General features: G+C 43.1%; 1 protein-coding gene across 2 annotated transcripts; it reads left to right on the top strand.

The window, feature by feature from the left end:
- Window positions 1-5,396: 5,396 nt before the first annotated feature.
- Window positions 5,397-66,370, top strand: TRIM33 (tripartite motif containing 33). 2 transcript variants are annotated; one of them, XM_079760788.1, is made up of 20 exons: window positions 5,397-5,973; window positions 21,171-21,289; window positions 21,710-21,854; window positions 22,019-22,151; window positions 32,904-33,020; window positions 35,602-35,716; window positions 38,792-38,938; window positions 39,388-39,505; window positions 41,050-41,324; window positions 42,170-42,334; window positions 45,501-45,701; window positions 49,866-49,998; window positions 51,588-51,651; window positions 53,644-53,803; window positions 54,918-55,267; window positions 57,534-57,657; window positions 59,786-59,860; window positions 61,457-61,609; window positions 63,114-63,164; window positions 63,243-66,370. In XM_079760788.1, the coding sequence occupies exons 1-20, from the start codon at window positions 5,451-5,453 to the stop codon at window positions 63,453-63,455; spliced, it is 3,381 nt and encodes a 1,126-aa protein (XP_079616914.1). In that variant the 5' UTR covers window positions 5,397-5,450; the 3' UTR covers window positions 63,456-66,370. The 2 variants fall into 2 exon arrangements, with proteins under 2 accessions (XP_079616914.1, XP_079616915.1); XM_079760789.1 differs by lacking the exon at window positions 63,114-63,164 and having other exon boundaries at window positions 5,398-5,973.
- The last annotated feature ends 44,927 nt before the right edge of the window (window positions 66,371-111,297 follow it).

The following is a 111,297-nucleotide window of genomic DNA, read 5'->3' as shown; positions in this document are numbered from 1 at the left end:
TTATTTTGTCTCTTTTCATATGTTTATTTCCTCTCCTTAGAATACCTTCCCCATTTCACTGCTGATGAATTTATGCTCATCCTTCAAAGAACAGGTGAGGGTTGGTGCCTCCTTGCAGCCTTCCCTGCCGCCCTCCTGCACTAGGCACTTTCGCTCTTCTGTATCTATGTTCTTTAAGTAGTAGATGCACCTTCATGTTTACTTATCACACATGATATTAGAGCTACTGTTTAGTTGTCAGACAGGGTTTGAGTTCCTAAAGGCCATATCTTAATTTTTGTGCCTCTGATGCCTAGTACAGCATTTAATACACATTGGGCATTCAAGAACATGTTTATTAAAATGAAATGTATTTTTCTCTTAAATCAATAAAAATATATTTAAAAATGAAATGTATTTTTTTTAAATAATTGAATACAATTTAAAAATTTTTGGCTAGGAAGACTAAAATCTGTCATAAACATACCAATTTTTAACAAAATCAACCTGTAATTTCAATATAGCTCCATACCCAAATACCAATTGCTTTGTGTTTGCTTATTTGGTTAGAATTACTGAATTGATTTTGTAGTTTACAGAAGAATAAGGGTGTGAGGAGAGCCAGATAACATTTGATAAAGATGAGAACAGGTGGTTAGCTATACCAAATAACCAGATAATCATATAAAGCTATAATATTTCACACATATTGGCAGTAGCGCAGGATCTAAATCAGATCAAAGGAAAAAATTGAAAGCAGAAAAATAGACTTAGATGTACATAAAATTTGGAATGTATTAAAACAATCTTTTTAAAGTCAGTGGGGAAAGATAGATTACTCAAAAAGTGATGTTGTATGTCAACTGTAATTGAAAAGTAAAAAATGATTTAAAAAATAATGAACACACAAGATGTTTAGTAACTACAAAGTAGACTTAGACACTTTTGAAGAATACTGGTCAGTTATTTTATAGACTGCCCGGCAGCTGGTACAGTCATTCACAACTCTCTGATGTTGTCTCATGATTAGATGGAGGCTCTGCATTATTGGAAAGAATATTACAAGATGATACATCCTTCTAATTGCATCCTAGCATGGGGTACAACACGATGCTTTTATATCTTACTGGTGATATTATCCTTGAACATGTGGTGTCTTCCAGGAGTCTCCATTATAAAGTATTTGTTTTATAAGAGGATAAAATCCTCTAGTAATTTGCCAAAAATATCCAAGACTTACATATAAATATATTCGAAAATACCTATATATAATGTGAACATAAAACTGTAACTAAAATGTAATCCATAAATGCTGTGGATTTTACAAGCTGCTTCTCTCAACACCTAGACATTATAAAAATATGGATCTAGGTAAACTTTTACTTATTTTTTTAATACGTTTTCATTGATTTTTAAAAAAAGAGAGATGGAGAGGGTGAGAGAGTAAGAAACATCAATGATGAGAATCATTGATTGGCTGCCTCCTGCACACCTCACACTGGGAACTGAGCCCACAACCTGGACATGTGCCCTAACCAGGAATCAAACTGTGACCTCCTGGTTTATAGATTGATTCCCAACCATGGAGCCACACCAGCAGGGCCATTTAAACTATTTTTTAAACCATTTTTAAGTGTACAGTTCAGTAGCATTAATATACATTCCCATTGTTGTGCAACCATTACCACCATGCATTTCCAAAACTTAAATCTTTCCTAAATGAAACTCCATACCCATGTTTAAATAACTCTCCTTTTTTAAAAGATATATTTTATTGATGTTTTACAGAGAGGAAGGGAGAGGAATAGAGAGAGTTAGAAACATCGATGAGAGAGAAACATGGATCAGCTGCCTCCTGCACACTCCCTACTGGGGATGTGCCTACAACCAAGGTACATGCCCTTGACCGGAATCGAACCTGGGACCCTTCAGTCCGCAGGCCGACACTCTATCCACTGAGCCAAACCGGTTAGGGCAATAACTCTCCTTTTTCTCCTTCCCCCAGCTCCTGGCAAACACCATTCTATTTTTTGTCTCTATGAACTTGACTCCTTTAAGTATTTCATGTGAGTAGAAACATACTAGTACTTGTCCTTTTGTGCCTGGCTTATTTCCTTTAGCATAATGTCTATAAGTTTCATCCATTTTGTTGCATGCGTCAGAATATCCTTTCATAAGGCTGAATAACATACCACATTTTATCTATTCATCAATCAATGGACACTTGTGTTGTTTCCACCTTCTAGATACTGTGAATAAAGGGGTTCAGAACAGGTCTCCCTAAGATGTGCCACTTTGGCATGAGGATTATTTTGAGCTAAAAGCAATCAAGTCCCTGCAGGTTCAAGAGAAACTTGACCTCCCTGTTAAAGAATCTAAATGGAAGGCCTTGCCCATAATTAGAGTTATTATCAGAAATTTATTTCCAATCTTCCTTTATTAGTGTTGAACGAACTCAAAAAGAGTTTGGAGGCTTTGATTAGAAATAAATGATTTGCCCTAACCGGTTTGGCTCAGTGGATAGAGCGTCGGCCTGCGGACTGAAGGATCCCAGGTTCGATTCCGGTCAAGGGCATGTACCCTGGTTGCGGGCACATCCCCAGTAGGGAGTGTGCAAGAGGCAGCTGATCGATGTTTCTCTCTCATCGATGTTTCTAACTCTCTATCCCTCTCCCTTCCTCTCTGTAAAAAAATTAATAAAATATATTAAAAATAAATAAATGATTTATTCAAGGGTCTTAAGGTTTGCAAGTTGGAAACACAACTAGGTAATGAAGCATGGTAGCAATCATCTTGGGTAGAAACTGCAGTTTAACTTTAACCCTGCTGTTTTGGCTTCTGTACTTATTTGCTTGCTAAAATAATAGAAAAGTTACTTTGATTTTCTGAACTTATGTATGCTATACCAATCGATTGAATACTCCATTGTTGGTGGTTTGACTATCCCCTTGATTGTGATCTTACTGGTCATCGAAACACATTTTTCTGTACCTGGAGACCAGGACAGCACAATTACTCTAAATTGCCTCAGTGGCTCCAGATAATGTGTTTCCGTTGATTCAGTGATCCAAAGACCCAAAACTATAATTAATCCTTGTAGATAACTAGCTTGCTCAATTTTGCTTCTGTAACTGCTTTGTGCAAACCAGGTTCCTCATTCCAAACCCAAAGATGTAATCGATACCTTTGTGATATTCTGCCTATATAAGCCTGATGATGCCAGCATTTTGGGGCTGCGAGATTTGGAGTGTTATTGTCCCCTCGTAGCCGCTGGCTTTTGAATAAATGATTCCATAACTCGACTTCTTGATTGAGGCGTCCTTTGTGCGATTCGTGGTTACACTACAACAGTAAAAACCCATAAGAAGAAAGAAAAGAGTTCTTATAGTAAGAACCATTCTTGAGCATAATTAGTCCTGCATTCTTAGCCCTAAGATTGGTCCAAGATAGTTAGCAGTCGGATGTCAGGTGGTCCAAATTGGTGAGTCCTTCAGGGGTAATAAGAGGGTTATCTGGAGGTCTGATGTATGTCTAGGCATTGCTGCAAGACTGGAAAGTTTATTTATTTTTTAAAATATATTTTATTGATTTTTTACAGAGAGGAAGGGATAGAGAGTTAGAAACATCGATGAGAGAGAAACATCGATCAGCTGCCTCCTGCACACCCCCTACTGGGGATGTGCCCGCATCCAAGGTACATGCCCTTGACCGGAATCGAACCTGGGACCCTTCAGTCCACAGGCCAACGCTCTAAACACTGAGCCAAACCGGTTTCGGCTGGAAATTTTATTTATTTTTTTATTTACTTACTTATTTATGGGGGTTGGGGGGGGGGGGCTGGGAAGTTTAAGAGTTTAAGTTCCTAGCTAGTTAAAACAAGAATAGAATTGTTTCCTCTTACCTCAACCTACTTGATTTTAGTAATTTAGCAGCTTAGCTATAGTGACCCCATTTTATTTCTTTTTTTTTTTTAAATATATATTTTATTGATTTTTTACAAAGAGGAGGGGAGAGGGATAGAGAGTTAGAAACATCGATGAGAGAGAAACATCGATCAGCTGCCTCCTGCACACCCCCCACTGGGGATGTGCCCGCAACCAAGGTACATGCCCTTGACCGGAATCAAACCCAGGACCCCTCAGTCCGCAGGCCGATGCTCTATCCACTGAGCCAAACCGGCCAGGGCCCATTTTATTTCTTCATTCGATTGCAAACTCCTTGAAGGCAAGGACCTCCTTTGCGCTTTGCTGTAATGCTCAGAGTCTCTAACACACTACCCCAATACATAGAGGAGGTCAATCTTTTCCGAACAAATCAATTACAGATGTTTTCAGGTGGCTTCCTTTAAGGATTTATATCAGCTAAAAGAATAAAAGCCCTTCAGGATCCTAACATGAAAACGACCACCGTTGTAGTACATACCCCCTCCCCAGTACACGTGTTCTCAAACAGAGACAACCCTTTCGCAGAGCTCCTATTGCCAGCACCGGCAGGGCATCCCAATCCCGCTCACGCAGGACGCGAAGGGGGCTCCAGGGAGATAGTATTGGTTCGACAGGCGACTTCCCCCAACGGACACACGTCGCAAAGGGCCCCAGCGACTTTCCCACCGCCTCCAGCCTCTCCCCCGCCTCCGGAGGCAGGCCTGGGGTGTGGTCCTGCTATCTCGGCTTTGAAAGAGCCCTCGGTAGATTGGTTTTCTGATACGAAGCCACGTCTGAGAACGCAACACCTTACGAAGCTCAACACAGCTGTTAAAGAGTTTCTTCCTCACCGGGTCTTTTCAGTCCGTTTCTGGTAGGTCCCCCAGTTAAAAAAAAAAAAAAGAAAGAAAGGAAGCCCTTTTACTGCGCCCCTGAGGCACAACCACCCAAAGGAACGCGGCCCTACGGAGACCCAGGGGATCCGCGCCCCGCACCCCGCAGCCCGGAGGCCCGGGCGTCCGACCGCGCCAAGGAGGTCTCAGCGGAGCCGCGCCCACCGGTGGGGACCGCGCCGCCCGGGAGACGCTCGCTCGGCAGGAACCGGCCCTGCCTCCTGCCCTCCAGCCTTTCCCACTCGTCCCCCGCTCCGCCTCCGCCTCCGCCTCCGCGCCCGAGCGCACAACCACCCCGCAGAGGCAGTGCGGCGGCGCCCCGGCCTCTGGCTCTAGCGCCGAGCAGCACCGCGGCGGCGGCATCGCCAGGCGCGGGCCGCCAGGTCGGGAGGGGCGGCGAGGCCGGAGCCCAGCCCGCGCCCGCACCCCGAGCTCCCGCCCCCTCGGGGACGTCCTGCGTGCGTGCGCGCGCCCCGCCCCTCCTCAGCCGCGCGACGCGAGGGCGGGGGCGCCGCGTGCGCGCGCGCTCCCGTCCGTTCGTTCGCCTGCTCGCTCTCGGCGGCCGCTCTCGCTGCGGCTGCGGCTGGGGCTGGGGGCGGCGGCGGCGCGGGCGGCGGGCGGCGCGGGGCGGTCCGGCGGGTTCAAAGAGGAAAACATGGCGGAAAACAAAGGCGGCGGCGACGCTGAGAGCGGCGGCGGGGGCAGCGGCAGCGCGCCGGTAACTGCCGGGGCCGTCGGGCCCGCGGCGCAGGAGGCGGAGCCGCCTCTGGCCGCGGTGCTGGTGGAGGAGGAGGAGGAGGAAGGCGGCAGGGCCGACGCGGAGAGCGCCGCGGCGGGGCCCGACGACGGGGGGGTGGCCGCGGCCTCCGGCTCGACCCCGGCTGCCTCCGCCCCGGCAGCCTCCGTGGGCCCGGGAGTTCCCGGGGGCGCGGCGTCGACGCCGGCCCCAGCTCCGGCCGCGGCTCCCGCTCCGGGTCCTCCTTCGGGGCCGCCCCTGGGACCGCCAGCCTCGCTCCTGGACACCTGCGCCGTGTGTCAGCAGAGCCTGCAGAGCCGGCGCGAGGCGGAGCCCAAGCTGCTGCCCTGTCTCCACTCCTTCTGCCTGCGCTGCCTGCCGGAGCCCGAGCGCCAGCTCAACGTGCCCATCCCGGGAGGCAGCAACGGCGACATTCAGCAGGGTGAGCGGGGGCCCTCCCTGCCCGGGGTCCGGGCTGGAGCGGCGCGGTCCCGGGGGTGAAAGGCACGGCCTGTGGAACAGTTTCCAGGGGAGCTGGACCCCAGAGATAGGGGGAGGGTGAAGGGAGGGGGGTGCCAGCCGCGGGGGACGGGGGGAGGGGACCCCGCTCCTGGGGAGGTTTGCGATGTGCGGATGCGGGCTGGGCGCAGGTCCGGGAGCTGGTGGACCCGGACGGGGAGAGAAGGGGCGGGGGGGGGGGGGGGGTCTGCGAAGCGTTCGGGGGAGGGAAGGCCGGGAGCCGGGAGAGGTGTGGAGGGAGGAGTAGGTAAGAGACGAGGGCTGAGGATGAATTGTCTCCCTGGGAGAGGACTTGATCGGTTCGAGACTAGGGGACAGGACTAGGGATGGAAGAGAAGATAAAGGGCCTTGGAGAGTTGGGGGTTAAGAGAAGGCGCCTGGTAGAAAGTAATTTTAAGATGACATTGGGAAGGAGAAACTCTGACCACGAGAATAGCTCTGAGGGGCCTGCATGGTTAAGGGAAGAATACTAAGGTTTAGGGGTGAAGGAGAAACGAGCTTTGAAGGGAATTGGGAATTAGGGAGAGCTGGGCATGCATTTCAGCTCATTGTACATTAATGAGCCCCTAGTGTTGCAGACGCTGTAGGATTGAATAAAATACTCAGTGTGGGGCTCGTTCACACGGGAAACAGAAAACCTGTAGCAGTAGAGGTGGGTACTTGCTGCAGGGTTGTGGCACAATCTAGACCAGGCTGTCAGGGAAACTTCACTGAAAAGAGAACCCTGAGCAGCTTTCTTGAAAGGTGAGTAGCTCACAGGGCACCTTACACATCCCTTTGCTGCACTGATGTGTAACGTGATTGGTGGAAATTTGGATTCATGGACTGATTAGGTGAGGGGTCTATAAGCCCTTATCTCAGGGGTGGGGAACCTTTTTTCTGCTGAGGGTCATTTGGATATTTATAACATCATTGGGGGGGGGGGCATACAAAATTATTAACTTAAACATTAGCTTGCTATATTTGACCAAAGTTTTAACTAACGCACCCCTAATGCCTTGGCAGGCCCAGACCAAGTGATTTCAGGGGCAAACAGCAGGAGGGCTGGGTGTTCCCCACCCCTGTCTTCTCTGAAACCCTTGGGACCAGGTGTGTTTTAGACTTCAGAATAGTTTGGAAATTTTCTTCTTCCTGGTAAGGTCTTTAATACTCCAGGGGGGCGTCGGTTAACACATTATCAAACACATTAATATTTATGTAGTGAAACACATAAATATCACACCATTGGGATAGACAATAAGTAGCCTTCCACAATTCAGGGTGGGTTTTGTTGCAAATTTATGAAAAATATTTAAAATTTTACGAAGTTTTTGAGTTTTGGAACTGCAGGTAAGGGATTGTGGACCTGCTCTGGGTTTGGGATTCATCCTGTAGGGTGTACCTGTGCAGTGTAGACTGAAGGGGGTTCCTGAAGGACTTTGATGTCAAGAGGATAAGAGGGTCACATTTGTGATCCAGAAAGATCATTTGGTACATTGAAGGGTAAGGGAAGGCAAGGCTAGCGGGCAGGACCAGTTAGGAGAATCTTGAAGTAATCTAGGTGACACATTTGGAATGGGTAGTAGAGGACTGATACCAGGTATCAAAGACATAAGCATTTTGCTCTGGGGCAAAGGTATGGACTTTGGGAGATATATTTGAGTTTGGATGTTTACTTTGTCACTTCCTACTTGTGACGTGGACAGATTAATTGTTCTTAGCCTAAGTTTTCTCATTTGTGAAATAAGGACAGAATTACCTACCTCATAGGACTATTGATAGAATGAAGTGTGTACAGTAACTAGTACTACTTGGTAGTTATTAATGAAATGGCAGCTAGTTTATTATTAGTAGTAACTAATTGTGAGTAGCCATGGGAATGGAGATGGGAACAGGGCTAATAGCAAATAAAAGAATTCAGGCCCTGGCCTGTGTTGCTCAGTTGGTTTAGTGTTGTCACATGCACCAAGAGGTCGCTGGTTCGATTCCTGGGGGCACCTGCCCAGGTTTTGGGCTCAATCCCTGGCAGCCAATGTATGTTTCTCACAATGTTTCCTCTCTCAAATCTATCGAAACATACTAAAAAGAAAAGAATTCAGGCACAGAGCAGGGTGTGTTTGTGTGGTGTAGGGAGAATATAATTTTAGTTTTGGATGTTTTGGGTTTGAAGTATTGAGGCATTCAGGTAAGAGTGTTAAGAATAGGGTTAGAGCGTTGGCCCAGGGGCCTAAGGGTTTGGGTTTGATTCCGGGTCAAGGGCATCCACCTGGGTTGCAGGCCTGATCCTAGCCCTGGTAGAGGCGGGTGCAGGAGGCAACCTATCGATGTCTCTTTCATATCAATGCTCCTCCCTCCCTCCCACTTTTTTTTAAAACATTTTTATTGATTTCAGAGAGGAAGGGAGGGATAAAACCATCAGTGATGAGAGAGAATCATTGATTGGCTGCCTCCTGCACGCCCCACACTGGGAGCCGGAAACCTGGGCAAATGCCCACAGGGCCCTTTCACTCTTTTCTAAAAATCAGTGTGTGTGTGTGTGTGAGATCTTCAGGTGAGGATTAACAAAAGATAAGGGTTTGATTGATGGAGAAGATATAAAATGGTAATGGATGTATAGAGGTGGGTAATGATTGTGTAAGCTCATGGCCTCCTGAGTTTAGTAAGAAGTGGGATTCAGTGTTCTTGTGGGAACCTGGCTTGTGTGGGAGAGTTAGGAGGAGCACAGGATGAAAATTGTGTTTGACTGCTGTGGCTAAGGGACTGAAGTAATGCAGTTGGCTCTCTAATATATATGCAGGCAAGAGAATAATAGTCTCTAAATTCCCTCTTTATTCTACATTTCTACATGCTTTGTTTTTGAACTGGTAGAAATAAGTAGATGGGACTAAATACTGTTAATCTTAAAGAAATGTTGCTTTTTAACCAGTATCTAAAACAAATGAAGTCTGGAAGCCACCATGTTTTTAGGTATGGAATTTAGAAAATAATTTGTTAGTATTCACTCCTGTATCTTTGGTTTTTAAAAAAGCCAGCATGCTGTTCTGGAAGGAACACTGGATTTGGAGTCAGGCAACATAGTTCTGCTACTTGTTTTCTGGTTCCCTCAGGTTCATAATGTTTGTGTCCTTCAGTTTATCTCTACAGTGTAGCTAATAGTCCTTCACTTATGTCTCACTGAGTCAAATAATAAATATGAAAATGTTTTTATAAACTGTGAAATGCTTTGCAGATGCAAGGTATTGTTGAACAACCTATGATTCCATCTCTAGCCTGGGAAGCCATAGCTGGTAGTTTAATTCACCATTTTAAGTGTTTCTGAAACGATGACAAGTACATTACCCTCCCTCCTAACTGACCTTTTTTTCTGTTCCTCTAACTGTTGGAGTCTAACACACGGAAGTTATTCACACCCTTTAGCTGTTCCCTATAGATCTCTGCCTCTCCATGTATAGCTTTTGGACCAGCATCATCAGCATCATCTGTGAACTTGTTAGGAATGCAAATGTTGTGCCCGCTACAGACCTGATCAGCAGTCTGGTTTAACAACCCTTCCAGGTGATTTTGATGCACACCAAGTTTGAGAACCAGTGTTCTTGAGTGAAGGGCTCCTCACTTCAAATGTTGCTTCCTAAGAAAGGCTTTTTCTGACTACTCCTTTTTTTTTTTTCCTTAAAATTTTTTATTTTATTGATTTGAGAGTGAGAAGGAGAGAAACATCAGTTTGTTGTTCTACTTATTTATGCATTCATTGGTTGCTTCTTACATGTGCCCTGACTGGGGATCGAACCGGAAACCTTGGCACGTTGTGACAATGCTCTAACCAACTGAGCTACCCGGACAAGGCCTTTTTTTTAATACTTAATTAAGAGGAAGGTATAGAGCTTTTAAATAAAAATTAGAATTTTGGGAAACTTAATCTGCTGCCATGAGCTTGACAGATTCTCAATATTTAAAAGGATTTTTGCCCTAGCTGGTTTGGCTCAGTGGGTAGAGGTTAGTCCTCGTACTGAAGGGTCCTGGGTTTGATTCCAGTCGAGGGCATGTACCTCGATTGCAGGCTAGATCCCCAGCCCTGGTCGAGATGGGTGCAGGAGGCAACCAGTTAATGTGTCTGTCTCACATTGATGTTTCTCTCACTCTGTCTCTCCCCCTCCCTTCCACTCTCTCTAAAAATATCAGTGGAAAAATAGCTTCAGGTGAGGATTAACAACAAAATAAATAAAGAGTGTGAATATTAAAAAAAGGCATTTTTGATGAAATTGGTAGTGATATTAGCATTTTTTTTTCTGGGATATTGTGCAATGAAATGTCAACATTTGTAAAATCTACATAGTGAACTAATATTTTCCACAAATGACCAATGCATGATGTTAAAAATCACACATAGAAAAAGATTCAGAGTTTAAAATAGACGAATAGGTTTTAATATAAGAGTGTGGTAAAAGTGCATCAGTATGGTTTGGAGTTCCACCTTGAGGCAGACATTTAAGAAATAAATGCTGTACACTTTTTATACTTTTTGTATTACATAAAAGAAGAGTAAGTAGCCACATGTTTGAAAAGGCCAGGGTGCTCTTCCTTTTTTAAAATTTATTTCTTTAAAATACATTTTTATTGATTTCGGAGAGGGAGAGAGAGAGAAATATCAGTGATGAGAGAATCATTGATTGGCTGCCTCCTGCACAGTGCCACCAGAGATTGAGCCTGCAACTGGCCATGTGCCCTGAGTGGGAATCGAACCGTGACCTCCTGGTTCATAGGTCGACCCTCTCATCCACAGAGACCAGGCCTCTCTCCCTTTTTAAAAAATACATAGCTGTAAGAGGCCAGGTGTTCTTTATTTCATTTTATTTAAAAAAATACTTTTGACTTCAGAGAGGAAGGAATTTATTTCATTTTATTTAAAAAAAATACTTTTGACTTCATGAGAAACATCAGTGATGAGAGGAAATCATTGATTGGCTGCCTCCTGCACACCCCCTATTGGGGATTGAGCCTGCCACCTGGGCATGTGTCCTTGACTGGAATTGAACCCTGGACCCTTCAGTCAGCAGGCTGACACTATATCCACTAGGGTGGCCAGGTGTTCTTCATATTCTTCAAATAAAGTAAGTCATCACAACAGATTCAATGCAAAAGCATATGTTGTCATCGTCTATTAGAGTGGTCGGCAAACCGTGGCTCGCGAGCCATATGCGGCTCTTTGGCCCCTTGAGTGTGGCTCTTCCACAAAATACCACGGCCTGGGCGAGTCTATTTTAAAAAAGTGGTGTTAGAAGAAGTTTAAGTTTAAAAAATTTGGCTCTCAAAAGAAATTTCAATCGTTGTACTGTTGATATTTGGCTCTGTTGACTAATGAGTTAGTTTGCCAACCACTGTTCTATTAGACCAGACATTAAAGAGATATTCAAAAATATAAAAAGCATTACTGAATATGAAATTCTAGGTTGAAAATATTTTTTCCTCAGAACTTTGAGGGTATATCTTCCAGTTTCTTAGAAATCAGTGTTGCCGGTGCTAGTCTGATTTTGCTCCTTTGTACAATCCCAGTTGAGGTTTGTTTTTATTTACCTCTTCCTGGAACCTTTTAATTATCTCTTTATCCTTATTCTGAAATTTGGTGATGTGTCTCTATTTATTGTTTTACCTTTCAATAGTTTTTAATAGTTTACTGTTTTCTATTAGTCTGGTGATCTTTGCGTTTAGTAACAAAACTGTAAACTTAAAAATTTTTCATAAGGATACCTTCCCTTCCCCAATCACCTCTTACACACACACACACACACACACACACACACACACACACTCGCGCGCGCGCACACACACTCACACACACACACTCACACACACACTCTCTCTCTCTCTCTCTCTCTCTCTCTCACACACACACTTTTTGGAACCGGTGCACTTTGGATGTTGGCACTCTTGGGTTTATACTCTCTCCTACCTTTTCTCTTATGTTTTCTTTCTGTTCGCTTTCTTATTCAACTGACATTCTGAAAGATCTTGAGTTTATTTTCTTTTTAAATTTATTTTATTATTTTTTAATATTTATTTTATTTTCTAAAGTTTTACATATGTCTCCTTTTTCCCCCGATTGACCCCCCACCCCCTCCAGGGCAAGCCCTCACTGCCCCAGTGTCTGTGTCCATTGGTTATGCTAATACGCATGCATACAAGTCCTTTGGTTGATCTCTACCCCCTGCCCCCTGCCATTTGTCTGGATATATTTCTGTTCATCAGTTTATGTTCATTATATCCCACATATGAGTGAGATCATGTGATATTTAACTTTCTCCGACTGGCTTATTTTGCTTAGCATAATGCTCTCCATTGACTTGCTAATCTTTTTTCTTTTTATGTTGATCTCTCTGTCCCTTTTGGTTTGAGGCTTCCTCAAGGGGTGGATAACCCTTGTACTCGTCCTACTTGAGTGAGACAAGAAAACTCTGATTGGAGGTTTTATGTTTGTTAATTGTTGGACTTCCCTTTATTTTTTCAATGGTTTTATTGATCTTTTAGAGAGACGGGGAGGGAGAGGGGGAACTAGAGAGAAACATTATAATTGGTTGCCTCCCACACGCACCAGACCGGGCCTGGGTATGTGCCTGACCCCGAATCAAACCAATGACCTTTTGGTGCATGAGATGATGTTTAACCAACAAGAGTCCCACTTGCCAGAGCTGTTGGACTTCACTTTAGATCAGGGGTTGGCAAACTAGAGCCCATGGGCCAAATCTAGCTTGCTGTCTCGATTTATATGGCTCATGTGCTAAGAATGATTTTTATATTTTTAAATGGTTGAAAAACATCAAAAGAATATTTTGTGATGTGAAAATTATATGAAATTAAAATTTCTGTTCATAAATAACATTTTGGAACAGTTATGCCCGTTTCTTTATGTATTATCTATGACTGCTTACATGCTGCAATGGCAAAATGAACAGCTGTGACAAAGACTGTGTGGCACTCATTGCTTTGCACTGCTTTTTGGTGCACTACAAATTGCAGTGTTGTAGTAATAACTAAATAAGCATATATGTATGGCTATAGCATGACATTTACAAAAATACTTTAATTATCAATGCATACCTATCATTTGAAACAAGACGAGAAGAGAAAAATGGATTTCACATGTCACACTTAAGGAAGGAGGAATAGGAGTTATTTTCTTTTTGAATTAGTTGGCAAAGTGTTTATTATACACTTTACAATAGCTCTGCTAAAAGAGTACAACATGTAGATAACACTAGAGTAAGTACTGGTCATAGTACTCCCAACTCAAGGAAAGTAGTGGACAGAGAAGTTAGAAATTTTAAAATGGAATATCTCATCATAGCAGAATTTCTTAAAGGTGAAAAAATGAAATCAAGGCAAGTTTCTGAGTGGATTATTTGTTAGCCAGGCAAGAAAAAGCTCTTCACTGATGGTGAGTTAATTAAATCCTCCCAGTTAAGTAAAATGTCTCCCACAAAGAATTTTGCAATTCTTATTATAAATTTCTATTACAAAAATCTTTAGATGATTATTATACTAGAGGCCCGGTGCACAAAATTTGTGCACAGGTAGGGTCCCTAGGCCTGGCCGGCAATCAGGGTTGGCTGGGGCCTCCCTTCCCTAGCTGCTGACTGCTGGCCGGGCCTTCTTTCGTTCCGTGCCACCCCCTGGTGGTCAGTGTACATCATAGCGAGTGATTGGTCTCCCCGTCGAACTCCTGAGGGGTGCACGAAATTCCTTCACGGGTGGGGGGGGGGCGTGTCCCTCAGCCCGGCCTGCACCCTCTCCAATCTGGGACCCCTTGAGAGATGTCCGACTGCCAGTTTAGGGATCGGGCCTAAACTGGCAGTCGGACATCCCTCTCGCAATCCAGGAGCCACTGGCTCCTAACCACTTTGCTTGCCAGCCTGCTCACCCCCAACTGCCCCCCCCCCCACCGGCCTTCTCACCCCCAACTGCCCCCCTTACTGGCCTGCTTGCCCCCAACTGCCCCCCCTTGCTGGCCTGCTCACCCCCAACTGCCCCCCCCCCCCCGCCAGCCTGCTTGCCCCCAACTGGTCCCCCCCCTGCCAGCCTGCTCGCTCCCAACTTCCCCCACCACTGGCCTGATCACCCCCAACTGCCCTCCCCTCCTGGCCTGATCGCCTCTAACTGCCTCTGCCTCAGCCCTGCCCCTATGGCTTTGTCTGATTAGTGTTTCGCTCTCATATTGATAGTTCCCTCTCCCTCTCTCTTCCTCTCTCTCTCAAAATCAATGAAAAATCTTTAAAAAAAATTAATCAAATGTTCATGGAAATATGGTTCAGAAGAGAAATTAGTCATGGTTGAAATCTGCTTTTGCTCTTAATGTTGGTTTGAAGGTGATGATCCCCCTTTCTCACATGCATATTATGATTGATTTTGCTATTAAGGTTTTGGCTGTAATTTAGGCTGTTTTAACATTCATATAGTTTTATTCTTTCTCTGTTTTCCATACCCAGTTTATGTTTTACGGCTTCAAGGTCAGTTATCTGAATTAATGACAGATGAAGAAAAACAGACATGGACAAATTTATTTGAATCTTATGATCTTATGACTTTATGTTCCTTATCTGTAAAATAATATCAGCTCCAAGTTAAAACTTTTTCTTATTATTGCTTATAAAAAATATCTCAGGTAATATTATCCTCTTCTTTTTTTGTTAATCCTCACCAGAGGATATTTTTTCATTGATTTTTTTTTTTTAGAGGATGGAAGTGGTAGAGGGAGGGACAGAGGGAAGGAGAGAAAAAGTGCGCGCGCACGAGAGAGAGAGAGAGAGAGAGAGAGAGAGAGAGAGAGAGAGAGAGAGGGAGAGGGAGGGAGGGAGAGACAGAGAGAGACAGAGACAGAGACACAGAGAGAGACACACACACATTGATGTGAGAGAGATACATCGACTGGTTGCCTCATGCACATGCCCCACCTGGGACCAGGGAACGAACCTGCAACCCAGGCACATGCCCTTGATGGAGACTTGAACTCGCTACCCTTCTGTCAGGCTAATGCTCTAACCACTGAGCAATGCAGGCTAGGGCTTTCTATATTATTATTATTATTTTTAAACAATCGAGGCTATTAAGGCAGAGAGGTAAAATTTTACCTAAATGTGGCTTTTTTTTATATGGAGAGAGTATCAGAGCCTCAGATGGATGCTGTTTTTGGCAACATAATACAACATTACATTTTCTTAGTATTCTACAGACATGCCAAAAATGTTTGTTTTTTTATTCTTGAAATATAAAAATAGCTCTTAAATTGTATTACCCATTTTTTTAATCCCATTTAAAAAGTGTACTAAAATGTTTCATTATACTTTTATTGTTGTCATGCCTCCTTTCATTTTAATACTTAAAATTTTAATTATTTAGCTATTGTTTTTAGATATCTGTTCCCTTTGAAATCTATTTTTTAAAATTATTTGAAAAATATTTTTGTTGACAGTGCCCTCATTGTCTTCACCACCTTATTGTGTGTGTTGATGGGCAATGCATATAAGTTACTTGGTTTCTCTCTTCATCCTCCACCCCCACATCGAGGTATGTCAGTCTGCTTGTCAGTCTATTCCATGCCTCCATGCTTCAGGACTTATTTTGTTGGTCGATTCATTTTGTTCATTAGATTCCACAAATGAATGAGATCATGTGATATTTGTCTTTGTCAGATTGGCTTTTTTCAGTAATCATAATAGTCTCTAGGTCCATCCATGTGCCAAAGGGTAAGAGATCCCTCTTTTTTTTACAGCTGCATAGTATTCCATGGTGTAGATATCCTACAGCTTTTTTTTTTATCCATTCATTCATTGATGGGCTCTTAGGCTGTTTCCAAATCTTAGCTGTTGTAAATAATGCTATGTATGAACATAGGGGTGCATATATTATTTCTGATTGGTGTTTAGGGGTTTTTAGGATATATGTTCTCAGAAGTGGGATTGCTGGGTCAAATGGAAATTCCATTTTTAATTTTTTGAGGAAACTCCATACTGTTTTCCATAGTGGCTGCACTAATATGCATTCCCACCAGCAGTGAACTAGTATTCCCTATTCTCCACATCCTCATCAGCACTTGTTTGCTGATTTTTTGATGATAGCCATTCTGACAGGTGTGAGGTAATATCTTATTGTGATTTTAATTTGCATTTCTCTGATGATTAGTGACTTTGAGAATTTTTTAATAGGTCTCTTGGCTATTTGTATGTCCTCTTTGGAGAAATGTCTATTTAGGTCTGCCCATATTGGATATTAACCCCTTATTAGATGTATCATTGGCAAATATGTTCTTCCATACAATGGGTTCCCTTTTTATTTTGATGCTGGTTTCTTTCGCTGTGAAGAAGCTTTTTAGTTTGATGTAGTCCCACTTGTTTATTTTTTTGCTGTGTTTCCCTTGCCCGAGCAGATGTATTAGCAAAAATATTGCTATGAAATATGTCTGAGATTTTACTGCCTATGTTTTTGTGTATTGGCTTTTGATGTAAAGTGTACTTGTGATTTGCATTTGAAAAATGTTTGAAATCTGTTTCTTAAATCTGAGAACTCCTTTTCTGCTCAAGTCATAAATATTGGTATAGTGAAGGGTACTGTCCTTGATCCTATTCCCCCTCATCTATATATATAAAAGCCTAAGTGACCGAACAATGGAATGACCAAACGACTGGTCAGCCAGTCGCTACAACGTGCACTGACCACCAGGGGGCAGACACTCAACGCAGGAGCTGCCCCATGGTGGTCAGTGTGCTCCCACAGGCTGGCCGGCTCAGATCGGCCCTGATTGGCCCCGATCACTGGCCAGGCCGAGGGACCCCACTGGGCCTCTAGTTAACTATAACTGTGCTTCAGATTGAACTACTTATAATGTTGTGGTTCCCTCTGGAACTATGCTAAACACAATCTATCTAAAACTTATTACATTCTGGCTAAGATTACTTTCCCCTCATTTTGAGTAATTGTGTAATTGTCCATGAATTACCAACACCATCATCATACAGTCATGAAGTCTTTTGGTTTTGCCTCTGATTTATCCTCTTTATATCTATCATGACTGCCTTAGTTTAGTCTCTTATTTTGTGACTAATGAACCAGCCTTTTAATTAGAGAGATAGTTTAGCATAGGATTTAAGAGGAAGGGTATATTCAGACATCATGGTTTCAGATCTTGGCCCTTCTCTCAACTCCTGTTTACATTGCCATATGATCTTGAGACTGTTACTTGAGCTCTGAACCTTAATTTCCTCACCTTTGAAATGGTGATAGTAATTGAACTTTAAGAGCTGTTTGAAGACTCAATGAACTAATACATATAAATTTCTCAATAAGTACTGATGGGTCTTACAGTAAAACTTTGTATTAATGCAGATTTAAATATAATTTGATCATGATTATCTCCTCATTCTCCAATAGGCAGGTTAAAATTCTTACTGGAGTGAGGGCAGAAGTGCTGGGTAGAGCGAGGTTGGGTTGGGAAACATCAGAGAAGAGATGTGGGTGGCAGAGGTCCCAATGGTCTTCTGTGCCAATTTTTATGAATCGAGTGGGGAAAATGGCACCAACCAGTAAGAGATTCCTGGAATTCCATAGAACAACAGCTTCAGCCTGGTATCAAACTACAGTCTTAGTTTGTGTTAGTCTTAGTTTGGCTGGCTAAGAAAGCTTATACAATTATTTTACTTTCCAACAACTGGACTCTATTTTATGCAGTTGAATTTTGGAGCCTCACTTACTTTGTTAACCCTTTGCACTCGCTTGCTTTTTTCTCGATTTCTTTATTCTAATGCTAACCGTGTCGAGTCACATTCGACATCCGAGTGCAAAAGGTTAAGGCAGAGTTTTATCTTATTTATTATATTGATTGATTATTTTTAATCCTCACCCAAGGACATGCTTAGAGAGAGGAAGTGAGAGAGAAAAACATCAGTGTGATTGGTTGCCTTCCATGTGTCCCAACTGGGGATTGAACCCACAACCCAGGTTTGTACCCTGACCAGGAATCAAACAGGCAAACTTCCAGTGTATAGTTGTTGCTCAACCAGCTGGGTCAGGCTACCTTATTTTTAATTAACCTTTTATCTCAATTTCCTCTTCATATTGTAGTTAGGATTTTTCAAGCTGATGTTGAATTAGAATAGATTATTGTAGTTGGATATTTTAATTTCATGTATTTTCCACTTCCCAAATTAATATATATATATTTACTTTTAGCTCATGCATATTTATTATTGATGCCTTTGTTAATTATTTTTGAAATTTCGCTTCTAAATATTTCCCCACATTCTTAAATACTAGTGGCCCGGTGCACAAATTTGTGCACATTGAAAGGAAATTAATTAGAAGTATTTTAATATCGCTATTTGCCCTTTCTCTATAACAGAAGTGTCAGGTCGGTCATTTAGCCTTTTACACACTCCAGCAAGAGCTTTATATATATCGTGCATGTGCGAGTCAATGTTTATTGTTAAATTGCCAGTGCGAGTCATATGTACCGGTTGGACGGATGTACCATTGGTCACTTAACCTTTTATATATATACTAGAAGCCCAGTGCATGATTTAATCATGCACGTGTAAGCTGTCTGTCCGCTGGTCGGCAGCTCCGAAGTCCCTGGGCCCCTAGGGCGAGGCGGGGTGGGGGCGTGGTCCTCCTGCAGCCGGAGCCCAGGCCAGGGTCTTGCCTTTGCCTCCCGCCCAGGAAGGCTGGGGCCGCCGCCACGTGCTCCTGCGGCCCAACTGCCGCCAGACTCCTCCCCGGGGAGCCGCGCCGCCCGCCTACCGCCCGCCGCCTCCAAACCTCCAAAATGCCGGCTCGGCTCGCTGCCCCAGAGGCCTGTCTGTGCTGCAGCACAGCCATGGTGCAGACGCTGAGCTCACGTCGCCGCTGGCAACGCGAGCTCAGCGTCCTGCCGGCCAATCACCACCCCAGCCACCCCGAGTCCCGCCCCCTGTGTCACCCGCTGGCCCAATCATGGGCGTAGCGGAGTGATGGTAATTTAAATATTACCTTTTTATTATGTAAGATACTAGAGGCCCGGTGCACGAAATTCATGCATGGGGCGGCGGTGGGGGGGGAGCGTCCCCTCAGCCCAGCCTGCACCCTCTCCAATCCGGGATCCCTCTCACAATCTGGGACCGCTGGCTCCTAACTGCTCACCTGCCTGCCGGCATGGTTGCCCCTAACTGCCCCCCCCCCCGCCCCCGTTCCCTGGTCGCCCCCAACTGGCCCCCTCTGCCAGCCTAGTCGCCCCTAACTGCCCCCCCACCGGCCTGGTCGCCCCTCATTGCTCCCCCTGCTGGCCTGGTTGCCCCCAACTGTCCCCCTGCTGGCCTGGTCACCCCTCACTGCCCCCCCTGCTGGCCTGGTTGCCCCCAACTTCCCTCCTGCTGGCTTAGTCTCCCCAAACTGCTCCCCACTCCCCCCCTGCTGGCCTGGTCTCCTTGAACTGCCCCCCACTCTCCCCCACTGGCCTGGTTGCCCCGAACTGCCACTCCTGCCGGCCTTGTCGCCCCATGCAGCCTGCTGTTCAGTCATTACTATGATGGAGTCCTGGACAATTTGCATATTCCTCTGTTATTAGTAGATTAGGTTGAACTGTATATACAACTGCTGTATTTGCAGGTCAGAACTGGTCTATTGGCAGATTTATGTGGTTCAACTTAATGCTTCATTAGTTATTACAACAATAAATAGTTCTGTTATATGTCTGAAAAGTTAATTTCCTTTTACACTTGAGTAATAGTTCTATCAGGATATAGATTGCTAGGTTGGCTGTTATTTTCACTAAAAGCTTTGAAGAGATTGCTATCTTTTGGCATTGTTTTTTTACTGATGAGGTAGTTCTGTTGTTAGTCTTGATTGTCTTCTAGTATTAGCAGTTATGAAGAGTTTTTGCTCCATATTTGGTTTGTTTAGGTGTGGATTTATTTTTAATTATCCTGCTCAGAAATTGGGTTGCAATTTGAGAACTCATTCATTCAGTTTTGAAATTCTTGGTCATTATCTCTTTATAAAGCATCTCTGCCTCCTTTCCTTCATGAACTTCTAGAACTTCTGATTGACACATGCTGGACTTTCTCATTCAATTATTCAGCTTTCTTCTTGTTTGTAGTTTTCATCTCTCCTTATCTCTGCATGGTGTAAAGAGTAAAATTTATAGACTAGTCTTGGAACCCTCTCTTGAAAGTAAGGATTGTGTCATTTATGCTGTATCCTCAAATTTATGGCTGATATGTAGTAATCAGTTTGTTGTGTTGACTGTGGTGCTATATTTTAGTTGTTAACTTTAACATCTGTATGTTACCTTAGCAGGTTTATCTGTTTTTATAGATGCTAGAGTGATAGCAGGTTAAGGGACAGGTGATCTTTCTTCCCACACTAACATGAATTCAAGTAGTTCTGAACTAAGTCAGAATTTATAAGATGATTGATTGTTACAGCAGCAACTGAAATATACAAAATTGCCATAAACTTGGGGCCTTAATACAACATATTTTATTTTCTTCCTGGTCTGGAGGCTAAAAGTTTGAATTCAGTTTTACTGAGTGTCTTGCAGAGTCTGTGTCCGCAGCTCTGGCTCTTTCTGGTGGCTCTGAGGAGAGTCTGTTTCTTTGTGTTTTTCGGCCACTATTGAAGTTACCTGTATTTCATGGCTTGTGGCTCCATCTCGAAAGCTTCCATTATCAGTTGCGTTTTCCTTTTTTGTAATCTAATCTTCCTCTGCCTCCCTCTTATAAGATTACTTGTGATGGCATTTAGGGCCAATCAAATAATCCAGGACAGCATTTCCATCTCAAGAGCCTTAATTTAATCACAGCTGTAAAGTCCCTTTGCTGGATAAGTGACACTGACAGGTTTTTCAAGGAGTAGGACCTGGATATCTTTTGAAAAACACATATTGTAATAAAGATGCACCTTTAAACTTTTTTGCATATTAATGATTGTCTTTCTCTTCCTAAATAGGATATAATTTTTTTCCAATGGAATAATTCAATGGATTATTTTACTCAGCTCTTAATGCTCATTTCTTTGGTGTTGTCAGTGACATATTGAATGAGTAGTTTTCATATGGGCAACATGCACAGTTTTCCTTATTTTTTTCTGAAAAATATTTCTTAATGTTGTCATTTTGTATTGTAGTTGGTGTGATACGGTGCCCAGTATGCCGCCAAGAATGCAGACAGATAGACCTTGTGGATAATTATTTTGTGAAAGATACATCTGAAGCTCCTAGCAGTTCTGATGAGAAATCAGAACAGGTATGCTTCTCAATTTTTCTTTATATTTCTATCTTGATATCAAAATGTAAATTACTAGAAAAGCATGTTTGGGTTGTTACATAAATTAGGCTAGTTCTGCTATAGTTACATCTTTCAAATTGAAAATAAAGGGTATCTTTATTCTACACCCTCTCAAATCTGGCTCAATGAGACAAAAGATCATTACTGAAAAATTGAAATCTTTTATAGATTTTGTGTTCTGAGACTTAGGTTTTTATCCACTGACTGTTTGATCTGGAAGGAGAGGATCTCATTAAAGATAAATGGATAATAAAATAATTTTATTCTGGGTACATAAATTAGTATATTTGGAAGCAAGTTAGACAGTTTTCACCTTTTTATTTTGTGGATCTATATTTTATAAATCTAATGTAGCTTAGTATTTATTTCCTCTTTTAGGTATGTACTAGTTGTGAAGACAATGCAAGTGCAGTTGGCTTTTGTGTAGAATGTGGAGAGTGGCTATGTAAGACGTGTATTGAAGCACATCAAAGAGTAAAATTCACTAAAGATCACTTGATCAGGAAGAAAGAAGATGTTTCAGGTAAGAGAGAAGCAATTTTAATGATTACTATTAATCTCCCTCTTTTGCCCCTATAGCATTTCTGCATATTCTTTATAAGCTTTGGATACCAGTATCGATAAGAATTTAGAAAGTTAGACAAAAATTTTGTTTAGTTTAAAAATATATGTTTTATTTTGCTACAGAGTCTGTTGGAGCATCTGGTCAGCGCCCTGTTTTCTGCCCTGTACACAAACAAGAGCAGTTGAAACTTTTCTGTGAAACATGTGATAGACTGACATGTAGAGACTGTCAGCTATTGGAACACAAAGAACATAGGTACAGAAGTCATAATTGCTTATCAAGAAATATTATAAAAAGTTCTTTAAAAATTCTTATTTACTTTTCCTAAAGCAAATATGTATTCCATAATTTTGTTTGTTAGCATTTTAATTCTCAATTTTATATATTTCTTAAATCATTATTTTTGATAAGTTAATGGTTTTCACATTCATACCTAATAGTTTTATGATTTGTTAAAAATGCATTATATGGATTTGGGTTTGTAAGAATGGAATTGTATTTGTTTGCTCTGCCTTGGTTCAGATACCCTTTTTTTCAAGTGCTGTGTTATTTAGGCTATAAGCTGTCATCTAAAAAGGTAATATTCCCCTGGGTATGGATAAATGGTACCCATTTTAACATTAAAGCATAAATAAACTGATTTCATTTTAGATATTACAATTTGCAGAAAAATCAGGGATTTATAAGCATCTAAGTAATCATAGTTACTAATTCTTTAATACATATCTTAGTATTTTAACCCGTTATAACCTCAGAATTCAATAGTATTTACTTATCACCAGTTTGTTACATCCTAACTGTTTTAGAACGTACTGAAATTTGTCAGTTATATGACAAAATTTTCTTTTTTTTTAATTTTATTATATATATTTTATTGATTTTTTACAGAGAGGAAGGGAGAGGGATAGAGAGTTAGAAACATCCATGAGAGAGAAACATCTATCAGTTGCCTCTTGCACACCCCCTACGGGGGATATGCCCGCAACCAAGGTACATGCCCTTGACCGGAATCAAACCTGGGACCCTTTAGTCCGCAGGCCGATGCTCTATCCACTGAGCCAAACCGGTTAGGGCTATATGACAAAATTTTCTAGTAAATTTCCCAGTTGATATGACATCTATTTATTACAATTAAAAAGATGGTCTTGCTTAGCTATACAGAATTTTCTTACAACAGTTCTGCTGAATTGGAAATAGGTTTTATGAATCTCATGCCATAAAAGAGTAGGTTAAGTTGGATCAACCACACTTTAATCTGTTTTTTAACTGTAAGATGTCTTAGAGGTTTTAATTTGTTAGATTCATTGGAATTCTTTTAGAATTCTCCTAAAAAGGAGGTGATACATTAATCCATAGTTTGTGTTACACTTTTCTGAATTCACACCAATTACCCATGAAGTGTTGGTACTAGTATCATGACTGTTTTAAAGGAGAGAGGGAGTCTATTCCCAAAAAGTTTTAGTAATCTGTACAAGGTCTCACTGTAGTGGTAGAACCAGAATTTGAATAAAGTGGTCAGACCCCAGATCTATTTTAGCTCATATGCTTATTTTCTCCCATATGGTATATAGAACCTAGAATACAGTTTACTTGAGGTTACTAATCTTGTGCCTGTCTTTCCCTCAGGGCTAAATCTTACCTTTGATTATTTTGTAATAATCGAAGTAAGATACTAGATTACTTTCTCTCAGCTGCAGTTAGATCTTTGAGAAATCTTAGATTTCTTAAGCGTTTTAAATTAATGGTGAGATTCAAAAAGAACAAGAAGATGGCATCCTTTTTCTCATGAAAGAAAGCTTCCACTGCCCCTCTGTCAAAGTTTAGCCATGATCTTTCCCCTTTCTTTATCATTTTCCTTGATAAAGGAAAATAGACCAGGTCCTAATTATTGTTGAATGTTTTTCCCCTTTTCTTTAGTTCATACTTTTTACATTTCCTGGATAGACTATTGCAGAACCCATGTCATTGGAATTAAAAACCTAGGTTCAACACATTTCTAACTGGTCTCCTGGTTTTGAAGTTATCTTGTTAAATTCATCTGTCCATATTGCTGCAAGGGTGATTTGGTAAGATACGGAGTTGCCCCCCTCCCCACCCTTTTTTAAAAGAACCCTTCAGTGGTCCCCTATAGTCAAAGTTGAAAGTGTTCAGTATGGCATACTTGATTGAGTCTTACCCAGAGTCTTTCTCGTCATCTTCTGTATGAAGTTAAGAAACAGTCCACAAGACCACCCTCACTTCTGATGCCAACTGCAGAGTTCAAAAAAACCCAAATATAGGAGACAACAGCATGCAGTTCAGCTCATTGATAGGATTTGCTGTTACCTTCTTCAGTTAGCGTGGTAGCCTTCCAAACAGAATGTGCCTTCACCTTGGAACTGTCATCCCTAAATGAAGCAGCTCTGTTGGTTAATAGCTGTTTATAGAGCACCACCTGTGGGATCACAGGATTCAGCAGCTCCTCAGATGGTTCCAAAATCATACTTAAGGGAAAAGAGGCTAGGCACCTGCTCATAAAAGCCATAAGTACATCTTTGCATCCTCCTTGTTGCATGTTTCTGCACAGTTTCTGTGTGTGCAGAACTCTTTTAGGCACTGCCTTCCTTATTAGAGTGCTCCTTCATCATCCAAGACATTATGGGAATTTCAGGTTTCAGGGTTATTTTATGTTCTTAAGTCATAGAGTCAGTCTCAAGTAATGCCTAATGGCAAGCCAGTAATTTTCTCTTACATGGCGTATATTTTACCACAGTATCCAGGAATTTTCTGGTCCAAAATCCCAGTGGTTGCTGCTGCGTAGTACTCATAGGCTTTATCTATTTATTTATTTGTTTGTTTGTTTGTTTGTTTTTAATGGCATCAACTATTGCCTGCTGACCCCCCATGCCCATGGCCATCAATGTCTCCTCTCTTCAACCTCTCAGGCCTCATCTGGACGAGGGGCCTTTCAGCAGATCAGTACCCATCTCACTGTGTCAAGCTGGGAGTGCTGGGTCCCCTGCATCAAACCATATTTTGAGGCTCTTCTCCTTCCCCTCCTCCATCTGCCTCTTTCATGCTCTTGCCCAAATTCCTGTTGGGTACAGCTACCTAAGGGGCTTCTGATTTGAAGCATCCCCTAGTCTATGTCCATCAACTCCTGCAGACCCATTTAGATGGATCCACCATGCCAGGACTCTCCAATTCCAAATCAAGAAGGGGAAGCAAGAACATGTGGCATGACTTCTTCCACACACCTTTCTTTTCCTCTTTCCATATCCTCCAGAGCCTGAAGAGTTGGACTTTGCTTCCTTAACAGGAGAATTTAAGCCGCCCTCCTCCTCCTCCCCCTCCCCCTTCTCCCCTGCCCTCCCCTCCCCTCCCCCTCCCCTCCCCTCCCCCTCCCCTCTCCTCCCCCTCCCTCTCCCTCCTCCTTTTTTTGTTTTTTGCAGGTATTACTTTTATTTTTTAAAATTAAATCTTTATTGTTGAAAGTATTACATATGTCCCCCCTTTTCCGCCATTGACCTCTCTAGCCCACCCCTATCCCCATAAACTCCAGTCTGCACAATCTCTGTTGCTGATACTTCCAAAATCGTTCCGAGTGTGGATCATAGGGCCGCAAACACATCTGGAGATAGACTACTTTTTGCAATTCAGACATGGCCTGCCCCCATTCAAATATGAATGACCTTCTTTGAGGTGGTTGTATCGATTAGTACTAGTAATATTACCAGGTGTGGTAATATTCAAAATTCAAATATACCAACCAAATGTTGGGCTTCTTGTTTAGTTCTAAGGGTGCTTGGCAAAAACTGTATTTCTTTACCTGTGGAATGTCAAGGTTATTCTGCCTAGGTTATTCCTAAGAATTTCACCAGTTTGGGCGGGTACTTGGACCTTTGCAGGATTTATTAGCAGCCTTTGTTGGTTGTGTGTGTCTCCATTGCATTTAAGTCAGTCCTACCTTCATCCTTAGTTTCTGATATTATCATGATATCAATACAGTATTATTATGCTCAGAACCTGCAAAAAGTCTAAATCCCTTCTAACCAAATTATACCAGTAAACTGGTGAATTGAAATAACCCTGTGGCAGTATAGTAAATGTAAATTGGGATCCTTGGGCAGGAAGGAAAATTGCTGTTGGCATATTTTTGAGATTGAGGCAGAGAAGAAAACATTTTCGGGACCTATCACTGAGTACCATGTTCCTTTAGCCTGCTGTATGTATTTTTGTACTGTTGAAACCATATCAGGGACTGCTGATGCTATGGTGGCACTACTTTATTAAAGCTTTAATAGTCTGTTAGTCTTGATGAGCCATCCACTTCTTCACAGGCTGCCCAAGGTTATTGTAACAGAGAATTCATTGGTGCCGGCACTTTAGCTTTTAATTTGTTATTAAAGTGGTAATCTCTTTTTGTCCACCAGGTGTATCCTATATTGTCTCAAGTTAACAACTTCTGTTGGCTCAGACATTTCTTTATGGTCTTGTAAGTTCTTAAAAAGGAAAGCAGCTTTAGAACTTTATGACATTTTGTACCTTAAAATGTTACATGGTTTCTAGTTAAACCATGGGGTTATGCCTCCTTACTCTAATAATTCTCCTCACAGTAAATGAATAAAGAAAAGTATAGACTTATAAATATCAAGAAGTCACCAATGGAGATTTCAGTTAATTTTAAAAAAACAAGAATATTGAATATCTAGTGATTCTGATATTTGACTTAGTTGAGTTGAGTGAACTACAACCCAAGGGTAAAGGAGATAGAAAGGAAGCCACTCTAGAGGTAATAGGTATCACAAAAGTTGGGCTTATTCTTTGAATAAATAAAATCAAAGGCTTTGAACTTGGGGATATTAGGTCTAAATGGAGGGTGGGGATGAGGAATTTGGCCAAATTGTAAAGATTAACATTAAATCTGCACACTAAACTGGGACTTTCACTTCCCCCAACTTGCTTCCAATTTCACTATTTCTCTCTATTTCCCTTTCTGGAAATAGAGGCCTTTTAACTCTCTGGAGAAAGTGAATGATCAAAAGAAGCCTCTAAATGTTGACATTTGGGGTTCATTTCTAATTAAAAAGATTGCCTTACAGTGAAGTTCACCAGTTCATAAGTTCTATCTCTCTCACATGATTTTAAACAGTTTTTTATTTTAATTATTTTGAAAATTAAATCCTCTCCCAAGGAGTGAGGATATTTTTCCTATTGATTTTTAGAGAGAGTGGAAGGGATGGGGAGGAAGGGGAGAGAGAGGCGGGGAGAAGAAGGGTGAGGGAGAGGAGAGAGAGAAACAGATGTGAGGGAGACATACCTCCTGGTTGCCTCCCACACACTCCCCAACCGGGGGTGGAGGTTGAACCTGCAACCCATGTCCATGCCCTTGACCAGGAATTGAACCTGAGACCCCCTGGTGAGCAGGCCAGTGTCTAATCACTGAACACAAGGCCAGGGCTCTAAGCAGTTTTTAAGTATATTTAAATAATGGATGGAAGGATCATCTCTCATTTGAAGAGAGCTAATGTCATATGCCATACATTTTGAGATATGTTGAGAATTCTCAACTCCTGTCTCGTCTAGCATCAAATATAGAGACTGGAAAAGCTAAGTATTGTCTCTCTCAGCATTCCTGGCATTAGGGTAGCTCTGATCCACAGTTTATGGCCATAAAACATAAGTGGAATTCTGCTTTGTGGGTGATTTTCAGAAAGCTTTTGCCTTCCTGATGAAAGGGACAAATGTTGCAGGTGTCAGCCTTTTTTAGCCTTTCCCTTCTTGAATTTGGTTGTGATGCCTGGAACTGGGACACCATTATATGCTTGTCTCTCTATAAAGCCAATTTCTCCACTAACACACTTAGATTCCATCTCATGTTGTCTAGCCAAGGACATTGCTTCAGCAGTTTGTCCTTTTCTGCTGATGTCAGTTTTTCAGTCTTTAGTAGTTATTCCTATCAGTATTCAATATTCTATTTTTTTTTAATCTTTAAAAACAAAGAAAATACAAAACCTTTTCTTTAACCTACTTTTCCTGCCAACAGCTGTTCCCATCCCTCTTTGCAGCAAAATTTTTTTTGGAAATTTATTTATTTCGGAGAGGGAAAGAGAGAGATAGAAGCATCAATAATGTGAGAATCATTGATTGGCTGCCTCCAGCACGGCCCTACAGGGGATCGAGCCTGCAACCTGGGCATGTGCCCTTGACCACAATCGAACCTGGGACCCTTCAGCCTTCAAGCCGATGCTCTACCCACTGAGCCAAACCAGTTAGGGCTGCAGCAAAACTTTTTGAAAGTATGCTTATATTTGAAGAGAGCCATTTCTACTGTCTCATTTTCCTCTTAAATATATACACACTTGACTGTCAGCATTCTACCAACTTTTTTCCCCCCAAGGTCACCAATACCATTGCTTTACTAAATCTAGAGGTCATTTCTTGGTAATCATCTTAATATCATATATGTCAGCAACATTTGACATGGTTGATAATTCCCTTAATACATTTTACTTACTTGGCTACCAGGAGACCACATTTTTGTAGGTTTCCTTGTACTACACTGATTACTACTTCTCAGTCTCATTTGCTTACCTTCCTGGATCTCCTAATGTTAGATATGCCAGGTCTTACTCCATTATTTACAGCTACATCATGTGGTCTTAAATAACATTCATATGCTGATGATGTCCATATTTATATATTTGTCAGTATTCTGTACTTTCAGATTTATCTCTTCTACAGACTGTAACAACTCGACTTGAGTGTCTGCTTTATCAAATATATTTAAAATTGAACTGGTCATCTTCTCCAAAGCTTTTTCACTGGCAGGCTTGCCCCATCTCCATTTGTGGCCAGTGCATTTTTTTTTTCTCTCTCTTGTTGTATAGGTCAGATATCCTGGCACCATCCTTGACTCCACTGTGTTTTCATACCCAAATCCAAACTTTGAAAATACTTGATCTGGGAATCAAGCCTGCAACCTGGGCATGTGTCCTAACTGGGAATCGAACTGTGACCTCCTGGTTCATAGACCTATGCTCAACCACTGAGCCATGTGGGCCAGGCTGGTTCCACCTTTTATTCACAGAGTCCCAAGAGCCTACCTAGAATAGGACAGGTGGTCTCTGGCTTACGATGGTTCGACTTACAATATTTTGACTTAAAGTATTTTGATCTAGTGATATGTGGTGTGATAGTCTCTTGTAATGCTGAGCAGTGGCAGTGATGTGATTTTGGCCAATTGTAGGCTAATGTAAGTGTTCTGAGCTCTTTTAAGGTAGGTTAGGTTAAGCTATGATGTTCAGTAGGTTAGGTGTGTTAAATGCATTTTTGACAAGATATTTTCAGCTTACAATGGGTTTATCAGAACATAACCCCATCGTAAGTTGAGGAACATCTGTATTTGACACAGATTTAGACATTTCATTCACTAACAAATATTTATTTATATAGATATAAGGAAAAAAGAGATAATAAAGTTGCCTAAATACAGGAATTACCAATTCTCTGTGTGTCTTTTCATAGAAATCAGGTTTAAGGTGTATAAATAGTTGAGGGCCCTTTGCTCTGTCTCTTAGTTGGAAGCCCTTTCTCTTTTAATTGGAATGTTTTAATCCTGTTGCATATAATGTAATAATCAATATGGTTAGGTTTAAGTTTGCCATTTACTTTTTGTATTTTTTCTCTTTTGCACTTTGTTGTGTTTTTTTTTTAAATATTTTTATTGATTTAAGAGAGGAAGGAAGAGAGAGATACAAACATCAGTGATGAGAAAGAATCATTAATCAGCTGCCTCCTGCATGCCCCCCACTTGGGACTGAGCCTGCAACCCGGGCATGTGCCCTTGACCTCCTGGTTCATAGGTCGATGCTCAACCACTGAGCCACGCTGTCAGGGCTATGTTGTTTCTTTCCTGCTATCTTTTAAGTTAAAACTTTATTTGGTATTTCATTTTATATCCACTTTTGGCTTTTTAAGTTATACCTCTTAATTATTTTTCGTGATTGCGTTAGGGCTAATGATATGCAGCTTTAACTTATAGTCTACTTAAAATATTGTACTGTTTACCACTTCACAAATATAGTAACCTTATGAAAGAATATAGGTTATCAAACCCTTATCCTTTGTACTAATGCCATATCAGTTAGTCATACATGCGTTATAAACCTTACCATACAGTACTTAAAGAAAAAAGCTATCTTTGAAGGAAATTATGAGAAGGGAAAACAAAATCCCAGGCTTTTATATTTACCCATTTATTCCTTCCTGTATATGAGTTACCATCTCTTACTATGCTTCTTTGTACTGAAGTATATCCTTCAGCATTTCTTGTTTTGCAGGTCTGCTGGAAATGAATACTTTCCGTTTCTGTTCACTGGAATAGTCTCAGTTTAGGAGGATGTTTGCACTAGTTATAGAATTCTGGGTTGACATTTTTTCTTTCAACATTTAAAAGCTGTCATTATTTTTTATTCTGGCCTCTTTTTGTTTTTAATGCTATATCTGGCTGCTTTTAAGGTTTTCTCTTTTTCTTTGGTCTTTACCATTTGACTATGATGTTTTTAGGTATGTATTCCATTTTATAGATTGTGTGTGTGGTTCTCAGAGCTTCTTGTATCTGTAAGTTTATGGCTTTTATTAAACTTGGGAAGTTGACCCATTATTCAAAAAATTTCCCCCCACATTCTTACTGTTTTGTGGGACTCCAGGCACACACATATGTTAAACTGTTTGATTTTGTCACACAGGTCTCTGAGGCTTTGTTCATTTTCCTTCAATCTATTCTCTCTTCTTCAGACTTTAAAACTTTTTATTTGTGTTCATTTTCACTAACCCTTTCTTCAGCCATCACCCATTTGCTGCCACGCCCATCCAGTGAATTATTTCAATTATTGTACTTTTTTGGAATGTCCATTTCTTTTTTTTTTTTTAATAGTTTCCTTTTTTTTCTGCTGAGCTTTCCCATCAGTTTACTTGTTAAGAACCTCTTTTCATTTAAATTTTGAAAAAAATGTATGATAGCCCATTTAAAATTTTAGATTAATAGAACATCTGGACTATCTTGTGTCAGTTTTTTTTGTTTGTTTTTTTTTTTTAGTATGTTTTCCTTTGAGTCATACTTTCCTATTTCTTTGAATGCCTAGTGAGTTTTTATTGAGATTTGGATATTGTGGGTAATATATTATTGAAACTTTGGGATTCTCTTTCTCTGCAGACTCTTTAATTATTGTTCTAGGGGGCAGTTAAATTACTGGTTGATTGATTACCTTTTTTTTTTTTTTTTTTGGTAAGCTTGTTTTTACACTTACTTAGGGATGGTCTGTGGAAAGCCCAAGGTATTTCCCAAGCCTGTAACTTGGTTGGACTTAACTTCTAAAATGTGTTTCTTGAAAGATCAAATGAAGGTTTGGTTTTAGGCTTTGTTAGGACAAGATAGGCCTAGGGTAGAAGTTTTTCCAACTATAGTTATTTTCCTTTAAGGTGTGGCCTTTCTGGTTTCTTAGGTAGATGCCTGGGAGGTGAACAAAGTCCCTTCCCCCACTGGCTCAGCTGGAATTCTGTCTGCCAGAACTGCTTGACCTCTAGTTTTTTTCTTCCATAGTCAACTTTGTAGCAGCTGCAAGACCTTATTCTGTGCACGTGTAGCACAGATATTGCACCTGGGTTTGTGAGGGATTCACTTATTCCTCAACCTCTCTCTGCACAGCTCCTTCTATTCCAGGACCCTGTTCCATGGATTCCAGGTGCTTAGTAGTTCCAGCCCTGATTTCTGCCTCCTCAGCTCAAAGAAACTTTTGTACTCTGCTTGGTCTCTAGCTCTCTGTGCCAGTTACCATGAAATTGTCTACAGACAGAGAGGCAGGGTGATGGTGATTCTCTCCAAAGGACTGCAGAATTTCTCTGGAAAATGAGCTTGGCAAAGGCTTTCTAGTGACTGAGTACAGTTGCCTCATATATTTTTGTCTTGTTTTATAGTTTTTGGGAGCAGGCTAGTGTGGTACCCATTACTCCGTCCGTCATGGCTGCGAGGGAAAGTTTCCTTTGCTCCACCTTAATATTTTTTACCCCCTATTGCAGTTTTGTGTATATAGTTAGAGAAGGGTATTTGTGGATTATTTTTGAGCATTAATATGGTTTAAGAGAGAGTGGTTGCTTAAAACCTGATGTCAGGCATTTTTATTAAAGAGTAAGATGGTTTATAATGGTGTTGAAAATATTTTCCTAAAGAAATAGCTTCTTGGAATTTGGCCTTTAAATGAAAAATTGGATGGATTGATGAATGTCTGTAAATAAGCTTTAAAGTAGATATTTGCAATCTTAGATATATAAGTACCTAGAGAGCTTTAAAATAATACTGATGCCTTATTGCTACTCCAGACTGGTTAATAAGAATCTTATATTACATTTTGGACATCAGAATCTTTAAAAGTATTTTAAGAATACTGGTAAACCATCCTAGATGGTTTTAGTTTCTCAGTGAAAGTTGAGAACAACTACCTTAAGAAGAACCTTTGTCAAACTCATTTTTGTTTTTTCTGTAAATTCTTCTAAAGTTAAAAAAGCTTTTCAGATGAGATCCAAATAGCTGGTAGAAATGACACAAATTCATATCTGCTCTTAGTCCTCTCAGGGAGCTAGGTTTAGAGCTATGATGACAAATCAAGGTTTCCTATCTACGCATACTGTTTTCATAAGGTACATTATCACCAGAGAGAAAGCAGCTTGTTTATTAAACTTTTGCTAATATTTGGATTAAAAAAAAAAGTCATCCTGAATCAGAACTCTAATGTAAGAGCACTTGAACAGTTTTTAAGTTATTTTTTTAACCTTACAATGGCTTTTCAGGGTTGGGTCAGATGGGGAGCTATTGGTAATTAAAAGTTGCTATTGACGTAATGTATGTGTGGCCAGCATATAATGCTGATCATTTAAGTAAGCTTTCAAGATTTACCTGTGCAGCAGTTCCTCGTTTCCAAAATCTTAATAATTTCCTGTTTTAAATGTAGTTTTTGTTTTGGCTTTAAGGTACCAGTTTTTGGAAGAAGCTTTTCAAAACCAGAAAGGTGCCATTGAGAATCTACTAGCTAAGCTTCTTGAGAAGAAGAATTACGTTCATTTTGCAGCTACTCAGGTGCAGAATAGGTAAGTGTGTTGCCTTAAAACTATAATTTCACTTAAAGGATTATTAAATACAGTGGGTTCAGTTTAAATTTCTTAAAAAATATATTAATACTAAGCATATTAAAAAAATAGTAGTTTTTGGGAGGGGTAAATAGTATAAGTTTGAGTTTGGAGTATAATATTTGTTAATTCAGTAAAATTTAATTGACCAAATTTTTGAATAGTCTTTTAGGATACATCTTTGACTGTTTTGTAATTAATAAGACTCTAGTCTTTGTAACCTTAGTTAAATGTGAAAAATACAATTAATATGTAGGGATTTGAATTATAAATTAAAAAAAAATAATCCTCACTTGAGGATATGTTTTTATTGATCTTGAGAGAGCGAGAGAGACATCTATGTGAGAGAGAACCATTAATTGGTTGCCTTCTGTATGCTCCCTGACTGGGGATAGAACCCATACCTAGGTATGTGCTCTGACTGGGAATCAAACCTGCAACCTTGTGGTGTATGGGACAGCGCTCCAAACAACTGAAATACCTGGCCAGGACTGAATTATAAAATTTAATAGAGACTCTGGAAGACACAGGAGAGAGAATATGAAGAGGGTGGACAAACTTATTTTCTCATCTGTAAAACAAGCGTTAAAAAACAGTGCTTCTCTTAAAGTATTATTATAAGATGAATATATAGCACATAGTAAACTCAAATTTTTATTTTTGCCATTATTTTTATGAATTACATCATAAGAATTTAAAAAATTTGATTTTGGTTCATTTATAAATAAACCAACTTTATAGATAAGGCAAATATGAGTAAGTTTCATAAGTGAATAGATAGTCTTCCTTAATGTAGGAAGACTAACACTTGGAGCTGGCATAATTAAAACTTGTATATTCCTGGATTTATGAATAGAGTTGATAGATGCTGATTATTCAGATTCACAAATACTAGGACTTTTAGGTACTCTTGGAATATTAAAATTCATTTATGATTATTTAAGATGGCACCTAGTAGATACTAAAAAATATTAAATACATGAATGAATGAATGGTTCATTGTGTGTTAGAAAATACTAAATTATATGTATTGGACAGTAAGGTGGTAGAATTTTCATCTTAAGAAGTTGCACATATATGTAAATACACAGACACACTAATCATGGATGGTTAGTTCTTATGGATATGTCAGGGTTTTTTGGGTATGTTGATATATTATGGGTGATATTGGAGATGATAACTGTCTTCTCATAAATTACAGATGGACGTTCTTTTCAGAGAAAGGATGAGTTGATTCACATGGCATTCTCATATTTTTGTCTATATGTTTTATACATATTTTGTATACATGTTTCTGAATTTATGTAGAGAAGTAGAGCAATAAGTTTATGTTTTATAAGATTGCAAAGGGTTGGGGAGATTGATGATTTCATCTTCAGAAAACTTTAAAAAAAGGTATTAATGATGCTTCTCCTCTTAGACATATTTTTTGGTGACCTTTCTCCATTTTTCAATGTACATTCATATTTGTCTTCCTTCACAATTGAACATATAGTAGACATGCTTAAATCCAATGAGATTCTGACTCTGGCTAAATCCTCTCTGCTTTCAGCATGCTTAATGATTTCAATCTTTGGCCAAAATCATTTTAAGTTTGAGTCCCATATGTCTTATCATTAGTAATCAGTACTCTCATTTAAAAAAATGACTTTAAGGACAGAATTGCATAAAATTTTTAAATAAGTGCCCAAACAAGCACTGATATACAGACAAAGGAGAGAAAACTATGTTATTATGATTAAGTGTATTAAAGTCCTCAGATTTGAATTTGGCAAATAAAGGTCAATTTATGGGTTGAAAGTGTGGGTTATAGTTTGTACAGAAGTAGAGTGAATAAAAGTTGAAGGCTTCCTTCTTATGGTTGTTTAACATTTTATTTATTCATATTGGTGGGATTTTCCCCTATTTATTTTGTAAATAAAATATGCAACCAAAACTTGTCTAACCACAGTGGGAGCTTATACCTATTTCTAGAACATCTAACAGCTATTTTAAAAGAATGGATTGAAAAATGTTTTATGCCTTTAACTGTATACAATAAACCATTTTGAGAAGATTTATGAAAGAGCATATTAGAACCCATATTTGAAATGGTTAAGTTATAAATGAAAATTAATGCTTCTAAACTTAATTCCTATTATTTGAAAAGATAATTATTGGTTGCAACATGGTTTTTTTGCACATTGTTCTTCAAAAGCATTAAGATTAAATAGAACCAGTGTGCCAGATTTGATACCAGCAATCATTGATGTCAGATATTTGTATATAACATTCATGTCATGGGAGCTAAAGGAGATTACCAACTAGATCAATAAACTGGCCTTTATGAATTTAATTTAAAATGACTGAATATTTAATCCATTCTTTGTTCATATACATAACTTGCTTGAACCAAAATGAGTGATCAGGTCTGCTGAAACATAAGTAGTACATTTTGACAAAGGTTTAATTTTAATTGCTCGGTTAAGTGCCCAGTTGAATTTCTGTAAGTTGATGATTTAGAGATAAATTGATAACCTAATGATGCATTTCTCTTATTCAGGATAAAAGAAGTAAATGAGACTAACAAACGAGTAGAACAGGAAATAAAAGTGGCCATTTTCACCCTTATCAATGAAATTAATAAGAAAGGAAAATCTCTCTTACAGCAGCTAGAGGTACGGTTCAAAGCCAAAATCAAACAAAAACTGCTTGTTGATCTTTAGCTGTTTTTTAATGTTTATCAAAAAGTCTTTTAGATTGGTTTCGGGGGGATATGGAAGTAAACTAAAAAAAAATTTTTTTTTAAATGTTCTATTGGAAAATAGAGCCTTTTTTGAGGTAGTTATTTTGCACCACAATTTAATACCACTGATTTTAGCTGTATAAATTAGTATTGTCCTCTTAGGAATGAAAGAATTATTACTAAAATGTGATGTAACTGAAGACAAAGCTAACCCATCACATTGTGTCACCTTCCCTCCCTCCCCTCCTCCCAGATTCTCAATTTAACTTTTACATACATATGAATGTATATTGGGAGTTTGCTTGAGTCATTTGCATGTTTCACTTAATTTAAAAAAATTTTCCATAGTTTTGCAAAAAGTGCGCTCATTTTGAAATTTGTAAACTTTATTTATAAAATAGATTTTTACTGATTTTTTTTTTTTAAAGAGATAAAGTGAGGGAGTGGGATAGAGAGATAGAAACATCAATGGCCGCCTCCGGCACCCCCCCACTGGGGACTGAGCGCACAACCGGGCATGTTCCCTGGCTGGGAATCCAGCCAGTGACCTCTTGGCTTATGGGTGGATGATCAACCACTGAGCCACACTGGCTGGGCGAAATTTGTAAACTTTAAACTTACTGATAGTTTTGTTATATTAGGTCTTTGTTTTACTATTTGAGATTAATATGTAGATGTAAATTTCTATACGCGAATTCAATCAATTAGTGAAATCCAAACTAAGTTTTAATCAGATTCATCATCTCTACTGACTATAGTTGATTGGTTCCCAAAATTTTGTGCTCTTAAGTAGGATTACATGATATGGGGTTATATTTTCTGCACTGTTGAGCAGATATTTTTTTCCAATGATTTTTAGAGAGAGTGGAAGGGAGGGAGTAGGGAGAGTGAGAGAGAGAGAGAGAGAGAGAGCGCGAGCGAGCGAACATTGATGTGAGACACACATTGATTGGTTGTCTCCTGCACATGCCCCTCTTGGGGGGCAGAGATTGAACCTGCAACCTAGGAATGTGCCTTGATTGGGAATTGAACCTGCAATCCTTTGGTCTGTGCGCCGACGCTCTAACCGCTGACCCACACCAGCCAGGGCCTACATGAGTAGGCCTATTTTTTGATTACTTTATTACTAGTAACCTCATTACTATTAACCTCAAATTTTCCATAGTAGATTTTTTTCTGTTCCGTTTCCTCATAGAGCACTTAGAAATATTAGACATATAAATGAAAGAAATTGTCAGTGTAGTGTTATTTCTGAATTTCATCTTTCCATTGAGGCACATTGTGAGATTCAAAGTTCTCTAACACATATTGTTAGAGTTGATGGTCTCTTTCCTATTACACATCCAGCCAGTTGCACTTAACCCTGATAGATTTTTGTTTTCAAAAGGACCATGGGAACAGAGAGAGCAGTGGGCATGTAATGATTTTTTTATATTCTTTAATTTACTGTAAATACATTTTAACGATAGGTCTAAAATAATGTCTTTAAACCATTTCAAGAACTTTAGAATTAAAAGATGCCTCTTAATGCTAAAATATACATAAATATCTAATATTAAATCTGATACATACTCCTAATGTGCTGATAATTTAAACAATAGATGTTTTCTAGTGTAATATGTTTTTAAGCTTATAAAATAGAGTTTTTCCTAAGTTTTATAAGAGGGAAGATTTCCAGGGAAGTTGTCAAACTTCTGTCAGTCAAATACTGTTATTCATTGATTTTACATTATAAATTGGGCAACTTGTTTCCTTAGAGAAAAAATTGTCTAATAAATCAAGTTGAGTCATTTTTGTAAAAAAAAGAAAAAGTGGTTAAGAGCGAAGTAAATAGGTTGTTTGGTGTGCTGAATGTCAAAGGACATAGGACATTACCTATCCTTTCTGGGACTTCTACTTCCCAAAAAGCAGTTTATTTTTTTCCTTTGCAGCATTTTTTCCAAATTAGTCTTTCCTTCAACCCTCACCCACTCACTTGTTCTTTATGAACTACTGTCAGATCAAAACTTTCCCTAACCTCTACTCTTAGAACTGTGGAATTCATCTTTCTCATTTTGTCTGAGTATTTAAGAGGAGAGATTTGAACATCAGCTTCATGCCACACCAGTAGGTGGCACTGGTAACAGAAAGTTTTCTTCGGCCTGAAAAGTGTAGTGAGTTAAGATTATATAACATTATTTCTAAAAGTCATCTCATGGTGCTGTAGTCTCCGTATAATGTATTAGCACAGTGATTTTCAACCTTTTTCATCTTATGGCACACATAAACTAATAACTAAATTCTTCGGCACATAAAAAAAATATTTTTTGCTGATCTCACCCCCCAAAAAAGGTATAATTTTGATTCATTCACATTGGATGGCTATTGTTGTGTTGGCTGTTGTCATTTTTTTACTTGACATTCTAAGGGAAAAGAGGTCAGGTATTGCATGTTTTAAAAATTGTTGTGGCACACCGTGTGCTTGCTGTGGCACACTGGTTGAAAAATGTCTGGATTAGCCTGATAGAAAGACAGTATAACAAAGACATTTCATCTTTTGAAGGAGAAAAGAGATATAAGTAACAGTTTCTCTAGAGAACTAAGTTTTAGTCCCACTTTTGTGAATAACTTTTCTTTTGATCGTAGGCTCATTAAATAACGAGGAGTTTGTTAACTTTTCCATGTTAAAAAATATATATACGCTAGTAGGTATTTTGCTCATTTTCTTTTCTTTTTTTAATTTTTAATTTTTATTGATTTCAGAGAGGAAGGAAGAGGGAGAGAGAGAGAAACGGTAGTGATGTGAGAGAATCATTGATCAGCTACCTCCTGCACGTCCCCTACTGGGGATCGATCCCGCAACTGGGCATGTGCCCTGACCAGGAATCTAACCATGACCTCCTGGTTCATAGGTCGACACTCAACCACTGAGCCACACCGGCCAGGCAGTACTGTGTTCATTTTCCATAGAAATAATGACGATTGTTTTCATACAGAATTCTTGGGTGAACCTCTTGTTCTGTTTCAGACTGTTACAAAAGAAAGACAGATGAAGTTAATACAGCAGCAGAATGACATCACAGGACTCTCGCGGCAGGTGAAGCACGTTATGAACTTTACAAACTGGGCAATTGCGAGTGGCAGCAGCACAGCCCTGCTGTACAGCAAGCGACTGGTGAGACACATGTTGTCTTTATTTTCTTTGGGTTGACTTTATTATGCATTCAGGAACGGCACCTGTTTAAAGTGTAGATTTGAATTTTGGCAGATGTATTCACCACCACAGTAAGATCTAGAAAATCTCCATCACCCACTCAAGTTTCCTTGTTCCCCTCTACCCCAGGCCCTAGGCAACTATTAGTCTGATTTTTTGTCTTTTCTAGAATTTCTTGTAAGTGGAATCATACAGTATTTTGTTTTGAAGATACCTAGTATTGTATGCAGTTTATCATCAGAAATGCAAGCATGTGCATTTGATTGTTAATATAGGTAGTCTTTGACACACTGATATTGTTTCATTTGAGACTGACACTGTGGGGCTACATGAGCTTTTTTATGTCTTTATCTTATGTTTTTCTAAGTGATATTTAATTTTAAGACTAATGTGAATTTTTCCCCTTTAAGATTACTTTTCAATTGCGCCATATTTTGAAAGCTCGTTGTGATCCCGTCCCTGCTGCTAATGGAGCAATACGTTTTCATTGTGATCCCACCTTCTGGGCAAAGAATGTAGTCAATTTAGGTAAGAAATAATTAGTTTTATGAATAACTTGGAACACTGAATTAGGAGAAAGTATCTAAAGCAAATTTTATATACTGAAAGTTTTTTAACTTCACTCTTGGAAAATATGTTTTTCATTGGAAACTCAAACACTATGTTCATTATGTCTTTAAGAATGTTGAGAGTCTCCTGTATAGTTTTTAAAAATGTGTACCATTTTTAACATTTCCTCACATCTGTTAAATTGACATTGACTCTTTCATTGAAGCTTAGCAAACGGGTCTTCATTCTCTGGAAGAATTTCTTAGATGCTTAGTAGTTTTTATATTAATTGAACCAAATTGTCCTCTAGAGGAGGATGTCCAGGATGCTGATGTGTCCGAAAGTTGTGTCCTGAGGAATGTTTGAAAGATAAAAGTAGCTCTTTCACATGGAAGAGAAATGGACTTTGCTTTTGTTACTTCACAGTGTGGACCTAAGGACCATAGGTGGAAGTTACAGAGCGACAGACCAATAGCTCAGTTTAAAACAAGGCAAAATCCCCAAACTTTCCCAACAATCAGAACTGTGGATAGAAGCTATCAAAGCAGAAGTGGACAGCCTTCTATGAAAAAGTAGTGTTTGGGTATATTCAGATTTGGCTAAAGCCTTAGACTAGGCATCAGCAAACTGTTTTTGTGTGGCATGGTAGCTAAATTTGTTTTTTACATTTTAAAGGGTTGTAAAAGCAAATAAGTAAAAAAACAAAGGACATATGACAGTTCTTATGAAGCCTAAAATATCTGGCTCGTTATAGGAAAGGTTTGCCAACTCTACCTTAGATCAAACCTTCCTAAAATTTGCCTGCTGTTTTTAGAAAGCAATGGGCTCTGATTTGGATGGGGGAAGGGAGAGAGCAAGAGAGGTACAGGGATATTGATATGAGAAATCAGGAAAATTGTCATTTCTAAGGACATAAGTGGTTTAAAACATTCAGGATTTCCACAGAAGACAGTTTTATAGCAATGCAATACTCTGCCCTGAATATTTTGGCAATTCAAAAGCAGGTGGAATCAGCAATAGTAATCTTGAGTATCCTTGAATCTTGTCAAAGGAGAATTGATTTAGACCAGCGGTCACTAACCTTTCGGACCTCACCAACCACCAGTGGTCTGCAGACCACCAGTTGGTGACCGCTGCTCCAAAGGTTTCCTTAAACCAGTGGTTGCCAACCTTTTGGACCTCACGGACTACTAGTGGTCCCTGGACCACCGGTTGGCGACCGCTGATTTAGGTTGACTAGATGGGCTTTCTCTAATAACATCTCTTTGAACTCTTAAATTTTCTGTAAATAAAGCATAAGGGCAGGTAATATATCTGAGTAATCAAAAGCCTATTATTTGGCTTTGGGACTATATTAGGTTTCTGATCTTTATCATCTTTAAACCTAGCTCCCATCCCTGCTATACATTGGAAGCTTTGAGTGCTGAGGGTTGTCAGAGGAAAGGAAAAGATACTGATTAATCCACAAAGTAGATAATTTATTTGATTATATGCAAATTATTCTCATTTTTTAAATTCTTCAGGTAATCTAGTAATAGAGAGTAAACCAGCTCCTGGGTATACTCCTAATGTTGTAGTTGGGCAAGTTCCTCCAGGGACAAACCACATTAGTAAAACTCCTGGACAGATTAACTTAGCACAACTTCGACTCCAACACATGCAACAACAAGTGTATGCACAGAAGCATCAGCAGCTGCAACAAATGAGGATACAGCAACCACCTGCTCCTGTATCAACAACAACAACAACAACACAACAGCACCCACGACAAGCAGCCCCTCAGATGTTACAACAACAGGTGAGCATGATATCACTACGTTATTGGTACAAATTGTGAAGACCTCAGGGCAACACTCTGTCCTCTATAAATGAGTTACACATTTCAACATGACTAGCACGGAGAAAACTGGAAGGTCAGAGCTTAAATATTTGTTCTGGGGATTGCAGGGATGTTGGGAAGTGTGAGGAAGGGCAGTAAGTAAATACTTACCATGGGAAGCAAAATTGACTCACTAGTACACAAGTTTTTATTCCTCCAAACCAGATCTTTTTGTTTTACACACGAGATTTTGGGCCAAAGAGCCAGATTATTTTTGCCCAATACTGATATATTCTTTTTTTAAAAAATATATTTTTATTGATTTCAGAGAAGAAGGGAGAGGGAGAGAGAGTTAGAAACATCAATGATGAGAGAGAATCATTGATTGGCTGCCTCCTGCACGCCCCACACTGGCGATCGAGCCCACAACCTGGGCATGTGCCCTGACCTGGACGTGTGTCCTGCCCGGTAATCGAAGTGTGACCTCCTGTTTCATAGTTCCATGCTCAACCACTGAGCCACGCTGACTGGGCCTGATATATTCTTTAGGCATTTGTTCAAATCATTCCCATCCCTGTACCTCTCTTGCTCTCCCCTCCCCTATCCAAATCAGAGCTGTTAATCCAGGATTGGTTAAGTTAATGCTTTAAACACACACATATACTGAGAGAAGGGGCTTGGAGCTAGAGATGAGGAGAATGATTTACACTTTTTACTTTATGTCCTTCTGTATCCTGACTGAAGTCTTTTTATATAACATTTAATGATTGAAAATAAATCTGTAAAAAATATAATTATATAAATGCAATTTCTACCCTTTGTAGCCTCCAAGATTGATCAGTGTGCAAACAATGCAAAGAAACAACATGAACTGTGGAGCTTTCCAAGCCCATCAGATGAGATTGGCTCAGAATGCTGCCCGAATACCAGGGATACCCAGGCACAGCGGCCCTCAATATTCCATGATGCAGCCACACCTCCAAAGACAAGTATGCCTAGAGTTACATTTGTAAGAATCATACAATTTTAAAACTAAAAGACATCATTTTTCTTGATCAGTTGGTGGGGGGAGAGTCACTAATACTTTTGAGAATGAAGACATAAAATTTTGTATTAAATTTTAACAACTTTGATGCCATTAAGGCCTCTATATACTATGGGATGAGGCCCCTGATCTAGTCCAGCCAATTCATTTTATAGATCTAAATAACAAAGGAGCTTGTTATTTATCCCCAGTCACAAGAGATAACGGTAAAACCAAGATTAGAACCATAGTTTCCAGAAATTGTTCCTCTGCTCTTTTAATGTGACATTTTGAACCCAATACATAAAAAAGGACTTTGAGAACAAAACAACGTATTTTTTAAATTTTATTTTTACTTTTTTGCTTCTCTCTACTTAGTATTGTTATTTTTGGGATGTAGATATACCCACCCTTAAAAATAAATGTATTTAGGGACATGTTTTCTGCTCTGTCTGAATAGTAGGTTATCTTTGTATAGGAGGCATGATTTTAAAATGAAGCTACTTTGACATAGGATTTCTAGTTATGAAAGAATGCAGTTCATTTTATAACAGTTGGAGTGATGTTTCTTATAAAGGTTTTTTTAAAAAACATTTTAAAAAAACATATTTTTATTGACTTCAGAGAGAAACATCAATGACGAGAGAGAATCATTGATCAACACCCCCTACTGGGGTTCGAGCCTGCAACCCAGGCATGTACCCTTGACCAGAATCGAACACGGGACCCTTCAGTCCAAAGGCCGACGCTCTATCCACTGAGCTAAACGAGATAGTGTTCTTTTAAAGGTTTTTAAAAGACCATCAGAATGACTGGGAGGCCTCATCAGAAATAGATTCTGAGCCATACACACTGAATCAGAATTTCTAGGAGGGGGTTATTCATAAATGTGTGAACTCTTACTGACTCTCTCACATCAATCTGCAAACTAAAGTTGACAAATACTGTCCTTCAACTATTTCTGGAAAGGTTTTTGAAGGTTAAGTGCTCCCTCACTTTTAAAGATTGACATTTAAAAGTTCCATTGTAAGTTTAAGTTTAAATAGTTGCAAAAGACATAATTTCTGGCATATTTTTGTAAATATTGACATTTTAGAGTAAAACCCTAACATTTTATTCTAGTAAACAAATCCACTGGTGTCCCAAATAGCACAGCAAGCTCTTTTTTGAAAGTCAAAATTTTACGCTGGGACTTGAAAATCTCTTCTACTTTCTCTAGCATTTTATTATAAAAATATATTTATGTTAGATAAAGTTATAAATCAATCAGTCTTTGCAATTTTTCTGCAGCAAAAAATGTTTATTGCAAAATAAAAATTGTTAAATTTCCAGCCACAGTAAGGCTATTATTAAATTAAAACTTTTTCTTTGGACCAAATTTGTATTACAATTATTCCTATAAAGTTGTTTAAGCAGCATATTTATTTACATGCTTTAAGAATATTAGGAAACATAAAGAGTAAAATTCTTTTAGATCTACATTTATTTTTGAGATGTAGATCTAAAAGAGTCTTTTCAGTTATATGTGTTTGTTATTGGTAGAATAAGTCAGAATTCAACACCAGTTTTTATTACTAGCTTGTTTTTTTTTCATGTGATGCTCAGGAAACATGTTGACAAAAATTTGTGTCTGGTAATTATAAGAATTTCCCTAAATTCTTTGAACATTTTCTAGGTTATCAAAGCTGAATCTCACAATGAGCTGTCAAAACTTTAAAATACCATCAATTGATGGCTTTTCAGGTCTTCCTTAATTTTTGTTGCTCATCAAATATCAGAACCCACTTAAAAATTTGTTACACAGGTTTTGGCTCAACAATGTGACAACTTTATTGTACCTTTACTTGTCTCTTGTTTGTTTTTTACCTTGGGGCAATGTGCTAGATAAGATTAGGAATGGGTCAGAGGTTTGCTGTTTTTTGTGTGGAGAAGGGTAGTTGCCAAAGTAGTGAAAAAAGAACCTGCAGACCACAGCACATTCTTGGGTAAATTGGGTTTTCTTTAGAAAAAAGTACATATGATTGAGGATCTGGTCATTAATTGCCTTAGAAGTGTTCACATAATCTATGCCCCTTAGTACATGGAAAGCCTTCAAGTGTTACTGGGGGGGGCCAGGTACATCCTTTGGAAGAGTGCAGAAGCTACAGAATCACACGAACCAGCCATCTAAGAACAGTGCCCTTATACTTTAGGGTCCCTACAGAATCCCTGAATTTTAGAATTTTAAATTTTTTAATATTTTAAATGATTTACACTGAGTGGCCAGATTATTATGATCTCTGAATGCATAATAATCTGGCCACTTATTGTATATCCTATATAATAAAAGGCTAATATGCAAATTGTCCCCTCGACCAGGAGTTCGACCAGCAGGCAGGCTGGCCAACCGCCCATGTCCCCTCCCCCTGGTCAGGCTGGCCGGACCCCACCCATGCACGAATTCATGCACCAGGCCTCTAATATATATACTGAGTGGCCAGATTATTATGCGTTCAGAGATCATAATAATCTGGCCACTCAGTGTATATGTGTATAGAAATTTATTTTCCATAGCTTTTCAACTATATGATCTTAAACGATCCTTATAACAGCCCTCACAATGAGACAGATATGTTCATTTTTGTTCATCATTATCCACATTTCTAAATTACTGAGATTGTCACATATGTTAGAGTCGGGAATTGATGTAATATTTCTGTTTGTAGAGTCATTATTTACATATAAATTATACAATACACAATTAATTACTTTTATTTTAAAAAAAAAGAGTCAAAGAGGAATGTAGACAAAACAGTGGCTTTCAGGAAATGCTGTTTGAAAACTCGGGGGCTTCCAGATGATCTATTTACATGCATCTTTGTTCTGAATAAGATGTCACCGGACTGACGGGTTGAAAATTATTGTCAAGTTTGGCTTTTCCTAAATATTACACAAAAATGAATAGAAAAATGAAAAGGCTAAGTTGGATTATTATTTCCTGTATATGTTTGAGAGGGCTTACTTTTTTGTTTCTCCACTATAGTTATCAAACACTTGTACAACCTTCCTTAAATTAAAAATTGTCGTCAAGATACATTCATATTAGGATATCTTCGCTGACTAAATAATGATAGCATCTTCTTTCCTAACAGCACTCAAACCCAGGGCATGCTGGACCCTTTCCTGTTGTGTCAGTGCACAACACCACAATCAATCCAACCAGCCCTACTACAGCTACTATGGCAAGTGCAAATCGAGGTCCCACCAGCCCATCTGTTACAGCAATAGAATTAATCCCCTCAGTTACCAATCCAGAAAACCTTCCATCGCTACCAGATATTCCACCCATACAGGTTTGTATTTAAGTTGAATGAAAGATTTAAAACCTTGTCTTAATTAGGCATTTTGAGTATATTTTTCTGGTTGTTGTTTTTAAATTGAGGCATTTTAAATTTAGAATATATTTTAATTTTTAAAAGTTACATGCATTAAAACTAGCAATCCTCAATATAACTCTAATATTGTTTCAAAATCATGAATTCATTGTAAATTATTTTAACCTGATTGCTTTCCTGATGTTAGGAGAGATCTTTTTTGGCTAAGCAAATTGTAGTTGTGTTGGTACTAAGAGTACTGGACTATATGGAAATTTTTGGAATATGTCTGTAAAAAATAAAATTGCTAAGTTATAAGCTTATTATAATTTACAAAGCTCTTTAACAGACATTGTATCAGTTTAATGCTTGAAATCATTTTATATGATACTAGAGGCCCGTGTGCACGGATTCGTGCACCGGTGGGGCCCCTCAGCCTGGCCTGCATCCTCTCGCAATTTGGGACCCCTCGGGGGATGTCTGGCTTCCGTTGGTCAGCTGAGTGGCGCTCCTGCTGTGGAAGTGTACTGACCACCAGGGGGCAGCGCCTGCATTGAGCGTCTGTACCCTTGTGGCCATTGCGTGTCATAGCGACTGGTCAAATGGTCGACTGGTCTACCGTTCGGTTAGGGTTTTATATTTATATATATATATATATATATACACACACACACACACACACACACACTTTATGGATGAGAGTAAGAGGTTAGTGACTTTCTCAAAGTCACCCAGTAAATGTATTGAAAAAGTTGTAATTCAAAACCTAGACTCCTGATTACAAATCCAGTTCTCTCCCTAATATTTGTAGAAATTGCAGGGAGATAGTTTGGGATTGGAGGCCTGGAAAGCTATTAGTTTTCAGAGGCTTTGGGCAATCAGAGAGGGGTATGTACATGTTCAAGGAGTCATTGACATTTTACTAAGTACTACATATGCTGAAGTCCTGGGCATTAATGATCTTCTATATATATAAAAGGCTAATATGCAAAGTGTCTCCTCAGGGGTTCAACCAGGAGACCGGGAGTTTGATTGCTTGCTATGATGTGCGCTGACCGCCAGGGGGCGGTGCAGAGCATGGTGGGGAACCAGTGGCGGGGTGCTGAGGGAGCGAGGGAAGGAGGAGGTGGGGATGCGGGGAACCTGATCAGCCCTAATCGCTGGCCAGGCTTAGGGACACTACCCATGCACAAATTTTGTGCACCGGGCCTCTAGTAAAAAGATAAACAGGACTTGATTCCAATTCTTAAAGAAACTTTCAAAGGGAGAAGGAAGGTTGCTAATGTCCCACTTACAATAATTTGCTAGGGTTACTCTGACCTTGGTCTAGTTCTTTCTCACACAGACCAAGTGGTGGAAGTGTAGATGTTCCACATCTTTGAAAAGTTGGGCATCATAAGGGAAGAAGGTGCATATACTTTACTTGTCATCTTGCCCAGAAGAGCTATGAGATCAAGACAAGAAGCTCTGGAATGTGTGCCCTCCAGTGTTTAATTTTTTAAAGTGGGCAGAGAATAGAATCCATGTTTTCTCTGATATACCTTCTCTTATTAAAGTATCATTTACTTTTTAAAAAAATATATTTTATTGATTTTTTACAGAGAGGAAGGGAGAGGGATAGAGAGTTAGAAACATCAATGCGAGAGAAACATCAATCAGCTGCCTCCTGCACACCTCCTGTTGGGGATGTGCCCACAACCAGTGTACATGCCCTTGACTGGAATCGAACCTGGGACCTTTCAGTCTGCAGGCCGACGCTCTATCCACTGAGCCAAACCAGCTAGGGCGAAAGTATCATTTACTTTTTAAAATTGAGATATAATTCACATACCATAAAACACAACTTTTAAAATGTACAGTTCATTGGTTGTTAGTGTATTTACAAGAGTGTGCTACCATCACCACTTAATTTCAGAACATTTCATTACCCCAAAGAAACTGTACCCATTGGCAGCCACTCTCCATTTCCCTCTCAACTCCTGGAAACTACTAATTCACTTTGTGTGTCTAGGGATTTGCCTATTCTGGACTTTTTGTATGACTGGCTTTATACAATATGTGGCCTTTTGTGATTGGTGTCTTCCACTTAGCATAAGTCCATCCAGCATATATCAGCACTTAATTCCTTTTTATGGCAAATTGTATGGATATACCACATTTGTTCATCCATTTATCAGTTGATGGACATTTGGGTTTCCACTTTTTGGCTGTTAGGAATAATGCTGCTGTGAACATTTTTGTACAAGTTTTTATGTGAACACAGGCTGTCGGTTCTCTGTGCTATATTTCTAGCCGTGGAAATTCAGGGTCCTTTTGTGAGTAATGTGTATGTTTTAGAGGAACTGCCAGATTGTTTTTCACGGAGCTGCACCATTTTACGTTCTCAGCAGCAGTGTATAAGGATTTCAGTTTCTCCACGTTCTCGCCAATACTTGTTATTGTCACTTGTGTTTAAAAGGAATTAGAGGTGTTACACAAAAGCCCAGCCACAGTAAGAAATAGTTAACTGTATGAACCAAATAATAGAAAGGGAAACAATGTATTATCTCTAGAAGAACCACTTTTTCTTCTATCCTGGAGTTTCCATGGTATAGTAAAAGGAAACCTGGGAAGCTATACAGGAAGCAGATGAGGTAGCATTAACTATGTAACAGCAGAAAATAAATGCAAGGGCAATTTTGGATATTTGGGTAGAATCTTTAGGTTTTCTATATAGTATCATCTGCAAATAGTGACAATTTTACTTCTTCCTCTCCAAATTAGATGCCTTTTATTTCTTTTTCTTTCTTAACTAGAGGCCCGGTGCATGAAAATTCATGCACTGGAAAGGTGGGTCCCTCAGCCCGGCCTGCCCCCTCTCACAGTTCAGGAGCCCTCAGGGGCGGGAGGCGACCTAGTGATCAGCGCAAGCCTCAGCCGGCCCTGGTTACCTGAGCCTGGGGCAGCCCTGGGCGGCTGGGCAGCCGCCATCTGAGGCTTGCCTGCGCCTTGGGCCGGCCCTGGGCGGCTGGGGGGCTGAGGGGATTGGGGGACTCCCGAGGCAGGCGTGTGGAGCATGTGCGCATGCCGCCCCGGCGGGGCTGAGGGGACTGGGTGCCACCATCTTGTGGCTGTGGGTGCCGCCATCTTTGAGGGTGGGGTAGTCAATTAGCATATATTCCCTCCTTATTGGCTGTGGGTGCCACTATCTTTGAGGGCGGGACAGTCAATTAGCATATTCCCTCCTTATTGGCTGTTGGTGCCGCCATCTTTGTGACCGCATGAGGGTCAATTAGCGTATTTCCTCTTTATTAGACAGGATTGCTCATGCTAGGACTTCCAATACTATGTTGAGTAAAAGTGGCAAGAGTGGTCATCCTTGTCTTTTTCCTGATCTTAAAGGAAAAGCTTTCAGCTTTTCACTGTTAAGTATGATGTAGCTCTGGACTTATAATTAATGCCTTTACTATGTTGAGGTATGTTCCCTCTATACCCACTTTGTTGATAGGTTTTTTTAGAATTGGATGTTGAATCTATTTACTTTTTAGAAGAGTCCTCCCTTGCCTCTGATATGTTTTGAGCTGCTTTATTCTTATCAGTTTTCTGTCAATCCAATTCTACCTTGGTTTTTGTATGTATAGATTCTTTCACATTTTCTGCTTCGATGCCATGTTTTCCTGTTTTATAGTCATGAAAATCAGTGTGGTTTTTGAGAGGAAAGAAGAGCACGTAATAAATGTGTTCAGTTTTCAAAAAGTGATCTTGCCCCTAGCAGGAGAGAAGATTAAAAGGGACTAGCGTGGATACAAACAGACCAGTAAGCAAGAAGGGTAGCAGTTATTTAAGAATAATTTGATCATCTCTTATATGGAATAGTATAAACTTTTACTTATGGTAATTTTCATAATTAAATAGTATATGCTTACTATTTCTTACATATATATTTTCTCATTTCATCATCACAGTTCTCAGTGTAGATAAATATTTTAAAGATAGGAAATTTGATGTTCAATTGGAAATCAGGCCAAAGGAAGCAATAGTTAAGCCTACTTAGATGTAGGCTAATCTGTTTATAAGGAAACTGAGCATAAGTGGTTATATTAATGAGATGAATAACCTCTCTGTTTAATCAAAGCAAATTTATCTTTTTGTTTTTCTCTTTAGTTGGAAGATGCTGGTTCAAGTAGTTTAGATAATCTACTAAGTAGATACATCTCAGGCAGTCACCTACCCCCACAGCCTACAAGTACCATGAATCCCTCTCCAGGTCCCTCTGCCCTATCTCCAGGATCATCAGGTAAAACCAACTGAGGTATTGCCTCATTTCTTCAACACCTTACAAAAATTCTCTCTCAGTGTATGCATCAGGGTTCTTCAGAAAAATAGAATCAATAGGAGATGTGTGCGCGGCGGGGAAGGGGAGGAGAGAGAGATGTTAAGGAATAGCTCATGTGATTGTTAGGGCTGGCAAGTCCGAAGTCTGCAGGCGGATTGCCAGGCTGGAGCCCAGAGAAGAGTTGGTGTTGCAGCCTTCAGTGCAGAGGCAAATTCTCTCTTCCTCTGGTGATCTCAGTCTTCTCTCAAGGTTTCCAGCTCATTGGATGAGGCCCGAACACATTATGGAAGTTGATCTTTTTTATTCTAAGTCAGCTGATTTAGGTGTTAATCACATCTTAAAATACCTTCATAATAACATTTAGACTGGTGTGGGACAAACAACTGGTACTATATTCTAGCCAAGTTGATGCACAAAAGTAACAATCTCATAACGTATATTTTTTCTGATTGCTCTAATTTCTTCAAATACTTTAGGCATTCTTCAGCTAACTGAAGTAATATTAGTTTATATTGTAGTGCACACTGTTCAGAACTCCAGTGTACCCCTCTCCCCAGCTTTATTCATGTTCATTGCTGGATTTGTAGTTACATTTACTTTCCATGTCTTATATTTCATGATATAGATCATCAGTTGAAGAATTCTTTGGTTTCAACCCAAGTTCAAAACACTTTGTAAAATAAAGTGGAAAATTGTTTTAAAAAAAGAGTTGAGGAAAGGCAAGTGAATTTTCAAATGGCAATTTTAAAACAAAAACTTAAATTTATTGGAAACTGTTAAAATGTGACCAATCAAGTCCATGAGTTGTATTGTAGCTCTCTTCCAAAACCCAGGTGTTTTATTGACCTTACCATGAGTGAATGATTGAAGCAGCTCCCCACAGATTCATGGTGCAGAGTGGTTATGGGATATAGTTTTCTGGTATAAATTAGATGTTATTTTTTTCTTACTAAAACAGACTACCTCATTATTTCTAGAGAAAGAATAGTTCAAATTTAAATGTGGGTTTTGCATGAGATGCATCATTAATACATTTTTGAGTCATATAATTTTTGAGGTTTAATATAATTATTCTAGAACTCTGAAAAAAAAGGAAGAATAAATAATAGGAATCTCAGTTGTATATATACCAGACAACATAGGGAAAGATGGCAAATAGCTTTCTCTTGGTGAGTTTTCATTGATCGGGTAGTGTTGCTGTGAGGCTCTGGGAATGGTGCTCAGCGGAGAGAAACTGGTTGAGGTCTGCCAATGATTACAAATGCCGTACCTGACTTCAGGGCTAAGCTTGGGTCTGATTTTCAAGAAATTAAAAAAAAAATTATGTATTGATTTTATATAGAGGAAGGGAGGAAGGAACAGAGGGAGAGATTGATTTGTTGTCCTACTTATTGAACCCACAACCTTGGTTTATCAGTCAACGCTCTAACCAACTGAGCTATCTGGCCAGGGCAGCTAAATTGAATTATGATCACCTTGAAATCTGTAACTAGTAGGTAGAATTCTGACTATTCTTACCTGCATTAATATTCATGTTGACTTATTTGCAGGTTTATCCAATTCTCACACCCCTGTGAGACCCCCTAGTACGTCTAGTACTGGCAGCAGAGGCAGGTGAGTATTACATTATTAATAGATTCAATTTTTTATTAAGAATTATTTCAAATATGTACTTTAAAAAGTAGAATATTACAGTGAACTCTTATATACTTACCACCTAGCTTCAGTAATCACCAAGTTATGGCCAATCTTAATTCTTCTGTTCATTCCCTCTTAGTCTGGATTATTTTGAAACAAATCTCAGATATCTTATTTACTTGTGACTTTTTCAGAATATATCACTTAAAATAAAAGGATTTAAAAATTTTATAACGACAGAACTATTATCACACCTAGAAAAAATTTAATGGATAACTCTTTTACTAGAGATAGTTAATGTTCAGATTTCCCAATTTTCCCCATAAATACCTTTTAAAATTTCCCATAAATACTTTACATTGCCATCCATATATATGTTGAAGTCAGAATCAATGTATGTGAGGTGTATTGTTTCTCCTATAGCATTCCATCCATTTTGTCATTTAAATACACTGCCTGCTGTTTTTTCTCTATATTGTATTTAGATCAGGAGGTTTGATTGGATTCAGGTTTGATTTGGGGGAAAGGGTAGTGGTGCTGTGTAGTCCCATGAAGGCACATAATGTCTGATCGGGTTTGTTTGTTTTGTGTTAGTGACCATTAATGATCATTGCCTAACTCTTTTTATTTTTACTGGTTGAAAAATGATGTATTTAAATTATTGTATTATTCCTTCTTGGTTTATTATTTTAAATAATTCTGTAAAGAGACACTTTCTGTCATCAACTATTTAGTGATGGGAAAAGCTGAGTGAATAGATTCTTTCTCTCTATCTATTGAGTTGATTTCCCAGCACCCTTCAACATTGACCAGTGGTTTTTTTTATTTTTAACTTTATGAACGCATATAAATATATTTTATATGATTGAAACCATTGTAGATGTCATTTTTTTGATGCTTAAAGTTTTCTATCTTTGGCTTGTCAGAGCTTTTTAAAGTCCCCCCCCCTTTTTTTGGGGGGGTATAACCCCAGCATCCTCTGAAAGCTTCCTTGTTTGTTGTTATGAAATGATTGTCCAGGTTCATCTTGTACATTTCCTGCTTTAGAACTGGAATCAGCCATTTCTCTAAGAAATCTGGTCATGTTAGTGAGAAATGGTGCTTGGAGACAGTTTTCTAGGTACTAGGGGTACTCATTACTACTGAATTATTCATTGTTTTTTGTGCCTTTTTGGTGGACAGAACTAAGAAAATGGGGTTGGTGGGAGAGTGTGTTTAAGATAAAATACAATAATGTTGACTGATATTTACACTTTAGTTTAAATAATTTAGTATAATGCAAGGAAGATTTACGTTATCGGATTCTTTTGTATGCATGTGTGCACGTGCATTTTGAAGATTGGTCCTTTCAAACACTTGCTTGACTTTAATTATACTTTAATAATCAGTACTTTTAGAAGAAAAGTATAAAAGTATGTGAAAAAGAAAAAGGTGTTCGTTCTTAGAAGTAATACAGTCTTACCAGTTATTCACTTCTCTTGCCAGTGGTTTTTCTTTGTGTTCTAGATAGAACTGATTAGTCTTGTATCATTACGTTGATTTCAAATAAGGACATGCTAGGTTGTTTACTATTTGTTATCCTCTTTTCCCAATCCCCCGCTTGTAAAAACTAAACTAGCACTTCCTTTGAGAAGGCTTCATGAACCACTGTTGATGTTATTTTCTTCAGATGTTTGGGGGAAGAGAAGAATTGAAACTACTTTTATAGAGAGAAGGGAAAATGATTGTTTACTAGACTTCTTACCTGGTTTAGTGTAAGTGCCTCAGAACATAACGTGTTTTTAAGGTCTTCTGAAAGTTTGATTTACATTTTTAAGCATTAGAAGCTAAGTTTATACCACACTCCTCTTAACAACATTATGAAGTGTCTTATCATCCTAAAATTAATAAATTGTTGTTTTCACATTAATGAACATTACTTTTATACACACCACTCAAACATATGTGGCCTTTCTTGTTTTTTATTAGCTGTGGGTCATCAGGAAGAACTGCTGAGAAGACAAGTCTTAGTTTCAAGTCTGATCAAGTGAAGGTCAAGCAAGAACCTGGGACTGAAGATGAAATATGTAGCTTTTCAGGAGCCGTGAAGCAAGAGAAGACAGAGGATGGCAGGAGGAGTGCCTGCATGGTAAAGCCCACTGGGGTCTGCCAGGGATTCTTCCCTCCGAGGGTGGTGGACTGGATAGTGCTTCCGTGAACATGTACTTATGCCTGCATTTCTGTGCCCGGTACTAGCCAGTTATCTCTTTTTCTAACTCACTGTCTCCAAATGTTAGCTGTAATTAATCAAAAGAATCATACTAAGGATTCATTTAAAATTATCTTTTTGTTTTTAATTGGTAATATTTTTTGCCAGGTTCTAAGTCAGGTTCTATCTTATTCTGAATTTTTTAATCATCTCAGGCCACAGATGACCCTTGGCTATTTGCCTGGACTTGTACATTCAGAATTAAGGCTGCTGACATGAAAGAAGTTTAACAGTCAAATATTTTGTGATGGGGGAAGATTGCCTTTAGCTTATGAATTATTAGTCATTTTAGAGTTCCCAGATGGAACACTATAGAATTTATAATATAGGGTGAAAGAAGGCACAATTCTCTCTGTTGAGAAATTTCTATCTTGGTTTTTTTCTTCCTGCCCGGGCTTCTGATTGGCACATAGAAATTTTAGCTCGAGCTACTATATATTGAATGCAGTGTATGAAGGTTTAGAGAGCAGCACAGTTAGCCTTGGGTTTGGAGCAGTGTCACCTCTTCATCCAGAACTTAATCTGGAAAGTACCTCCAAAACAGCTTAAAAGATTCTTTTTTATATTGTCATAATTTTCCTACATTTGTAGAATGGTAAGTGGGCAGAAGAATGCTCCTCAAAAGCTATGCAGCAGATTCTTGAGTGAAAAATAACACACCAATGTCGTCTCTCTTTAGGAAAAGTATAACCCTATGCTCACTTCCCAGTCAGTGTGCTTAGCTGTTAAATTAATTTCCTTACTATCTGAGTGAACCAATATTTCAGAGACTGCTCCCTAAAATCACAAATTAACATGCCTAAATAAATTTGGGGTTAATTTCATTCCTTTATGTCACTAATATGATTTCCAAAGTAATTTTAAGTTAGGTCAGTATATCTGTATACATGTTGACATAAGGTTTACACACACACACACACACACACACACACACACACAGCTAACAATAATGGATTAAATGATTCTTCAAGAGGTTGTCCTTGTTTTGTTTTAGTTGAGCAGTCCTGAGAGTAGTTTGACACCACCTCTCTCAACCAACCTGCATCTAGAGAGTGAGTTGGATGCATTACCAGGAGTGGAAAACCATGTGAAAACTGAGCCTACAGATACGAATGAAAGCTGCAAACAGTCAGGGCTCAGCAGCCTTGTTAATGGAAAGTCTTCAATTCGAAGCCTCATGCACAGGTCGGCAAGGATGGGAGGAGATGGCAACAGCAAAGATGATGACCCAAATGAAGATTGGTGTGCTGTCTGCCAAAATGGAGGGGATCTCTTGTGCTGTGAAAAATGTCCAAAGGTCTTTCATCTAACTTGTCATGTTCCAACACTTCTTAGCTTTCCAAGGTACCAGTGAAAGAATTGATTTTTTGTTGTTTACTTTTATAAGAACCCCCCCCCCCCCCCCAAAAAAAAAAAATCCACCAGAAAGTTAGGGCAGGTGGCCTTATTAACCAGTGCATACATAGTAAAACGGGCCTGTTGTTCCTTTGGTATTACCTTCTAGAGAAACTACTAGCTGAACAATAAAATGTCCAAGATGTAAGTGCTACAGCATTAAAAGTGTAGATTATTTCCTGACCTTCAGTTTATATTTAATGTAAACAAATTAGATAAAACTCTTACTTATGAGGGGCAAGGGCATATTTCCTCTTGAAGTTAATTTTTTAAATGTATTGCCATCATTTAAAAAAAAATAAGTTTTTCTTTTAGAGGGAGAGAAAGAGAAACATCAATCAGCTGCCTCCTGCACAACCCCTACTGGGTATCGAGCCTGCATCCCAGGCATGTGCCCTGACTGGGGATCGAACCAATGACCTCTTGGTGCATGGGACGATGCTCAATTCACTGAGCCAAACCAGCCGGGCTATTGCCATAAATTTGAATAGGGTCTACAATTATTATTTTATTTATGAATACTGTTTAGTTTTATGACTATATTAAGTTTTACCCAAACTTTTTTAATGTCAGAAAGCTCTCAGAAGACATTGTAAAGAAAAAACTCCTTGTAAAAACACCTTCATTGTTTTGAATTTTTTTAGAAATAGCTTTCTCTTGACCACTAGTAGTAGTTAATTGGTTCTGCCTGCCTGAAGCACTGTGTGCAGGTTTCTCAGGCTTTTCTTTGGATCTAGTTGAAATGTCTTTTAGTCATTAACTTTGAATAGACAATTACTGAATTGCTTATTTAAAAGTAAATAATTTGGGGATAAAATAAAGAGCATTGTCCTTGGACCCATGTCAGCTAAATCTAGTTTCAAGCAATAAAACATCTGTCATTGAGCATCCAAGGCAAGCTGAGATACCAGTTAATGCAATGGAATAGATGTGCTGGGCTGGGTTACAAAGTGGTCTAGCTATAACGTAGTGAACTAATTAACTTGATTACTTTGGGCTGCTCACAGATTTTTAGGGATTGTCTACATCTACAAGTGGTAGAGTTTGTTTTAGAAGAGCTCTTTTTCTTCTTTAACATTTTATATTCACACAATTTCAACTTCAGTTGATTTCAGAGATCATAAAATAGTTGAGTCATACTTCTTTCTGCCTTTCCCCTTCCCCAGTCCTTTCCCCTGGGTTTCTTTTTAAATGAAAGTAAACCGGTATTCTTGGGAAAATTCACCTTTTCTTTCTATAGATAAAAAGTTTACATTTCCTCTTAGATTTCTTAGAAACAGTGATTTTAGTTGAATATGAAAAATTCAACCTTTTGGCTTAGAAAACTGGTGGATATAAAAAATAGTGCCAGAATATTTTTCTGAAGAATTGTATTCTTACCTAAATCTTAGGAGGCATAGTCATTTGCCAGAGATGCAATAAGGGCCTTCTTTTTCTTTACTCTTAGAAGAGGAAAGTATTGGCGTTTTGGTCTTGAAATTGAGGCTTTTCATATTTTTCTTGTCTTTGAATAGTAACATCTGCTGGAACATTAGAATTTTGCCACTGAATGTCTTCTCCAAAGGCAGAGGCTTTGGAAGGAATCGAAGCTGTTGGCACAGAGTAGTATAGTCTCTAGATGTAGAATTTACGTATGTATGTAAGGGATGAGGAGAGTGAATATGCATGACTCATTGGAGTTTATGGTTTGATAGAATGAGCAGATTTGAAAGCTAAGGTGTATATGTGCATGTGCTTGTATTGGTAAGGGTGTGTGTGTGTATGTGTGTGTGTGTGTATGCATGTGTGTCTAGGTTTTTGACTTGGCTATGAACAAATAGTTGTTTTATTTTTGGCATGTTTAATATATGCCAAAACAGTACAGGACACCTGAGGAATTCCATATCCTGTACTCTTTTCTTGTTTGTTAATATGGGATCATTGTGATTACTGGTGTCTGAGAATTGGTCTTATGCTGCAAAGTACTGCTCATCAACTTTGTACTGTGAGAAGACCTATTGAATGCCAAGATACTGGTTTTATATTGCTTTCCAGAAGGTAATCAATTGAAGAGTGACTGGGAAAATTATGGGAAGGTTTTATCATACAGTTCCACTTTATGAAAAAAAAAAAAAAGAGAGAAAAACAAATTAGAGTCTTAACCTCTAGGGAATTAGCTTCCCGAGAGTGGGTTTTGTTGTCATTATATGGACTAATTGCCTGTTTTCCTCTTCAGTGGGGACTGGATCTGCACATTTTGCAGAGATATTGGGAAACCAGAAGTTGAATATGATCGCGACAATTTGCAGCATAGTAAGAAGGGGAAAACGGCACAGGGGTTAAGCCCCGTGGACCAAAGGGTAAGTGTGAAATACGTTGATGTATTATTAGGGATTCTGTAGTTGTCTGGCTATATATTTTTTAAGTGTGATACACATGTAACCTGATACATTTTTTTAAAATATATTTTTATTGATTTCAGAGAGGAAGGGAGAGGGAGAGATAGAAATATCAATGATGAGAGAGAATCATTGATCGGCTGCCTCCTGCATGCCCCCCTACTGGGGATCAAGCCCGCAACCCAGGCATGTGTTCTTGACCGGAATCGAACCTGGGACCCCTCAGTCCGCAGGCCAACGCTCTATCCACTGAACCAAACCAGCTAGGACCATTTTCATTTTTTAATCTTTCCATCTGATGATATATTGATGACTTGTGAAATCTTTATCTCTAGCCCTCAGCTTTAGACCCTTATACCCAGTTTTCTCATACTTAACATGCCTCAACCAAAATCTTCATTTTTAATTCTTCTTCAAAAAGCAAAAGCAAGAAATAAGCAAATAACAACATAAAAAACTGTACTTCTCCCCCAGTTTGCTATTACCATTATCTATGGCTGCTCAAGCCAGAAATCTGTGAGAAATAAAAGAATCAGGAGTGACTTTTATAATATTACGTTCTTACTTCCCCTAATCATTTTATGAGATAGCCATCATGGTCTGTCATCTGCACTACTATAATAATCTCTTCACTGGACTCCCTGATTCTACTCCTGCCCCCTTACAGTCCATTTTCTGTATGTTCATAGCGTTCTTTTAAAAATGTAAACAAGGCTATCATTCCCTTGCTTAACATCCTTTAATAGCTTCTCATTATATTAAAAATGGAATTAAAATCCTCTTCCTCGCTTCAGTGGGATTTCTGCTCATGTAGTCCATAGTCTGATCTTCATAGAAAAATATTTTTTGCCCTAACCGGTTTGGCTCAGTGGTTAGAGCGTCGGTCTGTAGACTGAAGGGTCCCAGGTTCGATTCCGGTCAAGGGCATGTACCTTGGTTGGGGGCACATCCCCCTAGGCAGCTGATCGATGTTTCTCATTGATGTTAATTTTTTACGGAGAGGAAGGGAGAGGGATAGAGTTAGAACTTCTCTATCCCTCTCCCTTCCTCTCTGTAAAAAATTAATAAAATATATTTAAAAGAAAAATATCTTTCACATAGTTCTGTGGTTAATTATGTTTGGCTCTAATCTAATGTATATACCTCACAAAATCCCTCCTCCACTATCTGTGAAGAGAAGGTATGTGCTTAGAATGTACAAACTTAAGAGAAATTTAAGCAAATGAAAACTAAATGCATTTCAGTTTATTTCTGATTTTGTAAAAATATTCTAGAGTTGGGTTAAGAAGAAACAGATAGTTTTTATTTAATTTTGAACCTGAGTGGAATAATTTCAAGAAAGGAAATAAAAACATGTCTGGTCTGCCACAGGGGATTACAACATGAGTAGCAACAGCAATAATTTATAGATTACTAAGTAATCTATAAATTGTACAAAATGCTATATGTTGCTTTTCTGACTCCTTCCGTGTGTATAAATAGTTGCATTAATAGTAGATAAATTACCTTTGTTATCAGGTAAGAACAAAAGCACTCTGTCTTGATAAGTGCATTTAAAGTAGAACAGAAGATAGTTTCAAAACTAAATGGGAAACGAAGCGGTTTTCTTTGGGTGTATGTTTAGTTGGAGAGCTAGTAGTAATAATCCTATATAATAGAAGGGTAATATGCAAATTGATCAAACAGCTGAATGACCAGTCGCCATGACTCACACTGACCACCACTGGGCATACTGCTTAACACAGGAGCTGCCCCCTGGTGGTGAGTGAGCTTCCACAGGGGGAGTGCTGCTCAGCCAGAAGCTCAGAAGCCCGGCTCACCGCTGGCGAGCTCAGTGGTGGTGGGAGCCTCTCCCGCCTCCGCTGCACACTAAGGATGTCCGACTGACGGACGGCTTAGGGCCCGCTCCCCATGAGGGCTCCCGGACTGCAAGCGGGTGCAGGCCGGGCTGAGGGACCTCCTCGAGTGCACTAATCTTGTGCACCAGGCCTCTAGTACTTTATAATGATAAAGTCCTTATTCTCAAGAAGATCTTATTAGCCCCCAAAAAAACTTATTAAGGATTTTCTTTTCTTTTTCTTTTGGCCAGAAATGTGAACGTCTTCTACTTTACCTCTATTGTCATGAGTTAAGTATTGAATTCCAGGAGCCAGTTCCTGCTTCGGTGAGTTGTTTTCCTTAATACCACTCTGGTGAAGACTCCTCTGTTAAAACTCCAGCTTCTTGAAGAATCTCCTCAACCTCTCCAAGGCTCACATTTTCTTTCCTAATATTATTTCTTCCCTCATTGGGTTCTTTTAAGGGATATACAGTCTATGGTAACCTGTGTAAAATGTTTTAGCATCAGACCTAATAGCATTTTAAATATTTCTTATTAATCAGAAATTTTAATAGGGCCAAGTGGATATGAGGTCCACTTGTTAAAATTGGAGTTTGTTTTTAAAGATTTTGTGGCTCTGATGGAGATGTAGTAAATTTAATTTCCATGTCCTCTGTTACCTTTAAGGTAAGGGGCAATAGGTATAATGGAAATAATCTTGAACCTAGGAGTCAGAAGGCAACTTCTCTTAGTTCTGCCATTAGCCATCCTTATAACTGGGAAAATTACATATATTCTTGCCTTTACTTTTTAAACTGTGCAGTGGGAATATTGGACTAAATTATTTCTAAGATTCTAGTTCTATGATTCTAGGTTCTGTATGTTGGGGAGAAAACTATGTAAGTATTTGAATAAACGTGTAAAGTTGAATCTTTTATACTGGCTCTGCCTTTATAAGCCCTCTTTTATGAAAAGTCAAGATTAAGAAAAGATTGGGAAAATTTTGCGAGTCAGTATTCTTTAACTTAAAGGGGACTTTAGTAAGGAATGAAGCCTCCGAAGTCCCATAGCAGAAGGAACACAAGAGGTGCTTAGTGCGTCATAAATGGTCTGAGACTGTGCCAAACACCTTTCATTTGTTAGCCAACATTTGCTGAATTAAGATGTTACTGAATACCAGATGTGCTATACAGTATTGACTTGTGTACTGAATAGGTTCAGAAATGAATTTTACAGCACAGAAGGTCTAGACACAAGGAATATGTTTTGTGCAAATAGTAATCATCTGATATTAGGAAGTCTGTCTTTAAGTTCAGGGACTTTATAGTGGAAAGTGACTTTCAAATTATTTTTCATGAACTATTGAAAAAGCTTCTCTATGTTCAGTTATTTCACAAGGTTACAAATTTTTGGCCAAGAGTCGGGGCTAGAACTTCCCAGCATGATCACTAAGTGGTTAACAAAATTTTTTTTGGCCGGGGGCTGGGTGTTATTCCAGTCTTTCTTCCTCTGTTGCTATGTCCAGAGTACTTTGTGATAGAAAGTTATGTCCTCTAAAAGATACCATATTCTAATAATAACAATACCTTTTGTAACCATTTTTTCCCCTTTCCTATTTAAAAATAACCTCTTCAGGAATCCTTAACATTAGTGACTGGCTATCATTGCTATTTGCTTTCTTTCCAAATTTACTTCTTAAAGATAGAACTTTGGGGCCTTCATACATGGTTACTGCCACATATTCTGAACATGATTTGATTTTCATAATAAAATTGGGGCCAAAGATAAAAAGTACATTCACTATACCCAAAATTTTCAAGTAGCTGGCTCATTAGTCAATACATTTTCCCCCTAAAATTAATTGTGCTATGGATTTTCAAATTAAAAACAGTTTGGCATTTGGGAGAATCCTTATCTAGCTGTATTTATTTGCTCTTTTAGATACCAAATTACTATAAAATTATAAAGAAACCAATGGATTTATCTACCGTGAAAAAGAAGCTTCAGAAAAAACATTCCCAACACTACCAAGTGCCAGATGACTTTGTGGCTGACGTCCGTTTGATCTTCAAGAACTGTGAAAGGTTTAATGAAGTATGTTAGCTTCCAAACTGTAGTCTTGGATTATTAGTTTTTATTTGTTTATTTGTTTTATTGTTTGGATTTTGCTTTTCCTGCCAAGTGATTTTTCTAATTGGATTTAAAATTTCTTTTTCTGCTTCAATTCTTGTCAAGAGTAAAATTGTCATCTATAGCTCCAAAGAAGAAAGTTTACTGTGTATGATTTAAAGTATATACTTAAATAAATCAGGAATGTTATTAAATATCCCTTCCTGAACAAGTTGAGGATTAAGATAAGTATAGAAAGTAGTCTCTAATTAAGTATGTTTTGTGGTAAACTATTTTAAAAGCCTAAATTTTGGGTACATTGAGGAAAGACATTTGTAACAGTGTCCTTTGATTTTATTATTGACCATATAAATGTAGAACCTTAAAATCACCAACAACTCTCTGGTGGCTCATTTTGAATAGTAGCCCAGAGTATATATGTTGAGTTTTTGGATCTCAGCAATGTGTCTTTCATTAACTTTGGCTTTGTATTTTTATGAGGATAAGGATTTGTTATCCATATCTTGAAAAGAAATGTGATGTGTGTGTGTGTGTGTGTGTGTGTGTGTGTGTGTGACTTTTCCCAAAGATAACCAAAATTATTTCCTTAAGATAATTTTGGTTATCTTTGGGAAATGTCAAGTCTCCTATTGTTAAGGAAATTTTTCATTATTACAGGAGGAGAAAATGGAATTGGATGAGAATTCATAAAATCTTTAAAAAAGGATTACTTTATTACTAAAGTCTCATCTTTGTTACTGGTAAAAATTGGGTGCCATGTGACTGTCATTAAAATAAATGACGTTGAATCATTTAAAATGTACTCATAGCTGCTTCTGGAAGCATCTAGGTGACCGTGTAAGATTTTAAAAGTCCTTACTAGGTGAGAAGTCTGGGCACCTCAGTAGCAGTGTGCCACGGAGAACAGTAAAACGTCACTCAGAGTGAAGTTAGTACAGTCCCAAGTTTTTGTCTTGTTTTCTAATGCACTTAGGTTATTTTAAATAAATATGCTTTCATGAGCTATATTTACCAGGAAGGCCCATTTTTTTCTGCTTTAGTAATAGTTAAATAATTTATGTTTAACAAATTGCCAGATAGATGACATTCTGATTAAGTGGTTTGTTGAACGTTTGGCAGATTTTTAAAAGGAACATTTCTCACATTATTCATTTCACAGATATATTTCTCTTAAATAGATTGATATATTCTGACCAATTTCTATTTAGATTGGCACCTCCTTGAAGAAATTCAGAATTTGAGACAATTAATTATTGAGGTTTCACAGTAGCTTTAGTCATAGAACTTTGTAAAGAAAGTGGTTCCATGTTCTGTAAAACTTTAGAAAGCACTTATAATCTGGTCATCGCACTTATAACCTGACACCCCTAGTATGGCTGACTCTTGTCGCCAATCCTATGCAGTTTTATAATTTTAGAAAGGATTTATAATTTCCCTTTTTTTTTTTTGACTCTGGTATCCTTTTTAGATGATGAGAGTTGTTCAAGTTTATGCAGAAACACAAGAGATTAATTTGCAGGTAAGCTTTTCAGACCATGCACACTTGGTGAAGGAGTATGCATTACCAATGGGTGAATATGCTGTCTTTTGCTTGCAGGCTGACTCAGAAGTAGCTCAGGCAGGGAAAGCAGTTGCGCTGTACTTTGAAGATAAACTCACAGAGATCTACTCAGACAGGACCTTCGCTCCTTTGCCAGAGTTTGAGCAAGAAGAGGATGATGGTGAGGTAACGGAGGACTCTGATGAAGACTTTATACAACCCCGCAGAAAACGCCTAAAGTCAGATGACAGACCAATACATATAAAATAAAAAGACATGAACTTAAACCAGTTGTTTAAAAAGAGCAAAATACACTTTCAAGTGTAGCCGGAAAATTCTGCCTACAGTGGGGCACCTCCTTGAAGAAACTGATAGCTTTCACACAGTATTAGATTGAAACAACGGACAGAAACCACATTCTTGTCAAGAAGGGGAGAGAACTCTGCACCATTAAAAGTAAAAATAAAAAGCAAAAGTGAAATACTCTGAAGATTTCTGTTACTCAAGAGAAGAGTTCTGACTGTTAGAATTGGCAGATGTTGATTATGTGGTATTGATTGGTGCAGGATGCTGGATGTATAAGTAAATAAATACTGGAGGGTCATGTCACTTGATAAATTGTCTCTGTGGACCACAGCGTACAGCTGTTAAACAACTCTGATGCCTCCCCCTCCACACACACACACACACACACACTGGCTTGTTTTCTAGTTAAAGTTGACATTTTTTATGTCAATACAGCTGTGCATTGAATCATACACTTACATTTTTTCTCATTTTGATGCTGTTGGGCCTTGGTTTTTATATTGGTTTAAAGAACTCAACAGTAATTTTATTTTTTTGTTCATACTTGGAGTCTAGGAAACATGACCATTGATCATTATTTAATCAACTTTAATGGTCTACTGAAATAAATATGGTAACTTTTCAGTAGGAGATCATATAATTATAGTAATCATTCCCAGAAAACACGTCCACAAATTGCACCTCTCAACCAAATCATCGGATCCTAGTTATTCCCATGAAAGGCAGAATGTTGAATATTGACCTAGTTTTTGTGTATTAGATTGGATTGAGAAGGGGTAACTGGCTCTTATCCAGTCTTCCTTCATGTCAGTTTTCTGATAGACCACTATTGGCAAACGGTAATCTGTCAACTACCAAATGTGTAAAATTTTCTGTATTTCACTTTGTCTTATTTGTAAATAGTGAACTAAAACTTCTGGCAGATCGGCAACATTTGTCGAGCCTGTTTTTTAAGCTAATGTGTATTCTTTACTAATGTTCCTATCAAGAATGGATTTGTAATATATGCTGTCTATTTCTAATGTTCACATTCATATTTTGAGGTTCTATCTTATTTTAATAGAGAACAGACTTCTCAGAAAATCTTCAGAAGCAGCTTATTATTAAAATATCAAAATATTGAAATAAACCCGGTGGGGTTAGATTACTCATCTGTCCACCAAGTGGGACATTGCATGGACTGGGCCTAAAGGACAGAGAAGAGACTTGTAAGTAAATCCTGAAAATGAGCCAACCCCCACTTGAATGGTTCCTGGAGTAACCCACCTTTACATCCTGATTTCAGCACCCGAGGCAGATAAACCACCTGGCTCTGTTTCATTTTTCTTCTCTTCATTTGTGATGCTCATATCCAAGATGTGTGTCTAGACTGTACACAGGCTTCTCTTTTGTTGGATTAAAAATTTTAGTCCTCCTTTTGTATGGACACTATTAGACTACAAAGTGACCAAAATAGAAGACTCTCCATTAGATATTTTCAGACATCAGCAGATTTGTGGCAAATCGTTTGCCTTTTAAAAAATCCAGCTTAAGCAGTTCAGACAGGTTACTCAGAAAAAATTATTTGACATAATTGTCTAAGAGGTAAATATTTTTTAGTGCATATTGAATAAAATAAAGTGTTTTAAAGAAATTATTACGCAAACTCCTTTGGGTTGTTGTTCTTTTCTTAACAAGTGGTGGGGGTAAACATGAATATGATTCAAGCCTTCTGATGGTGTTGATTTTGTCATTGCTATTGACTAATTTCATTCTCTAGCTGCCTTTCGGCTTCTCTTTCAGTTTTGTTGTAAACTTAAAAAACATATTCCAAACTCATCTTGCTCAAATTTTAAAGAAGAGTTTTCTGATAAGAGGGAGACTATTGTTTAAAAATGCTTTTATCTGTGCTTATTTCCCTCTTTCCTATAATATTTGTGATTTCATTATCAGGAGACATACCTAAGGGCACATTTTTGACAAGTGAAGAGTTAGCCGTATAGCTTCATTTTGTCCAATGTTTTTTGTTTGCTCTCTTTCACTATTACTAGATAGTAAGTCATAAATACTTTCTATCCATGGCAGAAGAAACAAAATTTTAAGTAAATATTTATTTCTCAATACTTGGGGCCTTAAAAGATAATGTGTTCTCTTAAAGATATTACCGTGTTAGATGGGGTTTATCCCCTTTGTTTTAAGATTGGTTCTTAAAAAGCCACTATTGTCAACATTTAATAGGCTCCATTTCTGTTAACGAGGTAATTCATACTGCTGAGGAAGTACCATTAACTAATAGCTGTCAATAAACCACCATTAAATGAAGTTGTTCACTTTAGATTTCATTTAAAGCTTTTTTTTGCACACTGATCACTGTTTCTAAGCTGATCTGTGCACTAATATAACTTCAAAAGTATTAACTTGATATTCTTACATGATTTCCTATTATGTTTTAAAAAGACAAACATTGTATATCAGTTCCTGTTTGTTTTTATACTCCTGCATTTGTATTCTTCCTTGAAAGGCAGTATTTTAGATTTGGAGATGTTAATGTTTCCTCAAAAACTTGCAAAGTTTTCGCCACATTTCAGTTCCTATCTGCTATGAGAACACCAAGAATAAAGTGTTCCTTAGTCTATTCCGCTGGTCTACATTTGTATATTTTAACACTGAGCTGAGCTGATTCACTGAAGGAATTGCTTTATAAGGTGAAGCATGTGTGTGTTCCAAATCCTTAGATTGTAGGTCATGCTCTATATAGAAATATCAAACCACGGCCGCAGAGAAGTGACTAGATTGGAGCCATTGTTGAAATTGTCCATTTTGGAATCAACAAGGTACTTTCTGACTCTGTTTCTTATATAAGGGAATTTTAAATAAAATTTAAAGTCAGTTAATTCTCACTTTTTGTTGTAACAGTTTTTAAAATTTTTCATTAATCCAAAGAAACAATGTTTTTAAATAGAAGCAAAAGGTTTATAGTGTGCAATTTGTAGATTATCAATTACCTCAGCAGGTATCCTGCCATGTAATTATTAGTGATTAGTGTTAAGTTAAAAGATTTAGGTCTTCTCACTATGCCCTTGGATTATGGCCTACCCTATGTTATTAAACGGTCTCTTCGTATCCAAAATGGGAGTAGATGCTGTGGCTCCCTCTCCCTTTACCTTTAAAAAAATGTTTTTATTGATTTTGTAGAAAGAAAGGAAAGAAGGGAGAGGGAAGGAGAGAGAAATACCAATAATGAGAGAGAATAATCTATTGGCTGCCTCTTGCACGCCCTCTACTGGGGATCGAGCCTGCAACCTGGGCAGGAAGCGGTGACCTCTTGGTGCACGAGACGATGCTCAATCCACTGAGCCACACTGGCCAGGCACCCTTTACTTTTTAAGTCCCTTACCTACTTCCACTCACATATAACAAATGAAGTATGAAAATCTCACTTCTTGTTAGCACTGCTTATTTGCATAATCAGCATAGATCAGTGAGTAGCTTTATAAAATTACCTACCCCATCTCTCCTAAGTGAAACAATCAGGTTCTTCACTCCTGCCATCTGTAGTAGTAATCTGCTGACGGCGATCCACGGTTTTCAAGGTGCATCCCAGTTTGATCATGTTCTGGACCTAGATGTTCTCCTCCTCAGTCATCTGCTCCCTGATAAAGCAATAACACTGCTTTACGTCTGTTGCCTCAGCACGCCATAACCCTCTCCTGGATGGTGACTTTATAGGAAAGTTTGTATGCATATCACCCAGTCTATCTTTTAAAAATTAAGAAAAGTAAATGTATGCTGGAGCTAATGACAATATATTGTGGCATTTTATTTTAAAAATTGGGGAAAGTTGCATATTTTTTTAAAAGTAGGTGTTTGAGTAAAAAAATTGAAGGTACTTTTTTAAGAAAAAAATTTATATGCCTCAGTTTACATAGACATTTCAGATTTCAACATGTTACTCTGGGATATAACGGTTTCTTTTACTTGGTCAAAATGCATGTGTAGCATTTCTTCAGTCTGAGTTCCTTGTGTTTGCCTTTGTGGTCTTTTATATATATTTTTTATTGTATCGGAGAAACAAAATTATCCTCAAAAATAAATCCATTTGGATATATTTGTCATAAACTACAAAATGTACAAATTAAGTTTAGTCCTTTTCTAGCAAGTGATCTTTAAAATGAAAAGTGCTGTTCTTTTAAATTCACCAAATTTGTATGGGGGAAGGCACAGAAACAATTTTCTAAGTGCCACTGCAATATTCCCTTTCAAGTGTGGCCTAAATTTCAATCTTTAACGAAATGCATGTCTGTTCCTGGTCTGAAAAATGTAGGCATTTACTATGTTTTAAATCACAGTGAAAGATGTATATAAACCTATGAAAAAAGATTTGTGCAATCTGAAAGCCTGTTAATTTTCTGTGTAGAAATGCGGACACACGAAAGGGTTAAATTCACAGCCTTCCTGGTTCCTTGCTTCCAGTATTTGAACTGGTGTCCTCCCCTCATTTTACTACTACTACTACTCCCACAACTACTATTCTTTTTGCACATAGTTAACTACCCTTCAATATGATTCTTAAAGAAAAAGTGCTGTTTCTGTGGTATTGTATTCTCTAAATAATCATATTTAATTTTTTAAAACAAGGTTGCAGTTTCTAGTTGTTCCGTTCTTGTGTTTTTTGCTGGTGTGTAATAAAAGCAAGATTTTCTTTTCATGGTTATTTAATACATTAGCTGCCTGTAAATATTTCTTGTTATAATGCTCTGGAATGTGTTGTAGAAGTTGTACTAGATTAGTTTAAAGCCTTGTTTGAAAGCCACATTGTTTTGGTTATTTCTATTAAATTAGAAAATTGAAAACATTTTCAAATGAATTGCTTTTTTTCTTCCTCATTGAGTTGAGACTCAATCATTTAAATTCATTAAAAATATTGACACTGCGTGTAGGCACTGGAGATAGAGCAGTGAACAAGGTAAGAGACAGTCCCTGCCCTCACGAGTGTTTTAGACGCCTTGTGAGAACGGTGAGTGCTATGACAGAAACTCACTCAGAATATAGTAGGAACACATAGGAAAGGATCGAACCCCACACTTTGTCAGTCAGGGAGGTGATCTCTTTCACTAATAAAAGATAAAACTGGTGCAGGCAAAGAGAGTGAAAAGAGACTAAAACACAGAAGCCTGACAATGAAAGAGAACGTGTTTGTATTTCAGGACCTGAGAAGTCCAGTTGGCTGGAATGGAGGTGAAGTTGAAGTAGGAAAACCATAAGCAGTAGACCTGAGGACTGATGGGCAACCTTGTGAGCTTGGTGTGTCAGACTTCGCCAAAAAACTGAGCATAACTCGGGTAGTGTGTCACTTTGAGGAAAAAACATTATTTCGCAAATGTTTCATCCTCAGGAGCAGCAAATGTTTCATCCTCGGCATGCGGCCGCCTCAGCGGCCGCGTGTCATCAGAAATGGCTACGCGTGTCAGTGCTGACACGCGTGTCATAGGTTCGCCATCACTGCCTGAGGAGGTACTTTACAAGCCGAGTTTCTTAAAAACCATGTGGAAGGGGTTGGGGCTTACACTGGGGGCAGCAAGGAGCCCCTGGGGAATGTTAAGCACAACGGGGCTTGGAGAGTTGACACAATCAGAATTTCCTTTTCAAAAGGTCATTTTAACTGTGAAGGTGGGCTGTAAAGATTGGAAGTGGAGAGGAGGGGTAGGCTCTTGAGTCCAGGTGAGCCCTAAACTAGCTACCTGGCAGTGGAGAAAATAGGTTTTCAAGAGATGTAGAAAGTAAAGTAGATCAATAATTGGGCCATGGGGTTGCCCAAGAAACCGGACTCACTGTGACTTGATACGTGTTGCTTGGTGTCGCTGAGCCTCACCTGCATAGTGAGAAGAATCATCTTTTCCCCATAGAATTGTTGGAGGAAGTACCTTAAGTCGTTACGTGTGAAGCACTTGGGAAAGTGCCTGATACACTAGTATAGTCGGGCGTTAACGGATGTTGGTTGTTGCTCTATTTTCTGTAACGTTGCTCAGCTGGCTGAGGGCAGGCAGCGGGATGGCAGAATGATCAGGGCTGGGATTTCGCCAGGCTGGTGCATAAAATGAAGTCAGAGGAGTTCAGAATGTTGGCTGGAAGCAATGGTGTGATGAACCGTAGGCCACGGTGAACCGCGGCTCCAGAGGGACGTGAGAGGAAGAGGTGGTGGGTGAGGAGAACATAACGGATGGACGGGAGGTTTTGATGATGTTGAAGGCCTGGATAGTTGAACAGACTGGAGGATAGAAGGTTGTGGTCGGATAATGGGATAAACTGAGTCAGTGATGTTTCAAAGTGGAGGAAATGAGGGAACAACAATACCCCACTGCGAACATGGGAGGGAAGAGGGGAGACCAGGTGGCTCATCTGGTGGCATGGGCAGTGGGAGCGGGAGAAGACAGTGCCAAGGTCCCGTCACTTACGTAACGCCATGGGTGGGAGTCGGCCATTAGTATTTCCGCAGGGTCCTTGTCATTGCCCTTCATTAAATCCAGAGGCCTCTGCAAGGGTGACAACAGCCAGCGTTAGTTGAGTGCTTTGTAGTGGGCTCTGTTTTAAGCACTTTTTATGTAACAGTTCTGTAAAGACTGTGAAGTAGGTTACCCATGATTAGTCCTATTTTAAAACGAAGGAACTGAGGCTCAGAGCGGTTACATAATTTGCTCACACCCTGGCGCTAGTAAGGGGCAGACCTTAGATTTAAACGTTAGCTTGGCGTCAGGTCTGTGCGTGTAACCATGACAACACCCTGCCACTCAGCGTCTGAAGTCACTGTTACCTTTGAGTGAAGTGGCTTCTCTGGGGCACTCCTCCACCCTCACTTAAGCGAGTGTTGGGGAAGAAGGGGTCCGTTTATAATAATGAATTGTGTGTGGGGGGGTGGGGGTGGTCCATGGTGCCCACTAGCTCCCACTTCCTCTGGGCCAACATGAGTCAGAGCAGGGTCCACCTCAGGGATGAGGCACCTGCCCGGGCGTGGGAACAGTGCCTGAGGGTCCTCCGGGGCTGCTGGGGTGGGTGCTGGCTGGGGGGACCGGGTGGGAAGGAGAGCTTGTGCTCGCAGCTGCTGGGGCTGTGTCTTCTGGCGCCTTCTCTGGACACAGGAAGGCTGCCCCAGGGTGGCCAGTCACTGAGCCAAGACAGCTACAGAGGGGTGCGCTGTGAGTGGCTGGGCCCAAAGCCAGCGTGACCTCGGGGCCCTCTGCCCCCACCTGGCCCACGCCCGGGGCCGTGGGCGGAAGATGCCAACAGCTGTTTGGAGGAGGCAGCCAGGGCCTCCGGACAGGTCCGTGCTCCGGGCCCTGGGGCAGGGCCTCCTTGGGAAACCACGTGCTAAGGAGGGCAGGTCCCCCACCTGGGCCACCTGTCTGTGTATTTGCACTGTTACCTGAGAGACCAGAAACTTCTGTCTTGTCCAAGCCCCGGTTCCGGCAGTTTATCCTGGACCCTGAGACGGCCTTGCACGTGAAGAGGCGGAGAAAAGCAGGGGCAGGTGGGAGAGCCTGTCCGATGCCTCGGACCCGAGCCGGCTGGAGTCTGCCATCTCCTAGGGTCCCTCCGCTTCCTCGGCTCTAGCCGGAGCCCCCTTCTCATGTGCTGCGTGGTACTCACGCGCCTGGAGAGGCACCCAGGCAGGATGCTGGCAGCGGTGCCCACAGCCCTCAGGAGGGCCGGGCCTCAGAGGAAGACCCCTCCCCAGGGCCGGGGTGAGGCTGGCGCTTTACAGCAAGTCAGCACCTGGGGCTGCAGGGGAGCTGGGCAGCAGGGCTGAGAGCCACGGCAGCCACGCGGAGCACCGTTTGACCAGCAGCCTGTCCTGGTTCAGCTGCCAGGGACACTCTGTGCCCACGAGGTGGGCCACCCCCTCAGGGAGGGGAGCCATGGCCCCCGGGCACCTGGCCCAGCCCCAGGCCCCTGAGGCTCCAGGCCGTCGCCTCCTGCAAGTCCCTTCCTCCCGAGGGAGCGGAGGTTTCGAGAGACACGTGTCGGGGACAGGCCCGGGACCGCTCTTGAGGAGGGAGAGAACCAAACAGCTGTGACAGCGCCGGCGGGGCGGGGGGGGGGGGGGGTTCGAGGGGAGCCCAGAGCCGGTGAGCTGCACCAGACTTGTCAGAAAGAGTGAAGGAGCACAAGCTTCCGAAAGGCGCCCGATGTCCGTCTTGGAGATGCAGTGGCCGTTCGTGGGATAAGCGTGTCCCTCACTTGCGAGGCGATTGCTCGGGAAGGTTGCCCGGAAACTGTGTCTTCTCCTTTAGTAAAATCACGCCGCCCTCACAATAGACTCATTATTGGGTTTCAGAGGAGTGGCAGCCGCGGAGAAATAAAACAGGAGGCTGACAGCTGCTCCCCGTAATTGAGGATGGAGTCCCCCCAGCCTGTGAGACGAAGGTCCAGGTGATACCATGCAAGTGGCAGGTGATACAATAAGGCGGGGCCGGACCACACCCCGGAGTTTGGAGTTTGCTGGCCCTGATGGGGGTCAGGGCGGGGCAGGCTGAGAGCTGGCTTTGGTGGGCAGCTTTGTGCTCCTGCTTCACGTCGCACTTGCTTTTCAGACAGTCACCATCCAGAAACCTCAGGGCTGCGTGCCAGCGCCTCAGCGGTCCCAGGCGGGCACCCCTCCACTCCCAGTTCGGGGCGGCAGCCGTGTAGCGTGGCCCCACAGCCAGGGCAGTGGTGACAGGTCAGGCCCTCCGGATGCCAGCACGGCCTGCTTTTCCCCCTGCCTCCCCCCGCTGCGTCACTGGTTCACCTGTGCAGGCACGGAGGCCGAGGAAGGAAGCCCTCTCCCGTCTGTTGGTGCATCTTTAAAGGGAAAGGAACAATTTTTGTGAGGTCTAAATGAGTTTAAAAGCCAGATGAGTATGCAAATACATGATATTATTAAAATTTTGCAAATACTTGAGGGAGAGATAATAGTTAGACTCCCCAGAGGTAATGCCTATCAGGAGCAACCAAGACAAGATTGTCCTGGGGCAGAAAACCCTCCATCGAGGGCAGTTACAAATGCATTATTATTATTATTATTACAACTACTATTATTACTATTATTGTTTTCGGAGAGGGGCTGCCACAAGGGGATGTAAATGCTTTCAGTGTAAAATAGCATGCTGGGCCGCATGTTCGGGAACGTACGCATGATCCTGAAGCCGGGTGGCTAGGGTCGCGGTCTTCTGTACCCTCATTGCAACTCCGCATCCGTGAAGGCAGCGGCGGCCTCCATCTGAGTAGCACTGGCGCCCTCTGGTGGACACTGCCGAGCAGGACATCGGCGCTGCAGAGGCGCGATGACTGGGAGGCCGCTAGGGGCGCTGCAGACCGGCCGGGCTGGTGGGGAGAGAGACATGAGACAGGTTTCCCTCTGCCTGCTGTGTGCTTAGAATGGGGCCCAGAGGTTTCATAAATACAGGCGAGTCATCCTGGTTCTGTCCTGATAATTTAAGACATTAATCCCTAATGATCAAGGCACAAGCTTCTCTTTGTTCTGGGAGTAGCAAAAGCATTTTCTGAAATTAAGCTGATTATTCCTTCACACTCAGGTGTCTATGGTTCTTCAAGTCCCTGAATGCCTTGAGAGGGAATTGGGAAGGGCACGGAAGGCCAGGATGTCCCATGCCCCTCCCCTTCCTACGTTGCTCACTGGATGTCCAGGGTGGGCTCTGGGCACCCAGAGGAGGTGGGTGCGTGGGAGGATTGGCTGCGCGTCCCTCCTGCACGGCAGGTGATTGCTGAGGGGCAGGCAGAGTGGAAGTACTAACTGCAGGCTGAACCCACTGGGTGCAGCCAGGGGGAGGGCCATTTATTGGGGGAGGGGGAGGCCCCTCGTTTGGTGGGCCTGGCCCATCTCTGAACCAAGGAGGATGCTGGCGCTCGGCTCACAGAGCTCTTTCTCTGCTCACTTGGCTCCCACGGCAAGAAAGGGAGTGATTTTCTTAGAGAACTCTCTGGGGGTCAGATGCAGGAATGCAATCCCATACAAGGGCCTCAACCAGTCACTCATCCCCTGCTGACCCTTCCTCACCTCCCTCGTCCTTCACCCGAACCTCACAAAGAGCTCTGTTCCCCTTTTCTTGCACAATAGACTTTGAGGACCCAGAAAACCAGAGCTCAAATCCATGGCATCCAAAAATGGGTTCTCTTTTTCTCGGACAAAGGAAGGGCTGGGTCATTCCTTCGAGCCGCTAGCGTGGGCTGAATCCTGAGGCGTTCAGGAAAAGAAATGAAAACAAGGCAGCTGAAGGCCACATTCAACCAGATCGAGATTCGTCCTAAGCTACACTATTCATAATAAAAAAGCTCTCATTGATTGTCTACTAGACACCAATTTCCTGAAATAAATATCCCCCCAAATCTTTATTAACGTGAATGTTTAGGGGGACCCCTGCGAACCCATTGTGTTGCAGTGTAAAGATCTATATTGCCAGCTGTTTCCCACGACAGGAATAGAGATGCTCGGAAAGCTCAGACGAAGGGAAATCACAGTTGACCCTGAACTTGATTCCCTCGGAGTGCCATGAAACTCTCCCCCGAATCGATAGGACGCAGGAGAGCTTGTTAAAGTTTTAACAATGGTGTTCACAGATTCTCTAGCAAAAAAAATAAAAAAGTTTGCCTGCCAACCCTGCTTTATTAGACATGAAATGATTTTCTTTTCATACATAATTGAACGCTCCAAGTCTAATAAAATCAAAGGCATAAAAATGTGAGAAATGGGGAACTTCGTGAGTTAAGAGAACCTTTCAGGGCAAAGTGTGGGGAGCAAGGAGAGGCCCTCAGCTCAGCTCTGTGGCGAGTGACTGCATCAGGGATGCAGGGGAAGGATGGTCAGCCTCTTAACTCCTCCTGCCTTTCTGCATTAGCAGAAATAATCTTTGTGGTTTATACCACTTACCTAATTTGTCTCAGCTTAGCACTGAGGCTGGAGAACGAGAGAGAGAGAGAGAGAGAGAGAGAGAGAGAGAGAGAGAGAGAGAGAAACGTGAAGACACGGGATGGCGAAGGATTTGCGTTGCTGGAGGCAGCTGTCTATTTGGGGTAGTAACTTGGAGTTTTCGAAGTGGTCTGGGCGCCGCTGGCAGTGCATGCTCCTCCCAAGTCCCCGCCTGTGCCGCGCCAGCACGGCCAAGGGTGAGCCTGAGAGGGGGCGGTGAAGGATTGAGAAAAGACAGACAAGAGAAGAAAGCTGGGTCTGGGTGGGACACTGCCCGCTCTGATGGAGAGAGACAGCGCCACAGCCTGAAAGCCGTGTCTTTATTTTATAGCCAGATTCCACCAGGCAAAGTAAGGGCGTGGTTACAAAGTTCTCGTGGGTTTCGGATCTACTCAATTACATGCACCTGAACTCTATCAAGCCCACGTCACTCAGACACGTGGGGCCACGTGTTCGGACCATAGGTTCAAGCTTACAACTACAGCCTCTGGCTATAATTGTGCTGGGAGGGCTCTGTCCTCCAAGCTGGGACTTGCCCGTGGCCATGAGAGGACCCAGTCCGGGGCTCGAACCCGTTCAAACACGGTAGCCCTCCCCACACACGCCTTCGGGGCTGTGGCACAGGTGGTGGCGGAGCAAGCGCCCCTTCTCTGCCACCACCCTGGCCTGTGCTGCAGCCCTGCCTGGCAGGAGTGGTGGCCGGAGTGGGTGCAGGCGCCCGACAGGAAGGGCCTACCTCCGCTGGCGGAGGGCTCTGCGATGAGAGGCAGCCAGCCAGCCCTGGCCACGTGACAGGGTGCCATCTGCACCCCGGGAGCCCCGATTTTGCAGCTGCCACCACCAACTCGGGCAAATTTGACACGAGCTCAGGAAAACAGCTTTTCCAGAAGGTTCGTGCATTTCCAATCTGCTGTGCTCCGTTCTCCCCTACAACTGCCACCAACCTAATGTTCATTTGGATCCAAGACCCGATGCTGATCAGCAAATGTATGGACTCATCCCAGCATTGGAAAGGAAACCGGGGCTCAGGTGGCCCCTGAGCGGGCCGTTCCTAGAAACACACACACACACACACGTATGTATTATACATACACCATTGTCAAGTGTTACACATGGATGCATTCCTCGGACATGGCACGTAAGTTGAATTTTTGTTATTTTCGATTTAACTTTTAGTACAAAATCAATAGCACTCTTTAATGCTATTTGAAGGAATTCTGCAATGAGTATTCCCTTTGCCAAAGTAAAATAGGGACCCTTCATCTTTCTGCTATATAAGCTATATTTATATCTGTGCGTCTGCATCTCCTGTGAGCCTGGGTTGAGGCTCATATCTCTTTTGGAAAATGCGGAAAATGTTGGTTCCAGACTAGCTTTGAAGTCTTCATGCTTAATTTAAAAGACAGGGGAAAGGTTGAGTTACACGCACAGAGCAGTTGGCTCTACGATTCCATCCTCGTCATCTACCTGACAAACAACACTGCACAGCATGCTGGGAGATGGAAACTAAGACCTCGATCTTCTATAATGTAGGATAGCATTTTATTCCGTGGTGATATTCTCTCTAAATGCTTAATAAGCATGGTGATAACTGCCATTAACTACACTCTATTAACTCTAGTATATGCTCTGCGGAATCGCATTTCATGGTACATTAGTGACAAAAGTTTCTAATTTTCTTAATACAATAAATACAAGCTGGTTAGCTTATATGGCTGGAGGTTAGCCTGTTTTTATACCAATTTCCCAAGCTGCAAGCTCTATCAGAGTTAAATATTTACTTTTTGGAACACTTTTTTTTGGTAATTTCTCTACTGATGTTGATCCCCAAATCATATTTTAAAGGTGAACTCACTATTTTTCTTCATTTCTAGCTGCTGGGAACAATCCTTAAGGAGAAAAAGACTTACATGGAAATATGAGTCCTGCTCATTGTGGTCTTAACTTTGGGAGACAAGAAGAAATTATCAGGAAAATCTTATTGAGTGCCACGAAGATGAATGGAGTTAATATAGTATGTAAAATACACAGAACGATGCTTAGCACAAAGTAGACATTATATGTCAGTGTTTGTTTAATACGTGAAATAAGTAATGTCAAAGCAAGTTAGACACTGGTGAAGTGGTGACTCTTTCTTACCTGGTCTCCAGCGAATCTGGGTTCCTTTTTATAGTAAAGAAACAAGTAAGCGTCTCTCAATGCTGACTTTCTTTCTTTCAACCAAGGGAAAAATTCCCACTGTCTCCAAGCTTTAAATAAAACCAGTTTGTCTGAACAAGACTTATTACTTGGACAGAAAAACCAAATGGTTTTCATTATTCACCAGCAGAGGAACCGCAGGATTCGAGGGGATAACTATTGTCGATTAGTCGCGAGGTGCCCACCAGCTCTCTTATTTTGAAGACATTGGCTCAACCAGCTTTATAGACCACATCTTCTTCCAAAGAGCCAGCCCATGCCCTGACCGGTTTGGCTCAGTGGATAGAGCGTTGGCCTGCGAACTGAAAGTTTCCAGGTTTGATTCTGGTCAAGGGCATGTACCTTGGTTGCAGGCACATCCCCAGGAGGGGGTGTGCAGGAGGCAGCTGATTGATGTTTCTCTCTCATCGATGTTTCTAACTCTCTCTCCCTCTCCCTCCCTCTCTGTAAACAAACAAACAAACAAACAAACAAAAAACCCAAAGAGCCGGCCCTTCCTCCAGTTGTCAGAAATGTCATCACCAAAAGACTCCATCAAAAAACTAATAGACTTAATACATGAATTTGGCAATGTAGCAGGATACAAAATTAATGCCAAGAAATCTATGGCATTTCTATACACCAATAGTGAACTTACAGAAAGAGAGACTAAAAAAGCAATCCCATTTACCATCACACCAAAAAAACTAAGATACCTAGGAATAAACTTAACTAAGGAGGTAAAAGACCTATACACGGAAAACTACAGGACACTGAAAAAAGAGATAGAGGAAGACGTAAACAGATGGAAGAACATACCATGTTCATGGATTGGTAGAATCAACATCATTAAAATGTCCACACTACCCAAAGCAATCTACAGAGTCAATGCACTCCCCATCAAAATACCAACAGCATATTTCACAGACCTAGAAAGAACTCTCCAAAAATTCATCTGGAATAAAAAAAGACCCCGAATAGCCACAGCAATCCTGAGAAAGAAGAATAAAGAGGAGGGATCTCAATACCAGACCTCAAGATGTATTACAAAGCCACAGTTCTCAAAACAGTCTGGTACTGGCACAAGAACAGACATATAGATCAATGGAACAGAATAGAGAATCCAGATATCGACCCAAACCACTATGCTCAATTAATATTTGACAAAGGAGGCATGAACATACAATGGAGTCAAGACAGTCTTTTCAATAAATGGTGTTGGGAAAATTGGACAGATACATGCAAAAAAATGAAACTAGATCACCAACTTACACCATACACAAAAGTCAACTCAAAATGGATACAGGACTTAAACATAAGACGGGAAACCATAAAAATACTAGAGGAATCCACAGGCAACAAAATCTCAGACATATGCCAAAAGAACTTCTTCACTGACACTGCCCCTAGGGCAATAGGAGCTAAAGAGAAAATTAACAAATGGGACTACATCAAAATAAAAAGCTTTTTTACAGCAAAAGAAACCATCAACAAAACAACAAGAAAGCCCACTCTATGGGAGAACATATTTGCAAATGCTATCACTGATAAAGGTTTAATCTCCAACATCTACAGGCAGCTTATGCAACTTAATAAAAGGAAGATAAATGATCCAATAAAAAAATGGGCAACGGACCTAAATAGAATCTTTTCAAAAGAAGACAGAAGGAAGGCCAAGGGACACATGAAAACATGCTCAACGTCACTAATTATCTGAGAGATGCAAATCAAAACAACAATAAGGTACCATCTCACACCTGTCAGAATGGCTATCATCAACAAATCAACAAACGACAAGTGTTGGCGAGGATGCGGAGAAAAAGGAACCCTCGTGCACTGCTGGTGGGAATGCAGACTGGTGCAGCCACTGTGGAGAACAGTATGGAGTTTCCTCAAAAAACTGAAAATGGAACTCCCATTTGATCCAGTGATCCCACTTCTAGGAATATATCCGAAGAAACTAGAAACACCAATCAGAAAGGATATATGCACCCCTATGTTCATAGCAGCACAATTCACCATAGCTAAGATTTGGAAACAACCTAGGTGCCCGTCAGCAGATGACTGGATCAGAAAACTGTGGTACATCTACACAATGGAATACTACGCTGCTGTAAAAAAGAAGGAATTCTCATCATTTGCAGCAACCTGGATGGAATTGGAGAACATTATGCTAAGTGAAATAAGCCAGTCAATGAAAGAAAAATACCACATGATCTCACTCATTTATGGATAATAAAGAACATTATAAACTGATGAACAAAAATATAGATACAGAGACAGTAAAGCATCAAACAGACTGTCAAATTACAAGGGGAAGGTTAGGGAGAGGTGGGGGAGATAAGAGATCAACCAAAGGACTTATATGCATGCATATAAGCATAACCAATGAATACAAAACTCTGGGGGGTGAGGGCATGTATGGGTGTGGGGTAGGGGGGACAATGGTAAGATATGTACACATATAATACCTTAATAAAAAAAAGTGGAAAAAAAACAAAAAGAAATGTCATCAGATGGAGAGCTTTTGGGACTCGACCAAATACCTTCTAAGCTACATCCCAAACTAGTTTCTACAGTGGATTCTAGTCCAAGACTCAACAGTTCTCGAACATTGTATGTTCCCGGCATAACTAGTCAGTGAGAAGGAAGAAAACTCCAGATATTATTTTCTAGACAAACATGAAGATTTGTGGAATGCTGAAACACTGGACCGGGAATATAAAAATCACCATGTAAGTCCGTCATTTCTGCCACCTCCTGGGAACTTTTTTTTGTCACCATAAGACTTTTGATGGCAAGTGTTCATAACTAGATGTTGTGAGATTTGATGAATATTTTACCCAAAAAAGGCATCTTTAATCCACCCATTCTTTCTGTGAGAAAAAGTTCTGCTCTACCAAAGAGAACATATTTCAGAGAGAATAAGTTGGGCATTCCAGGGACCTCAGTCACCAAAAGAAACAAAACGGGGGGCAGCAGGAGCAGCTTTGGTTAGACCACGAGCCCCTCATTGTCGTGGAGAGAAAACAGCAAATGCATTTTAGAGGGAAAAATACATTGAAGATGTCAGGTTTCACCTCAGAGCATGGCGCCTCCTTTTCCCTGTTTAATGTTTTGTGGAGCCAGCCCCACACGGAGGCCTTCTCATGTGCGGGGCACCCCAGAGCCGGCAGGGAGAGAGACAGCTGTCTTCTGCCTCAGCTGTTTCTCACGTGACCCCAAATGTGTTGAGTGATTTAAAGAAGTTTGTTGAACTTGGGAAGTTTGACAGGAGAGAAGAAGGTGCAGAATTTGGTAGCTTTTAAGAAATATGAAGGAATATGGCCTGAAAAATAGGGTTCCTCAATCTTTTTGGAGATGAGCCACCCAACTGGCTGATGGTCTGTTGCATGCCTTGCCACCTAAACGCACTCTGACCTTTTTGGGTAGATAATTCCCGACAAAGTCTCCTCCAGGCCTTGCTGGGAGTCTCCAGGCACAGCCCTTCGGCGCTCAGGGAGAGTCCTCGGGTCCTTTCTCTCCCTGGCCGCTGCTGCCTCCGCTGGTGGCCCTGGAGGGGCCGGTCCCCCGCAGAGGGCCATGTAGCTGCTCTCTGCGGCTGTGCGGCCCCTGCTGCTGTGCCGAGGGCAGTGACCTGTCCCCAGCTGGCCGTGTGGGTGCCTCGGTCCCAGGCCTGTCCAGCATCTCGCCTGGACTTGCATTAAGCTGCTCCTTGGCCTTCGGTGCCAACCCCATCCCCACGGGGGACCAGCCCTGCCTGTTAGCCTCACAGTCTGCAGGAGCTGCCACGGGAGGGATTGTGGCCGGGACAGGCACTGCCCCCCCCTTCCTCTCCTCGGCCACACTAGACCCTCCGGCCCCTCCGACCCCGCACCGTCAGCTCCTGCAGCGACACCAGGAGGCTACGTATAAATCGGATTTACAAAAGCTTTAGATTTATGGACGTGTTGGACGTAGCAGCATCCTGGGTTCCCCAGCACACATTCCTCGGATGCCGCTGCCTGGAAAGCATCCCAGAGAAATGGGGCCATCCGTCGCAGGGTGAGAGGGGACTTGGGGCTGGTTTAGGGGGAACTTAGGGCTCTGGAGCACAGTGGTGCTTTGTTTGGTTCCTGTCTATTCGGCGCACGTGACAAACCAGCCGCGCCCCACACTTAAAGAAGCACCTCTACAAGGAATTGCCATCAGCGGGGTCTCAGGACACGCAGCCCCCACCCATCTGCCGCGCACTCACCTGTCCTCCCAGTTAGAGCGGGCTCTTCGCGCGGCTGCCTAATGCGGTTCACAAGTGTTTCTAATGAGCTCACCTTCCGCCTGGGAGAGAGATCCGCGCTGAGACCACGGGGATGCGGTTTTGTGATGGTTCCCATATTTCAGTGGGCGGTCAATAGAGCGATGGGGTAGGGAAATGTCATCAGTTACGTTCCTCTGGCCCCGCTGGTTTCCTCTGACCCCGGTGTCGGCCTTCCCCGCCTTTTAATCGAGTTGGCTACGCCCCAGGCCTCTGTGATAGCAGGTGGATAACATTTCAGAGCTTTTCCCCCTTTTAATAGAAGAGTTTCAGGGAAATGTATGTCTGAGTGAGTGGGGGTGTGCGTGTGTGCGTGCAGTGTGTGTGAGTATGTGTGTATTTGCACATGTGGAAGTGCGTGTGAATGTCTATCTGTATGTGTGCGAGTGCTTGTGTGCTTGAAAGTATGTGCAGAACGTGTGTATATATGTAAAGTACATGCATGTTTGTGTCTGTGAGTGTGAGAGAATGAGAGTAAGTGCAAGAGCTGATGGGCCTCCGCGGGCCAAAGACTCTCTCTCCTCTCTCACCTTTGGCTCCGGGTCCCCATTTTCTCGGGAGGGGGATGCAGTCTGCTGGCTCGCAGAGGGCTCCTGGGCGTGTATGACTCGCTGGGCTCTTTAAGAGACGGGAACCCAGGGGCTGGCTCTGTGCGCCTCCATCAGCCTGGATTCAGATCAACCTTCCGCTCACCCCGCATCCTTCGTCCCCGAATAAACGCCAACAAAGCGGGTTTCCCTAGCCCTGACTCTGGCCGGCCCCAACACAGAGGAAGCCAAGAGGAAAGGAGGAGGAGAGGGGTGTGGACATCCTGAGCGTCAGTCACTTCCCAGGTGAGGACACTGAGGCGGGATGAGGTTAAGTACCGCGCCCTCCGTCACAGCCGGGAGGTGCTGGGTGGGATTCAAATCCAGCCACACCCTTCCCACTCCCCTCAGCGCCGCACCTGCCCTGGGGGAGACGCAGGGAGCTTTTCTGTGGATGATGTCCTAAAATCTTGGCCGACACTTTGGTTGGATCAAATGTAGCGCAAATAATCATAAAGATCTTCAAAAAGGAAAGAGAGAAGTTTAAAAAAGCAAGATGAAAGACTCCCCTCTGCAAACATGAAATGGGAAAACCAGCAGGAACTATAACAACCGCTCACGGAGGCGAGGCGACGAAGCACACCGGTGACACAGGCAGGCACCGAGGCCGGAGCCGGCGCTCAGATGAGAAAGGACGAGCTGGCCCAGCTCCGAGGCTCCGTCCCACCAGCCCTGTCGCCGGAGCGTGTGGGAGCCCACCCCTCCCGGAGCCGCTAACCGATTGGCACCTGTTCAAGGCCGGACCACAGGGCAGCTGTCTTTGGAGGAAGGGAGATCCGATGCGTTTGGAGAGAAGGCGAAGCTATAGGAGCACTGAAGGGAGGCTTTCTCCCGGAGGTAAACGGAATGGAAAGGGAGGGAAAAGGAATAACTTCCCCATCATGTGACTCGATATAAGTCAATTCCATCTCCAGTACCAACCGGGACAAGCTGGCAGCACGGACGGCGTGAAGTAAGTCAGTACACACCAGAGGCCGCGGAGAGCAGAGCCATTAGAGCAGCGACATCGGACGGCGCCCATGAACCCCTCTCTAGGGGATGGGGGACACTTGCGGTTAAAACTTACCAACCTAGCGACGAAGCCAAGTAACAGAAATGAGAAAGCCTGAGGGTGCGGTGAGGATCTCGTGGCAAACATTTTACCATTTATAACACGGAGCTGCGACTGAGGAACACTGGCATTTAAGAGTACCTAGAGTTGATGGAGACTTTCTAAACATGAGATACATAATTGAGGAACCACAATTCTTTTAAAAAATATTTTTACTGATTTTTAGAGAGAGAGGAAGAGAGAGAGGGAGAGAGAGAGAGAAACATGGATGTGAGAGTGAAACATCTCCTTCATGCCCCCTACCGGGGCTCCAGCCCCAAACCCCGCCGCGTGCCCTGACCAGGAGTCTAACCCGCAACCTTGTGCGGTTTCGGCTGGCGCTGCGCCTCACCGTCCCGGCACGGAGGCCACTTCTACTGAATCTCCCCTGACCTTTGCTGAAGCTCAGCAGCTCCCTGGTGACCTTCGTGGGGAAGGAGCGGCCTCCAGCAAATCTCTTTTCCGTGAGAGAGAACAGGAGCCTGAGGCAGGCAATCAGCAAGGCCCGGGGGGCGGGAGGGGGGCGGGAGCTGCACCAGGAAATAAAAACGCCCCGGAAGCCATCTGTCCCAGTTGGTGGCCATTTCTCTTCCTGGACGTCTCCCCGCAGAGGCTCACCCTCCTGTTCTCATTCCTGCTTCTTGCAGCTGCCATCGCGGATGGAGAGGGCGGCTGTGACCCACTCCCCTCCCCTGCCTCCCCCGCCGGGTGGCGGGGTGACTGCTTCAGGGCTAATTCCCTGTCTCCTGAAAGGTCCGCCTCTGGCCCGGCCGGGAAGCTCAGTGGGTTAGAGTGTCGTCCTGGTTGCGGGTTCGATCCCTGGTCAGGGCACATATATGAGCCTCAACCAATGAATGCATAAGTGAGTGGAACAACAACGTAATGTTTCTTTTTCTCTCCTTCCTCTCTGCCTAAAATCAATACAAATAAAAATAAAGAAAAGCCACGCCTCATTCCGAACATCTCTGAGAAGCATGGCACTGGAAGGTGACGAGGAAGCGCTTTGTATATTTGGGGAAACGACCCGTCCTTGGACACCCAACACTGCACACTTCCACGGAGCACATTTTTTGGCACCAGGATTTGTATTGGGGGCCGCACCCCAGAGAGGAGCAGGGCGGGTGGAGCGCTTAGTGCGTCTGGGGAACGAGACGCCCGTGCTGAGAAGCTAGAACACAGGCTGCGTGCGATTTTCCCACCGTTTCAGAGGATGAAAAAGACAAACACATTTTCCTCACGGAGTTCCCATTTTAATGAAAAGGACAGAACAAAGCCACCGGTATGCTGCGTTCTGTAAGAAAAACGTGTGCGCTGTGTGAGGGAGCTGGGCAGGAAAAGGGCGGCCGTAAATGGGGGTCGGGCTCTCACCACGGGAGCCTGGGCCTGGGTGTTGAGGGCCCAGTCGGTCCAAGGTCAGCAGTGGCGGGGAGGGAACGCCCACAGTGGGAGGGCCAAGGCAGCACTGCCGTGGGGGAGCCCGCAGGAGACCCGTGTGTCCTGGGGCAGGAAAAGCCGGGGCTCGGGCCCAGGATGAGTTCACACTGGATCCCGCAGCTGAGTCGCTGTGAGACGCTGGGCAAGTGAATTCCTCTGAGCCTTGGTTTCATCCTTCAGCAGACAGGACACTAATGTCCCCATCACGATGTTGCAGGAAGTAAATGGATGCTGTACGGTGACTGGCACTGTGCCCACCCCCTCTGGTGAGTGGGGGGCGGTCCTGCTTGGAGGGGGTCCAGGCTGCCCCTGGTGAAGGCTGGGCTGGTGGCAGGCTTTCCCCGGGTCAAGAAGGGTCCAGGATGGGCCCGCGCGCCCAGGTGTGGGGCGTCCAGGGACGCAGACAGGAGGCTGCGGTGCCACCTGCCACCTGGGCTCCTAGGAGGCGGACCGTGCCCACTCCAAGCACCGAGGCTGCAGGGCTGGCCACCTGTCACTGCTGACTCAGGGTAACCCAGGAGCTGCCCGCCTCCCAGGCAGGGCCCGTGACAGAGGCCGCTCTCTCCTGTCAGCCTAAGGAGGCCACACCCACGCCCAGGCAACTAAGCTCACCGCACACTGAAGCTCGCAGACAATGGTGGGGGGGTGGTTGTGGGCCCCTCCAAAGCCCATGTGGCCCCCAGAATAAGACCACCGCTGGAAGCATCCTGAGAGCTCCCCAAGCAGGCGAAGAATCCATGGGAGTCCCCCCGCCTCCCCCACACCCCCCAATCTCCTATTTTCCTGGGTCGGTCCCCGAGAAACGCAGCTGGGAGAGCTCTGGCTCTCCTGGGCCCGCAGGCCAGGCCGCGGCTGCGCCTCCTCGCTCAGCCCTGGGAGCGAGTGGCGGCGGGAGAGCGCTGAGCCAGCCCCGCACAGGCGCCCGCGCAGGTCGATCCGAGGAGCCGATGGCACCAACCTCCCTCCGTGGACTGAGACGCTGCACTGGGAAGAGGTTTTAATTAAAACACCGAAGTGTGTGTGCCTTAGAGAGCACATCAGGGATAAAATATTAAAAGGGCAAACACTCTTTTCCAAGAGAATGAGTTTTTCCGCCCGTGTGTTTTATTGGAGCAATAACCCTGACACAATCAGAGCCAGGCCCGCGCCCGGGGGTGGGGGGGGGGCAGTGATGAAAGAAGAGGCATCTTTGTCCCAACAACAAGCCCCTGTACTCAGCACCGACCAGGCGCCCCGTGTTCCACGTCCCCAGGTGTCTTTAACCCTCTATGACCTTACGGCCACCTCACCCCTGCCAGACAGGCTCAGAGGGGTTTGTCCAAGGCTCACAGCCAGGGAGCCCGGGAGATGGTGTTGAAACCAGGGCCACGGGATTATAAAGCATAGCTTTGCCTTTTTAACTCTTTTTAAATTTAATCCTTTCCCCGCCAAGGTGACAGATATGCTTCATCTAAAAGATCAAAAACGTCAACCAGGCTCCTAACAGAAACCCAGACATCGTCACCCCACGCCAGCTGACAGGCTGCACGGCCAGTGTCCCCGGAGAGGAAGCCTCGCTAGGACACGGCCTGGTCTGGCACCCGGAGCCGGCAGGGGGAGGGGCGGCAGGGGGAGGGCTGGGCTCTCGGTTCGAGGGCTTTCACCCAACCCCCGTTTTCAGCAGAGAGGCTTACTGCCCTCAGGAGCTTGACCCAGCATCTCCACATGGGAACCTGATTGGCTCACCTCCCAGAGAGAGTAAATCCCCCACCTGCTGGGGGAGAGAAGTAGCTGTGTGGATGGCACCGGAGGAGAAGGGGCGGGTCTCATTGCTTCCCTTCACCTGTCCTTGTCCTCCAGCTGCCTCCACTTCCCGAGCCTTTCTCGGGCCTGCGGTCCAGACAGGCCTGCTCCCCCTGCCCCCCACCCCACCTCCTCCTCTCTGCTCTGCTCCAGGTGCTTCTGGCCCATCTGCTTCTCAGCGTCTCAAATGCTGCAGACGTTTATTATCGGCCGAACTCCCTTCCCTATTCCCTTGGTTCTCGCGGGCGTAGAAAACCCTCTGTAAATGCGACCAGCTTGGTGGACATGGGCAGGAAGCAGTGTTGGGAGCACGGGTCCTAGTTGTTCTGTTTAGTTCCCCAAAGCAGCCCCCGTGACTCCTGGGCTTGCGCAGGCTGGTGGGGAGACCCCTGGTGTTGAGCCTGCGCCCCCAATCCCAGGCCAGCCAGGCCTGCTTTGTGCCAGGACATTCGAGGTGCTGTGCTAACTGCGCTTCCAGCCATGTTCTTTGTGGCTCTCGCCCTGGGAAGGTTCTGGAAGTCAGATTCTAAGCACCAGGGAGAACACCCTGAGCAGAACAGGAGTCCCTTGGCCAAGCGGGCTGTGAATTAAATCCCCTGCCCCCCATTCCGCTGCCAGCCGGCGTGGCTGACCAAACTCGTGAGGAAGCAGCTGAGGGGGCTGGTCTGCTGGGAATGGCCGGCAGCCGGCTCTCTGGGACCTCAGGGCTCCCCTTGTGGCCCCGCTGGCGACCAGAGTGATGGGCGGTGACCGCAGCATCCTGTGCCCAAAGGAGGTCACCACCCTGTCACCGACTCCAGCTGGACAGTCCTTCATTGCGGGCACCAGGCACGGGAAAAGGATGGTTTCCCCGCTTTAGCCTGTGGGGCGCCCCCTAGTGAGCGATGCCTGTGTACAGATCAGAATGAGCTCCCGGCTGCTATGTTGGAAGAGGCTGGATTTTCACAGGGCCCTGCAGCACATGTGTCACGGGGCCTGCAGCGCGTGGCCCAGGCCTATGGGAAAGGAATATTCCTGGGAAGGATGAACAAGAACGTCTTCAAAGAAGTGGATGCGCCTCGTTCGCTGGGAACATTATAAAAGGAAGACGCACCATCGCACCGGCCTCACGGTAAATGGAGAAACACCGTGTGTCACACCTGAGGCACCGAGCACTAATCAGCAATAAGAGAACTACCCCGACACCTGCAACAACATGGATGAACCTCAGAAACCTCACGCGGAGTGAAGAGCCAGACACAGGCCACAGGGCACGCGTCCATTCAGATGAAATTTCTACAAAGACACACCTGGGGCCAGGGGTGGGCGTGGGCATGGACCGCACCTGGCTCGGCATTGCCATTTGGAGCAACGGGGTTGTCCTAAACTGGACGGTGGTGGCGGTTGTGCAACTACAGAGAGTCACTAAGAATCACCCGCCTGCATGCTGACCCTGGGAGCTGCAAGGCCTGTCAGCGACAGCTCACGGGGCTGCTCAGGGCGGGGGAAGGAGGCAGACCAGCCAATGACAGGAAAACTCCTCTTCCAACTTGGGAAATGGCCGGGAAGCACGGTCAGGCCCACAGCTCTCTGTGGATCTAGAGTGAGCATCAGACTGAACCTCCTTTCCTTTAACCCGCCCCCCTGCGCTTGGAGGGGAGGGAGCGGCCCAGATCCTCCGCTAAGGACAGTGACGCCAGCACAGCGAAGCCAGCACAGGAGCTCCCGGGCTGCCTCCACGTGCCACCCCTCCAGCTCCCCGCGCCCAGCAGCCGCGTCAGCTCCTTTTTTTTTTTTCTTCAAATATATATATATTATTTCAGAGAGGAAGGGAGAGGGGGAGAGAGAGAAACATCAACGAAGAGAGAGAATCATTGATCGGCTGCCTCCTGCACGCCCCGCACTGGGGATGGAGCCCACCATCCGGGCATGTGCCCTTGGCCGGAATCGAACCCGGGACCCTTCAGTCCGCAGGCCGACGCTCTATCTGCTGAGCCAAACCGGCTAGGGCTCAGCTCCTTTTTTTTAAGCCGTTACTTTAGTCATCCAGGCGCAGAGCACAAAGAATGATCAGTGTGAGCAGTTCAACTTACACATGTCGGCTCCCGCCTCGGATGACCTTGTTCCGTGCTCGACGGCCCTGAAGGGCAGCTCAGAAGGACGCGAGGCCCCGGCGGGGGCGGTCGGCCTGAGTCAGCGGCCCTGTGACCAGTCGCTGCCGTGACTGGCCGGCCAGCGGGTCCAGGCCCAGGTCCGTGAAATCCCCAGCGCGGAGCAAGCCGGACCGGCCAGGACGAAGAGGAGGGCGGAAATGAAGGAAGAGCGGGACCGGAAACAGCTGCAGGCGGGAGCGCACACCTGTCTGCACTTGGCTACACGTCGCAGGAAGTTTCCACGTTTTCCCACTTAACCCTCTCGGGCTCCCGGCCGGATTGCCGGTAAAATCCCGGGAAGCTGAGGGGAAGAGGTGAGATCATCCGTGACAGAGCAGGGAACCCACAGTCAGTCCTTTTTTTTTTTTTAAATGTATTTCTTTATTGATTTCAGAGAGGAAGGCAGAGGGAGAGATAGAAACATCAATGACGAGAGAGAATCATTGATCGGCTGCCTCCTGCACACCCCCTACTGGGGATCGAGCCAGCAACCCGGGCATGTGCCTTTGGCCAGAATCGAACCTGAGACCCCTCAGTCCGCAGGCCAACGCTCTATCCACTGAGCCAAACCAGCCAGGGCCAAAGTCAGTCCTCTTGACTTCTGTTAATTATGTATACTATACTGTCCTATACTCTATAGTATATATTATACTATAAATATGGTATATATGCTATGTGTTATACTATGTATTTATATAGAATATATGCTATATATGTATATATATGTCTATTTGTGTATTTACGTGCATGTGTGCATATGTATATGTATAGATGGATATCTATACTGGGTTGGGCAAAAGTAGGTTTACAATTGTGAGTACACAAAACACAGTTCTTTTGTATTGTTATTAATTAATTATTGCATTATTTTCCATATGAACAACTGTAAACCTACTTTTGCCCCACCCTGTATCTCTCTCTCTCTCTATCTCCCCCTCTCTCTATCTGTCATCTATCATCATCTATCTATCACCCGGCTATTGGTATATATTCACTATGAAGTACCAATTGTGCATCAATTGTCTTGAACCCTTACATTATGTCCTCACCACAACCCGGGAAGCTGGTGCTTCTAACAGACGAGGAAAGCGAGGCCCAGAGACTGCCTTCCTGAGGTCACACGGCGCCCAGGTGGCAGAGCTGGGCCTGGAGCCCACACTGTCTGCGTGCTTTTCCTGACGCCACGCTGCCTGCCTCCAGGCCGGCCACGGGGTGTTTGGGATTTGCGCGCAGGGTCCAGCCTGCCGTGCCTGCCCGGCCTTTATGGGCAAGGACTTCCCCTCCGGCTCTTCGGGCATCTCTCCCCCCACCATCTCCCAGCCACCTAGGCGTTCCCTCCCCTGCTGGCTCCGCCTCCCCTGCTGCCGACCCCCTGCACCGCCCCAGGAGGAACTGGAAAGTGTGGGTTTTATGGGCCTGGGGGTCTTTGAAGGTATACGTTGATTGATTGCCTTCTCTGGGTGTTGGAAATGGTCTTCTAAAAACTTAATGATATATTTACATGGAACCCTTCCCACTGAAGAATGTGCTGTAATACAAAGAAATGGGCTGCCTATTTGTCTCGTTACACAGTGACAGCGAATCAGGTCTGAGTAAATATTTATGATTTCTCTTGAAAAGTGACAGCCTCATGACATGGTAATTAATTTTACTGTAGGCTGAATTCAGAAGGACTTTGGTAATATGTGAGTAGGTGTGTAAAATGTTTACCGGGCTTTCAAAAATGAGCCCCGGGCTTAAATGAGACCTAAATCAGACAACCGAGGCAAAATACAATTGCAATTCTAATTTCGCTGATAGGACTTCTGGAAGCAAGGCGTTTTCAAGATTGATACTCATTGCAGAGCGTCGGCGCACATCACATATTTCATGTGCGGTTAGATCCTTACGGAGGCTTCAAATACACTTACTTTTCAAGAAGTGCACGCCCCGAGCAACGGTTAAAAAAAGAAGGGCTACATTTGGAAACCTGCGTTGCTTTAGGGCTAAAGCTTCGAGAACACACGTTTCACAGTCTCTCCGGGAGGATAAAAGGGGAGGGTCTTATCGTTTCCGGTGCTTCTTTCTCCCACCCTCACATTAAAAAAAAAAATATATATATATATATACATATATATTTTATTGATTTTTTAGAGAGGGAGAGAGAGTTAGAAACATCGATGAGAGAGAAACATCGATCAGCTGCCTCCTGCACACCCCCTACTGGGGATGTGCCCGCAACCAAGGTACATGCCCTTGACCGGAATCGAACCTGGGACCCTTCAGTCCGCAGGCCGACGCTCCATCCACTGAGCCAAACCGGTCAGGGCTCCCACCCTCACATTTAAGCCAACAGCAAGTCCCACATTTTCCACCTTTGGAAGATCTTTAGGATCTGGTTCCTTCTCACCCTCTCCACTTCTCCACACGGTCCAAACTCCACTAGCTCTCGCCTGGGTCCCTGACCCGCCCCCGCCCCAACCTCCTGGCTTTCCATCGTTCCTCCCCCGCAGGGGGCTGTGATTGACAGGGCAGCAGCAGGATCGGGTTAGAACAGGTATGAGTTCACGTCCCTCCACTCCACTGGCTTCCTGTCTCACTCAGACTTAAGTACAGCCTACAGCCCTGAGGGACCCGGCTCGGAGGTGGCCTCCTGCTCATTGCCCCCTGCTCACTCCTCCGGTCACAGGCCCCTCCCACCTCTGCTCTCTGCACCTGTTCCCTCGGTCCACAAGCCGGTCCTCCCGTCCTGGCCGCATCCTCTCCTTCAGGTGTGTATGCACGTGTCGCCTTCCCGGGGAACCTTGCCTGCCCACCCTTTTAACATGTGCAACCCAGCCCCATCCCGCCAAACGCTCTGTCCCCCTTGGCTGCTGCACTATTTTAATTGAGCATGGATCACCCTCAGACACCACCTGTTTTACTGATTTTATTTAGAATGTAAGCTCCGTGAGGTCAGGGATTTCTGCCTGTTTTCTTATTGCTGGGTACCCAGCACCTACAATGACCGCAGGCACCTATTACATCATTTTTTGGACGGATGGACGGAAAGGGATTTTTATCTCTGCTCTGTGAGCGACAGGGGTTCTGAGAGGAGCCAAACTTCAGTGGATGTTCTAGAAGGGACTGCTGGAGGCTGTGGAGACTCTGGGAGGAGCCTCAGTGATAAAGGGCCACTGGTGAGGCTGTTTCTATGGGATGTAACGGATGTAGTCGCTCCAGGTGAGCTGGGAAGGGTGCTGTCAAGTTGACCTCAGAAACGGGTGCAAGGGTGGAGGGAATAGACTTATACATCGCACCCCTGACCCGGCCGCATGCATTCTCCTTAAACATGGCTTTCCGGGTATGGAGCCAAGCCCCGGCCCAGAGCCTTCCTCACCCCTCAGAGGGGCCCCAGGGCCTGTGCACGCGCCGGACTTCTGATTTCCCCCGGAGATCCGTTTCTGCAATGGAAACTGGGAGTTCAAAACCACAAATTAATGTAGCGTTTTGCAGTTTACAAAGTACTGTTGAAAAATATAATAAAATTGCTCTCGCTGACTGAGCAATTATCTTCTGCAGTAAAATGTATATTTATTGAGCAATTACCCTGAGCAAGTGCTTTACTTATAGCATCTCAGCGGGTCCTCAGAGGTTATGATGATGATCCCCGGGAGGGCGTTCATTCAGCGTTAACTGAGCACCTGCTCTGCCAGGCGCTATGCTAGGCACCGAGGCCGCAAAGCGTATGGGCCCTGCCTGAGGGACCGACAATCTGGCCGAGGAGACCAACACACAAACATCCCTGGTGCGGCCACGGTGACTGTGCCATGGAGCAGCACGAGGCACAACCACACACAAGACCCGGGGAAAATCAACAGCCTTTTCAGAAAACCCATTATCCCCGGCCTCCCTCCAGTACGGCCCTTGGTTCATTTCCTCCTCTGCCTGATGAATGGACTTTTCCATTGTAGTCTACTTCCGTGACTTTTATTTACAATGACAAGATACGGGGTTGTCCTGGGGCTGGTGGAGAGCCGTGTACCTCACCCCCTTTGCCTCCTGGAGTCTTTCCAAACGGGGCTTAGCTACCACGATGCAAGGTTTGAGGTCTCTTTGTAGGTGGTCTGACTCAGAGGGGGACCCAAACCCCACCAATCTGCCCACAGATGCGAACCCCAAGAGCACCCGAGTCTATGAGGACACCCCCCTGGCACCCCAGGGTGGAGAGTGGGAAGCTGAGGACGTGCAAATGATATATTGGGGATACAGGAAGGAAATACTGAAATGTCTGCTAAAAAGAAGAAAGAAGTCAAGCTTTACTTACATGTAATATACAGATTGATTAATGCATGCTTGTTTGGTCTGTATGTCTACTGGTTCCTTATCACGTACAGACCCTGAGGGGTGTGCTGAGTCACACACACACACACACAGCCTGATGGTTGTACCTTTCTTCACTCATCTTCTTTCAGAGTATTATAGCTCATTGAGCTACTTGGGAGGATGTACAGATGGTATTATTTCATGTGGGTTTTTGTAAATTTTTAAATCCTCACCTGAGGATATGTATTTTTATTGACTTTAGAGAGAGGAAGGGAGAGAGAGAGAATGAGAGAGAGAGAAACATTGATCAGCTGCCTCCCACACACGCCCTGACTGGGTATTAAACCTGCAACCCAGGTATGTGCCCTGACCAGGAATTGAACCCGCAACCTTTTGGTTCCGGGACCACACTCCTACCAACCGAGCCACACAGGCCAGGGCCATATTATTTCATTTTATCTAAACACATAGAAGCTGGAGGAATGGCTTACGAAGAACCCTGCCGAGAAGGGTGTGTTGAAGATAACACTAACACAAATCCAAGAGAACAGCAAGAGAACGGCACTGTCCCTACCTGAAATATGCTCACTGTCAGAAACACAGTCCTGTGAGGTTAGGAACAACGGCCATCTAATCAGATCAGACCAGCAGTGGGCAAAAGCAAAGTCAGAAATTGTCAAGAACTCAGCGCCTTTATCTCCACTGGCATTTAGGACAGACCTCACGCCGTGTAGATCAAGCCTTGAGATATTAATTAATGATAGAGGGACATTCATCTATAATTTATAAGTGAAGAAATGTATTTATATTGGGTACATGTCTAGTAATGTTTACCGCGAGGGTTGTGTGATTGATGACTCTTGATGGCCATTGTATTAGGGAACTAGATCCGCTTTTCACAAGTCCTGGCCCTTTAAGATAATGTTCTCTGTCATTTGGGCAGAACCTAACGGCAGGTCTGGGCAGCCCTGGGATCAAGGGTTTGTTGCTTATTTACTTCCAAGGCTCATTTCCTAAACAATTCCATCTGCATGCCGGGGCCCCTGAAGAATACGCCTGTGTGCTGCGAGCCTGCGGAAACCAATTCCGTCTTTTATAACCGATAACCATTTTAGACTGCACTGTAATAAGAAATACTGAAGTGTAGTTTTATATCATCTTTCCTCCACCCTGTGAAATTTAATTTATCTTTTTAAGCCTCCCGTCTCCTCCATGTATTGTTTTTGTTTGTGTCTTTTCTTAGTCTGATAATGATTTTTCTTTCTGGGGAAGAAGATTTGCATAACCGCGCCACATGTGAGACGGTGGCTGGTGAGTCACCATCACAAAAGCTTCCTTTAGAGCATGTGACCAAAGCTCTGCTTCAGCCACATTCTTTCTGCTGCGACCCTCTTTGACGCCCCAAACTCAGAGGCTCCCCCTGGCCTGGCCCCCTCCTCAGGACTGAGAGGCCTCACCCTGAGAACAGACCTCTGAGCCTCCCCCGGGCCTTGTGAAGAGGTACTGCCTCATTCTCAGCCTCGTTGTGTGTCAGTTTTCTCATCTGTAAAATGGGCATAAGAATGCTTACTGCATGCCCTTGTTGTGAAAGATGAAATGAAAATCCATTTATTCTAGATAACGCACTTAGCTCTATACACAGTAAGTTGTCAAAAAAAAATAATAAAAAATGTTAGCCCTGATATGCATTATATATCCAGTGGAGAAAGTTTTCATTCACCTGCATGGGAATCCTCAATCACTGTGGTCAGTGATAGAAGAATAAACATTTATTGAACCCCTACTGTGTGCCATGCACTGGCTAGGCATTTTGTAATTTCATGGGTGCTTGAAAACTGTGGGAAGTATGCATTTGGCTTAGCAATTCCTCTCTTTTAATAACACAACTTTATGGTTGATGGAACTGAAGTTGAGAATTTAAGAACTTGTCCCAGGTCAGTCTGACTGCCAAAGTCCACGCTGTTGCTACCTCCTGCTTCCCGGCACCACTCCGATCTCCCGACCAGTGGCTACCATATCTCTAAAGGAAAGTACCCGAGTTCTCCTCTGGTGACAGGTGTTGGTAATCAAAGCAGAACCAGCATGACCAAGTGGAGTTTGCAACTCTTACACCACGCCCAGGGGACACTTGGTGTCACAGCAGAGCCCTGGGGCCGTGGCTAAAAGGACTATGTTTTCGGTTCCCTCAGCCCCCAATTACTGTGACTTCCCAGGCATCGTCACCCACCGAACGCTTCTATGTAGCATCAGTGATGGCGAACCTATGACACTCGTGTCAGCACTGAAAGGTCCCAGGTTCAATTCTGAGGCGGCCGCATGCTGAGGATGAAACATTTGCTGCTCCTGAGGATGAAACATTTATGAAATAATGTTTTTTTCCTCAAAGTGACACACTACCCGAGTTATGCTCAGTTTTTTGGCGAAGTTTGACACACCAAGCTCAAAAGGTTGCCCATCACTGATGTAGCTCCTACATTACCAGCCCAGTCGTGGCCCTGTCAAGTTCATCCTTTAGGGGTGGAATTTGGGGTCAACTCTCCCACTCGGGCACAGGATCTCGCCCGCAGGACCTGAGGCAGCAGTTCTTGAGGGTTTCATTGATGAGAGTTCAGCTGGCAGTCCAAGGCAGTCTTCGACGAGAGAAAGGATGGAGAGGGAAGCCTCTGTAATGACCGCTGGCTATTAAATTTGACCACCATCTGAAATCAATGCCCCCGAAAGTTAATTCCCCTCTGCCTGGATCAGTTACAGTCAACTATAATTCACGTCACCCAGGGGCCACGGGGGGTGCGGAGAAGTGGGGTGGGGGAGGCGATGGGCTCAGGGCTACGTCAGGACCCAGCTAGATCATTCCTACTCTCTTGGGATGCTGCAGGATGGAATTCCCAGGAGGTTTCCTTTGAAAAACAAAAATACCGTTTTTTCTTCCCATTTAAACACAATGCCTGATTATTATTATTATTATGGTTTTAAAATCAGATCATATGAAAACGTTTCAAGAAGAAATGAAAACCCCACCATTAACGCTGCACTGGGTACCATTCAGGCATTTTTCTGTTCATATGCCTCAACCCCCCCCCCCCCCCCCCCACTGAATTGTTTGAAAAACAAGACCACATTTTGTGATTTTATTTGATCACTTCTAATATAGCATAAACATCTTTCCAAAAGAATATAGATCTATGCTGCTCGTTGAATGGATTTATGATCTCCATGACAGAGATGCACCATAATTTGCTTCGCTAGTCCTCTCTTCCAAATGGTTTCCAATTTGCCATGATTATCAACAAAGCTGCAACAAACACCTGGCGCTTTTTTGTTAAGTATTCTCATCCTTCGGTCGTTAACCTTGAACCTGAAAGTCCACAAACCCCAGGAAACACAGGCTCACCTATGTGCACCCCATGGAGAAATGACGGCTAAAACATCCATTCATTTATTCATTCATCCAATACTTACTGGGTGATGGTGATGGTGCAGACACACGCCTATTCTCTGTGGATATGCAGAGAATAAAACAGACAAAACCTCTGCCCTTGAAAAGCTCACCTTTAGCTAAGGGGGAAACCGATGAACAAAGTAAATAATAGTGTGTTAGAAGGTGGAGAGTGCTAAAGAGAAAAATAAGGCAGGGCGGGGCGGGCCGGTGCCGGGTTCTTCTATAGTCATTCAGCATTTACTCTCGCTCTCTCATCAAGGCAACCAGCGTAATTTACTAACCATCTGCTGAGCCCCTGTGTTGTGCCATAAACCGGGTATTGGAATGGGCTGTGGGGTTGGATGAGGTGTGAGCTCCAGTGTAGATCATCTCACACTTGCTTTCTTGCTTGTGATTTAACTGTTTCATGAACGTGTGCTTTGTTGTCACAACTAGATGAGAAAATCTTCGAGGGCAGGAGTCCATGCTTCATACTTCTGTGTCCTCCTGAGCTTTGGTGTAATGTTGTGGTTTGTTTTAGAGAGTTCATGGTCAGTAAATGCTTGTTGTGTACTTGTGACATAGAAATGGCGCTGGTGACTTTGAGAGATGACGACAAGCTGGGTTTTGATAACCCAACCAACATTCCTGGTGAGCTAGCTAGTTCTGCCTAAGCTTTGGGTGAAAAAAAGCACCGATTAATATCTAAGGTTAATGAGAAAGCGACTTATTTAGTTTATGGTGTTGGCATTTAAAAACAATTTGCTCTGTCAGAGAAAGACAGATAGCACATGGTCTCACTTATATTTGGAATCTAATGAACAAAACAAACTTACGAACAAAATAGGTCCAGAGGCATGGAAGCATGGAACAGAGTGACAGTTCTCTGAGGGGAGCGGGGTTGGAGGGAGGGGAAGAGACCAACCAAAGAACATATATGCATGTATGCACAGCCCATGGACACAGACAGTGGTGTGGTGAAGGCCTGGGGTGGGGCAGGGGCTGGGTGGAGGGAGGAAGTGGGGAGGAAATGGCGACATCTGTAATACTGCAACAATAAAAAAAACTTGCTCTAACTCATGTGTCATCCAGTGAAATATCTATGTATATAAAAGTCTAATATGCAAATTATCCCCTTGGGAGTTCTACTGGGAGACCAAGAGTTTGATCACTTGCTATAATGTGCGCTGACCACCAGGGGGTGGTGCAGAATGAAGGAAGGCCCTGGCCGGCAGCCGGCAGCTGGGGAAGGGAGGCCCGGGCTGGCAGCTGGAAGGCCCTGATCGGCCCTGATCGCCGGCCAGGCCTAGGGACCCTATCCATGCACGAATTTCGTGCACTGGGCCTCTAGTAATTAAATAGATGTATTAACATTCATGTATAACTTTAGCATTGTTGTGCAAAGCTCACTGGATAAGTAATACTATTCTTTGTAGAGAAAAAAGACCAAGCAGAGAAGCATACTGGGTTTTCATCTGCCTCTGTGCGGCTTAGCTAAGCTGCCCCCACATTTTATTAACACACACCAAACTATACCTGAAGAGGGAGCTCTAACACTCATCCTGGTTCAAGGTTCTCAATCCTTCCACAGATCCCGGTTTTGTGCACCTTCCCACCTTAGCTATCAGCTTGCTGTTTCTTTTCCCATTAAAAAAATCCTAGCTATACACATAAATGTAACTCTAGAAGAATGAAGCGGCTTTACATCTATTGTGATCGAATGACTCATATTCACCAGGGATTGTATCCTGCATGCTGCATATATTATTACTAATTCTCAAAACAACCTTGCAAGACGGGTAGTATTAACCCCATTTTGTACACTGTTCTCTGTAGCTGCCTCTATTTATCTGCCTATTCACTTAGTATTACCATAGTATTGTCATGGTTGATGTCATTCTACCAGAAGCAATACAATTGTAAAATATTTCTCTTCCAATGTAACACCCAGTTCTCCCACAAACCCCTCCTGTTCTCAATGGCTTCTCTCAACAAAACCCCAGCATCAGGCTTAGAAGGTTTTAGTGAGGACCAGTGGGCCCTTTCTGGCATTTTCTGGCCCAGGGCCTTGGAGCTGAGCAACACCTGACACAAGTAAAGCTCCCACCAGCAGACCCCAGCAGCCCGCAGGACCAGGCTGGCTTTTGACTCAATTAATTCTCATCTGAGCTCAGCTTTCTTTCTTTACATTTTTTCCCAGCTTTATCTATATATATGAAAGCCTAAGCGACTGATAGACCATTCAACCATTTGACTGTTTGACCAGTAGCTATGATGCGCACTGACCACCAGGGGGCAGAAACTCAATTCACAGGCATGGAAACAAGGAACAGACTGATAAATCTCAGAGGGAAGGGCGTGGAGGGAGGGCAGGAAGAGATTAACCAAAGATCTTATATGCATACTAGAGTACCGGTGCACGGATTCATGCACCCGTGGGGTCCCTTGGCCTGGCCTGTGGGGATCAGGCTGAAACTGTGCACCAGGCCTCCGACATCCCCCGAGGTGTCCCAGATTGTGAGATGGCGCAAGCCAGACCAAGGGACCCTACCAGTGCACGAATCTGTGCACTGGGCCTCTAGTTGAGATATAATTGACATATTGTGGAAGTTTAAGGCAGGCAACGTGATGATTTGATGCATGTATATATTTTGAAATGATTACCACAATAAAGTTAGTTAACACCCCCACATTTCACATCATTATGTGTGTGTGTGTGTGTGTGTGGTAAGAACATTTAAAATCTACTCCTGTAGCAACTTTCAAGTACATACCACAGTGCTGTTGACTAATCATTATGCTCTGCATTATAGAACATATTCACATTATAACTGGAAGTTTATAACCTCTCCCATTTCTCCTACCCTCCCACTGCTGGCAACTACCATTTACTCTCTGTTTGTATGAGTTTGGCTTTTAAAAATTTCAACAGAAATGAGATCACGCAGTATTTGTCTTCTGTGTCTGACTCATTTCACCCAGCAGAATGCTCTCCAGGGCCATCCATGTTGTGCAAATGGCAGGATTTCCCCCTTTTTTGTTGAGCCTGCCTTTCAGACTGCAGTTCCTCGGGCACTACCCAGACGGGAGGGCGGGGGAGGGAGCACCTGGGAAGAAAGAAACACATAGCCAGCCTTTCAGGCCCCTGCAGGGTGGTACAAAGACCTCAGAATGAAATGGACCTGCCGCCACAGCACCGGGGGCCCAGCAGGTGAACAATGATTCTGAGTGAGTAATTGACACTCTTTAGAAAAGTGCTTTTCTGACTGTGGAAGCCTTTCCCACAGGATGCAGACATGGGCTTCGGAGAGGCTATGGGCGGGGCTAACGTGGAAAACAAGATTATGGACTCAAATCTGCAAAGCGGCTGACTATGCTGACCATAGGCCTAATTAAGGGGACAATCCCTAAAAAAAAATAAAATTAGCAAAAAGAGTTATTATTTTCAGTATAAAAACATCCGCCACTTCCCTCGAGTAGAGTGTGACCCCCCGGGAGAAGTGAACTCTATATTCTTTATCATTATGGTTTTATTATCAAATCCCTCTTTCTTTAAAAAAACATTTTTATTAATTTTTAGAGAGGAAAGAAGGGGAGAGAGAGAGAGAGAGAGAGAGAGAGAGAGAGAGAGAGAGAGAGAGAGAGGAAACATTGATGTGAGAGTGAAACATTGATGTGAGAGTGGAACATTGATCGGCCGCCTTCTGCACGCCCCAGTCCCAGGATTAAGGGCGCAACCTGGGCCCTCGGGAACTGAACCAGCAACCTTTCATTGCTCGGGCTGATGCTCAAATCAACTGAACACCAGCCAGGGCTCAGATCCCACTTTCTTAAAAAAAACCCACAACACTTAAAATAATGTAAATAATATATGTGCACTCTAACATAATAGAAAATGAGGAAAAGTATGAAGAAGAATTAAATATCACTAAAGATTCCATCACCCAGAAATAACTAACATTTTGGTGTATTTCCTTCTGGCATTTTCCCATTCATATATAAGGTAGAGGTATTACAACAGTGAAAATACACAGTTTTGTATCCTGCCCTTTTCACTTAAAATTATATAGCATTTCCCCATGTCATTAAATATCCTTAAAATCTTGATTTCAGTGGGTGTAGAATATTCTGTGAATGTCATGCAATTGATTATGGACATCTCCAGTCATTATTTCTACTTTTGACCACATAAATATCATAGTAGATAGCTCTGTACATAGTCACTGTGCACATCTATGATTATTTCCTATAATCTTCCTCTCGTTTTCAAATGCCAGACATGGCTTCTTCTAAGGCAGTAATTTTTAACCATCAGGGCATGACCCCTCAGAGGAGATGTCAAAGAGTAGGCTACCTGTAATTCAAAAAGCCTTACTTAAGCTTTCCATCTTATTGATTTTTTGGTTAAGGTATTCCATTGTTTTGAAATTATATAACAAAATGAAGGGCTTTGTTTTTCTGAAGGGGGAATGGGTCTAAAATGTGTATCATGAAGACATATTTATTGAGCACCTACTACATGTGAGCCTCTGTGCTAGGCCTTGGGGCTCCAGCCACAAACAAGACCGACGGGCTGAGAATCAATACTCAGGTTTGTATGTAACACTTCTAAAGCCTCCAGCGGCCTGTACAGATCGTTTTTCCTTTCTCAGTCTTGCTTGGAGATCATATTTATGCTGAGATTAAAAGGGGTCACCTGTGTTCAGTGCCTGGCACAGCGCCTGGAATACAGTTGGTCTTCAGTAACGGCAATTGCCCTCCCCCTTCCTATCTCCTCAAAATGAAGTTCTCATCTATGCTGTTGGGTGTGCTGAGCCAGTCAAATCACCAGATTGCACGTGACAGCCATTGGCCAGAGTTCTTCTCCATGGACCCAGAATCTTGGCATCATTAACACCAGTCTCCCTCTAAGCTAAAACCAATAGGACACGCTTTGAAGGGTCAATAATTTAGACTTGGGGCTTCCATACGATCCTGAGAAGCTGGGTGGGAGGCTTACATGCCATGTTCTCTTTGAAGCTTTCATGGACATTTGGGGTCATTCAATGAATGGCACCTTTGCATTTTACATCACTATTAACGGTCCCTCTAAACCTCAGAGTTGCTGGTGCTCAGTCCTCAAGAATCGCTTCTTGATTTGGGAGCCCGTTTTCGTGACCTTGAGAGAGACTTGGCCGCTTGGGGGGAGATGTGAAGGTCAAGCTGTCCTCCTGGGACAGGCCACCTCGCCCCTCCCCACAGAAGCCCAGGGGACAAATAGGAGATTATTTGGGAGAGTAACGTTCTTATTGTGGAAATTCTGTTTTCTTTGCGGTGAGCATAAAAGCCATCCGTTTTCCATAAGGAATCTTGCCTCTTAGGAACATTATCTTCCCGCAGGGGTCTGCTGCAGATGCAGGTGCCCCCACAAAAGCTCAGAGAGCAGCCCAATGGCTTAGTCTGTGAAGGTCTTGGTGACCCATAACTTCTTGAAGATACTGTCCTCAGAGACTGAAACTTTGAAAAATAATTTCCTGGCCTTACTGACCTGAACCAAACACATCTCTTTAGAGAGACTGGGTGGAACGCACAGCTGGGTTCTAGGTAAGGAATAATATTTTCTTCCTCTTCTTCCCTCCTATTCTACCCGTCGTATCTTTTCTTAGATATATTTCCCCTCTCTCCAGGGCATTTAAAATTTTTTAAAATTTTTCTGAAAGCTCATTATAACACCATGTATCCTAAAGTTAAACTAACCCAACACGGAGAAATTATTAGCCAAGTTTCTTTGATCCACATTAAAGAGTATTTGAAATATCGATCTTCTGACCAGCCTGCTAGATCATGGCCATTGGATACGTCTCCAGGGGAGGGTACTAGTCAGATCCATGATGTATGCTGCTCGTCAATAGATCACGGCCGGGCACACACATAACTGCAATGGGAAACGAGGTAGGGGATTTACACACCTAATTAAAAGGAGCCAACTCTCACTGCCAGACCCATCCATTGATTCGGAGCGTTCTGATCGCTGAAAGAATTGCAAATCAGAGCAATTTGAGGCGAGAGTTCATTTTTCCTGAGTCAGGGGGGCCCAGTGCTTTATAAACGGGAAGCGTGCGCTTGCTCAGTCTCCCTCACAGTGCGAGTTCGGATGCACTCTGAACTGCATGCCTCTGATCCATGAACATCTGTCAGAGAAATCCCAGTCTCCGCAAATCAGCCGCAGATCCAGCTGGAGACGGAGAATCACAGGCTCGTTGAGCTAATAAGCCCCAGAGTGTGGGAGCCATATAATTTAAAATTTGTTGTGTTTGGACACAGTGATATATAAATAAGAAAAGGAACGTGGAAAAATACTGGTTCTCCAGCAAGAGCGAGGAGCCGAATTCCTCGGCATCATCCACACCAGGCCGTAATAAACCTGTTCTTTCATTGTGATGGCCTGAAAATATTTTCCCCAACGGGTGGCTTGTTACCGTGTCCTGTGTCGCTCCGTTTTATTATCGTCCTGGGCCTTCCAAAGGACCTAAACTGCTTTTTAATCACATCAGTAACATAAACCATAATGACATATTTTTTTCCCCTTCTCCAACGCCTAAGACTGTGAGTACCTTCACAGCCAGCGAGCTGCTTGCGGAGGGACCGTGCCATTCTGCTCTGTCCCCAGCTCCGGGCCCAGGGGGCTCCACAAACACCAGTTCACACGAATGAGGGGACCCCACACATTCGGCCCTTAGCCACCCCAGAGCCAGAGGAAAGCACCCGATGGGGCTATGCCCTCGTCTGGGAAGTACCAGACGCGGTGCTGGGGACAGTGTGGCATCTGCAGGGTTCAGATCTTCAGGAGCACGAGGGCCTGAGGGTTTGTGACTGGAGGTGAGGTGGAGATTTGGAAGGAGGGAAACGGAATGCAGGCAAAAGGGTGGAGCAGAGGGAAGGTTCCTAGAGAGCCTTCATTGCAGAGAAGAAATGGGGTGCTTGCCTCCAGCCGGAAGTCTTCAGCTGCTCTTCAAGGCTGAGCGGTTCTCCGCCCGCCCGAGGGAAGAAGGATGACTAGGGGGAGCTAATGGGCTCCCTATTATGGGCTGTAAAAGAAACGCTGCTATAAATACTTGGCGCATGAGTAGTAAGCAGGGAATAATGATCGGGTCCGAATTACTCATTTGTTACTCCGTAAGTGGAAAATTTAGTGTCAGCTGATGCAGCCAGCTAAAATCAAGTCTCATACAGTCAGCGGGGGACAGACCCGCAGTGACCCCAACGGAAGGTCCGAGGCGGCCTGTGTGGGGAGAGAAGAATCAATCCCCTGGCCCCTGTGGTTAACCCTCACACCAGCTCCTGCTCCCTGCAGCTCTGTAAGCCACCCCATCCTCCTTGTAGGACTTCACAGCTGCTTCTCATCCCACCGGCAACTGTCCCCAGGGGCCACTGGCTGGGGGGGGGGGGGGGAGGCGGTGTGTGCCATGGCCATTACCAGAGTGTCCTGGACAAGCCCACTTTCTTTTTCTCCAAAGCTCGAATCCGTCCTGTTAATACACTAAGTTTCATGGAGAAGGTGACTCATCTCTGAGATTCAGCATCCTCATCTCGGAAATGTGGGGTGACCAACCGTCCTGGGTTTGCCTGCGGGGGCAGGACTCCCACGTCCCAGGCAAACCAGGGCGAGTTGGTCACCTCACTAAAACAGGAATAGTAACAGCTTTTTTTTTTTTTTTTTTGCATGGATGAAATGTAAGACGGTTTGTAGAGTATGTGACAGGGAGTCCATATTCAGTCAATGCCAGCTCCCACCTCCCTTTAATGAACGAAAAGTGTCTGTTGAACAGGCTTTGTGGGGCACCTGCCAGGTACTTCGAATGACGTCTAACACACTTCCTGCCTTCACGGTGCTCACCACGCAGCTGGGCATGTGACATGAACACACGTGATATTTTACTTGGACTTTCAGATGCCACGTTCCCCCCAAAGAGATTGGAAGGAGCTCAGAATTGAGGATGCACACACACAGCAATGGGAGATGAAGGACCACAGCCACGTAATTAGGGAGACAGGAATGGAATAATGACACTCCAAACCCAAGGCTAAGGAAAGCTTCCCCCCTTTGAATGCAAAACAGCCGAGAACCGAACAAGAACAACACAGGGCAGGCTAAACGCCACAGGAAATTACATGGTGTCGGTTTCAGAAGTTCAAGGTCGTGCTCTGGAAGTTCAAGGTGGAGCTCAGGGATGACCTTCCTAGACCAGCGGCAGGTTAACAGCTTCATGCCTCGGTTTCCTTGTCTAGAAAACGGGGATCACACTCCTCGTGACAAGGTATCACGTGTGCTTCCCACTCTCCCTTCCCTCCCATTTAGCAGGCGGTGTGGCCCAAGTTTCTCCCAGGGCACAGGACAACCAGCAAGGCCTGCCCGGGAGGAGTTTAGGAGAAAATATTTTTCACGAAGTTGGGAGCAGAGAGGAGACACAGAGGACTGTGGTAGATTTCTGCCATGGACTTTACTCCCACCCCCCCCCCCCCGCCCCCATCACCTCAATGACCTCCATCAGTCAGCCCAGATTTCTTTATTAAATTTCACATTGTTCTAGACCAGTGGTCGGCAAACTCATTAGTCAACAGAGCCAAATATCAACAGTACAATGATTGAAATTTCTTTTGAGAGCCAAATTTTTTAAACTTAAACTTCTTCTAACGCCACTTCCTCAAAATAGACTCGCCCAGGCTGTGGTATTTTGTGAAAGAGCCACACTCAAGGGGCCAAAGAGCTGCAGTTTGCTGACCACGGTTCTAGACCATTGGCCCTGCTCCTCAGTGGGTAAATATGTTCCAATTGTTCTAAAAAAATTCCTTTCATCTCATGACCTGGCCTATTTCCAGTTGCTGTTTTATGGGACAGGAGCAAACATGTCCTCAAGGGAATAGCCACAGACTCTTCCCTAATCCAGCCTCTAGTGAGAATTCTGTCCTCCTCATCGTAGCCTTGGCTCTTCCCTCTGAGAGGGAAAGGGCTTTCCTTGTCTTCCATGCTGTGTGGGATCTGGGCAACGAGGCCAGAGGAGAGTAGAAGTCCCAGTGGCCGAGTGGATCTGCATAATAAAGAGCGATGCCTTCTCAAAGCTGAGAAGGAAGGTAAGAGTTTGCTGAGCTGGACTTCCATAAGTATTTTAGGGGTAGTGTGTGTGTGTGTGTGTGTGCGTGTGGTTTTAAGAAATGTAGGCTCTCAGGTAACACAGAAGATTTACTGAACCAGAATATGTATTGTGGCGAGCTGGCACGGCCATAGCATATTCAGCCAATCCAGCTCAGCCAGGTTAGGTGAGCCTGAGTGGGGGCGGTGAAGGATTGAGAAAAGACAGACAAGAGAATAAAAGCTGGGTCTTGGCCCTGACTGGTTTGGCTCAGTGGAAAGAGCATCGGCCTGTGGACTGAAGGGTCCCAGGTTCGATTCCAGTCAAGGGCATGTACCTTGGCTGTGGGCACATCCCCAGTGGGAGGTGTGCAGGAGGCAGCTGATCGATGTTTCTCTCTCATCGATGTTTCTAACTCTCTATCCCTCTCTCTTCCTCTCTGTAAAAAATCAATAAAATATATATTAAAAAAAAAAAAAGCTGGGTCTTGGTGGGACACCGTCCTCTCTGATGGAGAGCCTCTTTGATGGAGAGCTAGCAACAGCGCCACGGACTACAAGCCGTGTCTTTATTTTATAGCCAGATTCCACGAGGCAAAGTAAGGGCGTGGTCAAGATGTTTACAACATTCTTGTGGGTTTCAAATCTACTCAATTACATGCACCTGAACTCTATCAAGCCCACGTCACTCAGGTACGTGGGGCCACGTGTTCAGACCATAGGTTCAAGCTTACAACTACAGCTGTTGGCTATAATTGTGCTGGGAGGGCTCTGCCCTCCAAGCTGGGACTTGCACGTGGCCATGAGAGGACTGTGCCCTCTCATTAGTCCGAGGCTTGAACCTGTCCAAACACTGTAGCCGCTCTCCACAATGTATTTTTTCAGGATATGAATTTAGCAAGATCCCTAGGTGATCTGTACGTTAAGGTTTGAGAAGCATACAAAAATTAACTCAAAATGAGTCATAGGCATAAATGGGAAAACCTAAGACTATAGGAGAAAATCGTATGACTTGGGTTGGGAAAGGCTTCTTAGGTACCACACACACACACACACACACACACACATACTACACACACACACACACACACACTACACACACACACACACACACACACACACACAGACTACACAGAGCATAATCCATACATTTTTAAAAAAGATAAATTGGACTTGATTGATATTAAAAACTTTTACACTTCAAAGACATGATTAAGAAAATGAAAAGACAAGCCACAGACTGGGGAGAAATATTTGCAAATAATGTATCTGATAAAGGACTTGTATCCAGAATATATAAAGAGCTCTCAAAACTCAATAAGATAAACACTCCAATTTCAAAATGGGCAAACAATTTGAATATACATTTCATTAAGGAAAATATGTAAATGGCTAATAAGTGCATAAAAATATGCTCAGCATCACTGATCATCGGGAAATGCAAATTAAAACCACAATAAGATACCGCTACACACCCTCTACAATAGCTATAATCAAAACAATAGACAATACCAAGTTGGATACTGTTGGGAATATAAAATGGTATAATCACTTCAGCAAATAGTTTGATAGGTTCTTAAAAAGTTAAACATAAACTTATAGAACCCAGGATTCTACACAAGAGAAACAAAAACATATATCCACACAAAGATATATATGTGATTGCTCACAGCAGCATTATTCAAAACACGGAAACAACCAATTGTTGACCAAGGCAGAAAGAATGGCCAGCCATCACTCTAGGGGCCGCTGTAGTTCGTAGTCAGGTAGGACAGGTGCGCAGGTCCTCAGGAGTTTCTAGCACGCCCTCGCTCCCCTCCTTCCCATGTCCAGCTCTTTTATCCAACTGCTGACCCGGCTGTCCAATAGCGACCCCAGCCCCAGGCTCACCAACGGACAGTTGACTGGATTCATAGAAGCATTAGCTACACCAAGTCCAAAGCTTCCCACAGACCAATCCACGAATCACTTTCACAGGTGGTTGGACAAGTCTGGCTTCTAAGACTAATTGAGTGGCTCCTCACCTGATCATCCAATGCCATTTTCAGACCTTCGCTTCCCAGCTCCACCCCACACGTGTGAAAGGCCTTCATCGCAGCACCCACCATAACTCTGCCTCCCTGACTGAGCCCTGACTGATTCAGCTATTGGTACCCAGAGTGGTTCTACAGGAGCAGAGCTGCCAGCATGGGAATATGGAATTAGTTCACGGAGCTGATGGATTTGAATGCGTTAAAGGTTCTGTTGCTTTACTAAGATCTATTTTTAGAATAAAAATTTGTTCACCAAGAAAAGAAGCCTCTGTCGCTAACAGTAAATTGGACACTGGTAGTTCACGGCGCTTAAGTGGCAAATTTTACTTCAATGCCCACCCGTGGTCACCTGCAATCAAGCTCTTAGGGAAAGCATTGATTACCAAGTGGCCTCATAAGATTTTAGTGGGAAAAAAAATAGGAAGAATTTGGTTGCTTCTAATGACACTGGAAAGCTTGGGTAAAGAAAAGGACGAGCTCGATGCCCTGCATGCCCAGACCAAGGGCCAAGGGGTAAGCCTGGAAGAAAATGTCCTGAAAGAAACCCTCGTCTTCTGTAGATGCAGGCCAGGATTTCTGAAATCCAGAGCCGAGGTCTAGTCTGGAAGATGGCTGGATCACAATGCAAAAATAATTCACATCTGCGGATGTACTAAACACCATTGAATCGCACACTTCAAGTGGATGCATTGTACGGTATGTAAATGGTATCTTTAAAAAGCTATTACCAAAGAGAAATTCACAACCTTGTCGGGTTTCTATGAAAGTCAAGGCATTGATTGGGAAGAAGAGGAATGGGGTCCTGCGGGCAGCGTCCAATGAACTGAAGACGTCAACTCTCACGTCTGCCAAGTCTCCCTTGTCAGAAGCAGCCCTTCCTCCCCTTTCTGAGCTTCGTCTGTCCTTGTCTCGGACCCCGCAGCCATCTCTCCTACGGGGTGACTTGCAAGAGACTGCTGATTTCCGCCAGGACTCACCCCCTCCCGGAGACCCCTTCCCTGTCCCCTCGGCAGTCACCGATGAGCTCATCCAAGTTCATGGCTTTAAGTGCCATCTCTAAGCTGATGACTCAGATTTACAGCTTCAGTTCGGACCTCTCTCCTGAACTCCAGAATCATACAGTCAATCGCTCTCTTTACATCCCTACCGGATGCCCAGTAAGGGCTCAAAATTAACTTATCACAAGAGCCCGCGTGCTCCTCCATGGTCAACCCCTCATCATTCCCCCGGGATTATTGTTACAGGCTCCAGACTGAATTCTCCCCCTCCCCCTCCTTCTAGTCTCCTTTTTTCTATATGATGCTGCTGGAATTTTGAAATCACCCATCTGATCGTGTCCATCCCCTGCTCAGAATTCTCCAGTGGCTCCCCAGGCCTCTCAGGCTCAAGTTGACACTCGCTCAGTGCAAATCCTCTCCTGATCCGGCCCTCTGACCCCCCTCTCTGGCCTCCGCTCCTGAGAGTCTTCCTCACACTCTTTGTTCCAACCAAACAGAGCCACTTGGTCCCCAAAGAGTCAGCTTCCCCCCAACCCCCCAGCCCCCTGCTGCCTGTGATGACCCTCCCTTCCTCTCTCTGGTTTTAGCAGATCACACTCATCTTTAACGTCTCATCTCAAACAGGATGGACTCCGGAAGGTCTCCCTGGGCATCTCGGTCCGATTCAGGGAGCACTTCTCTGTGTTGACCAACCATCGCATCACAGTCCTGCGGCGGAACTGGCTGTGAGCTGGTCTGCCTCCCCCACTGGGGCACACAAACCTGGAGGGAGCCGCACTGTACTTACCCCTCCTGCTTAGCACAGGAGTGAGGGCGCCGGAGTGTGTGGGGAATTCTTGATGTTCCTAAGGAAGGCGAGGGCTCTGCTGGGGTCCGAGGCTGCTCTGTCCGGGAGAGAGGCAGGCTGGGAGCCGGGGCCAGGACACTGGGACAGGGACACTCAGAGGCAGACCTCTGGGGGTGAGAGAGTAGTGACTCAGAGAGGGCAGGGAATGAGCCGGGCTCTATAAACAGCGCTAACAGAAGCGCTCCACTTTGCCCTCGGTTTGAAGAAGGTTTCTGATCGTCTCTTCGCGCATTTCCTTTTGATTATCCCTTAGTATTACACAGGGTCTCACGGAAAATTCCAGCCCGTGTTAGCTGTTTTTAAATAATCCAAGAGGATCAATTTGGGTCCACGACAGAGACAGAGTATTAAAAGGGTAGCCACGACCCTCCTGGTGAGGGAAGCTGGAATCTTTTCCAAATAGAGGAGAGCTTTAAGCGCTTTGCCACGTTGGAGGGCTGGGATTTCCCTCGATGCCTTCACCAGGGCTCTGTTACAATACACCGTCCTCTCACCTACAGTCTCTTTCCTCAGCTGAAACCTACAGAGAGCAGCTTTCCCCCGTCACAGATGCTTAATAACCGCTTGGAAGGAGGACGCTTTCTGATTGGCTGTTCAGACATAACGAGGCAATCTGATTGGTTGGTCAGAGGTGAGAGGGTGGCAATGGAAAAGGGATGGAAAGGCCCAGAAAGCCCCCTCTGCTCAGAGCAGAACACAAAGGCACACGGATGGTGAGCCCAGCGACACATGACTCAAGAGCGGGCACTGCATGCTTTTGAAGTAAGCGGTTGTAGAAAAGGGGTGAGCATTTAAGCAGCAGCTGCAGTGTCTGCAATGACAACTCCCCGGATGAATTTGAGGTGGCGCGAGGGTGACAGGGGACCGTGGCTCCGAACACAGTGCTGAGACGGCGGTGATGGAAAGCAGTCTGGCCAAGGCGAGTTCTCGGTCTTGGAGGGCGTGGAAAACAAAAATAAAACCAAGCAAGTGACATGGGTAAATGATGGAGAGAGCAGCAACGGCCGCCGTATCGTCGCTGGGAAAATACCGACATTATCGATGTCTTGACAGGCAGACACAAGATGCTGAGGGCGGAGGAGGGGACAGCCAGTGACGACGGGAAAAGTGAAGGTGTTAGAGCAGGGGTGGGAGCAGCAGAAGTAAAGTCTGCCAGCAGAACTAACAGACGTGAACCTATTTGTTTTATGCGGCTAGAGAGCACATCTATGCAGTTTCCTTTAAAAATGTCAGCCATGCCTGTACATATTCATCTTCCCGCTGCTGGCAGGGAGTGCTTTTAGTTAGTGTGGGGCTCCGAGGCCACCTCCTCCAACCCCCATCATTGTACAGAGGAGGGGCCCGAGGTGCAGGGAGGGGACGCGGTTTATGCGGGATCCACTCCCAGACAACCTCCCCGGCTTCCAGCTTTTTCAAGGAAAATGATCTCCTTTTTAATGTCAAACGTGCTGAACATCTCGTATGATCAAAGCTGTGCTTTGAGTATCTACTGATTACAACGTTGATATGCAGTATTGATAAAAGGTACCATGGGTTCAGTGAAGCTTATACGTTATCGTGAACAGTAGTAATTACAGTGGCATCTACATAGTTGGAAAACGGGTAGTGTATCTCTAGCGTTGGTCTCTGGGCAGCCTGGGCCTCGAATGGACCCTAATCCTGAGGCCTCCTGGGCGGACCGCTCCCAGGGTGCGAACAGGTCCAGACCAAGAATACAAAGAAAGAATTCCATTCTCTTAAGAACAAAGATGGTATCAGGTGAAATTGAGTGCCTTCATTTAAAAAGCATTTCATAGGGACCGTGCGTAATTTCAGATGTCGGCCTGGGCTTTGAACTTGCCAGGGGCTCCAGCAGCGAGTGCATTTTGACTAAAGCGGAAGAGAGGGTAGGAAGGAAATTCACACTGAAGTGGGAGAGACTCCGGGTGTTACAGCTCAGTCCTGGGAACTGGGAGAGGGCTGGGGTGCGGGAAAGGCTGAGGGTTGTCTCGGTCCCGGGACCAGGAGACTGCCGAGTCTGGGGATACCCCCGGGAGAGACCTGGGTCACTTCCCATTACTGAACACCTACTGTGTGCCAGGCGCTCTGCAGGGTGCTTCCCACAAACCATTTCACTCACTAATAGCCCTTCGAGGTAGAGGCTGTTATCAACCCCATTCGGAGGTTAAGGAAAGAAAGGCTTAGAGAGGCGCTGTAGCTTACCTAAGAGCTCAGGGCTGAGATTAGAACCCAGACAGTGGGAATCCAAAGCGCCTGCTCCTAGCCACAACCGGATCAAGCAAGAATGTCCACCCCTTGTCTAAGCTCAATGGAGATGATCCACAAAAGAGTCTTAACACTGTTGTCTGGGCATCTAACAGGGGCTGACAACACGGTGATGATTCTTATCAACATTTCCAATATTATTACACTGGAAGTGAAAACCATACCAGGGAGCAGTAAGAAAAGTAGAATGTGAACTTTCCCAATATGGAGGTTAAAAAAAAAAGAAGAAGAATCATGCCCCTGGGTAAAAGGAGGCCTCTGTCACCTCAGGGTGGTGACGGTGAGCCCAGAGGCGTGGCCAGGGCACAGAGGATGGAGGTGCACATTGATGCCCGCCAGGGTGCCCAGGCTGCCTCCACCAGAATGACAAGAGCTGCTACCCAGGCAGGGGCTGAGCCCTGAAACTGGCAGAA

This window comes from Cnephaeus nilssonii (genome assembly GCF_951640355.1).
Source record: "Cnephaeus nilssonii genome assembly, chromosome: 21".
Lineage (NCBI taxonomy): Eukaryota > Metazoa > Chordata > Mammalia > Chiroptera > Vespertilionidae > Cnephaeus > Cnephaeus nilssonii.
Note: the sequence above shows the minus strand (reverse complement) of the source record. Positions and strands in the feature narration are given on the sequence as shown.

Excerpts from the sequence above, each read along its gene's own strand:
- TRIM33 (XM_079760788.1), top strand. The coding sequence starts at position 5,451 with ATGGCGGAAAACAAAGGCGGCGGCGACGCTGAGAGCGGCGGCGGGGGC. Across the intron at positions 22,152-32,903 it reads TTGGAACACAAAGAACATAG|GTACCAGTTTTTGGAAGAAG; the intron begins GTACAGAAGTCA and ends TTTGGCTTTAAG. Across the intron at positions 55,268-57,533 it reads ACACTTCTTAGCTTTCCAAG|TGGGGACTGGATCTGCACAT; the intron begins GTACCAGTGAAA and ends TTTCCTCTTCAG.